The sequence below is a fragment of the Uloborus diversus genome, chromosome 1, assembly GCF_026930045.1.
Source record: "Uloborus diversus isolate 005 chromosome 1, Udiv.v.3.1, whole genome shotgun sequence".
In the NCBI taxonomy this organism is placed as follows: Eukaryota; Metazoa; Arthropoda; class Arachnida; order Araneae; family Uloboridae; genus Uloborus; species Uloborus diversus.
The window spans coordinates 128,245,690-128,350,885 of NC_072731.1; the positions used below are offsets into that span (position 1 = coordinate 128,245,690).

Genomic DNA, 105,196 nt, shown 5'->3' on the forward strand with positions numbered 1-105,196 from the left:
GATACTCGAGTTGGATTTTGAAATTCCTTTAAAAGCAGCATGGTTTTTTCCGTGATTAAAATTAGAATCATCCTTTGTATTTTTTTTTAAATGCATTATTATGTAATTTTTTTCATTAAAGAAAATGAAAGTCAAATTGTCTCTTATGTTAAAAGAATGTATTGCCTCTCTATGTCTATTTCTAAAAAAATGATGAACACACTGGGCTCCCAAGGTATGATCAACGGTAGTATTGTACTATTGGATTTGAACACTTCGGGTTACATTTTTTTCCAACTTATTTAGTTTAATTTGTATCATTCAAAAAATAAGAATGTTTAAGTCAGGTGATTTCTGACTGTACTTCAAATTTTTTACGCACTTAATCTTATTATAAGCTGCAATTTTTGTCTTTTTATTTGTATTTTAATTTCAGGCAGCCAAGGTCATTAATGGGACAAAACGATCAACGCCTTTCTTTTCCTTTTTGGTTGTTCCTAAAATCAAAATATGTGTAAGAGTTTATCATGTAAAATGAAGGGTATTTTGTGATTAAATTTTTTATTAACTTGTATGTATTACTTCATTGATTTTCTGTGTGACTTACGTGATTCTTTTGCAATTAATTAAGGAATAGAAGAATATAATTCACATGAGTTTTTTTGAGGGCTAAGAAACATCTTGCATTTTAGAGAGAGAGAAAGGGGGAGTAGAGGAAATTCAGGGTTTTAACCATAAAATTCTTTAATCAATCAAAAAGTTAATGCTGTAAAATAGCTTTAATAGGAAGCCCATTGAAAATTTGAGACCCTTTTCAAGTAGAATCATAAAATGATTCAACTAAAGTAATTTTTTTTATCATCCAAATATTATTCATCACAGACCAACTAAAAAAAAAGCAGGCACTTCAAAAAAAAAAAAAAAAAAAAGAAATTCCCTAGCAAATTTTTACATTTGTGATAGTTTTACTAATGTCGCTGTATTTCATTTTTAAAATTTATACCTCCATATATGTAATAGACGCATCTTAGCCATTATAGTGCATCATTTGAAAATTGTAAGAACTTTTAGGGGAGTCAATACCTTAAATATAAATTTCTTTCTTTTTTTTTTTTTTGTTTGATACTCCATTTAAATACCTTTTTAATGATGCAAACTTTTTGATTGTGCTCATATGAGAAGTAAGTTAAAATAAGCTTTAAAAAATGTAAATATATTTTGATAAGGTATGATTTTCTTCTTTAAATTGCTAGATCGAGAAATGGTATTTTTGAAACTAAATGTTCCTTTTCTCAGAACCTAGATTGTGTTAGGCTTTGAAATTTTTGCCACCAATTCCATACATCTAATTAGAATATTTTAAAAAAGCTTTCTTTCTGTAAAATTTTACTTCAGTATCGAGAAAAAAGTCTACTTAAGGTACAGAAAAAATTCATAATTGTATCTTTAATAGATTTTCAGAAAAAGGTACATGAACATGTGGAAATTAACATTGACGGTATAGGGGGTACTAACTTCCCTTAAAATATGTATTTTATTTATTGAACTATTTTAATTTATAAATGCACAGGATTCGTCAAACCGGACCTAGCACGGAAAAAAAACTCGTGGGTTTGTTAACCCGACCACTTGAAAAAAAAAAAAAAAACTATTTCGATAAAGTGGATTTTTTTTTTTTTTCAAAATTTACCGCATATTGAAACATTTACTTCAGAAACAAACTACATATTAGATCTAAAATAAATAATACCAAACATGAAAATTGTCATCTGCCTTTCTGAACAACTTCTTAAGTTTTAGGAATTAAAACTGCATATGGATTTCACGATTTATTAAAAAATATATTTTTGCTGGGAAGCCAAACTAAGCAATTTACCTAATTTATTTCTATCACTTTCGAAAATTTTAGTTTATTTCCTTTCTTTTTTTTTTTTTTTTTTTTGTATTTTTGAAAAAAAATGATTTGATTAACTACATCAGGAAATTTCTTTTTTTTTAATAGCTTTTTAATGCAAGATTGCAAAGTGTAAAGGTAGATTACAATAATATCATAAAATTAACCAACCTGTGTGATGACTATTCCAGATTCCATAAACTGTAATCATACCTGAAAAATTTTCTCACATATTTTGAATTATTGTGTGCAAAATTATTTTGTGACTTTATAGTTACTAATTTTAATATTTTTTAATACAGTTCGAATTTTTATTTCCAACTTCTCGTGTGGAAGTATATATAAAATACTTGATATGATTCATGGTTATGGTTCATGCGGCTCTTTTTAACGCAAAATTTAGTCAGAGGTTTTTTTTTTTTAAACAAACTGAAGAAATAAAATACTACTAAATGCCTTTTGGGACTAAAAGGAAAGCTTTTCTCAAAATGTGACATACTTGCTTCTGTATGGATGAATCTGTTTTCTATTTACGGTGTGGTCATGTTTCAGAAAAATTAATTTTGATACTATTTCACCTAAATGCTAAATATTTTCAGTAAGTTTTTCAGAAGTTAGCTAGCGGTGTATTTTAAGTATTTTATGTAAATGCTACATGGTTTTCAAATTCATTTTTTTTTCTTCAATTTTGACGATTTTTGTAATAAATTTGAGTAGAAATAAATTCAGGATTTAAAATTATTCATATTCTATGAAAAAAAAGTAACAAAGTAGTACAGTTTAAGCAATGTTAAAAAAAAAATGATCAAGATTAATTTTTTTTTTCTTGTAAAAAAGTAAGCAATTTTCAACAATGACCAGGGTACTTGATTAAAAAAATCCAGGGTAACTAAGGTTTTTTAAATTACCCCGGTTTTTCTTCAAACCCTGTTCATGTATTCATGGGAAATTACTTTTGAAGTTATGTTGTAATACACCTTGAATAAGCCCAAGAGTCGAACCTCGAAAATGTGGTGTGGCTGCAAGACGCACTGCTATAAACTGCTCTATGGAGTTGCATTTCAGGACAGTAAAGCCTCTATACAAGTGTTCATTTCATCAAAATCTGTAAATTAATGGTACTTTTGTAAATTTTGGTGTTATTATTTAGTCTGCAGAACAGAAAATATAAAACCCTAATTTACAAAAACTGTACACATTTAACAGATATTGTAAAAAAAAAGGTTAAAAAAAAAACTACTTTTACGAAAAAGTGCAAAAAATCTGAGTATTATAATTCAAGGTAGTATTTACGGGAGGAATCGAAGGACCTTGTCTCCTCTCAATGTGCCAAAATTTTGCAAAACGTTAAATTTATGTGTGCTAAATTTGGCTAAGCTTTGATATTACCTGGATTTTTGTATAAGATATTTTTGAATTTTACTAGAGAAGCGAAAACTCCTCTACTTGAGTTTTCGAGCATCAAAACACTTCTGTACTAAATTTGGAAAAGATCCGTTGTAAACTAGAATTGTCGGAGGGAAAATCCTTTATGAAGGGAGGCCAAACTCCTTCCTCCCCCCCCCCTTTGTAAATTTTTGCGCCTCAAAGGAACTGTGTGCCAAATTTGGCAAAGATCATAACTCGATTTGTTAAAAGAAAAACACTTAATGGGGTTTTTCTTCCCTCAGGGTGGGGAGAAAACTCCCCTATGTGAATTCCTGAACATCAAAGGATCTCTTAAACGATCCAACATAAACTAAATTTCGCATAAAAGCGAATCTTCTTTGGGGGAATTTCCACCCCCATAGGGAGGCGAAAACTCCCCTATGTGGATTTTTCAGAATCAAAGAAAGCTATGTGCAAATTCTATCAAAGGCCCAGTGTAAACTAGATTTTTGTAAGAAGGAAAACCCTCTATGGAGAGTTTCGCCCCTATAGAGAGGGGCGAAAGCCTCTATGTGAATTATTAAGCATTATAAACCTATGAGCCAAATTTTGCAAAATGTGTACAACGAAAAACCCTCTATACATCGTTTCCCATCGGCAGGGAGCGAAAACCTCAAGGAAATTCTTGAGCATCAAAGTATCTATGGGTCAGATTCGGTAAACACAATTTGTAAAAGGAAAAGTCCTGAATGTGAGCATTTGCACACCATAGAAAGGGGGCGAAGACTCCCCTATGACACTTCTCGCCCATCAAATGATTTAACAAAATTGACTGTGCCAAGTTTGTCAAACATCCCACATAAACTGGATTTTTTTTTGTAAATAAAAATCCTCATTGTGGTGTTCTTTGAAGGGCGGGGGGGGGGGGGGGGGGGTCTTTCTATGAGGAATTTTCGATCATCAAAAGACTTCAGCACGAAATTCGGTAGAGATCTGACGAAAACTGAATTTGTCGATGGAAAACCCCCTTATGAGGTACACAATTATTTTTTTCGAATTTTTTTTACCTGTGAAAGCAGAATTTTCAGTATTGCTTTGCTAACACCAAAATGAAACGTCATCCAACCACTTTAACATAACGTAATATTCCACGTTCAAAGTTGGTGCAAAATTGGTGGTACAACACCATATTTCGACGTGCTATACGACATCGATCGACGAGACACATAGACGCTTTTTAGACCGTTCTGAGAGAACGTAATTTGAACGTGTCGGCTGGTGTGCTCTGAACGTGTTATAGAACGAGCGTTGAACTCCTTTGTGCTGCTTGGGTACCTTAAAACGGTACGTCGGAAAACGGTTATCCAACGGTTGGTTACTGGTTAGCTTCCAACGTTATTCTAATGTAAAATACAACTGTAAACTAACCATTTACAAACGTAATTTCGATGTAAAATACAACGTTCAACCAATGTTATTCCAATGTAAAATACAACAGTAAACTAACCATTTAAAAACGTAATTTCGATGTAAAAAGCAACACTTAACCAACATTTTCTAATGTTGTTCCAATGTAAAACACAACAGTAAACTAACACTTTCCAAACGTAATTTCGATGTAAAAAAAACAACGCTTAACCTACATTTTCTAACGTTATTCCACTATGAATTTCAACGCTAAACCAACTATCTTCCAATGTTATCTACTTTAACTGTAGCATTTCATTAATAAAATAAGTATTACGAGGTGCTCTTAGAAGAACGAGTGTAAAGAATAATTTTCAATCATATTAACATAAAATGATAAAATGGCTGAATTTAATACAATTTATCATTTCCCTATCATTTACAAACTTTTCAATAAAATATGAACAAAAATTAAGATATTGATAATTCTTACCTTTTATTTTTCTGAATAATTACTCCAAAAATTATCTTCATTAGCATACATTAGTTTCTTTTTTTTCTTATTCAGGAAATATTAATTACCAGCAAGGTTATTCTTAAGACAGAATAAAATTTTTGACTTTAAAATTCTGCCATGAAAAATAACCTAGCTTGTTTGAAGGTTCAATTTTGCTTTGACCTGAAATAAGAGTAAAAATTTAAAAAAAAAAACATACGCGTAAACATTTAGTTAGTAAATCTTCATAGCAATTAAAATGACGTGGGTGAAACTTGAATATTATGAAAAGTACTTATTTTATTGTTTTGCCGAACTATTCGGAACTCCAGCGCTCGAATACGCTACCTTGCGGTGATTTATAAAACTGCGAATGCAACTAAAACTTTGCCACGTTGCGTTCCATGTGTGTCTGTTGACGTAAACACAGGCAGTTTGTTCTGAGTATTTATTAACGCAATCGATGTGTCTTAGTTTGCTTTCAGCTACAGAAATTAATTCGTCCCTTAGTAGTATTCTCGAGCTCCTCAAAATAATGTTAGTTTTCATTATTTCCTTAATAATAGGTGAAAGCGAAAATTCTGGATTAACAAACTTGGATAACGTTCTACAAGGTAAAAAATTTTATTGTTTTGTATGAATTTGTAAGAATATGGGAGTTTTTTTAATCTTAAATTAATTAAACTTACCATATTTTACAGCAGCATTTAGTTGGAATGGACAGTATGCAAAATATTTTCTTGAATATATTATCGTAGAACAAAATGAATAACCGAGAAAGAATTTACTTTATTCCTTTTATTCTCAGCTGAAAGGTATCGCCAAATTTGTTTAGGGTTATAATTTTGGCATTGTGCGAGCAAAGTAGCCTTGGCGAGATTTCGCGTTTTTAGTTAAACCATTTTCAATTTTTATCATGAGTGGAATAAAATGGTAGTAAGATTACAGAATTCGATAAGTTAAAAGAAATAATTGTCAATCAACTGAAAAGAAAACTACCACCATATATCCGTGAGAATTTTGTTGATGATTTGCATAACATGACACAATTAAATCGTAACTCAGAAATTAGAAAAATCGAAACAGAAAATTTTTAAATTAACCGATTCGGGAATTCAAGAGAAATAACTCAGCTACAAATGGAAAACAAGCGCTAGCCAAAGCAAAGCAAAGGAGTATCATCTTCTTTTGGTAATAATTTGTAATGTCATATTAAATTTTCTAGCATTAATTGTTATTCTTGTCAGGCCACAATTATTATTTAGTTTTATCAAGAATTGATAAATATCGAATTCAACATCGTGAAAATGGCTGCTTAGAACTACGAACTACGTACTTTGCATTAATGTTTGACGTTTAGTAATGCTTCTTGAATTCTCATTTCTTTCTACGTGGGTCAGAATATCAACAAGACTTTGAAAATTAATTTAAAAAGAATAAAGCGAAACAATCATACGTACGAACAAAAATCACAACACTTTTAGCATTTTCTTCGTTACCATGTGCGTTTGTTTTAGTTTTCAATTCCGCCATTAGACAGTGACTTCAGTGCCCCCTATAGTTCGTTGGAGTTGCGAATTTCGGAACTCCAGCGCTCGAATACGCTACCTTGCGATGATTTATAAAACTGCGAATGCAACTAAAACATTGTCACGTTGCGCATCACGTGTGTCTGTTGACGTAAAAAACGCGGTCAGTTTGTTCTGAGTAACGCATTCAACATGTCTAAGAACGCCTTCAACAACAGAAATTGTTGTGTCGATAATTGTCGTTCTCGATTTTCTCGAGATAAAATTACCTTGCATTATTTCCCCCGAAAGAATGATACTATAATCATAAATGGCGAAAGCGTCGAAAGAAGACAACTTTGATTGACAAACTTCGAATTGGTAAGACAGTAAAGAAGAATTTCCTTGTCTGTTCGAAGCATTTTTTGAAAGAGAATTATATTTTCCCAGGTAAATGTGCACTTATACTAGTATCTTTTATTTAAAAAAAAAAGCGTTTTGAAACGTTCTTTTTCAACGATTGAATTTTACAGCTTTACAAATCGGGCAGTTATAAGGATGAACTTTAAACTTCGATGTGCTATATCGTATGTATGTTAAATTTCCAGGACCTCCCTTTAAAACATTATTAAATTGTATACAGCATGCAGGTAACTCACGGAAAACCCGATTAATTGGTTCTGTGACTTCCGCGTTCTTTGAATCTTGCTACATTTGATCATAGCGTTTTTGTATGTCAATCGAATGCCATATTTGGCAGTAATTTTATTTTCAATAATGTATGTACATTATTAATTTCCAAAAGAATTACTCGAAAGTTGTGTTATACTTTGAAACTGCGTGTAATTTGGTGGAAGGTACTGCTGGTGTTGGGTATTTAAATTCTGTTGATAAATATTGTGAGCCACCTTTACATGTAAAGAATCTCAATTCTAATATCGCTTAGTAACAACAGCAAATCTGTAGAATAACTGCCTGATTTTTTAAATATTTTGATGTTGATGGTAAATGAAATTTAATGTGGTTTGGTAATTTTTAATGATGTTTGTAAACTCAATTGTAATGTGATTTTCTGTAAATGGGAAGGGAATTAATGTAATAATCTTATGACAGCATTAAGGTGAGTGAACTATTAGTATCTTAAGATATTAGGTAAAAAAGCTATTTTTTTGATCAAAGAAGGCTATATTTCAATAACAGTTGCTTGATTTGTGACAGTAATGCAGTTTGTTTAATTTGTTTTAATGATACTCAATACTTATTAATGCTAAGTTCTCTATAATTTGGTCAAACCTAACCTGGCAGCCGGGCCTGGCTACCAATATGAGCAGCTGCTGTCCCTTTAGTGCCCCCCTCCCCCTGCATTTTGATGTCTGCAGGTACGTAGATCCAAGTCTACCGGCAGCTCCATGAAGTCTATGCGGAGCCTAATCACAATATTACCACTACAGGTTAAGTTTGTTTCAACAATAGACAAGATTTAGCTATGTTTTTTTTCTTAGTTAAAATATAAACTCTGTCATAATTCATTTTTCACACTCTGACGGCATAGATGACTCATACGGGGGGCAACTACCCCTCAGTTCCAAAAGTAAAGGGGCCTTGCCCCCCCCCCCCACTTTTCAGAGATAAAAAATAATAATAAATTGAAAAATGATACTTTATTGGATAGGATGATTCATTTCATAGAAGTGAAAAATTTCAAATAAATATACTTTTTTTGTCATCTTAATTCTTAAGAATGGAATGGGAAAGTCTACAGAGGCCGTTCGTCTAGATTTTTGATGCTATATTCCACATTTTCTGAAGTCCTTTAATCTGCAATATTAAAAACCAGTAAGATAGCCCAAGTTTACAAAAAAAAAATTTAAACATCTGTTGTAGGGGCCACGTCCAGTTACCCCCTCACTTTTTTTGAACCCTCACTTTTCTGGTGCACCAACCACCTGTGTTCCCATACCAATCCCTCTCTTAAAAAAAAAAGTTATGACTTATTGGACCCTGACGATTATCGCAGTAGGAAATTAAATTTTCTACCTGCAAAAGATTTATGATTGATAATTTTTAACTTTTTTTAAGGTGTGCCAACAATAAAACCAAGATTGAAAAAGAATGCCGTGCCAAGACCGAACACATTGTGCCAATCCAAAAGAACTAAGAGGTAAGCTTCAAGGGGGAGAAAAAACATACACACAGAAGTTAACAGGTAGCATGCGTATATACTAATTTAATATATATATTCTGTATGTGTGTGTTGCTTATAGTGTTTCAGTATAATTTTTAAAGACTTTAATTTTAAATACACTATATATTTGCTAATATGTATTAACTCAATAAATTAAAAGATTAGGTTCTTGCAAAAAATTTTTTATAGAATTTAATTCTTTTGTTATATCTATTAAGTAAAGAATATCATAAAACAAATATTGAAAGTTACTGTGATTTTTTGTGTTTAAAATTTAATGAAGACTACTTAGGACTTGGTCTTACCAGTAGCGTAGCTATGAGCTCTAGCACCCATGGCAAACAAAAGAAATCCCCCCCCCTCCCCGCGGGATAATTCACATGAGAAGTCACTGGAGGCCATTGTGACCTCAAAAAAAAATTTTTTTTGGGTACATTTTGATTAGTTGATTTGACAAATGGGATGCAGCATTGTAATTTGTTTTTCTTAGTTTCTTTTTTAGAATTGTTTTCAATCATGCCCAATGTTTCCTCTCATTAGCCTCTAGCTCTTTTTCTTGCAAGATCTTTTTTTTTTTTTTCATTTTTTACAGAATTTTTCAAATTTTGTGATCAAAAAATAAATTAATTAATTAATTAAAAAAAAATTAATCAGTTGAGATGCCGCCCCTTGGCTGCTGCACTCCTGGCGAGAGCCACTCCTGCCAACCCCTAGTTACGCTACTGAGTCTTACTCTTATATTGTTGTTGGTTTTTTAATTTCTTTCATAACATGATAACATATACTTGCAAAACAATTGAGTTGATGCTTGATTTTTGTAACAGCTCCTCTCAAACCAGCAGATTTGCCGCTGAAGAGACATCACAAACGGGATCTCTTGAGAACAGCAGGTAACATACTTGATAAATACTGATTTATAATATAATGAAATGTGTGTTGAGTGCTTTACGTTTCAGTATAATTTTAAAAAGGGTACATTTACCTACAGTGTTAAAAGATGTAGTTCCTTCAGAAATTTCTTTAAAAAATATTATTATATGTACTCAGTCAAGAATATCATTGAGCCAAGAGCTATTCCATGATTTGAAATGCATTTACAATATTCCAGTTTTCAGTTCTGTTAGGGTAGTAGTAGTAGTAGTGGTTTAACTGCAAAATCAGGCCCCGAACAAAAGTTTCGCCAAATGGTGGCTTCTCAAAAAATCGTCTGTATAAATGTGTGTTTTTTTCGTGTTTAAAATTAAGTGAATACCACTTAGGACTTGGTCTTACTCTAATATGGTTGGTAGTTTTTTTAATTTCTTTCATAACATGATAACATATAATTGCAAAACAATTGAGTTGATGCTTGATTTTTGTGACAGCTCCTCTCAAACCAGCAGATTTGCCGCTGAAGAGACATCACAAACGGGATCTCTTGAGAACAGCAGGTAACATACTTGATAAATACTGATTTATAATGAAATGAAATGTTACTGATTTATAATGTAATGTTAAAAACTTGTTTAAAGAAGTTATTGTGTATATTCAGTCAAGAGTCAATAAGCCATTTTTTAAGGTTATTCCACGAACTGCTTAAAATATATTAAGGATAAAAGTTTTCAAGTCATCATTAACAGTTGTATTAGGGATATAACGAGTAATGCTTTAACTGCATTACTAAACACTGGGGATTCTTCCAAAAAGTTGGCAAATTTTTTGCTGAAAATTACATGTGTTTAAGATCTCAATGCTGTTGCATCCTAAAAATGTTAGAAGTTATTTTAATGTACACTAGCTCTTAAAATCATATTTGAGCTATTATGAGCTTGTTAATAATCAATAGTTTTTGAGAAAACAGTAAACTTTAAAGTTATTTGTTTAATTTTTAATATGTGCTTAATATCAAGTAAGTTATTAAAAAGCTTTTTCCCCCATATTTTTACTTTTTAAAAAATGTTTGCTCAAGTTTATATCACAGCAATACATGGTTCAACTCAATATTAAGAGGGAGAGGCAATTTTATACACCCTAATTCTAGCAGGAGTACTGGAACTGCAAATCATTGTTAATGAGAAATGCATAACTTTGTTGCCCTTAACAGATCCTATTTTCTTAGTTTTTTGGCAAAGTGTCCAATGCAGGATGTTATGCAGTCAAAACTAGATAATATTTACTATTTCTTCAAAGTAATCTAGCATAAGAAAAGAAACATGGTTTATATGTGTTTGGCATTTGCTGTAATTTTTGCAATTGCTTCTGTGAGGTATTAGAAACTTTCCTGTTCCTTAATTAGTTTTCAGCAGTTGCATGCCACACAAAAACCTGTTTTACATTACAGGAAATTACTTACATTTAATTCAGAGGTTGAGTAGCAGCTGTAAGTAGAAGTGTGTTTTTAGGAATTCTCTCACAGTTTTCTCTTTTATTTTTTAACCCTAATTTCAAGGCTCATCAAATCGATAGAAGATGATGTTAGAAAATTACACATTAAAACATATTTAAAGTGTCCTGATATTTTTGTAATGTGTTCAGATTTTTGTCCAAACCAGTACCAGGTCTGAGTATATATTCTGTCAATATAAACCATTGTTAAACATACTTAAGCAGGCATCAATTTTACAGCTTCAAACAATCAGTAATTACTAGTAAGACGACACTTTCTTAATAATAAATTCAGTTTTACGGATTACTTTTGTTAGGTATTTTTAAATTCACTTTATGGACTTCACTAAAAGGCTAAATGTGTTTGGCTAAATATCCAACATACAGTATTTGGCCTACCAAATGTTCACTAGAAGTGCAAAATACCAAACAGTTAATAAATATTCGCTACATGGTTCAATAGTCAGTAAAATGATTTAAATAGTTGCAAAATAAATTTAATTAACACTGGATTTACCAAGTCCGGAATAACTTTTATTGAAAGAACGCTATTCAATTTTATGATAGCTTCATTTATTAGGTTCAATTTTATAATATTCAATTAGTTTTTGTGGTCCCCAAGGGCACATAAAATTAAATATCAGCTGCATTCCTGCCCCAGAAAAGTAAATTGGAATCTACAAAAATGAATTTCTGAGATATTTGAAGAACTACGTTTTGAGCTGTCCAAAATATTGCACCAATGATAAAAATATTTTTGAAAAAATGAAAAATTTATAGATACTGTTGTTTACCTTCCCGAGGTAGATTTCGTTTGCAATTGTATGGATGCTAAAGCAAGCGGTCTTGCAGTTTCACCTGCTCTTATGAGCAACTTGTTCTCTAAAGCAAAAGAAGAATTGAAAATACTTTTGCTGTGTTTAATTTTTTTTTTTTTTTTTTGAAGTAAATACTGAATGGTTACAACCAAGAGTTTTGGTGTCATATATCACTATCAATTCCTCTGTTGTAGCTTTTCAGTTATCGCTTATTTTATACCCACAAAATTTTAATTTTTAAATCTCTGCTCTTTTTTCATTTAACATGTTATCTTTTGTTTTATCACTGGGTTGTATAAATATCTTAGAACAATAAAAGATTAGCACTATGATTTTCTATATTCTCTTATACAGACTTATACACTTTTACTCAACAGGTATTAACTCTATTTAAAATTTATTCGATTTCTTTTAATACATACTTTAAAACCATATTTGTTTAAAGATGCAAAATCTGTGGTTAACCTTTATCTAAACTGCCTAGAAAATTCTTTAGAATAATACAGATAGCAAGCTGCTGTTTTGGAATATTATCATTAAATATCATAAGTACTGAAATGCAAACTGATGAAAAGAAATGTTGGTACTTATGTATAGTACCAAACTGTTGTATATCTTCAACTATTTTTCTTCGTATTATTATGTTAATATTTTCCAACAAAAAGATAATCTTCCTTAATTTCATCATTACCTTCTAAAATGCAAAATTTTAATGTTTTTAAGTTCAATAAATATTTCTTAAGTTGTAAAATCATTCCCAGCCATCGGGTAGTACATAATTATACAGCATGAAGTTTAAAATGTGCAACATTGATACTTTTAAAATATTTTAGGAAAAAAAGGATGCTAATTCCATCATGTTCAAATGAAGAAACAGACATTCCAATTCCTGTAATTGATCTTCAGGCTGTTTGTCATGAAGACAAAATTGCCGCTGCTGAAGCATTACTAATGCTAACAAATCCATTGATTGGATCAGGTGAAATATGCCTTAGTTCTAGTTGTGCACCTTCCGGCAATTCTAATGTTGGTGTTCAAGTGACAACATCTGATCTTATCAAAGCAAGGCTTAACCTTTTGGATATAACAGTGGATGAGTTAAAAGCTCTGACTGGCATTCCGACATTGGAATTGCTGGATGTCTTTGTTGAGTTTCTTCAAGAAAACGTACCAGCCGTTTGCAAGCGAAAACGACCTAGCACTAGAGAACAAATTATTCTTTTTTTTCTGAGATTGTATCTAAATTTAAAATTTTCTGTTTTGAGTATATTTTTTAAAGTTTGCCCTACAACTTGTAAAACAATTTTTTTAGACGTACTGCATAATTTGAGACAATTACTAGCACCATGTATTCCATGGTGCAGTAAAGAAGAAATATTATCTAACATCCCTAAATGTTTCCAGTCCCATTTAAATGTCCGCATTGTAATTGATTGTACTGAGCTGGCAACTGAAAAAAGTAAATGTCTCACTTGCAAAATCAATATGTACTCCCACTACAAGGGTAGACAAACAATCAAATTTTTGGTCGGTGTTTCACCAGCCGGGTTGTTTACTTTTGTAAGTAAAGGTTATGGTGGTCGGGCTTCCGACAAATCTATTTTTCAGCAAAGTAGAATTGTGGAAATGTTAGATCCAAATTGTGATGCCATAATGGCTGACAAAGGGATCCTTATAGAGGATGAATGTGCAAGAAATAACATAGATCTACTTAGACCAGCCTTTTTAAAAAAAGGCAAACTTAACAAAGACGAGGCTATAAGCTCTCGCAATATAGCTAGTGCTTGTGTTCATGTAGAGAGAGGCATACAGCGACTAAAAAATTTTAAATTTCTTCAGGATAAAATACCATTGGAGCTGCTTCCTGAAATGGACAGCATTCTTACTGTTATAGTTGCACTATCCAACTTAAGCAGCCCTATTCTCTCTAGTGAAAAGTTTTGAGATATTTTGTTTGAAAATTTATTTTGAAGATGGCACCAGTCATTGAAGTTTTCATAAATTATTTAATACAGTAAAATTAATATTTAAATATTCAATACAGTTAATGTTCTGTTTTTTGGTTTCCCCAAATTTAGATTGTTGCAGTAGTAATTAATAATTTCATTTGTTTAAACCTCTGTACCTTAATTCTTAAATATATTTTATTTTATCAAATTATCTTCAATTTTATGTTTTTGATGATAAAATTGGTGACTATTGACATTGCCTTCTTTTTAAAAAATGCGATATCTTTGAATCCGATATGCTAATCTGATTTTTATCATTTTTTAACACTATGATTTGTTAAAAAAGCAAACAGATATTTTTTGTTTTCATTTGTATTTAAAGCACAAATTGAAAATTTTCAAAAAAAAAAAAAAACTCTCCTTTTTTTTTCTCTGTTTTTATACTTTAATACCTTCATTTTTAAAATTGTAATCTCAGCATCTGCTGTGAAAACCAAGTTTTCTTGGTTTTAATGTTTACTACGCTTTGTTAAAGGGCAAATAATTAAAATTCAGTTTTGTCTTTATTAAAATCACTGATTGAAAGGTTTTAAACAAAGTTATGTGCTCTTACTGTGTAAATTACATGCAACAGCAGTTACATGCTGAATATAGCTTCTTTTTTTTCAGTTTTTTAATGCATGCATAACATTTTAATGTTTCACTTTTGAATAAGTATGTATAATGTTAAATCTTAGAATCTGGTCATAATAAATAAATTAAGAGATTTACAGATTCAAGGATGAGATTTTTCTGACTTTAATTCAGGCTTTCTATGTTTGTTTTGTAACACTTTTCTCCTTAGTTAACTTTTCCAGGCCTCAAAGTGATTCTATAATTTTCTTATACATCTGAAAAGATTCTGATTTTTCTCATATTTTGAGTCTCCCTTTCTTTCACTCTCCTCTCAATTTTCATCCACCGAAATTGGTGTTTAGGAAGCTTGTCAACATAGAAACATGTCCTCGCCAAAAATAGCGAGCCTGGTTTGAGATCTCAATTCTTTTCCATCCTTAAGGTATTCAGATTATTTTGAAAGTGCTGACGTATTTTATTATATGCTACTGTGACAACACTAATTTTATGCATTTTTTATTAACTTATTTATATAATTGCTTGTTCATGCCATTTAAAATTAACAAAAAAAAAAAAAAAAATGGTTAGACATCCAGATTCAAATTTTTGCAACATTTTGAGTGTTTTCTCTTTCTATGCATTTAAGATAGCATAGCGTAATATTTTTGAAGAATCTCAATTGGTTTAGGTTTTACAGCCTGCAGAAGTTTTTGGGATTTTTTTTTTCATGATCAACTAATTTTGTAACTTCAATTAACCTTAACTCACATGAGTTAAGGTTAGAATTTCAGGAAGTATTCAATTTTCCCCCAAATGCTTAGCACACAGTGAAATTTCAAAAACGGAAAACGGGCTGAGGATGAATTTTGAATATTTTTATAGTGATGAGTCTAGTCACAGGTTGTATGTAAACTCTTCTCTGAAACAAAGGCTAAAGCACTTGATTAATGCACTTGTTGAATTAGTCTATTTGTTCTTTGTGTGCAAGTTTTTAAGTCCTGATGTTTTTTATAACAAATTTGAAAAGAACTAGAACACTATGATTTCAGAACAAACAATATGTGCTATCTACAAGTTCTTCCCAAATATTTAAAGCACATAAGTATGGGAAAGTTTTATTGTATCTTTTAAGTTGATAATTCAGACAATTTTTTGTAGCATTTTTGGGTATCATCTCTTTTGGAAGTTTTTTCAACTCATTTTTAGATATTGTTCTTTTTGCACGTCTTTGCGATGAGTTTTTGCATTTCCTCCTTTTCGCTTCTCTGACCACTCTCATACCGGATATTGCATTAAGTTAAATCATGTAGTACTAACAATTAAAGCAAAAGCTTGGAAAGCTTTGACCTGAACATGAAAATTTTTATGAATGAAATTTTTTAAATGAAACTCTTTAGAGTTTAAAATACTTTTCTAAGAATTGTGTGTATTGTAGCTTGTAGCAGCTAAACTTGATGAAAACTGCATGTTTAAGATTTATATAAGCAATAAGTGTATGAAATCTTAGAAACAAATGATATTGTGTAAATTAGAAGATTTGCATTTAGTTAATTTATGTACTAACTAGTAAAACTAATATTTGGAAAGCCTTTTTCTAAAATATATTTTTTAAAATTAATTATAATTTATTTTTAAAATTATTCTCTAAGAATTGTGTGGTGGGCTCTCTCTATTCCGAACACTCATGGGATCAAACAAAAGTGTTCAGATTATGGGGGTGTTCATTATAGAGGGAGACTGGAAATACATGCATATGTGTTCCATTGCGTTAATGGACTATGTTCAGTACTTAGGCAAGTGAGCTATATCAGTTACTGAGATAGAGGTGCTGAATTTTGGATTGGTAGCTAGTGATTAAACTCAGTGGGACGTAAACTCTAGCATTTCTTTCTGATTTAATTTAAAACATTTTACGTAACAAACAACTATAAAATATTGCAATATAGTTGTTGGTACAATACCTATTAAAAAAGAATTATTAAAAAAATATCTTGCATTGTGTATTCTCATGCAAGGTACGTATTAGCATGCAATTGTTTAAGCGAAAAAGTTTTGTGTGATTTTCAACCGCATATTGTTTGTTGATAATCACACTTTAAAGGTCTTAAATAGTTGGATTCTTGAAATATGCAGTTCAGAGCAGAAAACTTCAGGCTCATATTGCTTAGCTGAGTTTTTTTATAAAATGCAGCAATATCCCACAAAAATAATCTTTCTTCTTCCTCTCTTCATCTTCTTAATGTTTTGCAATCAGTGATAAAATTGAGAAGGTATTTTACAATTTTGATGTTTTCATGTTTTACAACTTGATTCATACCGATTTTGAACATGCTCAGTATACAGGGAGGTAATAATTGAACGGGGTTAAAAATAGCCTTCATAATACTCGGATGTTCATTTTACAAGATGTTCGGAGTACACTGAGATCATCCTATGCTAAGCCTATGGAGTTTTGCTGGGACCATCAAAATGTGTTCAGAATGTCATGGTGTTCACATTATGAAGTGTTCAGATATAAAAAGTCCACTGTATTATAACTTGTATTAACTAAGCTAAAAAAAATGCATGTCTAACATTTGTATTAGCAATGAGTATATGTAATCTTAGATACAGCTCATATTGTATAAATTAGAAGATTCACACATTGCATCCAATTAATTTATGCACTAACTAGTAAAAACTAATGTTTGGAAGGTCTTTTTCTGAAATATGTTGTTAAAAGTTTTAAAATTATTTGCTAAGAATTGTGTGTATTGTAACTTGTATAACCTAACTAACCTTTATGAAAACTGCATACTTAACATTTATTCTAGTTATGTATATAAAATTTTAGAATCAGTTCATATTGAATGGATAAGGAAATTCGCTTATTGCATCTAGTTAAATTCTTTCATATGTTTAGTAACAAGTTCAATTTTCATTAATTTCAAAATGTTGCATATTTGAGAGCAGTCGCTTAATTTTCTAAGATGGTGTACAGTGCCTGCTGTTTATCAAAATAACATTCTTTTCGAGGATTTTTAAATTTAAAAAGCGCCTGATTTGACTGGCATACATGTACTAAAAAATAAAAGGTTTAAAAGTTTAAATTGTCTAAAATAGAAATGAATTATAATTATTTATATTTTCGTTTAGTTTTTCAAAATAGTTGACATTTTAACTTATATTAGGTACTTATTTTTAATTATGCAAGGTTTTTAAAATATTGACTTACTGTTGTTCAAGTAACAGAATTTAAAACAAAAGACCCAATTGGAAAGTTTTTGTAACTGTCAACATTACCTGGTATTTGCGATAAAGAGCAGCATATGACATCAAACGCTTTTCTGACATTCTCTGAAGAGAGCCGCGACCGATTTCCTCACCCTCTGAGAGTGATTCCTCTGCTTGGTGTGACATGACTTTAGAATTAATTATTTCTGTTGCAATTTCAGTATTGGATTTCTCTCCCGATATTTGTCAATTATCATGTATCAAACATATTGTGAAAAGATTTCATCCCATTCCTCTTCTGCATTTATTATATCTGCTGTCATGCTATCAGCGTCATCAGAAATGTTTAGTTGAAACTTTTTAAAGCAGTCTGACATTGTTTTGGACAAAACAATGTCCCAGCAGGCATTACCAATTATATGTATAGAAAACAAAACAGAAAGCGATTGCAAAAGCATGTTCGCAGTTAAAGAATCCGAAGAATTGTTAGAGAGTTGATGTCTTTGTGTGTTTGTTGGGCAATTGTTTTTCTGTAATAGTGTGTTTTGTTTATGTGGAGTTTGTTAGTTTAGTGCTACTGCTTTCAAACCTGAAAAGAAAGGAAATTCTGGTTTTATTCTGACAAAAAAGAAGAAAAGGCGATTTCCCCCATTCTTTTCCTTTTTTAGCATATGTTCTCTAAAAGTTTGATTTCATAAAACTACACAGATAATTTTACAGAATGATGATCCTAACAAGTTTTGATATACCAACGACTTTATTCTTCGAGAGTTAGTTTTATGAAGCAGCTGGTTTTATAATCCAGTAATTTGATTAGTGGCGGGCACTGTATTTCTTATTTGAGTGAAACGTCTTTTCAAATCTTGAGCGTTGCTCTCAATTTCTTGAAAGTGAAAGTTGCTGAATTAATTACAATGAAATTATATATAAGTTAAAAAAAATATATTGTCACACTTAAGTTTATGCCTTTTCTCTTTGCTTAATTAAAAAAATTACTAAATGGTCAAAAGAGTGAATAATATGGTTGAAATTTTCAGACTTTACCTTTATATACATTAAGAGTTTTCCAGAATTAATAAGCACACAAGTTCACTTTTAGAAATAGGCAAATTTAAATCGTCTTTTTCTGCACTGTTAAGCGGTTATAGAGTACCTCCCTCTATGGCCCTGCCAGTGCCCTATTTTCAGTCCGTAGACCAGGGTTAGGAGGTAGTTCTTCATAAATACAAAATTAGTAAAAACTGGAGCAGTTGCAATATATATATATATATGTGTGTGTGTGTATGTATATGATTAAAAAAATTAAAAGATTGCCACTTTAGTGTAAGAAAGGAAAAAGCATAGAGTAAATCAATTGAAATATCAAAGTAAGTAAATTATACTATAAAATATTTACATATGAACATTGACAATTTAAAAAATAAACTCTATTTACATAGATACAATTGGTGGAAAGTGTATAATATTTACATATATATACATAACATTAACAATATTCAAGTGCAAAACATAAGTAAAAAAATTAAATTGAATATTCATTTCATTACATACGGTAAAAAATGTGAAAAATAAACACTTGTTAGTGTTTCAAAAAAACCCTCATGTTTGTCTGGAAAAACCTCAATGACAACATAGCTGTTGTCAAAAGAGGAAAAAATAATAAAACTGTCTTAACAGCTCCTGTTAAGTACATCCCCAGCTGGACCTGGCCATAATATGCATGCCTAGGTTTTAGAGCATACTGTCCAGTCTGGGGGTCAACATAAACATAGGGTAAAGAGCCAATTGCTGATGTTGCATTTTCATTTTTACTGGACATTTGGTTTTCTGAAAGAACCAAAGTCCCATCTTTCATATAAAGTCCATCAGGACTATAGGCAAACCACGGAACTTCTTTGCGGACAATCAGTCCAAAATTGAAAATATTTACACGGCTTTCAAATGCAAAGATGTTTTTTGCTTTTTCTTCCATCTCGTTTCCATAAGCAGTTGCAGCATTTCCAGCAAAAACATTCTCAGTGATAGATTGTACCTTTTTTTTCCAGTTTGGATTTTTATTCCTTGCATATGTGAAGAGAGAATAACAGGTGGACCCTGTTATTCGCTTCCTTCTTTCACAAAACCACTCGTCTGAGTGCTGCTTTAGCGATGCTAAATTTTGTGCCTCTTCTTGCCCAACACATACTTTCTCTTTGAAAACTTTAACTGTGTTGGGCTGAAGGTGATATCTAGGGATAAAAATAGGATTCAAAAACACTTTTTCCAACACTGTGGCTTCTGGAGTATCTTCAATAACATTCCTTTAAAAAAGAAGAAAAAACCATAAATAACTAAATAGCAACTACGATATAACCACTTAATTCTAATCTCATATTTGAACTTTATGAACTGCTAATTTTATAATTTTAATTGAATTTCCAATAATTTTATTTACGCTGCAAAAATATTAGGTAAAAAAATATTTTTGGATTTTTTTTTTTAATTTCAATTTTTTTAGAAATTTTATAGATTTATCATTATAGACATGATAGACCTCCATCTCACAATTGGTACAAAGGCAAAAGGCCAGGACAATCTCTTACCCTTCCTGTGACAGGCAGACTAACACCCTTCTGTCTCGCCTCGCCAGTGGACATCTGAAGAGTCTCACTTTCTCTGGAAGCGCCAAGAGGTTCCCCATCTGCCCTAAATGCCAACAAAACCAGGCATCACCACAGCATATCTTGAGCTGCCTGGGATTGGACTGGAACGACATATTCGACAGTCCACTGCTAGTGTCAGATTTCATAAGGGTCAACGGCTTCATTGAGTTGGTCTGACTCCGTCAGACCAAAGGGAGATTAAAAACAACAACAACAACAGACATGATTTCATTTGTGTCCAACTTTAGTTATAAGAAGATTTGGAAATCACTTTACTCTTTATACATTCTTTTACACAACTTTAGTATCGATTTATTTTGCATCACTTTAAATTTTAAAGTTCGAACTTTTAGCAAAGGCTCATCATTGATCTCAAAATACTTAGGTATTTAAAATAAAAGATTGAGTAGATTAACTTTAAAAATTGTACCCAGTAAAACATAGGAAAGTCAAGCATTAGGTTTTCTTATTAATCAAGGTTTTTAATTATAACTAATAAAACATTTATGTCAAATATTTTACATAATTATTCCCTTTTTTGTTAGTACAAAAGAAGGGGAAAAAAATATTTCTTTTTAAAGTTAGTTTTATTTTTGTCATCAGATCAAGATCAAAATAAATCTTCCACTGCTCATCTTGCATGACTTATTTTCTTTTGTGACGGTAAATTAAGTATCCCAGGAGGTTTTCATTTATCCATTTGCAATTTGTTGTGTATTTGTTATGCTGTACCATGTAAGCAGAATTGAGAATTATATTTTAAACAGATTGCAGTTTCTCACATGCTAATTTCAATGAAATTGTTCTATTTATTTTATAACTTCAAAATGATATGAAACATAAAATAATTATTAACTTACACAATAGCATAGCTGCCAACCTCAAGATACAAAAAATAGGAGCACTTAAGGGAAAAAATAGGAGCACTGAGGGTTAAAATAGGAGCATGAAATCGTGGCCTGCGCTAAACCTTCCTTCTGTACCATAAGTTTCCATAAATTCTAAGCACTTATAAAATGCTTTTCTGAATTTTCATGTTAGATTTTCAACAAAACTACAACCAAGTTTAAAACAAAATTATTTTACATTAAAAAAGCAACATTACATAGATACATATTGAAAAGTTTAAAAAAAAAACATGATTACTGTTTGATTTAATAAAACTGCAATCTTTTTTAAAAATATGCTTTTATACATATCCTACATACATAAGAACATATTGAAGATTTAAAAAAAACAATTATTTCTTATACTTGGAAGTAAAGCAACTTCATAGTAATGGTCAAGACTCTGAAATTTTGAAAGTGACCAGTGGCAGTAGACTCCAAAAACTTAGTGGCCACCAATGTCATTAAGTTTTGAAATACAAACTGGAGTGGGGGAGGGAGTTTTTACAACTTCCCTAAAAAAAATAATAGATGAATAGGATTTAAAGAGATATATTCAATACTTTTTTTGCACATGGAAAACTTAAGTTAAAATAGGTTTCTGATTTATTTTAAAAAATAATTTAAAAAAAAATTTAAAAAAAAATGAATGAGAAGTCAGCAGGAACCTTCAATTTAGATGAAATAGTTTCAGTTTAGCAAAGCCTACAAGGCAATAAGGATCAAATAGATAAAACTTCCCCTTCAAGAAAATTATTTAAAAAAAAAACATAACTTTTTGCCTTCTGTTATTTTTAATAGTTTGCATTGAGACAAACAACAAATTCTGTTTTCGGGAACTTAGGCTATTAATAGTCTTGTCTACTTCATGTCAGGGGTAGAAGCGATCGACTTGTCACATATAGGACATTTTCCACATAAAATATAGGACAAATATAGGACACATTATATGAATAGTTTCGCTATGAAAAAAGATATAATACATATATATTATTTATTTATTCTCATCAATGATTTTATTTAAAAAAAACCCTCAAACAAAATTATAACTTACACCTGAAATGACTTTCCTGTAGTTGAAAGAATAATTTTTGAAAAAAGTGTACTTTGTAGACAAAAAAAAAAGAACAAAGTGAAATTTATTGATAATTAATACAGCAACTCACAATTTTTTCAGGGATAGAAGTGTCACAAACATAGCTTATATTAAATAAATAAAAACCGTCTTTGTGTTGAGAACTAACAGGAAATAACCAATGCTTTGTAGCACAAATATAGATAGTTTGTGCTATAAAATTTCACAAAAAGAAAAGATTGCAAAAAGACTATAGAACATTCCGATCAGAAAATGCACTAAACACAAATATACATGCGAAAACAAAAACCGAAAATCAACGTTCGGATAAATCTGCAACGGTCTACCACTGACGTCACAGCTACGTTGCCTTCTGATGTCATCGGAATTAAAGCCCTGGATCCTTCTCCTAAGTAGCGACACGGGGAGTTGTCGGCCATGTTGGGGCCAAGCATCGGCTGTCTTCCTATGTCTGCTATGATGAAATAGTGGTTTCTTAGTAACTCCTTGTTAATAAATATTCCTAGATTCTTCGAGATAACAAAAATTTGAATGTACATTAACTTTTTTTTTAATTTTTATTTCGTAAGGAAACTAATTTTGATATTAAGGCATTTTAATGTGCAAAGATGTTGATGCTTAATGTTTTACAATAATTCTCGACCTTTTTGCGGAATATTTTTTTACTCTCTTCCCCGAAAGCATGGAAGTAGGATATTTATGTTGAAAGAATAGATAGTATGATTGTATTGATTATCAGAATAGCATAAATAATTTATCATCCATTGATTAATCGCAACAGATATACTTTATTAACCAAAAAGTAGATTTTTTTTTAAAATCGTACAGACACAAAATTAAGCTGTATGTTACAAGGGTTTAAACTACTGGTTCTTTGAATTTTAAAGTAACATAACCAATGTATAAATATGATACTTGCAGTTCCAGTTTGTATAGAATATAAGTTTTTATTATTAAACTGAAATGAAATTTCGAATCGAAAACAATGTAGTATTTAAAAATAAAGCGGCTTTCTTTTCATCCATAAAACTCATGGATTAAAACAAACTTTCGCTATTTATTTCAAGGATTGAATTCTTCTTTGAAAACTTATAATTATATTTAATCATTTACTTAAAATATAAACTATCGTTTTCAGCATTAACGTTTCACTACACAAAGTGGATTTAAATAAAATTTTGAATGAGTAACGCAATGAAATGCAAAGTAAGATTTTCTGCCTTTTAATAAAATAAAATAAATGTTGTCAAAGTAGCATGTTCATTAAAAATAACACAGCAAAATACGGTGAGTGTTTCAAGTTTTATATTGCAAAATTGTTAAAATATAAGATATTGGATTAGTATAAATGTTTTTATACAACATCAACTCTGTCAACAATATAATGTCCATGAATAATTGATTGTTTTCTTTTTTAAATGTCAATGAATAAAGGGAGACATTTGTCATATTAACTCACAGAAACATAGAATAAAAGTAATAAATTAGCTTAAGATTTTAAACAAAAGTTTTAAAATACATATAAAGAGATGAATCAATTACTCGTGTTATTGATTTTGCATTGCACATTAATGCATGCTTACAATTCTGTTAAACATAAAAGTAATAGTTGCTTGTTTCAAAATGTTGCTTTCGTTTCACTGGCATTTTTCCTGAATTCACTAAACAAGTATTCAGATTACAGATCTGAGATAAATAGAAGCATTGACGATAAAGTTTTAAATATTAACTGCGCTGAAATAATTTGAACTTTAAATTTTGGCCAAATAAATCGATATTGTTGAAGAAAAAAAATAAATAAATAAGGAACTGGCCATTTAATAAATAGGTGTTTACACGGAAGAGTTACAATAAATACTTTATGAAACACCAAAAATGGCAAAAAAATATCCTGTGAAAATAATCCTAGAAGAAGAAATGAACAAGAACTCACTGTGAAAAAGTAAAAACTCAAGGAATGCAATATTTTTAACTACGATGCGTTGGGAAAAAAAAAAAAAAACGTGAGTTTGAATACAAACAAATATTAAAAATATATACAAAAAAAACATTGAGTTATACAGAGATGCACACTGGGGGGGGGGGGAGGGATAAAAGAAGTGAAGTCATCTCTGCCGATTCAATGCACCCAGATTTTACGTTTTTCTTTATTTCGTTTCCCTCTAGGTAAAGGATATAATTTGGTGCCCGATTCTGCCCTATTCACTCACTTAACGGCACAGTAAGTAGATGCTAAAATGAACGAAGAAATAAATATACCGATAAATAAATATGAGCAAGAATAGCGATAACGCAATGTTAAAAGACCGGTAAGCACTCAGATTTTGGCCCCAAGATGTCAAACGATTGCCCACGTGATCGGTCACATCCAATAAGAATCGGAAGCGGCACCAGACAATAGGGGAAAACGATGTCGCTACTTCTTCTCCGTTCGAGGGCTTTAATCGGAATGGGTGGAGCTACGTTTTCTTCAGCCGGTCTGAAATAAGTTGTTTTTCTCGTTATTTTTTTTTTACTCCTTCTTTTTATTATACTTTTGTAATTTTAATGATACGACAATGATGTGATACCTATTATTTCCACAGGAAATAAGAGATGTGCACATGGGTGCCGGCAAGGAGGGGAGGGGGGGTGCAAGGAGTATTTCTTATACCTCACGGCTTTTGAAAAAAAAAAAAAAAAATCAAAAATCAATTTTCAAAAGACATTTTTTTTATATTAACTTTCTTACTAGTTATTTATAAGTAATTTAAACATAAATCACTAGGTTTTCTTTTATATTTAGGTGTTTATATTATTTTTAGGGGCATTCTTCATCCTTGACTTATAAAAACTTAATTGGATTAGTTAAACATATTGAAAAATTACAAAATATCTTAAAGAACGGCAAAATACATCACGATTAGTATAATTCCATCGCTTATGTTTACCTGAATTGGCAATAAGGTGCCCACCCCCCTCCCACCCCGTCGACTTTAAAAAATAAAATTGCAATAATTTAAAAACAAAAACTTTTTAATACTTTAAAAATATTTTTAAACATGTTTTTAATGATTACTAATACTAAATAAGAAAGAAAGTAAAAATAACTGCATTTTAAGCCAAGGGTAAATACAAAACTGCAGAAATACTGTGATCAGAAAAATGTAATTTTTGAACTGAATAATTGAATAGAATTAAATGAATAAATAATTCTTCACATAGTTTTTTAAAAATTGGAAAATCAATAAAAAAATAAAAATTTATTTTAATTTTGACCATGTCTTTCTCAATCACGAGTTTGTGTGTGCGTGTGTGTGTGCAGGGCCCGATTAAGATATCAGCGGGCCCAAGGCCATATGCTTTTTCGGGGCCCCTGTAAACCCTTACAATTCTACCTATCAGCAAAAACAATTTTGGCTATTGGTTTTTTAAAAAAATAACCATTTGGGGGCCCCTAAAAAGTGGGGGCCCTAGGCCACGGCCTAGTTGGCCTATTTAGTAATATCAGGCCCTGTGTGTGTATGTAGGCGTGTGTGTTTAAGTCTACCTGCAGGCATGCAGTTGTGTGCAGGCGCGTATATGTAGGTGTGTAAGTGTGTATGCAGGCGTGTGTGTGTGTGCAGGTGTGTGTGTGTGTGTGCAGGTGTGTGTGTGTGTGTGCAGGCGTGTGTGTGCGTGTAGGCATCTGCGTGTGTGTAGGATATGGGTACAACCGACGGTGCCTGCTGGAGTAGCAGTATGGGGAGGGAGTGGCCAAGGTGGAGTCCCTCCAAAAATCCATCGGTGGAGGCAAAAATAAAATCAAAGGACGGACGGCCGCCCAAAACGGTCAACCGAGAACAATAAGCAATTCGCAATTGCTGAATTTAAAAAAAATGTAAAATAAAAAAGTTTATATAAATATGTTTTCGCAATCGCGGTTGTTTATTGTTTTTATTTCACAATAGTTGATTTCCTTTGGTTTCATTTTTCTATGCTTATGATCCAAACTTCTCTGGTGCACTGGCTGGCCTCCATGAGCGTGTCGATCTTCTTCATTGGTGGCACCCATGTCCTCGGGCCTCCAAGAGCATGTCCCGCCTCCTTAGGTGGTGGCACGTCCATGCCCTCTGGTCCATGGGCCCCCGCTGCATGTTCCTTCCATTGGATGGTAGCGTCCATGCACCTCAAAATCGAATTATTTCTTAACGACTTTTTCGACTTCACACGTCTTTTTTAAGCGAAAACAGTATCCAGCACGCAACATCCAACACATAACATCCAGTATCCAGCCCCAGGCATTCATTTGAATTTTGATGTCAAGAATTCAAATTACAGCGTTGCGGTAAAATCCATTAGTAGGAAAAAAGAAGCCCATTGAGTAGGGTCCCCAGTAAATGATACAGCGACCTTTGCATGTTCTTAACATATGGCCGCATTCGCCTGATCGGTAGGGCGTTGGATTCGCTACTGCAGGGTCGCGGGTTACATGCAACTGGTTGAAGATCCTCCGTGTACGCTAATGGTGACAGGTTCACGTCACGTTTAATCAGTCGTGATCACGAAGACCTCCATTTTCCATTCCAAAGTTTCCATTCCAAATCGATATCTCTGAGGGTGCTGGATCAGGGATTGTCCGGCTCCTGGTCTGGATCAAGAATCTTAACTGTTTTCAGGATCCCATCTGACCAATGAAACCATGTGTAAGCGGTAGGTACGGGAACATAGGCGCCCATATGCAAAATTTTAAGGGGGGGGGCTCAGATATTTCCCCCATGGTTTAGCAGGATATTTTCCCCATAGAAACCGATTTCAGTGCAGATTAGACTTTTTTTGAAGTGTGACATTTTTAATAAATTATTCATTGATGGCTAGAGAAGAAATGTTTTTACATTTTTGCAAAAAAAAAGTACTAAAAGCAAGGAGGTTCCAATATCTAAGGGGGGGGGGAGGGGGCTTGAGCCCCTACTTGCCCCCCTATATAGGCGCGCTTGACGGGGGACCCTGGAGTGTAGGCTAGTGTTATTTAACATGTTGACTACGGAGGTATTGCTATTTCTGCTACTTTAATCTGGTATTAACCTATTACCAAGTATTTGCTAGAGAAAATAAGTTACACTTCCATTTCATTTCATTCCCAAAAATTTCACTTTCTTAATTCGATCCTATATTTACAAGTTCATTCATTTAAAAAACGTATTGCTAGCTTTATATCCTTGAAATAAAAATCAACAAAACTTATGGACTAACATTTGGCACTGGGGTGCTAAAATCAGATGTTCCGGTCAGCCGAACGTGGAGCCCCTAGTGTTTAGATTACAAGCACGCTTGGTACTCGTTTTATCAACCCACTGAAGAAACGAAAGGCCGAGTTGACCGTGCCCAACCTTAGCATAGAACCCGGGTCTGGGGCGTAGCGAAACCGTTTTAATCCATACCTCTGTTTCCACTTATTCCTCATTAGAAATAATTTGGATTTTGTATAACAATATTCCCCCCACCCCCCCTATCCTTTTGATCCATTTTCATTGTTTTTTTGTCACCCGTTTTATTTTACGGACTCTTAAAACCTATTGTTCCCCATAAACTTAGCTATTAAATTATCCCATTTAATTATTAAATTTTATTTAATAGCTAAAATAAAAATATAATGGTTGAGTAATTTGATCGCCATCCCCCTATTTTAAACTTTAATAATAATATTAACAAGAAATAACCTAAGTTTTATAATACAAATAAACAGATTTTTACCGGATGTCTTTACATCCAAAAGTTCACAACTTTGAACTGAAAAAGGGGTTCCTGGAAACCCCGAAACACATGTATTCAACAATCTATTTATTTGTGCGAATAAACGTTAGATATTTCCTATTATTTCTCGGCTCAAAGGAATTAAATTATTTCTTAACAAAAAAATTCGTATTTTTTTTCCATTCTTTTTTCGTATACCGTTTTATTTTACAGAAACTTAAAACCTATTTTCCCCCCACAAAAAGTTTCCCTTAAATAGCTAAAATAAAACATATTTTGGTAAATAACTTGAAAAACTATTCTTGATATCTCCTCCCTCCTCTCATTTTTCGAATAAAATAATCATATCTTTTAGAAGGCCAAATTTATGTCTTTAAAAAAATTATATTTTAATTAAATATGAAGTAAAACCGTTATTGCTTTAAAAAATAAACTCCCTTTCTGTTTTATAACAATAACAAAAAAGAAATAAAGATAAAAAAAGTTAAATAAATAAATAAAAAAATAAGATCGAAAAGCGAAAAGAAAAAATTATCAAACGCGAAAATCAACTAGCAAAAGAAACGATGTGACGTTAGAAGGTTACGTAGCTCCACCTATTCTTGTGACGTCAGAGGTTTACGTTGCAGATTTATCCGAACGCGAAAATCACGCTGGAAAACAAAACAAACTGCTGTTGCCAAACGCAAAATTCTAAAACCAACTTCAGAATTCGTTCTCGAAACTCCACCCACTACAGTGACGTCATATTGCTGTAGCCAATGAGAGAAGATGCCTGTTGCAGGATTTAGTTTGCACACGTACTTTCGACGAAAAATCCGAAGTCAGATAGTTTATTTACTGTTGTTTTAAAGAAATAAATTGGATAAAAAACAGGAATATAGGAAATATAGGACATTTTCCAAAAATATAGGAAATATAGGACGATTTTCATGCTTTTTTTGAAAATATAGGATATATAGGACCACTTCGACCCCTGCATGTTGCAAATGACAAAACATGGCAACAACGCGAAAAAGTCAAGACAATAGATTTTTGAGTTTGTTGCATTAAAAGTAATTATAAATAATTAATGCGCCCTAAAAGAACTAAAATTTAGATGAAATAGCGAGTTTTTAGCACATTAGAGTCTAAACCAATGAGGATAGAATAATATTCTGAAGAAAAAAATTTGCATTTTTCACGAAAAAAATTTAGAATTTTCCGAAAAAAAAAAAAAAAAAGCCTATTTTGCATCATTTTCAATAGTTTGCATTGCAATAAACAACTAATTCCAATTTTGAAAACTTGGCCACTTAAGAGTCTTGTGTACTAAAATCTCGCAAATGACCAAATATGGCGACTAAGTCAAAAATTCAGATATAAAATTTTGAATTTATAGCATGAAAATAATTTAAAAATAAAAAATCCCCATGAAACTACAATTTAATTGCGAATTTTTAGCACATTCGTGTCCAAAGCAATAAGGATAAAATGAAATTTTAAATGGTATAACTGTTTTCATATTTTTCAATAAAATTATTTAAAATAACCAAAAAAAAAAAACATTTTGCAGCACATTTTGCTTATTTTCATTAGTTTGCATTTAAAAGAAACACCCAATTCTGCTTTGTCTTTGAAAACGAAGGCGCTTAAGCATCGTCTGCTAACTTCCATCTTGTGAATGACCAAATATGGCGGCTACGTTTTACACGTAGCTGAAATGCTCGATGAAAAAACGACGATCTCCAATCGGCGTTCCCCCTCAGTGTTTATCCTGACACTAAGCTTCCAAAGCATCAAATTGTCTTCTCATTTGTGGAGTTTGCGCACAATTCCTGCCTTCGAGTATAGGGAAATTTCTTCTTTTTCCTCAAAAATCGAAAAGTGTACAAGCAAAGTCAAAAAAACGGAGTTTTTTTGGAAAAAATCGGATTTTCGGAGTACGCAATAAAAATCGGAGAAACTCCGGGAAAAACGGAGCACTTGGCAGCTATGCAATAGGCTTTGGAGTTAGGGTTGTCAAAAAACTAGCTTTGTGCCTAGAAAGTGCCGAATTAGGGCATGCTTCCAAGATTTTTTCCTGGAAACTATGTATTATACCTTCGCTGACAGGGGCTGTATGATCCTTTTTTTGTGGAAGACAGCAGAAGTAATGCAAAGGTACAATATCATAGTTCTTAAGGGTTGACTGTTGTTTGTTCCAGTAGCACACCTTATCGGTTGATGATATTTCTTCTAATGAAGAAATTGCATTCCTAAAAAGAATAAAAGTATTGGCATAAAAATACTGTTAATAATATAAGTTTTTGTTCAATGAGTTTTCTATCATCATATTTGAAAGCTATGTAACACACTTAAACTTCATTTATGTGAAATCAAAGAGGAACAGCAATTTTGTTCAAGGTATCAGTGCAAGATTTTCTTTTCAAAAAATTGTTTAGTCGCAGGTACTATGATAATTAAATACAGATCTGCCAAAGCTTTCACCTTTAGCAAAAGCTTCCCTCATTCAGTCCCTAGTTTCTGCTTTTCCAATAGCCTTCTGCATTTTCATATCATTGTGCCATTTTTTCCTTAGATATTAATTCATGATGGCGAAGGAAAATTCAAGTTTAGAAACATAGTGTGTGAGTACAAGCTTTCTCCCGTCAAAAAAAAAAAAAAATAAATAAATAAATAAATAAATAAAATAAAAACATTTAATTCGTCTATGTCTTAACTTAGGTGTTCTAACTTAAGAAAATTACTGATTATCAAGCCTACAAGAAAAAATACTTACTATAAAATAGATTTTCAAAGAATGATTTTAAAAAGCAAAAAAAAAAAGGGTTCTTTGAAAGGAAAATAAAATAATAAATATTAGATTATTTTTTTTATTTATGTTACATAAAACCATAGTATAATGTTTCATAAAACATGATCAAAAATGTTTAATGCTCTGTATTGTATTAAAGTAATTTTTTTTCTTAATTTCTTCTTAATTTATATGTCAGGGTTGTTTGTGATCCGACTTATGCTGAATACTGGATTAGTTTTGTTCTCATCAGATCTTAAGGTAAGATGATTTAAGCTATTGGCAGGTACTGTCCTGTGGAAGGCTAATTATCGGAACTCGTTTTTCCTAATTAGTCGAGACGAAACCCCCTGCTTTTAATTTTAGGTTTAAGTTCTTGTTTACAGTTTAACATGTGGTGCGTTTAGCACAATGTTACTCTGTATTGCATACACTGGAGCTTCAACATTCTCTTCTTAGTTAGTAGTGAAATTTTTTGGTCTTTTGGCCATATTTATTGAATCCTCCATGGCTGATGAGCTCTGGATTCACCCTTTTGTCTTTTTCTATTAAATTGCTGCTTGTATTTTCCTTTTCTCATCACTATTTTTCATATAGATTGTTTAAAACTTGTTATTTGGTTTGTATACTTTATATATACATATAAATTAAAAATTTTTTTAAATTGATTTCAATCATTTTTGTATGCATATATATATATATATGAAGAGTATTTCCGTGAAAAGGGAGGGGGTGTCAAGTTTCTGAAAATTTCACACTGTGTTCAGGAAATTTTACCCAAGTCCACTTGCACCCAATGAAAATTTCAAGGCAAAAATGTATGTTGCTATAACAAGACGCTTAATTTTAAATTTACATAATTTTATGGTGTGTAAAATCTTTCATGTATCAAGATATGTCTTCTGCCATTTTTAAAAGAATCTTCTGCATTTTACAAAATATGGGTTGGCTGGTCTGCAAATGTAACATGCCTTTTCTGAACATAAATTCTTATTCTGGATATGTAGAATACGCTACTTTATTTTATGTGAAAAAATAAATTAATAGCACTTAGTTTATGATGGCACAAAGCCCAGTTTGGCAGAAGGGCTGAATAGCAAAGCTGTATCAAAGAACATTGAGGTTTCGTATTAAATGCACACTAAATACTTACAAATCATATTCAATATCTTTTAGTATTCTTAGTATCATACCTTTTCAGCTTTCCTTGCATTTTTCAAACATGTTGTCACTAATTACGATATTAATTTTTGCTTGCAATGATAGAACTAAACAAGCATATATTCAAATTTTTTCACATCAAATAAAAAATATGCCATATTTGGAACATTAAAAGCATGTTCTGCAATTAGGTTTATGTTTTAGACATTTTTACAGGGTTCACTCTATTTGGATTTATAAAAAAAATCCATGGCTTTTCCAAGAACTTTTCATGACTTCATAAAAATTTTCATGAACTTGTTACATGAAGAGATCAGTACTATTTCATATCAAACTTGTCAATTTTTGTAAAAGAGTATTAGCAAAACTTCTATGTGAAAGATATGCCACTACCTCATTGAAGCACTTACTTGTGATTGAAAAAAAAAAAAATCAGTGTGCACCTAAAAAAACTAAACTATTCTTTTTAAATTTGTATCCATCATATAAAATTAAGTAAAGTGAAAGTACAGTAAATGGAATATAATGATGCTTAAATATCTAATATTTTTTCTATAAACAGGCAGAATGATAATGAATGGGAAAAAGGTTAAATGCGTCATTACTAGATTTAAAAAAATTTGCTGAAAAAAAAAATGATTTTTATTTTTAACAGTTCATTTAATCATCCACATAACTTGATTCTATATTGGTTCTTTAAAGTAACAAAAAGCATTCAGTAGTGAATAAATCTTCTGATACAAATGTACTTGTTTTCTTTCTTGCACATTTTCAAATGCATATAAATTAATAGGTTCAACAATTCCAGAACATAGAGCTTGATTCCTGACATAGAACATAGCATTGGGTTACATAAATTAGTTTTGTGGGTCGTATGTTGGGCATTACAGTTTTAGAGTATAGAATTCCCCCATTTCTTTATTCTATCACATGAGTAAAGATCTTTGTTTTCTAAAACCTTCAACATATTGAGATAAACTCAGCTAAATTTAATAATAAAGTTTTTAAGAGTGATGGAAACAAACTCGACTGCGTTTTTTGCAACTGATTGTGTTTTTTGAGTTTGCGTGGCTAAATGAAGAATGTACAAGTTCACTGCTATAGAATATATGAAAAAAAAGTGTTGAAAATAATGGTAAATTCAAAAGTCAGAGTCATTTTCCAAGCAGTAAAATCACATTGCAAAAAAAGATGGGTGGATGCAATGAGATTTCAAATTCCAGATTGTTTTTTGAGATCATTCAATTTTACTGTTAAATCACTCAAGATTTCTAATGCTCTTTTAGCTACTGTTATTTTCTCTTTGCCCAGGACATTTTCCCATGACTTTAAATAAATTTCCATGACTTCTCCAGGTCTGAAATTTGCTTATTTTTTTCCCCATGTCTTTCCAGGATTTCCATGACCCATACAAACCTGTTCTTAATGTAAAATTTTTTAATTAAAAGTAAATTTGAAAAATAAAATGCAGGCATTCTTTCTACTATTTATCTATCAGCCTATAATTTATAAAGGACAAAAATAACGAAAATTTAGATGTTATTTATTTTTTGACAATTTCCTGCATGTCTATAATCATGAGCTGTTGCTGGGTCATCTTGAATCAGACTGAAAATGTTTAAGTTTTGTTTAGATTTGATTATAAACTGAAATATTATACCTGAAAATACATTTAAGTTTTTTGAAAATGTTATTTTCACTAGTTTCAAAGCTAGAAATGTTTAAAGAATGTTCCATGCAATATTTTAATACTTTCATTTTAAAGCAATGGACATTGATCGTGTACTTATTAACCAGACATGATGTAATATAACTTATTTATTTCTAATTAACTTCCAAAAATAGAACATATTATTTATTATTGAATGGCCTATGGCTCGAAGGATTCAATGCACAATCGTACCTAACAATAAAACATGGTACAACTTTAAAATCACAATGTTTTATTATTAAGTACAACTGTGCGTAGCTTAGAACACAATGTGTTACAGGTGAAAACTGGGAAATTTGGTTAGTAGCCAGTGGCCGGTAGACTCAATTTTATTAGTGGCCACTTTTTTCCAGTTAATAGCCACTTTTTAAAATGGCAACTATAACGAAAAAAAAACTATCATCACAAAACGTTAAACATTTTTCTCTCTAAATCTATAACCTGCCAACTATTCATGAGCATATCCCAGAAGATATATGCAAAATGCATTTAATTTGTAACCGGGCGGAAACAGACATTAAAATCTTGCACATGTTTCTTTTTGTATGAAATTTTAAGAAAGAATGAATTTTTTGAACATTCACGCATTATAAACTTGATTTAAATGAATCTATGGTTTCCAAAACATATAAAATTTAATTATTCATACTTATAGTACTAGAGTATTATTAACTAGTAATTGTTGAATAAGATTGATGACTGAAAATGTTCATCAGCATTACAATTTCATCATCCACTCTCCCCCCCCCCCCCCCCATTTGCAAAGTTTTAGTGTATTTCAAATAACAATTAAATTAAAACATTATCGACGTCAATTATTAGCATGTGCTTAAAGAAAAAGTTAAAAAGAGGAAATGCAAAATTTGCTAGAATAAAAATAATATTCAAAATTTAATTGAATTAGAATTTCAGCTTTGAGTTTAATGATGAGGTACAATGTGATTATTATAATCAACTCAACATAAAAAAAAATATAAGTAATTGTTCCACCAAAACCTAAATAATAAATAGCTATTTTTAATTAATTTGTGTCACAAATAAGATTAAGACTAAGTTTCATACTCTATACATAATATTTTATATTTTATAAAAAGCATATCTATCTATATATATGTTTGTTTTTTGACTAAAAGAACACAGTTTGTATTGATAATTTTTAGTTGACAAACATGAAAATTAAAAAGGAGAATACGTAATAATGCTAAAAACAGGAAACTGGATGTTAATTGTTTATTTTTAGCACATTATATACAATATTATTACATAATGATAAATTTCAATTACTTATATTGAAAATGCTTTAAACAAAAACATTTTTAAATTTGATTTGTATTAAATTGATTTTACTAATGTTTTAAAAAATTACAAAATATGAAAAGTACTTGTTAATTTCTTTTAAAAGCATGATTTAGGATACAGGACAATTTAATTTTTAAAAGAAATGATTAGGTGTACTTATTTTGTAAAGTTGGGCCGTCTGCTTCTGACGGTGTCTGACCACCATAATTTCACAGCATTGGTAGGATCAAAATTATCAAGCAATACTTTTGACCTTTTGATTTGAAGTCTGTATTCAAGGGTTTTTTGACCCATCGATAATGCTCTGTCCTCTAAAGTATGGCTTACACTGCTCCAAACTCGTTCTACTTCTGCATTACTGGCAGGAATGGTCAAAATAATTTCGAAGATTTCTGATAGATAGTGCAAATTTTTAAATGCTTCTGTTTTCAACTTGACTAATAATTCACATAACGTAATTTCTGGTCTGAAATGTTCCGACATGATGTTCCTCAACTCTCTCCACTCTAGCAATGCTTTGTCAACAGGAATATTAAATAAATTTGAAAAATCACGTACTTCAATTTCTCCAAAGTCACTGGAAATTTTTGCTGGAAATTTTTGCTTGGTTCAATGCTTTGATAACATTATTCTGTAAAGATTTAGCAACATATTGCAAAAGCACGGTAAAAGATATTCTATTGTGGTATGTGGTACCCAAATCCACACCATTTAACTTTTGCATTGCACATTCAGAAGAAAATTCAACTGCAGGCCTATCTTTCATAGCAAAATAAAAAACAATTCTCATCAAGCAGGTCATCTTTTTTAGGGTATGTTCATCTATCTGAATTAATTGTTGGTAAATAGAAGGTTCTGTGGATGATTTTTCAATTACATTATTAGCTTTTTCTAAACACTTAGCATGAGCAGCACTGGAGAAATGACTGTTTACAGTCTCTTTCTTTGGACGAGGTGGTTTGAATGGCAAACAGTTCTTAACAAAATTTGTACAGAATTTAGGACCAATTGTAGGGGCCCATTGGGTACACACTTTGCACCACATAGCCCACGGATCTGATGAATCTATCACTAAATTACATAGTCTATCTTTAGTTGCTTCCTCATCATCTTTCACTACTTTCCATTCCTCTCGGAAATATCTTTTCCTTTCTGATGATACAGTGCCCTTGGGCTTGGAGGTGGTAGGGTGATGATAAATGCTATCAATCTGGTGTACTATTGGCTCAGAATCCAGACTAGAGTCAGTATAACCACATAAGTCAACTGAGCGGACATTATTAGCAATAGAGACAAACTGGCTCAGAATGCAGACTAGAGTCAGTATAATTATAAAAGTCAGCTGAGCAGGCATCATTATCAATAGAGACAACTACGGGCTCAGAATCCAGACTAGGGTCAGTTTACTATAAAAGTCAGCTGAGCGGGCATCATCATTAGCAGCAGAGGAGAGACTCTGAGAATCTAGACTACCACAAGCATCAGTGGAAAGGGCATCATTAGCATCAGATTCTGATACAGCTGGTGGCTTATTAGAAGCAGCAGTTGTCACAAGACTCCTACATTAGGACAAAAAAAACCCTATGGTTAATAAAAAAAGTTTTAATAATCTGTATTATGTGTGAAAATATTTTTGGGAAAAAAAAAGACTTCAAAGCTTCAGCTGAAAATTTCTCTAAAAATAAACAATTTTTGAAGTTGGCGCAGACAATAGATAGAACCATACGTAACTACAATTTAATTTAATATAAATTTTAATCTTTGATGGATCCAAGTTGTTCAATGACATTTGCATACATTACATCAGGAGTCTCCAACCTTTATTACTCAAGGGCCACATTGTAAATTTTTGAAGATGAAGCGGTCCAACATATCAGAAATCCCCCCACCCCCAAACACACGAACTTTTTTTTTTCAATGAAGCGCTCAGTGGCGATTTTTGAGGTTTTCTGAACTTCTTTTTCTTTAAATATGTTAAAAACAAATAAATTACATTGCGTAGTTTTAAAAAAAAAGTCCTCACAAAATGCTTCTGACATCATTCTTGCTGACTCATATTAGAAATAACTCCTTGAATACGAATATACTAACTACCATATCCACTCATCACCCGCCACCTTTTGAAGATAGCGCTCCTGTTTTTTTTTTTAATTTATTTATTTTATTTATATTTATATTTTCTTTTTGAAGTTTTCGTCAGTCACTATTTTTTATTTAGATCGGAAGTAAGCTTTATATTGAGCGTTAACATGCTTTTGAGAAGCTAGAGTGGTGAAAAGCTCAATGCATGGACATTGGCGTAAAAGAGGGAGTCTATAACAGGGGTATTCCTCTCGAAAATATTTAAAAAATCATCAAAAACGATTGCTTTTCTGTTTTTATTCCTCACAGTTTTTTCATTTATTTTTCAGTGCAAAACCAGAGTATAAGCCTCATTCATGAACCTCATGTCCGAAAAAAATTCAGTGTAAAAAAGTTTTAGAACATCTAAAAGTCTCATATCGCATGCGAGTTGCATCTCAGATCTTCATTTAAGAAACTTCTCTCGTTATTTTTATTTAAAATTCAACTTATGTTCACAGATATAATTAAGAAAAATAACAAAATTAAGTACCATATAATGCAGTATCAATGTATATTAAGCATACTAATTTTATTTTTAATACTAAATATATCTATGAATCTAACTTGAACGAATTAAATTAATAATGGATATTCCTTTACTAAAGATCTGCGATTCGACTCATATAAAAGATGCGAGGCATCCAAGATTTTTAAAAAAGATTTTTACGATTTTTTTTTCTGACATAAGGCTCATAGAAGTGAAGCGCGTAATCTGATTTTACACTGAAGAATGAGTGAGAAAACTGAAAAAAATTTAGAAAAACAAGATCATAATTGATAATTTTCAAAATATTTAATGAGATAATGCCCCCATGAATCTCTCTCCTTGTAACAAATATTCATGTTTTGCAACTTTTCACCACTATAGCTCCTGAGAAGAATGTAAATGCTTAACATAATGTTTACTTACGCTCTAAATGAAAATAATGGTTAAACAAAACCTAAAAAATGAAAAAAAAAGGGGGTCACGCTATCTCCTAAAAAGGGTGGGTGATGAGGAAAAATGGTAGTCTTGCTTGGATTCAGGAAGGAATTTTACATAATCAATAGCGTCAGAGGCTTTTTTTTTTTTTTTTTGCCACGCAGTGCTATGAAATAAAGAAGTTTTTTCAAGTTGCAAGCCTCCCAAGGGCCGGAGATAACCAACTCGCGGGGCCGGATGTGGCCCGCGGGCTGTAGGTTGGAGAGCCCTACATTACATTGCTAACCACATTTGTGTAATGTATAAATGCTCTTCTTCCTCCCCATTAAACCGAGAAGGTCCTGTTACCATTCGGGGGGACGAGAGGAAGAGTTTTAATGTATAAATGCTGTGTTTATATTTTGAATGCAATTTTTCTTTTTGAAAAATATTGTTGAAAGATGGTTAAACATCATTTTATTTATGGTTTATGTGCAGACTTTAAAAATTATGTGTAGAAGTAGTATGGATGATATTAGAATAAAATTATTTTTTACTTTTTAAAGCAATTTTCAACTGAAGTTTTGAAGTTGTTCTTTTTTCTTTTTAGTGGAAATATACTACTGATTATGAAACCTCACCCTATTTTATCATGCAAATGCTTCATAAAATAAATAAATAAATAAAAAAAAGTCTAAAATTATAAATCATTTGCACTAAAAGCTAATCTGTGTCAATCTGTGAGATTTATTAAAGTGCAAATTTAATCAAAACCATTCAAATACGAACAGCTTCCCAACATTATTTCAAAGATTGCTAAAAAATCAAGTTTATATTATCTTACAGCAGGGGTGCCCACAGGGGGGGGGGGGGGGATTATGGCGCACGTTGTGCCATCAACAATTTTGGGGGGATTTTTTTTTAAATTATTTTTTTTATTTTTTATAAAAATTATTTGTTTAATGCTATAATTTTATTTATTTATTTATTATTATTTATTTTTTTCTGTGTATTTCATTCGCGTAGCACAGAACTATTCTAATAAATAATACAATAATAATTAAAAATAAATAAATAAATAAATAAATAATATTTTTTAAAAAATAAAAATATTTTAAAAAAATAAAACTAAATAAATAAGCAAAATATATTTAAAAAATAAATAAATAAATAAAAATATAAAAAAAGTAAATAAAAATATTTAAAAATAAACAAATAAAATAAAAAAAGTGGGCTGAAAAAAAAATAAAAAGGACAAGAGGGTTTAGAAATTTTTTGAGGGGAATTTGCGCCATTGAGCTTGGGGGGGGGGGGGGGGTGATGAGCACCCCTGTCTTACAGGAAAACGCATGTGGTGTACTAAACCCAAAAACCAGAAAAAAATGAAAGGTTTTCAAATTTCCTACTGCATTTGATATGAAATTTGAAATGCAAAATTTACGTTTCACTTGCATTTCACCATGAAAACTGGTTTACAGTTGCATTTGTGCTTCAGACTCAAATTTTATCATTCCATAAATTTAGAATTTCCCGTCTCAAAAATTTTAATTTAGGCCTAGGGTAGGCTCTGATCTTTCAAACATCAAGGGATTAAAAATTATTACATTTCATAAATTAAATGTTTAAGAAATTTTGTTTAAATTTTAACTATGCATTGTTTTAAAGAAAAAATAAATTAAAATTTGCTAAATTTATCTGCAAAAAAATTAATATTTATTTCTTCATCGGCAAACATTTATTTATTTTTATGCAACTATATCACCTATGAATTTGAAACATCTTACTTACCTGCGAAATTTTGCATCAAAAAAAAAAAAAAAAACTTTTCGAAATTATTCCCAAATACAATCAATTTATGAAAAAAAACCCTCAATTGTATTTTTTTTTATTTTAAATGATTAAATTTATTATAAAACGGTTTTTACTAGTAATATAGTATTTACAGCTTTTTCAGTTTCATCGATGTCACGTGCAATGCGAAATATTTTCGTTTTGCTATATTTGAGCAGCAAGCTTTAGCATGCACAGCATCCACTTTCCGCTTACAATTTATCTTTTTATTTTCCAATTAGTGAGCAGTACAAAGCATATTGATTAAAAATACCAAGTTATTTTCAGTATAAATATAATTTATTTATTGTATCGCTCGGCAAATCGTATGATAATGCATCGTATGAAAAGCGACATCCGCAGATCGATCGTACGTCGATGCAACTCATCTCCGATTTTTTATATTTTATTATTCATTGAGCACACCAAAAAGAATACTTTTACTGAGATTGATTTTAAAAAATCAAATAAAAATTAAAAAAAAAATTGGTGTGCAAAAAAATCGATATCCGGAAAAACGTGCTTACTAGCGCACGATGTTTTGCAAGAGTAAACATTCTTTTCTGTGCCGCCATTTTAAAATGCAGTTGCTTTTAAAATTTGTGCCAAACTCAAAAATAAGCATGTTTGGCAGATAAATAAATCATACGAACAGAATGGAAATCAAAACTACATAATTCACTTATTTATAGCGTATGAGAATCGTCCTTTTCTGCGATCGAAATTTTCAATTTTCGTAAAGCGCCATCGCTTATCGAAAAAACGATTTTCGGTTTTTTTCCTCAAACAAATTGTTCCTTGCTGCTTTTTATTTCGGAACAAAAATAATATTTTGCATTTCTTTTTGAAACATTTTTTTTAAAGAAACGATCTCAGTAATGTAAAATAACTCTACTCTGCAAAACATAAAATGCGTACCAAGTCTAAATTCCAACAAACAAGAAATAAATAAATAAATCTAACGCAAAAAAATTGATCACTTACCTTTTCACAAAAAATGATGTAATTTTAGGCGACTCATCTTCAATTTTGCGCTTTCCACCGCGTGATCGCTGAGCAGCCATCGCAAGGCAGGGGGCACGTGTCAGAGTTCAAAGTGCAGAGTGCTAATGAGTAATGACGGTTCACACTTGCAGCTAAATTTCTCCCTGTTGCGGTGGGGAAAAGAAGTGGGGAAACGAAATGCTTCTTTGGAGAAGCAAGGAAGCTTTGAACAGGGGGGAAAAGTGATTATACATTGGAAATCCTAGTAGAGATTGACTCGGCAGGGGTGGCGATTGGGGTGGCGATCGATAACAATATTTTTAATCGCCACTTTTACAACTTTAATCGCCACGTGGCGAGTGGCGACCGCTAATTTTCACCTATACAATGTGTAATATTATTTCAGGCCTGTTATGTTTCTTTATTTCCATTTTTGATTAATCAGGAATGAAATTAACCTATGCTCCAAAAATTAAAAGTGCTTCATGCAAGCAAAACACGTGCATTATCAATAGTGATCTAACAAGACTGATGTTCAACTTTTCTTTTTTTTTTAAACTGAAGTTATTTTTTTTATTATTCAGTCTTTAGCTACTTAAACAGGGAAAATTATCACTTTATCTTATTAAAAATCACTTTGCTGTTTTGGGGATCCATTAAACAATTGCAGCAAGAGTTTGAACAGTTTTCTTACCAGATTTCTGGAATCTTATTATTGAAAAAAAAGGAAAAAACATCTGGGGAAGGAAGCAGAAAATTTTCACCTGATTGATTTAGTTGATATTATAGTTTTCACAAATAGCAATATAACACTTGAAAATATATTTTTTTTTCAAGAATTTAAAAAAAGAGAGATAATTAAATAACTGGCATTTAACACATACGATTTTCAATCAATAATCGCACTCTGGTCTAATTTGTCTTCAGTACAATACTTTAAAAAACTAGTTCAAATGTATGATAATGTATTTTCTACAAGATACGCCTAACAATTACCAACAAAATTCTTTCACCCATTTTGTAAATTATACCTCTTGCACATTTTAATCCTCTTCTTATCAAAAGTATAAGTATGTATTTTTATAGCTAATATATTGTTCAGTTAACTAATAACAATAAATACAAATTTAATAGAAAATGATATGAACTGGAACTGACCTGTTACAATACAGTAAAACTGCTGCCACATGCTTGCATACACCTCCTGCACCCGCTGGGCAGTTACATTTAAATTCAGAAATGCCATATCCATTCCCAAATCCTCTTTTAAAAAGAGTGCCTTCAATGATGTATGGAGATTCTTGTAGTTTAGTTGAACGTAGGCAAACTGCATATATCTGCTTTCTTTGTGGAATTCGTTGCCTCAGAACACCACAAGTTATAATGTGTTTGGAATTTATAATTTTTTCACCTTCAGTAACACTTCTTGATTTCTCATCCCTGTCTAGATAGGTCAAAATATCCATGATATTTACGAAATCCATTTCTAAAGGACATAAATAAATGACAAAAGGGAATAAAAATTGATAAAACTGTTTTCTCTAAGCTAATCAGCAGACTATAAGGTGCTGGATTAATTTGTTCTTTAAGCAGGAATTAGTGACTGCAGCGCCTCCTATAGAACTTTAAATAGTCAGTGACTGCAGCGCCTCCTATAGAACTTTGAAAAGTTTTAAATGCAAATTTAGTTTTTCTGACTTTAATTCCAGGATGCCGATTTAAAAAGGGTTAAGAAGAAAATCTAGAGAAATTGTTTCATCTTAGATTAGTATAGAAAATTAAAGGCAGTGTTTCCGAAAAACAGCACAAATATTTCAATTTCATTTTGCAAAGGGGTTAGGTTTTCCAAATGTTAGGTTTTCCTACTTTCTGCTAAACAGGAATTATAGCATAGAAGGCTAGATTGAAAGACAATGGAATTTAGTGATTCCTCAAGTCTTAGAATATTTTACCAGAAACATATCAAAAATGCAGGAACAGTTGCCCATTGGTGTTTCAAACCAACTTGAAATTTTACCCCGATTTTTTCCAAAATTCCAATTTCCATTAAAATTTTCAAAATTCCTGATAGTTCCCATTTTGCCTGGTATGTGGACGTCCTATGCTGTGGCATAAACATTTCATCCCGTCAGCAATCACTCTCAATTGGTGATTCAGATTCAACTATAAGACATTTTAAGAGTGCACATAATTTTCATTTCTGCGTGTAAAGTTTGTAAGAAAAAAAAATGCAAATGGAAAAAAAAAATGAAAAATTAAAGAATGATCGAAAATAGCACGAGAAAAGGCTAAATTTTCATATAGAGATGATTAATTCGAAAAATCAGGGAGAATAGTGAGCAACTTCGTTGTCTGCAATGCAGTGAGTTAGAAATAACAGAACTACCTAACAAAAAAGTCAAAGAGCGCGAGTCTAAAAGCCACTCCTCCAAAAGCATGTTGCAAACAAAACAAGCCCATGGCAGAAAAATCGAGAGAATGTTGATGTAAATTCGTGGTTATGGAACAGTCCACAGTCCAGTAATTAAAGCACATTTTTCAAACACTCAATTTTTCTTTTTAAAGTAAAAACTGAAAGAAAGTCATCGAATTTCTTTCCGTCCTGACCTCTGTCTCGGAAATTTTGTCCAAGACGGAAATCCGTCTTGAGACAGAAGGTCTTGCACCCATGCATGAGAGATACATATGACCCCAGCAGCCTCAATGGATTCAGGGGAAGAAGAACTGTTGATATATACCTTAGATACATGTATGATTTTATGTTTCTGATACATTTTGACAGCAGAATGTTGTGATCATTTTGGGGATTTGGCTATCAAGAGAACAGCCAGGGGGACTTCCTCTCAAATGATAGCTACCGAAGAATTTTGCCATCTGATGATAGTTGTCTTCACAATATCATTGTCAACTTCACCTAAAGCTCGGAGAATATTTGACTCGTTTTTCAACAGCTTCATCATTAGTGGATTTGTCAGCTGACTGTTACTATTGAAAGTTGGACAGAAAACTTCTTGTTTGACTGTCGTTTCAATTTTCTAACTGAAATTGATGTCCATATGGTTTATACAGTCGTCTCTTTTTGCATAACAGTTTTGTAGACTAGGTATCCACAGCAACAACAAATTCAAATTTAATTAAATCAATGTCATTATTAATTTTCTCAATCAGTATGTATAGTGCTTGCTGACTTTCTGCACATCCTCAGTCCACCAATTCATACTGCATATACGTAATTTTGCAAATCTTTGTCCGATTCCTTGGTAAAGGGCTGTCCATATATAAATAACGCCCCACTTTTTTTCAACATTTTTCCCCTTCCTCCCCATTTCTTGTCACAAAGTTCGTTTTACAAGCTACTTTTCATTAACATATTTATATTAAAAAATGCTTGATGTCACACTTCTTACTCTTTCCTTCCCCCTTGTCACAATTTGACGACCCTCCCCCCTCTTGAAGCGCTACATTCATTTGTGTTGTAGTAAATACTTCTTTATTGTCCATCAGGATTGTCGAATTCATTGCAGAAAGAGGAAGTGCTCCATTTATTCGCACAGTTAAGAAATTTGTGAATGGCAAGTATTCCATTACTTGCCATGAAAGTGCGTGTTTGAAACTCTGTAACTTTTGATTTGTTGAATAAAATATAACAAAATAGCATATCAAATTGAAGGACATTTAAAGCTCTACAACTTTGTCACTGACAATGTTCATAAATACGGATCCTGGGAGGCACTTGGAGCAAATGTTAGACAAATAGAGAGAAATTTTTAAAAATTCATCGATTTTTTATAACATATACCCGGAAAATTATTGGAAATTTGATAAATAATTTATTTAGCTTTAATTTTTATTTTAAACGCATTTTTTCCACCGCTTCAGACATTTTCTCAAAAAACCCAAAATTTGCTTCCCTCCTCCCTCCCACCTTTAGCTCACCTCCCAGGGTCGGGGACTTTCAGTATGTTAACTGACTTACTACCCCTAACAATATTCTGAAGTCAAAAATTATCTCATATTCCATGCACTCTACAATGTGTTCATTGACTGGACTATAGAGCCAATGTATTTTTGTGATGGCTTCAGAGCCTTAATTTCAAACCAATCAGAGAAAGATCTGCTTGAAAATAGTATAGTTAATTTATAAGTGATTTGTTTCAGAGCATTGATCAGTGTTTTTCTAAAACACCAACATTGATTCTAAACTGTTAATGAAATGCAATTTTAAAGCAATAATTTTGGACAAACCTGTAGGCTCCAATTATTGTCTGTTGTCAACATGCAAAATACCAAGTTCAGAAATATGTTTTTATCGTATCAAATTTATTAACTAAATTTATTGAGAAATTTCATTTCATCTAACTTTAGATATTTGGGAAAGTAATTGCTTGGGGAAAATTTACTGCAATTACTTTCTTAGTTCATCAAATTGATTTGTAACGAATATCTTAGATTTGCTCATTGCTTCTAAACAAGTATACTATATCAGAAAGGTGCTACTTGTTTCCTTTACAAATTAATGGGCATTAGTTGAATACAGGAGACTTTAGTACAGTCTGACCACCGATGAGAAGGAAAGACAAACATCTGGCTTACAGGCAAAAATGGGGGCATCCGTTAGTTTTCAGGGATGCAAGCTTTTGAAGATGTGTGGTAGCCTTTAAATTATGCAGAGTCACATTAAATTGATGAAGAATGTGCGTCAAATTTTTTATTTTCCCCCCTTATCGAGACAGATTCATCTTAACAGGGAGTTTGCCATTTCCATATATCCATGGGCAGACTATTTTAACAAAGGAAGATTCCATTCGGTCTTCCTCCAAAAAACATATACTGAATGATAATCTTTAGGTATAGTTTGCAACATAAAATAAAGCATTCCAAAGCCTAAAATTCCGTTTTAAATAAGTCACTAACTTTTAAGTATCACAATCATAAATATCATTTGCTCCCCTATACATAAACCTGCCACACCTACTGACACAGTCAGGGCCTTTTTTTCTACAGTGAATGAAACAGTTTCATTCAACTCTTCATACAAAGCAATAATAATCGGTTTAAGCTTAGAAATTTTTATTCATGACATGTTGAAATAGTTAGTGGCAATAAGGATTTCTCCTCTGTAATGTCAGTGGTCATAAACAGCGGCAGTGATTGGGATTTATAAGTTGGGGGGGGGGGGATTAAAAAAAACTAAAAGCCATGAGATTTGTAGCAGCAGCAAAAAAATGAAAAAAAGAAAAAAGTACAAAATTTTGTTAGGGCTGGTTTTGAGACTATTGAAGCAGATAAGTGGAAATTGATGCAAGTCTAACAACTTAACTCATGCTTTTCTTAAGATTTTGATGAATATTGTATACAATAACTTTTCCTGAAGAAACACTACGACATGAGTTATACTTACATTATTTACCCCTAAGTATTTTGAGGTTTCACAAATACTTGGTAATAGTTTTATAGGCTTGTTCAAGTAAAACAATTGATTTACTACGAGGGCTGTTTTTTTATCAACTTCCGATGTGGTGTGAAAATAAAACTAGTGAGAGTAATTAAATAAATTTTTGTCAAAAGTTAGATACATTATTATTTACTTTTCAACATAATTGCCATTTAAATTGAAGCATTTTTCATACCTGGGTACAAGTTTCTTAAGACCTTCTTCATAGAAGTTTGCCGCCAGTGATTTGAGATGGGTTTTCACGGCGTTTTTTGTAGCCTAACTTGTCAATTACGATAGTGTATAGGACTGACCTTGAAATCTCAGGAAACTGATCGGAAAGGTCCGTACTCGTAAAACCTCCAATTGCTTCTCACAGTTTGGTCAGCTCAATCAACGAGGTCTTCTTTGCGACTGACTTTCGTCCTTGGCCTCCTCATCATGAATGTCACCTCGTCCATCTTTAAATTTTCTGCACCAATCATGCACTGCACTGTCAATCATAAAGCTTTCACAGTATATTTGTTTCATTCTACGGTGAATTTCTGCTGCGGATAACCCATTAGCTTGCAAAAAGCAAATGACACTTCGCAACTCACACTTGGCAGGAGCCATGTTTATGTGTTGCTAGATAAACTGGTAATGGTGTCAGACGCCCGAAAATGAGTGAGGTTGTAGTGGGAGAGGTGCGCAGTCGACTGCTGCGCATTGCTGGCTGATGCCGCTCGCCCTGCCTTCTAGTGGCACGATCAGAAGTTGAGAAAAAAAAACAGCCCTCGTACTGTTTAAACAATGATTACATAAACTAAAAGTTATTGCTTGTGCTAAATAATGTTTTTGTAAACGGATATACAAAGTAAAACAAATAATTTTGTTCTGAAAATTTTGAATTCAACTTTTTTTTATGATTTCTAGTTTTGGTTTCTAAATTGGAAAAATAATTAATTAATTTTGCGAAAAAAAGGGGGGTCCTCTTCGCCCTCCTCTAATTGCCGCCTCTGGTCCTAGATGCCGGATATTTTTGAATCACAAACATTGAAATGTAACTGTAAAATACATTCTGACAGTTAAAAAATACAAGCTAAATATCAAATTAAACTTGTTCCAGCTCATCTCAAAAGTAAATTAATTTTCTCAACAACTTTCTTAAAATTGATTTATTTAATACCATTAAAATACTTTCAAATACTATCATAAACATAGTGACTGTTCAAAATTAATGGCAATGTACATGGAAAGACAAAAATGTAACATCACATCAAAAATGCATTATAAATAAGTAACTAAAGTCACTTTTGATTTCTCATAAGCTCCGAAGAAAATGGCGCCTCCAATTGAGATCCAAAGAACGCGGGGAAGCATTCCAGAAAAGAGGCTGAAAAAATAAGTAAATAAACCTAGTTACAATGCTTTACAACAGTGGGTTAAAAATAATAATGTTTTAATCTTTAAAACATTATTATTCAAAACGTTACTCATTTTGATAAGTAAAGCAAAAAAACATTTCTTAACGAATTATGTTTCTTTTGCACATTGTACAAAGTTTAGAATAATAGACAAAAATGGGCATTTTGCTTACAAAATGCTTTAAGTTACGTAAAATTCTAACGCAAAATTCTTGGGTGTTCCAAGATAAAATGGCGGAAAAAAAAATTGTGAAATCGAATACGCATACCCTCCATATTTTTTCCATTTCACCTTAGAAACATGAGAAAATTTTTTTATTGCAATGAAATAATGGGAACCCGTGCCGACTTGTGGTCAAAGTTGGACCTGAAAACCTGTATGCCGACTACAGTGGAAGATAGTTTGCAGCATGGGGGTGTGCACCTCAAAGGGATTTTTCGAAAATTCGATATTGTTCTTTTTCTATTCCAATTTTAAGAAAATTTTATTGAGCAAATTATCACAACGTGGATGACTAAATTACAAAATTATCATAATGTGGAACCGTAACATGGGCAAGCAAATGAATATAGCAAATTGGCGAGAAAATCATCATCCAATATTTGTAAATATAGAGGCGAACCAAATGATCTTTTAATTTTCTACTACAGGCAAAGGTGTGCGGGTACCACTAGTATTGAATAAATTGTTTAAATTACTCACAAATTCTTGTTGGCGCTGCCTGAATATTTCTTGTAGTTTCTTTGCATTTTTTTTTTTTTTTGTCTTGCAGTTTCTTTGCTTTTTTTTTTTTTTTTTTTTGTAAGTCTTTCAAAATTTGATCTGTGTTTTGGAACTTCAATTTCGAAAAATTGAAATTGGGAGAGGGGTGATCGATTTCACTCTAGTTTTCAAAAAAATTGGTTGCAAATAGCCCTTAAGTTCCCTCCTTTACCTTAGCGCCAATAAATATTGCCTATAATAGCGTTCTTAAGACTTCAGTTTCTAAAAATTTCCTCAAAAGTGCTCACAAAAAATTCCTCCCCATAACATCACCAGAAACACTCTAAACCAGCATTCTTAAGACTACAATTTAAAAAATTTCTCTGCGGGAAAGCCCCCCCAGACCCCCCTATCAGATAGAGAAAACTTTTAAATGTGCCCTCTTTAAATTATTTTCTGGTTTCACCACTGCCAGATGAATTTGTTTTTTCAACAGTAAAAAAGATTTGAGCCCGAAAAGAACTTACAGACATTTACGACTGATTTTATTGCAGTATGTAATTGCTTCAAATATGACATCTTCTCCTGAAATTGTAGAGCAAATGAAGAAACCTGCTGCTCTTTCTGCAAGTGTAGTAGCAAAGATTTACAACCAACTTGTAACAAAACTTTTAAAATAGACTTTTTATATTACATTAGATATTAGATTTTTACTCATACCGTAATTTTTAACTTAAATTTGAACATGTTTCAACACATTTAATATCTGCATTCTTTTTTTACTATTTGTAAAGGAATAAGTGTTGCACAAAAAGTAAATAAATATTTATTAATTTATAGCAAGAGTTAAAATGCATCACAGTCTACATTAAAAAACCTAATTGCAAAATACTGACCAAATTTTTCATCAAATCAGTTAAATATTAATATAGAAGATGTGAGAAGTTTATGAGAGCAGACTGCCGCCATCTTTGATAGTGTCAGCCTAGAAAATACTAGATGGCAGATGTCCACCCAAAGCATGAAAATAATTTCCAGGATCTTAAAACAACGTTTCCATCTAGAATTTTATTTTAAATTAGTTTAAAATTGGTTGCTTTATTCAGACATAGCCTTTATTTTATCGTCTGTCCTTTTTTATTTTTTACATTCAACGTTCTTAACTCTTTTCAGCATATGAAAGTTGTTTCTTTAGTTATGTTTATTAATTGTAGTGTAAGTTTATCATTCACCGGCCTCATATTTTGGTACATTTACGTTGTGTGACTAATTATATTTATTTTGTTGGATTTTTCCCCGTCACATGGGTGAGTTTTGGAATTGTAATAACTCTCTTTTTCCTTCCTGTTTCTATTTTTGAAATACAGCTTGTATCGTTAAAAGAACATGTTAAATTAAGATTGTTTGGATTTCTTTAAGTGAAACAGAGTTGAACAAAAAAGATTGTTTTTAAGGATTTTTACTAAAGCTTAATTTGAATCTGATGACTTGGTATTAAATTTATGCTTATTGGTATTTATTAAGTCTTGGTGCTTTAGTTTCACGTAATCAACCAAAAAGTATGTGTCATTTTATGTAAAAAGCTGATTGTAATTGTACGTAAATATTTCAGATATAGTCTATCAGATTTAATTCAGTTTAAAGTGAGCACAGATTATAGTTGATAATGCATATATTTTCATCTTTTGTGCTAATTGAAAATATTCATAAGCTGTATCATTGATAACTATGATTAACATTCAAGAGATTTTTGCCAAACATATGCTCTTCTGGTGCTTTGCAAAACTTGCATTACGCATATTTATTTATTCCTTAGCAGTTTAGAAATTGATGTCAGAGTAATACAAAAACATCAATTGGACATCTCTTTCATTTTTTAAGTAGCCCGTGCAACACCGGGCACGCAGCTAGTATTTAGGAACATTAGGTAAAAGAAGACTTAGGGGAACTTCTTTGGTTATTTTTTAAAATTTAAGACTCAAAGATGCAATTTCAGGATTTGGTAGTAAAGCTAAGGAATGAGTTTACGTCAAAGACTATCAACCAAATTTGTTTTGAAACTGAAGTCCTAAAAATGAATTTAGGCTATCTTTGCTGATGTTAGGAGAAGGAATAGGGTTCAGGAGCTCTCCCCAGAAATTTTATGGCAAAAAGTTTCAGAAATAATTTTAGGTTACATGTTGAGATGTTAGAGATGAGTGTGTCCCATGAAAATTTAGACTAAAAATGTTCTTTTAGGTTATGTTTAGTGATGTTCGGGTCAGAGAAAAGGTTCGGTTCCCTAGAAATTTTCCAACCATGAAACTCGAAAAACACAATTTTGAATAGCTTTGGTCATACTAAAGAAGGATACGGAAGATATGAGATTTCTTACCCTTTCCCTCGAAAAACACATTATAAAGCCTTGACGATATTAGACAAGAAGGGTCCTACTCTCATAAGTTTGAAATTAAAGTCCCAAAAGGTCATTTTAGGTTATTTTTGGCCAAGTTTGGGAAGAAGAGGCAAGTGGATCACCTCCGAAAAATGTTCAATTTGAAATCCTTGAAATGTTATTTATTTGGAATGGGTGAGTATCAGTGGCTTCCTGCCAGAAAATTTCCAAAATTAAAGGCAGAAAAAATGCAGTGGAGTGACACCACAAATTACCACCCAAGGTGTCACCCATGCTAGATACGCCACTGATAATATATCTTTGGAACTAATTTTACCACGAGAGAGGAACAAACATAGCCTTTAAGATTATCCAAGTTTTTCATTTCATGTAGCCAGCAAATAAGCAAATAATCAAAAGAACAACAGCCTCACCTTTTGAAGCCTTCTTCTCTGTAAATTTCTTTGATGACCGGGAAAATGTCACCCTCCGCTGCTAAGGCCCCTTTCTGTAAAGATAATAATACAATGAATCAGACTCATGAAAAATCTGATATCATAGGTGTTTGTATGTTCAAATGAATATAGCCCAAAAGCAAAACTCTGCACAAAAGAAAGGTTATAAAAGTTTAGAAACCCTTCTCATTAGAAAAATAAAAATAAAATTAAGGAAAAAAAATTAAATAAAAAGAAGATATCCAACTGCGTAAAAGCTGAAAAAACTAAGAAAAAAAAATAAGCTCAGTAGTTTAGAATGTTATTAAGTACTACTGAATAATTACACCATTAAAATAGTTTTATAATCAAGACACTCATAAGACAAATCATAAATTCAAAAACAGAATAAATGGATCAACAGTCGGGGCCCATTCCTTTTTCACCAATCAAGGAACTCCATAAAATTTGAATGGGCTCCGGCTAGTTTCTTGTTTAAAGATGCCTTTTGTTAAATTTATTTCAGAAAAAGTTATGTACAACTCTAATATTTCTTTTTGCTTTCCTACAATACAGTGAATGCACAAACATACTAAATTTAGAGTAAAATATGCATTTACTGCTTCTTAAGGCCATGTCACACGTAGCGAAATTCGTTCAACCTGGCGATCAACTTCGGTTCGACTCAACCACGAGAGCGGATTCCGACCAGAAAATCCCCGTGTGCTATGCTTTCTGAGGTTGAACGTATTCCGTTCAACTTTTTATCTTCTCGGCAAAAAAGTTGGATCAACCTCAACTTTCAGCCAATCAGGAGGAAGCAATCCTTTGACCTGTTACGTCAAAATACAACATGGCCGCCTGTAACAACATCAACAGCGCGTGCAAGGAATGGAATAAACTACTAGAATAACTTCAGGTGAGTTATTATTACTATTTTTTGTTAAAAACAAGTATAAAACGTAATATTTCATAAACCTCCACCTTATTATTGTGTTAAAAGGTCGATTTCTAGTTTAAAGTCGTCTTAAGAATTTCCTTGCCAAATTCGCCAATCTCGTAGTGTGCAATCTTGCCAAATCAATGAATGTTTGTAAACAATCTGAAGCAAGAGCAACGGTAATGGGTCAATCCGTAGAAATCACCCAGGCCGTGTTGCTCGACATTTTTGATTTTCCTATTTTTTTACTAGTTAATTCTCACTATTTGGTGAGTTCAAAAGTGTTAAAAGAAAATTTTTTAAGCTCTTACTTCTTTTTAACCCACCATTTTAAGTTTGCTTAGTTTCCGTTTTTGGACCAAAAACAAGTTTTACGTAAATGCATCTAACTCTGTTAATTTTACAGCTATCAGGACAAAACAAAGTCCTACATTACCAGAAGGATGCCCTAAATACGTTTTGCTTTCAAAATATTATTTAAATGGTGAGATAAGTGAAGAAAAAAATGAACAATTACAAACTGAAAATTAGCACAAAATACGAGTTTTAGTGCTACAAAAATAGTAAAAGGAGGAGAGTCTCAGCTCTATTTTTTTTCTTGTGTAGATATAATATAGGACTACTTGTTGTAGAAATTTTAAACTTGAGAACTTTGTCCTTTTTTTGCAAACTTTTTCGAAAATGGAAAAAATTGAATTTTGGTAAAGTTTAAAGTCAAATATCTTAAAAGAGACTGAGTAAAAAATTATGAAATTGATACAGGTAACACCTTTTTATGACATGAAAATATGATTAGAATTTGATGACTGAGACTCAACTGTTACTAGAGTTATAGGGCATTAAAGTTTCCCAAATATTGCATTTTCGCAAAGTTTAAAGCGAAATAGTTCAAGAGGGACCGAGTGAAAAACAATGAAATTGATACAGGTAGCACTTTTTTATTACATGAATCTATGATTATAATTTGAGATTCAACTGGTATCAGAGGTATAGTGCATCAAAGTTGGCCAAATAACACATACACGAAGTTAAAAATTAATTCATAGATAAGCTTCACTTTCCAAACATTTAACAGCAACAAAAGTTCCTCTTCTTTAATAAATAAAATTCATGCAACAGAAATATGCACAAAAAATAAACAAATGAATAAATGAAATAAATGTTTAGCTTCTGTGTCCTAAACATTTAAGTATATACACATCATAGATCAATTGTTACTAATAACAACGCATTTATTGTGCTACAATTTATCATCTTCTACTTAAGCTTTCTTCTGCATGTAAAATACCAGACACCTGGTTATCACATCCAGAGGCTGGAGGCAGATGGTCTCGGTGAGATATCTGCCTCCAGCTCGGTTTTCCGCTCTTCCGGACTGATGAGTTCTAATAAGAACGAAACTGCAGTCTCTGGATATGATAACTGGGCTGTCTGGTAGATTACATGTGATTCTGCTTTAACTCTGGGTTAGTTTACTTGATTTTACTTGATGTTCCTAAGAACAGTAATTAGAGAAGAGACTTTTAGTTGAAATTGGTTGAATAGCTACTTATGCTTGAAACAAAACTTTTAAAAAAGCTTTTCAACTAATGTAATACATCTGCATTAATGCTTGTTCTTTAAAATGCAGCTGTTTTTTTTTTAACTTGAAGTTATTTCTTTATATCGCACGCACAGTGAGCTGTTATTGCAAATCATCTTTAGAATGTTACCTTTAATATTAATTTAGTACATACGTTTGCCTCCCCTGCCCCTAGAAGAGGTAAATGCATACTGTATGCATATTTCATCAAAATGAATAAATAAAATGAAAAATTGCATTTTGACATATTGAATTCAAATTATACTTTTCGCAAACACGAGTTGTGTTAGGACCCTACTCGTTGGATTTCTTGCTTCTACTACTGGTTCTTGTTCCCGAAATCAACTTTATTTTTATTCGACCCTCTCTACTTTACACAATCAACCTCTACGAGCATGTCCCTCCTCCTGGGCCGTGGCTTGTGTGGGTGTAGGTGCTTCTGTTTATGTAGTCATGTCAGTTTATGTGTGTACATGTAGGGCAGCATGGATACTACCACTCAGGGGGAGCTGATGCCAATGGACAGTAGAGCTCACATGATCCTGGGTCGGAAAATCAAAAGATCCATCAACTGCGTTCAAGTGAAGCAATTGGTTGATTGTTTAAAAACAGCACACACACCATGCCTATACTTTACGGAAAAACATTGATTTCATAAAAGCTAGGGGGTACTTTGCCTGTCCTTCTCCCTGTATGATATTCATGTTACATATACTTCTTTAATTTGTTTTTATAATTTAAGATTATGTGAGAAAGAATTTCGTGTGATTGTGTACAGATGCAGTTATAGAGGTTGCAGTCAAAAACTGTTTGTACCAGGCCGAAGTTAATTACTGTTGAATTTTGAAATGTAATTAAAATTATATATTAATACATATGGGTGTGTGTGTATGTAACTTATTGTAAATAAAGTTCATGTATAAATTTTATGTGTCAGTTTCTCTAAAGAATTGAATACTAAGAAAAATGAACCAGTTTTGAATTTTTTTTTCTTTCTTGGTACATATTGTAAAAGATAATGTTCTTTCAGTATATTCTGTAAAAACATCTATGAAGCATTGTTCTTCTCAGAGAACAAAAGTAAAACAACTCACATTTCTTACTTAATTGAATGTACCTGCATGACTCAATTTAATCAATAGAACCATTTTAAGTCCAATTTTTCAAACTATGAAAAGTAATACAAACCTGCCTAAATCAGTAGAAAAGTTAGTATTCTTGCATTCTATGTAACTTGTAAACTATGCAATAAGTACTTTATACTCTTCACTATTTAAAAATTTAAGTTTTGATTTTTTTTAAAGTAATTTATTTCATGTACATGCTTTGGAAAGATAAAATAAAAAGGGTTATGTACAGAGGTTTCATATAAAAACAGTAGCATGTATATATAAAAGTAGAAAATTTTGTTATTCCACTTTTTGTGTATTGCTAAAAATATTTCTATTTTAACAACTACACTTGGTGTACATTTAATAGTAAAATAATAATGCATAGACAAGGTTGGGTTTTTGACAAAAAAAAAAAAAAAAAAAAAAAACCTGTTTTTGACATGACCTGTTGAAAACTCCAATACTGACATTGATAATTTTTATAAACACATATAGTTTCCTGACGCTGAAAAATTATTTCACATAAAATCAATAAAATTAATAGTTCAATTAATAAGTTTGATTAAAATTAATTGATAAATTTTCTTGCAAATTTGTTACACTGTAAAAGTATTTATGGATATTAAAACTGTTATATCTTGTTTTCAAAGTAGTTTTGTTTTAAACTTTTTAATAACTTAATTTATTTGTAACGATTAGATACAATTAATTTTATCAATCAAAAAGTCTTTCTGGGAAAGAAATTTATGCAATGTCTCTTTTCTTTTGAGTAAAAGTGAAACTAAGTTGATCAGCACTCAATAGTTAAGTATAATAATATCTAAATATTTTGAATGGTGCTATTTACTTTTGTTTATGTTATTAAATTTTTCTCTATTATAAATACTCTCTGTTTATAGAGGAACTAATAGTTGCTTGATACAACCAAAGACATAAGTGTCAAAAACTTAAATACCAACTCTAATAGCTTTTGTAGCGGTTATCGCTCAATCCAGGATGTCTCAGCAAAAGTATGATGGGAAAGTTTTAGACAAAACAATATACCCCTGTTCAGCATCAATAGAGAGGATATTCTCCAGTTTTGAATTGATCCATTCCAAACTTAGAAATGGACATGGTGTGCAAAAGGATTTGAAATTAATATTTTATCACTGCATGCTTTGAGGAGAAAAGATTTAGAGTGGGAATAAATGTAAATGTTGACTAAAGATGTAAATTTTATTAAAGTTTGCAAATTAAACTAGACAAATGTATGCATTGCCTTGCACTTTCAGCTTTAAAAAATTTAAGGAATAAATAGTCATTATTATTGTTACTATTCAATATACTGCTATTTCCAATACTTTTTTATCCTATACGATTAGTAGCTCTTTTGTTCATCTCTCTCATTCTACAGACAAGCAGCTTGTTGAATCAACATTCTATTTGGGATTTTTTACTAAACATATATTTTTTTTTATCTAAAATAGTCGAAAAGTTTCCTTTAGTGTATGAAATCAAAATATTTTAAACTGAGAATCATTTGTTGTAGTAATTTTATAGTAAATACAAATTTTTTAGTCAGTTTTTGGGCAGATAAGTGTTTAAAAGTAATAACTCAGAAATGTTCGTTTACTTGATTTATAATTGCTGTTATTAAATTTTTGTCACATATTTTAAAATGGTAGACAAGATTACTGGTTTAAAAATCACAACTTTTACATTAATAGACAAGTTATTTATAAATATCGACTCTTACACAGGTATACATCTGCATGCCTGCAGGCGGGGGAGGGGGGAGGCTATGACCCAAGAAATTGGAAAACTTTTCAAATAAACGAATACACTTAAATCTTCAAAGTTGCAAACACATTAGGGACATTTCTGTAAAGTATCAGGATAATTGAAAGATTTTATTTTGGAAAATCAGCAAATGTGAAATAAATACATAGAATTGTTAAGTGAGACACGAAAATGTCCGTTTCAAATAAAATTATTCAAAAAAAAAAAACCTTTAATTACATTATGAAAGGCAGCAAGACTAATCAAAGTGTAAAAAACGTAATAGTTACATAGGAGTAAACATTTGCAAAAAAAAACTTGCTATTGTATTGGACCCAGAAAGATGAATAAAACAAAATTTTTTAATGTAAAAAGTTTTATATGATCCATTGATTTTGTAATGAACTTATAGGTAAAATGAGAAAAAGAAAAATTAGGAGTGAAGAATTTCAAACTCCCTCAAAAGCAAAATAAGTCAAAAAAAAAAAAAAAAAACTTTGTCTGAAAATCAAAATAGCGAGTTAAAACAAAAATAAATAATAATATTGAATTTAAAATAAAAAAAAAGTGAGGAAAAGCTTCCATGTTTTTATTCAATTCTTATCGGGAGAGGGGGGGGATCAAAATTTATAGATCCAGGCCTGCTTTTACTCACAGTTATTAGGTAAAAGGGCTGTTATCGCTGCATTGAGCTAGTAAAATCAAGATGTTTATAAATCACTTTTCCATAATTTCGAAAGATTGCAACTTTCAAAACTGAAATTTATTTACAGCTTTGAAATAAATTGTAGAAAAAACCCTTTAAATCCAAAAAACATCGCTCAGAGTATATTGTGCTAACTGGCCTAAAATTGTATACAGAAGCCATGTTTAGGATCAACCCTTCGTTTGAGAGCCTGGCAACCCTGTTCAACTTCTCCAAGAGAAAGTTGAATAAAAGCTTGAAGTTGAAGGGATAAGTTGAGCGAATTTCGTTATGTGTGACATGGCCTTTAGACTTCAGCCGCCTCGGAATCAAATTCAAATACAGGGGGGGGGGGGTTACCATTGAAATATGTTTTATTTTTAAAATGAATGAAAAGTAAGTGATATTGATTGAAAATTAGAATTTTCTCAAAAACAAAACACATTACAGGGTTTGTACTCAATTCAGAAATAAAATGAATGAGTTTTGGAGGAGTTTTGAAGTAGCAAAATGAGATTTTGAAGGAGTACTAAGGGCTGTCATTAAATGAAGTTACACTTTTTTTTCAACATATTTGACCCCCTTCCCCTTGTGTCACACTTCACCTTACTCCTCCTCTTGTCACTTGTCACAATTTCATGAACCTGTCTCCCGTTTAAAGCATTGCACTTTTTACAATATCATAACTGCAATTTACTAAACAATTGTTTTTTTAAACATAATCACTTAATGTAGTACATCTTCTTATGTATTTTTGAACAGTTAAATAATGATCAGAGAACCTGACTTATGTTGCTCAAAGTGTCGTGGAGAAAAAACAATATAATCATAAAACTTGAAAAAATAGCCAAGCACCATTTAAGCATGTTTTATTTCACTTATGAAATGTCTGTCATATAACAATATTTTCACCTTCAACTTTTATGGCTTCTATGATCAATTTGTAAATCACATCTTTATGAAAAAAATAAATACATGAAATAGCTACATTAAATTTGCCCTTATACCTTCGCTCTTGTGACAAAGTTAAGTTATCGATCGAAATATTTTATGTTAGTGTCATAGAGGAAGATTATATAGTCTTAAACTAAAAACGAAGGAGTTTTGAAGGAGTCAAAACCAAAATGAAGGAGTCTGAAGGGCCTTTCGGAAAAATTTCTTAAATGAAGGAGTATTGGAGGAGTTTTGAAGGAGCGTACTAACAATTTCCTAGGCAAAAAAAAAAAAGACTTTAAAAAATAAAACAATTGCTAAAATAAGAACTATAATAAGTCGACCGAAAGTGGTAGAGGCCAAAATAACTTCCAACTATTAAAATAATTGAAAAATTTACAGTATACAAAAGGAAGAACTTCAAACACAACAAACTATTTCCGGCAAAGCTTGTGTTTGATTTTGGCATAGAAACATAATACTCATTCAAGATTGAAATACAGAAAGTTCAATTTAAACATTAGGGATCCTTTTGGCAAACTTGTACAAATTATTTTAATCTTCAAAATGATCAAAATTTTGTAGACCATTTCAAAACTTTGTGTGACTCTATTCTGATAAACATAGAAAACTGACTAATTTTAAGAATTTCTTCTAAAAAATATGAAAACTACAGTTCTAGGAAATAGTGGTACCCTTGTTTATTAGCTATTAAGTTGGTTTAGTTAGCTGTTGTTATATTAGTTAGCTATTAAGTTGCTCTTTCATCAATTGCATATAATATGTTATGTTTATTCATGTTTTGTAATTAATTTCTACAAATTTTTAAAATAAAAAAAAACTGATTTAAATTAAAAAAAGTCTGTTTTTTTTTAATATAAGAAATCACAAACCTTTCCAACTACAAATGCTACATATGTATTAAAACACTTAAAGAAGTTGAAACAAAAATTAATTTCAGCCAGCGATTCCATACTTAACTTTCTGACATTCGACACTCTTAAAGAGCATAAATTTCGTTAAAAGTTTTTCAATTTAATGATTCTAATAAGAATACAAATGAATTTAATTTCTTTATCGCTTCACAAGGCATAGTAAGCATCATAAATGCAAAAAATCTCATACCCATGGCGGATGCAAAGAGATTGCGATTTTCAAAGTGCGCTAAAAGTACATAAAGAACAGCACATAAAAGAATCTATCTAAGTAAATTATTTTAGAATTGCATTTTGCAGCTCTACAATAAACGTATTATTAATAACAATCGACGTAATTGAAGCAAAAATCAAATTAAACCAGCGATTTATAGTTCAACTTTTTAACTCTAATAAAGGACACAGAATTAGGTTTGAAAATTTTAACATTGTGATTTTTGTAAGAATAAAAAGAAATGTCATTTATTTCTTCTCCAAAAAAACCATAATAAGTATCAAAAATTAGAAAAATTCGATTCTCATAACAGATGCAAAGAGATTGCTTTGATCAAAATGAAAGCATCAAGTCTAAAAATGGCAAATAAAAGAACTTATTAAAGCAAAAAAAACCTTTAGAATGGTACTTTAACAAGTCTAAAAGATGTTATATTATTAATAATTATCGACATAATAGTCAGAAAGTTGAAAAAAAATATGGATATGGGGAAGAAAATAAATCTAACGAAAAAATCTCGGATTTTCGGTATTAACAGACGAAAAAATAGCGGAATTCCGGTAAAATTTGGAAAAACATAATCGCTCCTATTGAATTGGAGATAGAAGAAAATCTTTAAGGTCATGTAGAATTAAAAAAGAAGGAGTTTGTAAGGAGATAATAGCAAAATTCAGGAGTTTTAAGGGCCCTTATTTTCTTTTCTTAAAAAGCAGGAGTTTATAAGGAGTTTGTAAGGAGCGTACGAACCCTGGACATAGTAGACAAAAAATTCAGGCAGTGAAAACGCTACCTGCATTAGTTGCAAGCTGAGTCGAACGCAGGTAGTGTACTTAAAAATAAACTGCTTGAAAACAATTTTCCAAATAATCTCGTAAATAATAGTTTCTCTAGCATAGCCTTTAATCAACACTTTGCTTCACTGTAACCGTATAACTGTTCACTAGCATGAATTTTCTGGAGGAAACCATGTGTTTGGACTTCAGTTGATAATGTTTTTTGAAATTTGTTTTTCGGTCGACCTGGAATGCTTTTTGGACCTTATTTTAATGAACGTTCCTTTTCTTCATTTTTTATTCATTTGAATGGTTTTGTTTTAATTTTATTTTTATCGACTAGCACGAAAATCGACTTGATGATCACAGATTTGAATTTGCACCCGGACATATAGGTGAGACTTTTGATTTTTTGCTGGTGGTACGGTGGAGAGATATTATTGATAGCCTTGGCTTCTAATATCTGAGACGAAACCCCAGTGCTTATAGTTTTAGGTCTTAGTTCTAAAAATCTGCATTCATTTTTCACATGGGGTGCGAATAGCCCAATGTAGTTTTGAAGGCTAGCTTTTTCGGAACAGGACATCCTACATATAGTTTTAGTATAATTTTTTAGTCTTTTGACCATAGGATGAAGTTTCCACTGAAGAGTTCTGGCTTCATCTTTGTTATTTATCTATGTTGTAACCTTGTCTGCTTGTTGTTTTATTCATGTTTATATAGATATACAGGTATTAATCAAAATAATGGAAACAGTCTGTGACATGTGTGTTGGGAATCACTACTCTGTCGTAAATGTTGTTAATAAAGGTGCCTTCTGACTGTAATCACTCACACTGGTGAATCCAGATAGTGATTGAGCTCTGTGGTCACTATTGTTCACTTTTTAGACATTACAATATGCTTCAATAACCGTCGGTTTCTTTCAATGAATTTATCTTTCCGCCCACAATTTTGCTTTTTCGCAGCTTGTCTTACCGTGCTGTGTGTATACTGTCATGACTTTAGATACTGTAAATCTAGAAGCGTCAAAAAGTTGAGGTGTTTCAATTGCACTTGCTCCAGCTAGACGTGCTCCAACAATTAGGCCTCTTTTAAAATTGGAGAGGCCCGACATTTCAAGCGCTTGAATAACATCCAAGCCTTCCAGAACTTCAATTAAGCCACCATATGCTACTAGAATGAGTACGTTGCTATTTATGAAAAAAACATATATCTAGTTTTATTCTTTATTACTTGAAAAGCACATTAAAAAATGTTGCTTTTATTCACAGGTGTTTCCATTATTTTGATAACTACCTGTGTAAATTATATATATATATATATACACTAGCTGTACCCGACGCGCGTTGCTAAGCCAACAAAAAAAAAAAATAATTATACTAATTTTCATGACAATCGGTTGCACGGGACAGAAGTTGCTACTCTGCAGGTCCACCTGGTGGCGACTGGCTTCAATGAGCATATTATGCACCTTTTCCGTGGGAAAAAAAAAATATATATATATATATATATATCTATAGCAATTTTCATAATAATCGGTCCAGGTATCAAGTGAAGCCATGACTAGACTCAAATTTTGTACTCACGCAGTTTGCAAGATCAATCAATCGCTAAAAATATCAAATAGAAAAAGTTTTAAATCCCCCCGTTGCATGAAAAGCCATAAAACAATAAAGAAAGAATTTATTTGTTCAAACTCAAGAAAATTGGCAACAGCTAACTTCTCATCAATGAGATCTTTCACGCGAATTAATTTCTGCAGCCAATAATTTTATTCGTATTTATCCAATGGATTGTGACTTGAACTGGAATAAAAAAGGAACTATCGATCGGATTTTTTTCGAACTGGTCTATAAACATTCCCAGTACCAAAAATAACAAACGGTGAAAGTTTCAGCCAAATCTGCCAGGTAGTTTTTGAGTTCATGGATGAAATACAGACAAACATTCATTTTTATATATATAGATAATGCAATTTAATGTCACACTCGTAGGTAGCACAATGGCAAGTGTACTAAACAACAACAAGAAACCCAAAAGAATATTAACAAAGTAAATTGAAAACCATGTAAATAGAAAAAGTTGAACAATATGAACATTAAGATAGCTCCCTGCTCTCTAGGGGGGGGGGGTGGAAAGTACAAAGGTGTGAAAATTATTAAAATAATTGATTTTTTTTCAGTTTTTCTTGAATAATTTTGTATATACTTGCAATAATTCATGAAAGATATATTTTTTTTAGTTGACATTTATAGAATAGAGAAACATTTGATCTAAAGTAATGAAATTGTTCCCATTGCATAAAGCATGTGTTTGATTAACAATCGAATTTAAAAATTTATTTTAAAACTGTCACCTCGTTGTACTAGTATTTTATATTCTTTCCATAGGTTGGTATTAGTATTATTTTATTCTTAATGCAATTTTTTTTTTTTTTTTTTTTTTTTTTGCAGCTTTAATTAGTTTATAATCAGCAGTTTTTTTCCCCTTTTGTTAAAGAACTATTGTGTGATCACGAGCAACAAAAGTAATACTTTTTCTAGAAAACAGTTAGTTTTCTATTCTATTATAGTTTTTCTAGAAAACTAGCTGTTACAAAGTGTCTCCATCCAAGAAAATCACTATAAACAACAAGAAATCGCTAAAAACTAAAAATTTTGCAAGCATCTGTGTGTAGAATAAAAAGATCTTTGAATTTCAAATGTAGATATTTAAATTCCAAATTAGGGAAAAGCAGTAGAAAAGTTAATTTGTTGCAAAAAGAGAAATGAAATTCATTCATATTGCCAAAACTAACAGAAAAACACCTGATTATGAACTAAAAATATCTCTATAAGTGTATGGAGTATCTGTATGTGAGTCTTCTACTCGTAGAAACTCATCGCAGTTGAACTCTGTGTTCGTTATCCTCGTAAAGACAGCTAAAAAAAAATTTGCTATGACGAAGAGAATTGCTTGTGCAAAAATTGTGCATAAACTATTTACTAGTATTTGGAACAAGGTGAGAAAGATTAATTTCACTTCAATTATTCAGTAAAATTCAAGTTGTTCAGTTTTTTCCTAAAATTAAATTTATTGCATACTGTCTAAAGATTCAGAACTGTTTATGAATGTGGCTAAAACTTTCTTTATGAGAATATTTCCCAACAAATTACATGGGCTAAGGTACTCTTTACCTTTTAGGTATAGTTTTCTGATAAATCAATGCTTAAAATACCAAAAGATAGCAGTCAGTATGTCAGGAAAAGTACCAGTAAAGTATTTTCCTCAAGTAGCATTATACAAACGGTTAAACACTGCACCCAAATTATGGATTGGAGTATAATTTCCGCTCAGAATTCTGGATTTTTCGACATTGTAGAAGGCATGAGGACCGAATATCAGCATGAAAAAGTGCTTGAACAAAGGTTTTACAGTTAATAGTTGGGATTCCAAATGGACACTTCATATTCATGCATGATGGAGTTTTGTGTCTTGAAGCTATAAAAGTGACCAAAATTTTGAATGCAAAAAAATATGTAAAAACACTTTCACAGCATTGAAACAATCCAAATATGAGCCCAAAAGAGAATATCTGAACTACTGTAAAGAAAAAAATTAAAGAAATAGAACTTCACAAACAAGTATTGTCTCACAGAAGGACTCACTCAAATTTGGCACCATGACGAGGAAATAAAAATTAGTTGCCAAAAACTTATAAAAATAATGCCAAAACAGATCGAATCTTTATTCAAACACTCAAGGACCTGACAGACACTATTCTGTTCAAGCTTTATAAATTGAAAAGTCAAAAAATTTCAATAAACCATGAAGTGTTTGAACCTTTTTGTTGAAAAAAATAAGTAAAAAGAAAATGTTTTAAGCTGCTTGGTGTCAGATTAATAACAACTTGATTTATTGTTCCTTCATCCATACTCAAAGGATAAAATTCATCCTCAGATATTAAGTGTAAAAGACTAACTATCCATCTAAAACAAACGGTAAATCCCGCCGCAACGCCCTCCCCCCCATATGAAAAAGAATAAAACAATTGAAAGGATATCGTTTAAAAAAATGATAAAGGTAAAAACAGTTCCCCGAATAAGCAAAAACTACTCCCCCCCCCCCCGATGTAAAAAAAAACATTTTTCAACTAACATGACCAAACACTCTTTAAAAATCAAAAACAATTCTTTGCAATTTAAAATATTTTGCCAAATAAACAAAAAATACAATAAACTACATTAACAGTAGCTTTAAAATGTAAACAAATGATCCCACAACTCTATTGTTTATTGCCAAAGTTGGCAAGCCACCACGTTACGTAATCCAGCCTATCAGTGAGCGAAGCGAACTCATATTAGTCTATGGGCCGAGCGCAAATATCGTTCAAGTTCGTTTACCAATCTTAGGGACTATGTGAACTTGCTTGAAATCTATTATAAATGTTGAACTCAATAGAAAAATACAATGTTCACAAGCTGGAACTGTCTCATTAAGTTTTAATTAGCAATTGAAATAGGAACTATGTTCCATGGACTGTTAGCACTTACACAAAAAAAAAATTGTCTCTAGATGGCGCTATTCTACACAGTATTTATTATCTAAAAATTTAATAAACAGTTTTTCAACCGAAATTTTTCTGCTTTACTTAATTTTTCGTTGCAAAATATATTAATACGTTTTAAATTACTTTCTTTTTGCTTAGTAATTTTGTAACTAAAAGGAAATCAAAAATTGTATTAATCCGCAGCTCTGCATGATCTTAATCTCAAGGTTTCGTTTATTACACTAGAGCCAGCGCACATAGACATTATTAGATACAAAAAATTAGAAGACACTTTACTTCACAAAAAAGATACTAATGAATCACGGAATAACAATAATTGACCTACAAAATCTTAAGAACATAAACAACTCTAACAGATGCCAATACATGTTTAAAAAATATTATAAAAATAAACATTAGCAGACGATAAATTAAAAATTAAAATGTATATTACACTTTCATATCACGATGTTTTATCTTTTCCTTTTTTAATAATATTGCTTTTTGATTACAGACGATATTTTGAGTTCATTTTTGGCCTACTTTCTTGTCAAAGTAATATAAAATAAATAAGGACATAAAAGGTGGTTTAGTGGGCTAAGGTTAATGTATCGTAAAAATATTGCTTAGTACAAAAAAAAGTAAAAAAAATATAAAAATTGATTTCTGAAATTTTGAATTCAAATTATGTTCTTCGCAATCACGAGCTGCGACAGGATCCTACTCATTGGTTACTATCCTACTCACTTGTTTCTAGAAACGGCTTCTGTCCCTCCAAGCCTCCCCTCCTCTTGGGCGGTTACGTGTGTATAGTTGTGTACGCGTATGTGTAGGCTTGTGTGTGTGCGTAGACCTGCTTGTATGCACGTTGGCATGTGTGTAGTGTATGTGTGTAAAAGCGTGTGTGTGTATGTATATGAGCGTGCTTGTGTGAAGGACATGGACGCCACCGACCAGGAGAAGCGGATTATTCAGGACCGGAGCAGCCGCGCCTGCAGAGGACGGTGGAGGTTGAAAAAGGAACCAAACACCAAGGACGGTCAAATGAAAACAATTAGCAATCGTGTTTGCTCAAAAAAATAGATAAAATAATTAAATAAATATCAAATTCGAAAGTAGGGGTTTGAGATCGGGAAAATATGTGTCTGTCGGTCGACCTATGTGCTCCCCCCCTCTCCCCCCCCCCCAAATTAACAACTCGTTCGATTCAAACAAACTTTTTTTTTTTTTTTTGAAAGATCTCCCCGATGACACCTCATTCCGGTATTTCATTTTTTGATTCGAATAATCTTTCGTTCAACTTTGAACAGTTCAAAGCACTTTATATTTAGCATTTGCGGAAAAAATTTAAGGTAAATATAAAATGCCAACTTAAAGGTGGATTTGTTTAAGAAAAACTTTGTTGGAAAAAGCTCTTGATGAGAACATTTTTACAAAATATTTTTTTTAAATTAACTATTTTAAGGGCATTTTTGCGACGGTTAAATTTTTTTTAACATTAATGACAAAGCAAAAAATAATATTATGTCACCAAAAATTGACAAAATGGAGTAGATTCTGAATACATTCTCAATTTTTGGTAACAAGAAATAAAAATGATAGTTATTAATAAATACAGAAATACTATATCTCATAGAATTAACATTGACGAAAGCCTGATATTAATATGACTGAATCAAAATGAAATGAATTTAAAGCGCAAATGTTTTTACCAAGGCTGCGGAGCTGGAGTGAAAAAGAACCAATACCGGACTCTGATTCCTACCCTATCCCCTCGTTTGTGCATTAACTAATAAGCAAATATTTCTTGCTGATGCTTGCATAATTTAATCCAGTGGTAAATAACCTTTTTTTACATGTGGGCCACAACTCACATTAATAGAAATCTAGTGGTCCAGAATAAATATCAAATTTATTTATATTATTTAAGTTTTTCTTGCTAGCATGGGAAAACAAGGGAAATGAAAGACAATTACAAACCAAAATTGCTGTCATTATTACTACATGCTTATTTTATTGCATCTGTGTTTCAGAAATCAATTTATGACTACTTGACTTCAAAATTCATAACACCGAAAGAAGATTACTAGTATTTTTGGAACGTTTTAGAAATATATTTTTCGTTTTTTAACACTGAATACAACGAAGGGGCACATGGATCAGCTTCAAAGGGCAGATTTGATCTGCGGGCTGTAGGTTGAGCACCACTGATTTAATCAATGCTTCCAGTTGATCAGAACATTGGATGCACTATAAATGCGGGCAGTATTGAAATACAATGGAGCACTATTCCCATTGCATCAGATAATGTTCAAAAACTAGTCTCCTATGCATGCCCGAAAACTCGGTGTTCTTCGAAGGACGAAGAGATGTAGTACATGCAAGATGTAAAATTGTTCATGCACACAATTTTCCTCTAGTGACTGGACTGTAACTGTTTAAACTCTCAGGAGAAAAATAACTCTATACGCAAAAACAAGATAGATGAATTCAGTGATTCTGACGATGATACTTCAGAATGAAGTTTGCTTCTTGAAAAAAAAACTATTTTTTGATGTAATGCATAATGTTTTTAACGTACATGCATAATATTTTAAATGTACATGTATAATATTTTTTTATGTATTTGAAATTTGTCCGCCTCTTGCTTGTCAGTTTCACGCCTTTTCATGTATCTCTAGTGGCCTGTAAAAAAATTATGAGACACTATTTTTTTGTGAACATTGGGTTTTTTTTCATCTGTAGACACTAAGGATTCAGAAAAATATCACTTTTTGTAGTCCCCGAAGTTGGCAAACGAAACCATGTTTTTAAGCATCTTTTATGCCTTCGTCCCACAGACTATATCGATTAGCGGTCCGATCTTTTGAGCAAAGTCTCACTTACTATCTTTCCTTGCGTACTTGAATGATCTTCATACATTGCCTAATTTGTTCTTTCCCCCAAAAATAAAAATCTTCCACTTCACTGATTTTTTGTGTACAGAACTACCCTGTTGTAATTTATCTGAACAAAAATAAAATTTGTTTTGTCTTTAAATTCCACTGTTTTTTCCTTCAATAATGTACTGATTAGTTTGATAATCCTTAAAGTATTTTTACCATCTGTGCCAAAACTCGGATGGATTTGTGAGCAGAGAAACAAATGTCGCTAGTTATGCAGACTTGCCAACCTTATGAAAAGAAAAAACGGAAGATCCAGTCAAAGCTTTAAGGGAGAAAAAGGGAGATTTTAAACGATGCTATAATATGTAAAAAACACTGTTATAACAAGTATTTATTTGATTTTTTCATGAAAGGGAATTCACTCGTATAATAGCTCTTATAAGTTTGTAGATATTTCATTTTTTCAGACATCGTTAAAGATGAATGTTAAACTACAACGCACGCGGTAGATCAAGGAACAAGATGAAAACATGCGGCGCAGTTAGCATGCGTCTGAAACTGAACGATACCGCGTAAACGGCGCATGCGTGAGATAGAAGTGCGAACGTGGAGTTAAACCAAAACACCATCGTCGGAAGCATTTCGGTCGACACTCCGAACGCACCCATCGAATGTTTGCCGCTCACCTTGCGTTCGACGAACCTCACTGGTCTTCCGGTAAGTAACCGGTTACTAACCGCAGCGTTCTATGATCAACCGGTTACCGCATCCGTTACCATTCTAAGCAGTTGATTGGAGCACGTGATCATTAGCTGTCACGTGATTAACTAACCGGTCGTGCTTGTCGAACGTGAGCTCACTGAGCATGAGCAGTGAGGGTTTGCTCTGCTAGCCACGCCATCTATTAGGGCTGTGAGTAACTATTTTAAGGAAGAAAATTAAGTTTAATTTAAAAAAATAAGAAAAAAACCCGAATAGAGTAAAAAAACGGGAGAAATGGATACTCAAACGTACAACCGGGAGAATGGAGTAAAAAACGGGAGTCTCCCGTGAAAAACGGGAGAGTTGGCAGGTCTGGTTATGGCACTTTTGGTTACTGAAAGGAACCTGATTTCTTCCAGTACTTAACTTTAAAATAGTATATTAGGGGACCTAAAGTTGTTGCTTTCAAGAAATTAAGGCTTCACTCTCTCTCTCTACATTTTACCTATTCTCAATTAACATATCACAGTAGGAAATTTCATTACAAAAAGCAGAGCTGGCTTTCTTATTGTCCTTTGGCAACGGGTTAAATATTTATTTCAATTCTCGCTCAACAATAGGTTAAAATAAATATTAATCATTTGGGAGATATAACCATCCAGTGTTTAAATTAATTAACAAAAACGTTCCCAATTCGACCCATCGCACTTCAAAACCATGCTTGCCACAACTTAATTACACACAAAAATTTTGATCAAAATCGGTCCAGCCGTTCAAAAGCTTTATGGTGGCAAACGTCTGCACAGAAGATTTTGATATATTAAGATAAGAGGATGCCCCCAGAATATTAAATGTATCAACAATTTAAAAATAAAGTAATATTTCTTTGATATAACAAGGTTTTACTATAAATTTCACAATTATTCTAATAATTTTCACACCTCTGTACATGTCAGCATTATCAAAAAACTTGTCACCTTTTATAATACTCGCTTAATGTCAACCAATACTAAGCCTACCAAGCAATTGAAATAAGCAAGCAAATTCTTGCTAATTTGATAAAAATGAAATTACTCGCTGACTTGTGCATTACCGACCTCAATAGGAATCTGCAAATTATTATAATATGCCAACTGCTCCAGCTCTTTGAAAACATAGCATTTACTGCCCATCAGGGGCGGATCCAGACAGAATTCTCGAAAGAGCCATTTGGAAAAATATGATGCCTGGGAAAATTTTTGAATTTTACAAATATCAATATAGCACGTGGCGTCACTACGGGGGGGGGGGGGGGGGGCGCTCCTGCTATCACCCGCCTGGGGGGGTGACACCCTAGGTGGAATTGCAAGTTTTTGAGAAATCAAATTTAAAATTCGCTTTCGACCAAAAGTTGAGATGAAGTACTGAATAATGATTTGAATGCAGGAAAGTCTCCGAAAATAAGGAATTTCAATTTCGATGACAGGTTTTAATTTCACAGAAATTAAGGGGTTTTAACTAATTTCTCCTGAACTAATCGACATTTCAAAAAACCTTTCTCAGTGGATATTTTCATAATCATGTGGACATGCCTGACAAATTTCAAGTCTGAGGCTTCAGCAGTATTGGCTGTGTGTTTATATATATATATATATATATATATATATACAGGATTTAAAAATTGTGATAACTTGTAGGTATGCAAACGACAAATGAACAACATTATTAAAAATGAACAAAAACAAGAACAACAATATAAACAATTGATCTGCTTCTTCGTCAGTGGATGGGAGCAACATACCCTAACGGAGCCTCACAGGTTTCGGAACGCGTCGGGAGTCAGCAAGTAAACCATATAATATACATAATCAAACAACGTTTGAAAAAGATACAAAATTTCATTAATTCATTAGCGTATATTGCAAATTGCAGCTAATAGATGTTCTAAAGAACAGCTACATTTTTCTTAAAACCACAATTTATAAAAAGGACAAAATGGAATTAACGTAAATATGGCATCAATGTTTAAAGTCAACTTGCTGAATCGGAACGTCCCCACCCATACCTGCAAGGCAAAAGGAGGGTAACATTACTTCACATAAAAAGACTTAAAAAACTCACTGCCCCCACGGAAAATCTTGCTTCAAATTCATCCAATGAGACTTATTCGGATAAATTCAAGTCGTTCCGTAATCCAAAATCAATACTCTTCAGTCCAGTCTGCACGGCACACTAATTCCAACATCCAACTGGAAGCGTTCCACGTGGGACTTGAGCAAGCAGTTATCATCACAGTTATTTGCATCACCATGCATCCAAGTGTTTAGGAGCAATACTGCTGCTACTTCTGAAAAAATTGACTGTAATACCGAATGAACTTTAGAGGGAAATTGTTATTGTAAAAAAGATTAGCTAAGAAACGGAACATTTGCTTACTGTAATTTTCATTATTATTACAAATTTTACTGAACCTGTTTAATTGTCCGATGATGATGTTGATAAAAACGCGCTTATGTAAATTGCTATGCCAGTGAGGCATAGAAAGAGTATTGAAATTGAAATTATACCGTTTGTCGTATAATGAAAATTACAGTAAGCAAATGTTCCGTTTCTTTGCTAATCTTTTTTACAATAACAATTTCCCTCTAAAGTTCATTCGGTATTACAGTCAATTTTTTCAGAAGTAGCGGCAGTATTGCTCCTTAATGAAATTTTGTATCTTTTTCAAACGTTGTTTGATTATGTATATTATATGGTTTACTTGCTGACTCGCGACGCGTTCCGAAACCTGTGAGGCTCCGTTAGGGTATGCTGCTCCCACCCACTGACGAAGAAGCAGATCAATTGCTTATATTGTTGTTCTTGTTTTTGTTCATTTTTAATAATGTTGTTCATTTGTCGTTTGCATACCTACAAGTTATCACAATTTTTAAATCCTAAATATTTGATATAGTTCTAAGTGCTGCAGTTTTGCGCCTCGTCTATATTAATTTTTCGTTTGTTTAAAATATATATATATATATATATATATATATATATATATATATATATATATATATATATATATATATATATATATATATATATATATATATATATATATATATCTCAGGACATTAATTTTTATATATTAAGATATATATATAACCTCCTTATCAAAACAAAAATGAATAATTGACATTTACAGCAACAAGGTAAACTTGATAATATGACCAAGGATGGATAGTTAGTTTTACACTCATTCCTTTTCAAAATCTTAATCACAGGAATGTTATTTTAGTCTAGTCATATTAGACATTAAAATCGCAAAGTGCGATGTAGTTCTGATTTTTTAATATGTTCTTTGGGTCAATTAGGGTAAAGTACAGTGTTAGTAAAAAAATTGCATCACCCCTGCATTTTCACAACCATGGGATATGTGAGAAGTTTTGGTCGATCGATTAACGAGAACGTATGTGAAATTCTGCAAAACTTACGAAATAAACAATTAACAGCAATAATCCAATAATTGTTTACTTTATTTATGGAAATACATGGCCAAAACTGTAACAAGTTTATGATGAAGTGCATCCACGTTGCCAAGTGGACAACGAAAAAGTAAGTAGAGGTTTTAATTGTAACACTCTTTTTGTTCAAAAATAAACAAAAGTAACATGGAAACGTTTGAACATGATAAAATATAACCTAATATTTTGTTGGTACGCCTCTAGCTTTAATGACAGCTTGACATCTATGGGGCATTGAACGGATGAGTGATTGAATGTATTCTTTATTGAGTTCATGGCCAGACACGAATTATTGATTCCTGGAGTTTTGCAAGTAATGTTGGCTTATGTTTCATGCCGCTAAGTTTTCAACAATTTTAAAAAATCGAAAAATGTTTTGATTGGCGGTGCTCTCTCTTTGATGCTTTTCCTCCCTCTCTGATGCTTTAAAAGTAGGTATCCAAGGACGATTTAACGAAAGAACAAATTTCTGCTTAAAGCAGTGTTTGATAGCAGATTTTTTTTTTTAAATATGTTTTTTCCCTGGTAAGTAAATTGTTTTTTCCAACATAAAGTTATAAATTTGTTTTCGAACCTATTCAAACTCATGAATTCATATTCTGCATTAAAGATGTGAAGTATGTATTGTTGCCTCAGAACAACAGCAAGCCAGGAATAACAGTAAGATATCCTATATGGTTCAAAAAATCAGTAATCCAACGTCAGAAAGCACAAATATTTGCAAAATATTGCAGACACGTGTTTCGGTGTTATAAGGAACACCTTTTTCAATGCAAAGAAATGTGAGCTTCTGGATGAAAAGTCTTGTTTAGAGGTGACGATTTTTTATCTTTGATACATTATTCTATTACTATTTTGCTCATATTATAAATTTAACGAGTGTCAGTGGTCGTATTTTATATAATTCTATAGTTTTGTTTGGTATTCAATAAGACAAATTTTAGATAACTCAATTTTTTTTCGCATTCCCTGCAACTTCGATTTATTGAAGTTTCACTGTAGAATGCTATAATGTTATCAAGTTGTTGCTTTCACTGATTGCCTTATTATAAGAACATACAGATAAGCAGTGGAATATTTACTCAGTTTGATAGTTCATCAACTTGAAAAATGCTTTTCTTGTATTTTCAGTAAGTTTGTATTTTGTTTTATGTGAACAAATAATAAAGATACAGAAAGAACTTACATTTGCTAGCATGATTCTAGTTTTTGCAACATCTAGAGGTGTGGTGATTGAAGCTGCTATGGACCCTAAATGGAATTTTTAAAAATAAGTTCATTTCTCACTGAAAGTTTGGTACAAACTGAATTTTTTAATATTGTAACATAATAATAAAATACTAAAGCTAAGAATAGAACTAATAAGATTCATTTTTGGGGAAGAAAATAAAATTAGGTAATGTAACAAAATGACAGGGGTGTCATGTAACAAAATGACAGCATCATGTTTTAAAAGAACTGCAGATACCAGTGAAATTCAATCGACAACACACATACACACACAAAAAAAAAAGTATCATGGCAAGAGGTGTTGTTTCTTAATACTGTTAACTAGTGAACAATGCATTTCTGAAGAAAGACGAACAAAGAATGAATTTTCGGAAGAAGCAGGGGTGCCCACAGGGGGGATTATGGTGCAAGTTGAGTCATCAAAATTTGGGGGGGGGGGGATTTTTTAAATTTATTTATTTAAATGTGTTTATTTATTTATTTTAATTTAGATTATTTATTTTATGTTATTCTGTTTATATTTCATTTCACATTTATTTATTTAGTTTGTGCGTGTATATGTCATTAGCATAGCAGAGAACTTTTCTTATTAAATAATAATAATAATAACCAAAAATAAACAAATAAAAAATATTTTAAAAGGTAAATAAAATTTAAAAAAAACTAAAAAGCAAAAAAAAAATTTCAAAATATTTTTAAAAAAAAGAAAATTAAAAAAGAGAGCTAAAAAGTATAAAAAATAAAAAAGGGAAAGAAATGAGAAAAAATTGGGGAAGGGGATTTTCGCCATTGAACTTGGGGGAGGGAGGATGGGCACCCCTGGGAAGAAGTGCCTATTGAGAAACATTCAGCAAAATTTCTCATTTTTCAAAACTAGAAAATATTTCACATTTCACCCTAACTGCTTCCCGGCATTCTTCAAATTTTCAGTGGATATTTTGGTGGTCTTTCCTCTCTTTTTTATAGGGACGCTTTCTAAGGATAATCAGTAATATTTAAGGGGATGTGCCCACACTCTTGGGGGGGAGGGGAGGGGGGTCTCTCCTACTATTTTTGAACTTGCAAAAAATATGGCTTCTCGTTTGGACATTTTCTGTAATAAAAAAATGGCTTTATTTACTTCTGAATGATTTTTTTATCGCCTTAAAAAGTCCACACTAAATCTAAATTTCTTTGATATTATGGAGGCTAAATCGGCACCCTTCAACTCAACCTTCCCGTGCCCTGTTGACTACCCAGTCCGGCCCTGAGTTGCTCGTAGTTGTAACGCGTGCCCCCATATCCTGTGGTAATTTAAAAATATAATAATAAGCCAACATTTTTTTTCCAACTCCTTTAGCACATAAAATGACTCCATTGCGTGATAAAAACAACCGCACTGCACGCTGTTCCGTGACCTTCTACACATTCTAATTTTGTATTTTTATGTCAGCCATCAAAAGAACACCGGGGAGTCAAAAATCGATGAAAGCACTTTCCGTTGACACGTTCCGAAATCAAATTCACTCGTACAGGAAATCACATCAGAGTCCAAACCTCCGCACTCCCAGTTAAAAGTCTCTAGCCTTGTGAAAAGAAACGCCATGAAACAAAGAAAAATAACTCTTTCAGCAAGAGGTGACCAATCTTATTCCTGAGAAGCACGTGCTCGCCTTTGAGATTGAAAGTTGTGAAACCAACTCAAATACCGAAGAATTAATTGAACTTTGTGTGCATTGTTTGGGGCGTCAATGAATCGGAGTAGGCATAGAGAAGGGGCAACAAGGCCATACCGTATACATTTTTAGGTGCTTCTTAAAGAAAATGCAGCAAGTTCAATAGTAGTTGTTTTTTAATTGTTTCTTGATAGCTTATGTAATTTTGATCAGCTACATCCTTTACTGAAAGCAGTCATTCAGGGCAAAATACACAGTTCATCTATTTTAAATTGCCCCACTACAAATACAGTATACCCTCGTTTCACGCGGGGGTCACGTTCCACAGAAATGCCACGTGAATCGAAACTGCGTAAATTGAGACCTAATAGTAGTGTTAAAATAGGGGTTAGATTCCACAGATAAAAAAATACTTCATTCTAGTGATGACTGATTGTTCAATAAGTTTAATGTGTACTCATATCGATTTCTATGCACAACATGCATAAAGAAAACAAACTAATTTCGTGCTCTGTTTATAAAGAAGAGCTGGCTATGATAATTTTTTAGCAGTCATTAAGCATTTTTCTCTATAATTCTTTGCAGAGCATTAACACATCCATAATCACTTGTGTCATTTCCATGATAGATTTTCCTTCACTAACAAATCAGAAAGATCATTTCTATTGTCTAGGAATGGCTCAAAACTTTCAATGTGTTTGTTTTTGATTGTGTGTCACCAAAGTCGGTATCCTCGTTGGTTTTGACCTCCTTTGTCACTCCTAAAAGCTCTTCTTCCAATGAGTTCTGAACTGTGTGAGTTTAATAACTTTACTTCTGGAAAGAGCTCTGGAACCAATCTCATAAAATGTCTCCAGTGGCCCAAGCTCGATTATTAGCACGCCAAAAAGCAGCTGATTACACATAATCTGCAATCTTTAGGTGTTTGGATTTTGAAAGAGGGGAAAATTTCATCTGTTTGCATTGCCGCATCCGCGTAAAAGAAAATAAAGGTGTCAAATCTTAAACCACGTATAATCAAAACCGCGTAAAATAAACCCACGTAAAACGAGGGTCTACTATATTAAACTATTTTTCATGATGGCATTGAGACATAGCTCTACAATAACAAATAAGAAAAGCAATGTCAGTTAAAACAAAATTTTACCAGAGTTTTTCAAGAAAAAAAAGCATTAAGTTGACAACAATGTTACTTAGAGTTTTATATCATAACTACTAAGAAAATGGGAGCAAAGCTCCAAAAAGGTTTACTACAAACTAATTAAGTTACAGAACAATAAAGGATAGAAACATCTTAAATCATCTGACCAAACACACATATTTTATGTTGTTTTCCATGCCATAGATGCTATTATGGAAAAATTAGATATCACAGTAATCAGCTCTACATCATAAGTTGAAACAAGCACAAGTTTTAGAGAATATACATTGCTCCATTTCATTACTCTACTTTTAAATTTTTATTTTTCAATATGTTTCATATTATTTTGTTTATTTTTGATTTTTTTTTGTGAAGCTTTTACAAGACATTCAACCAACATTCTTGTTTTTATTTCATATTCACAGTTAAACTGAGTTAATACAACCATAGTTAATACAAAATCATGCTAAAACAAACATTTTGTTAATTAAGTTGAGTTTACAATTTAATTAAATTCATACATTTTAAGTTAATAAAAACTAAAGTTTTGGTTAAGACAAACAAAATTTCTGACCTCTTCCCAGAAATTTATTTTCAATGAAATCATATTATTCTTTTTTAAAAATTTTGAGCCATTGAAGAAAGCTAAAAAAGTATTGTGCAGTATGTTGAACCTTTTTGTTTAGAGAATGAAGCTCATACACCTGTTTACCTTTCTGACAGGTTAGTCTGCTTTGATAAAAGTCTGTTCCTTTGGGTACTGTCACCTGATTTCCCATTATCACCCTTCTTCAGATGGGTTCTTCTGGCATCCTTAAAAGCAGTTTGCACAAAAAAAATTACTGTCCCACCTATTGTAGGCTCTTCCATTCATCCTGACAATCGTACTTTCCCAATAAATGTAATGTTGCTTTTTCCAGTCATTCTTTAAAAACTAATCATGGTGGACATAAAAAGAAAAGCACTATCATTTCTTGAAAAGGTGGATATCATAAATGAGTTGTAATGTAATATAGTATTCATAACATATACGTTTTAAATTGGCATATGCATTTTTTTCTTTGCTATTTTATTTATTCACCGTTGTTATGAATGACAGCTAATACAAACAAATTCATGAATAATTGGCATTTCATATCACCAGAGTTCAACTGTAAACATTTCTTTTTAAATATGACAGTAAGCTAAAAAGGATGTTTAGTAAAAATTGCTCAAAAGACTCTTTAATGTAACATTAGCTTTGTATAAACTGTAAAGAGGAAATTTTAATTCAAGTGAATCTAATACAAATGGTTTGATGATATGAACTGAACTTGCGATTATCAAAAGAGCAGAAAGTAAGCAAATAGTACCAAACTCACCTGCAACTGCCCCACATAGTGACGACTGCCATGGCCTCACTCGAAATCCTTGATGGGAAGACCATACATTCTGAATTGCATTGGTAAAAGAAAATCACATACTCAAGAAGTGCAGTTGAAAAATCAATCAAAGTGGAAAAGGAAACAGATGTGTTCAGAACATGAAATTATTTTAGACAGTATGAGTGTCTTGAACACAGAAAAAACAAAAAAGCAAGAATGTAAGGTTGAAGCATAATAGAGTTGAGCCTTTGACACAGGGGACAAAAGGAAAGAAATACAAAGCTGTGTTAGCTTCTTTTTCATTCCTCAGTATTAGATGTTAGCACCACTTGGCTCCATAGTTGCCACCACTTGATGGTCAGCCAAAATAATGGGGGATTATTGTCTGAGGAGTAACTTATAGAATGACAATAAGCAAAGGGAGCAGAATAGAATTTGAAACTGGGATATGTGATTGGGAGTTCAGCAATATACATTTTTGACCTGGGGGTACAAAAGGTAAACTGAATTGCTCAGAATTTACATGAAAAAAAAAAAGACTTAAAAAATATTACAGCGATTTTTTTGAGCAAAAAGTCCAAACTCTAAAGAGTAAAAGAGGGCAAATTAAGGGGGAAATCTGTTTAAACGGGTGGAAAAATCCATTTTTTTAAAAATGTCATAAAATGTTAGTAGAACTATTCAAGAATATGTTGCCAAAATTTCAATTCAAAATTCCCTTTAGTTCCGATGCTATGATAACTTAAAAAGCTGTGAAGATTGGAAAATGTTCACTTTTTGCAATTGCGTTTTTCTCAAAACAACATTTTTTCAACTGGTGTGCATTCTAGCGCACAATGTTATCCACTAACCGTTCTGAAATTTTGTATGAATATTCTTTATTCAATTAAACTCTATATGAACCTAATTCTGGGGTGATATTATTATTTAAAGTATTTTTTATGCAAAAAAGGTGAACAAAAATGGTAGAAAATGTGAATTTTGTGATCAAACACCTCAAAAGCATGAAATGTTTTATTTTTTTAACCAGAATTAGGTTCATACTCTGAGAAAACATGTTGTTAATGATTTAAAAAAATTGTAATGATTACAGATAAAAATTGTGTTTTCAGGAATGCACACCAGCAACAAGCTCTGATAGCAACCATCCATGGACATCAGCTTCTAACTCTTCTATTATGGCAGAAATGACTTGAAAAAAATTAAAAATTGTGTACTTAAAATATGAACCAAATATCCTTCAAGTTTGAACAAATTCTGATTATTCCTTTCCTGTTGAAAAAATTCACGAAAAACACTAAAATTTCTACCTCCTAAAGCGGTTTCCCCTCTTAAAAGAATACATGTATCTCTCTCACTTTTTTAAAGTTAGATTTTGTTTCTCGCATTAGTAGAAATTGATAATGCACAGTGCTGTAGGGTTCAAAACTAGGATGTAAAAGCTGAGCATCATTGGCATTTATCTAGCTTTTTTGTTTTAGTTGCCAAACTGTTTTGTTTTAAGCATAATTTTAAAAGGATTCAGGTAGCAAAGTTTTTTGCATAATAGACAAAGCTACCAATAAATGACGTAAAATTACACTAGTAAAATTAATTTTGTATAAAAAGTTTGGCGTGAAAAAGGATGACTGGATGTTATATCGTGGTCAACAAGCAAGAATTTTTAGTTGCAAAACACAACTAACAGTCATTTCTTTCAAAAGTTAACCGACTGCATATTTGGTATGAAAGGAAACATAATGTGAGTCCCTATATTAAAAAAAAAAGAGTAGAGAAGGTGAGGGAGTTAGCACCTATCACAATTTCCCTCACCTCAGAATAAAATAGAACGTGTTACAAATTACAACTTTTTTTTTTTTTTTTTCAAAATTAAAAAAAAAGGCTATTTCAGTTTTCTCACTGCCAGGCAAATATTTGATAATGCAACATTAATATTAGTCTTATGCCTCAAAGTATTAAAACTGCAAAAAAATTTAAATACTTGTTCCACAAACAGAAAAATTCTTGTCAAGTTGGCAATTTTGCATGATTTTAGAAAGACTTAGCAAGAAGACATGATAGGAGTAACTAAGGCATATCAAATAACAATATTAAAACTTTGTAAACAGCAATAAGAATTGCAAATGTGTGTTTTGGGGTCACACAAAGGATTTCTCTCACTTTCTCTCTTTTCTTTTCTGAAAGCGAGGTTCCGTGGAAATCTCTAAACAAGTGTCTGCAATTCCAACTGTTATTTGTGCAGTTTTAATTTTGTTGTTTGTTAGTAATTTATTGCATGAAGGTAAAAACTTTATTAGAAAAGTACATGAAAGAAAACTAGCAACATCCATTGCTCAAGTTTTTAACTTGTTGAAAGAATTTAAAAGAAAAATTATTGTTTTCTAGTCATTACATTACAATCTTACAGGCAAAACACAAGATTTTACAAACCTTCAAATATTCCCATATTGGAAATTGTATTAAAGAGAAGGGAATTTCTCGGAAAAGTGTGCAGAAGTAACCTCTATATAAACCTCGGTAGCCCTGTGGGAAAAAGGAACCATGAAAAATTATTATTTCTATTCATAAATCATCTTAAAAACTTCTATTATATTTCACAATTTTCACGTTCAACATAAATGACATTTCAAAATTTACTTTGTTCAGAATGCAACTTTTGAATCTTTCTTTCATTTAAGCTTTGATTGCATGAAAGTCTTAGGGGTTATCGACAATTGTCAATAAGTAATAAATTTATTCATGTTACATTTTTTTATTTTCAAATATTTACACCAAGAGAAATTTCAAGGAAGATTATTTTTAGCAATTGAAAAAAAGTTCATATTTTAGTTTGTTTATAACGAGCTAATGTGTTTCTACATAAGGTATTTACTTTTAGTAAAGCAATTGCAGTTGAGCTCGGCCTTGAAAACGAAAATTTGTAAGAAAAATTTTGTAACAGTATCAAGGAAACATACAGTAACTTGCAATATTTTTTATGTTTCATCCTATGTGAAAGAGTGATCATGTACATGGTCCCAGAGCAAAAAAAGATAAATAGGGTTGCTCTAAATCTGCACCGTATCTCGTGTAAATTTGCTTATTTTGGAATGTCCTTTTAAATACTGTAAATTTGATTATTCTACAATGTGCTTCTTTGTTGTCTCACTGAATCTCGTGGTAATTTGCTTATTTCGGAATGTCCTTTTGAATTTCGTAATTTTTTTTATTCTACAATGTCCCTCTTAGCAACAGAGCACATACTGAACCTAACATTTAAAAATGTCTTGAGAAAAAAAATGTTAAGGTTTAAAAAATTGTCGACACATATAGACAAACAACAGATAAAAAATCCTTATTAACACCAAAAATGCTTTTTTTTCAGGGGAGGGGAATAGAAGCTAAGTTTCCTAATGTTATTTAAAATAATAAGTTTATGTGAGAAACATATGAGTACATCAGCAACAGAGTGTACCTTTATGATAACGAAGTCAGACAAATATTTTCTGCTGCTGTCTACATCAGACATCACTACAGGTACAGGGCATGGTTTGCAATGACTGACACCCTTTGCACCTTACAAGGCATATGGTTCATAGTTTATCATCTGCCTCCTGATCTTCTTGAAAAAGCTTTAAAAAGTTATTCTAAAAACAAAAATTTTTATCCTGCTTGAAAACAAATATTAAACTTAATTATTAATTAACATTTTAATTAATTTTTAATTTTTGTAATTAATTTTTCTCATTACTTTTTTGTTAATTTTTTGTTAGTCAAAATTTTTTTTTTTCAAATTAATTTTTAATTAACAGAAATTTTAATCAACAAGAGTAATTTGTAATTAACATTTCTAATTTCATTATTTTGTGTGAAACAACTGCAAATGTTTAAGCAGGAAAATAGTTAAGATTTTTCTTTTTTGCTATTCAAGTATTCAAATTTTTTTTATTTTTATTTTTATTTTTTTAAAGCTTTATTTCAGAACAAATATGCAAACTTTCTGTTACACTCACATCTTGCTTTCAAAGTGGGTGCAGGGTATTTGCCCACAGTGCAATGCAAATGCAAAAATAAAAACTTATTATCTCACATTGAATGATAAATAGTTTTGAAAAGTTATAAATCTGACAACATTCAAGAAAGACCACAGGAAAATGAAAGCCTTGATTAGATTGTGAAGTCCTAGATCAGCGGTTCCCAACCTTTTTTCCGTTGCGAACCCCTTCCAAACTCCGAAAGAAGTTGCTGAACCTCTTGGGTACTAGGTAATAAGTAACAAGCAAAAAAAAAAAAAAAAATGCACTCACTCCCACACATAGACAATAAAATTAGGGAGATTTGTTTTGGTTTGATGCTGCTCCGTAGTTCATAACAAGAACAAAAACACAATTGCAAAATAAAGAATTCCAAATATTGCTACAAACTAAAATGATCGCTGAAAAATGAACACAAAACAAATTCACCAAACAATAAACACAATGCTGTGTTGAGTTTCAATCGACTTTGAAAAAATTTTGAAAATAAGATTTTTGCGGAACAAAGAGGCTCAAAAAAATTTGGCTGAAATTTATCTGACATCAGGGTACATTTATCTCTAATCACTAAATCAGAAGTCAATTAAAGAATTACCATTAAAATAACTTTCAGGGAACTCGCAGATTAACTGAATGAACTTTTTTTCTTACAGTAAAATGAGAAAGATCTCTAGGTTTAAGTCTCTTTGAAAAGGACTACGAGCCTATCTGTTTGATAAGGATATACTGCGTATATAAATCGTTGGATTGCTGAAGAATTTTCTTGTAATTATGCTATAAATACAGAGTAAAATAGGTATATTGAAAAATAATAGAAGTGCCTATTTTCAAAATACACACTTACTCCAATTTTTACACAACATGTAACTTTTAATAAGACATATTTTAAAGCTTATGCTTACTACAAAAAGCCTTAACATTTTCTACACAAATTTCATAAATTCTTTATTTACATGTAGCGCAAATTAAGTTGCATGGTTGAATTCCGTCGATTTTTTTTTACTGTGTAAACTTACTGTGTAAACCCACAAAAATTTTCTATAGCAATTAATTTTTCATACTTCCTGTGTTATTCTTGGATTGTTAGCCATGCTTTCCCTTTTTCGACAATAAAGCTTGAAGTAAATAATTGTAGTCAATGTAGTGTGAAAATCATAGCAACAAACAACAGCGTGATCTCACTTCTATGCATTTTTGACTCTACACAAGAGAAGAGCGATAGCTCTTCGTCGGACTCAAATGGTAAAGAAACTAAACATCAAACTATTTTAGACGCTCGTATATGCTCCATGTAATGTTTTCATCAAGTTTAATCAATCTTTCCCATCAAAAGCTTCTGAGAAAACGAAAGCTTTCAAAGTCTTACATCAAAGGTCATTGTATTTCATAAGTGGAGCTTTTTCAGCATGGCTTCAGGGCTATCATTGTCAATGAAAGCTCTAAAGCCGGCGCTTGACAGAGTAAACTCTTTGAATGTAAAATGTGTCAGGAAGAATGCAAATATTTTCATGTTAAGAGTGTCGAATGTGTGGGAGACAAATGAATAAAAAAGGAGCAAAATTTGCCTGAAACCACTTGAACATGAAACTTTATCAGAAACAGTCATGTTAAAACTTCACCATTACAATATTTTTTTTGCAAACCCTTTGAAAACCTCTGGTGAACCCCCAGGGATTTGTGAACCACCGGTTGGGAACCGCTGTCCTAGATCATTATATACCACATAGTACCCACATTGTGTTGCCTTAGATAACATGAGTGGAGGCTGAGAAAGTAATGATAAATAATAACACTCTTTATTTCTTTTCAATAACATTTGTTGAGACGTGATTGGATTCGGGAAATGCATGGTTACCAACTTTGGAGAAACAATTTGCGAAGCATCTGTGGTGATTTAGAGGAGCATTTTGAAATTTTGTGGAGCAGCTCCATTTTTTGTATGAAAATCAATTTTAAAAAATGAAATGTATTATCTAAAATTGTTTATTAACTTTGATAATCATTGTATGCACTAGCATAAGAATAACTATTTTTAAATTAATAACACTTTAACCCTATAACTTTAAACACTATGTCATGCACTTTAAACTATAAGGATTTAATATTTACAAGCCTAACTAACAAACTATAATAAAAATAATTTAATTTTTTCAAATCTTTGGGGGAGCCTGGTCAGAATAAAGACCAAACGGGAAATGCGGAGCAAAATAACTTTGAGGAGCTGGGAAGTTTCGCTACTTTTAAGAGCAACTCTGCAAAATGCGGAGCAGTTGGGAACCCTGGAAATGTAAACAAAATAAGATTTTTTTAAATTTGAGTCAGACAATCTCCATTGGTAAAATATTTTCAAATCTTGGATCAAAAGCTTATTACAGAGAAACCTCAATAAGTAGTCAACCGGTTAAGTGGTCACTCCATTTAAGTGGTCGTTTTTCTTTGGTCCCGAAAAGGTCTCATTCACAGTAATGTAAAATGATCCTCCTTTACTGGTCACCAAATTTAATTTTACCCGGTTAACTAGTCACTCAAAAATTGTTTTCTAAAATTCCTTTTCCTTATCGGATCTTAGAAAATAGTGTCGGACTTAGTTGAAAGGCTGTTTGATAGTCATTTTTCCTTGAAATCTCGATCCTCCGTTCTGGTCGTTCAAAGCACACTTCTTGCTGTGACTCTGCTGAGTGCCAAGAGTATAAATCAAACTCCTTTCAGCAAGATATACAAAATCTAATACCTGGAGAAAGTTAGTCAGTATTTAACATCCGTTCAAAGAACTACAAACACAGAATTTAAAGCTTGATGTATGTTAGAAGAGATCATTCTTTTCCGTAAGCAACAACTTCATAAATCAACATTGAATTATTGTATTAATGTACTGTAACTACATTAGAATAAGTTGTTGTTATTTAGTAATGTACTAATGTATAAGTGAGAGAAAATGAAACAAAGTAACTATCATTAGTATTTTTCCCCCTTTTTAATATTTCCACTAATTTATAGACATTGATTACATAAGCTATTGTTTTTCTCACAGAATTCTACTGCTATTCATGAATATTTGTAAGGCTTTTTTTTTTCTTCCTGAATTTCCCACTCCACATAAGTAGTCACTCCGCATAAGTGGTCAAAAATTTTTGGTCCCCTTAGTGACGACTTAACGAAGTTTTACTGTATTTTAAAATTCTCAAAAAAGAATATGCAAACTTAATGACAATGCAGGATTGTTTCTATTGTTGGATATGCTATGCTACTGTTTTGCATTATGGTACAAACTCAGTGATCTTTACAATTACTACTATTTTTTAATACATTTTGTTTATAATTTAAAAAGGCATCATTAGTTTTGAATCAAACATCATAAAATGACGAATATTGCTTTACTAAATAAAATATGCTAAAAATTATGATGCATGTAATGAATATATTAACAGTGAATTAATATTATAGTGAATCAATGTGTTATGAAATGTAGCATAAAATTTATTGTACCTCTGTTTTTATAGTGGTCTTTAAAATACCCCAACTGGATAGCTGTGCATTAGCCTGAGCTCTCTGTTTAACAACTTCAGTGGGCACTCGTACCATGCAAGATACCTAAATTAGAGACTAAAATCATTTTGTTATATTTTGTTGAGAAACACAGGAAGATCAGAATGCAAAATGTATATAATATGTAAAAGCTTATGACCAAAAGAAAGTGCTTCCACATAAACTCTTACCCTGACTTTAAGACTTTTAATCATTTTATCTGATTAACAGCTTTTCCTCACCAGTTTACAACTTTTAACCTCAAGTTTCCGTCCATCTGGTCTTTTAATATCATACTTGGTCTTCTTCTCACTCCAGATTGGAGATATAGCTAGGGTTTTTTATGGGGGGGGGGGGGGGCATGTAAATACTTCACTAAGTTTTTAAGAGGAATGAAATTTATTTTGGAGGAGTAAAATGAACAGAAACATAAATCCGTACCAGAAAACAATACTGATCAATTTCATAAAAAAACCTTTCCTTAAACCTTTCATTCTTTGTGAAAATATGCATCCTTACAGTATCTCCTAACAAAGATTTAGTTTTAAAACATAGCATTGCAAATACCAGAATGAGCTGAAAAGAGGAACTAAGATATCAACTTTCTTTCAACTTTGCAACTTTGACCAAACATCACGGCAAAACAAAAAAGAATCAAGATTTTTTCTGTATCTCAACTGGATAGAACTTAAATAACCAAATTAACTAATGTGCAACATTTGTATTTAAAATAAATAGTTACTAACCTGTTTTTTAATCTGCTCTTCCATACTTAAAAAAAAAATTTCAAACAAAATGAATAAGTGCTTACACGAAAAATCTAGCCCACGATACTGGCGAAGTAACACAATACTTAAGTTTTCCCTGCTCATCATTGGTTCAGAGCTCTTGCACGTAAGACGTCATTTTGTACGCTTCGCCGATTAAGATGGACACCGCTTCACTAAAGATGAAATAGCTCCTTATTTTAATTTCAATTTTCTCATAATACAACAATATTTTATCAAGATACTTGTTCCTCGTAATAATACTATTTTATTTTGCAGAAAAATAAAATTTTACGTTTTGCACTTTCATTGTCATAGAACTCGCTTTCTAGCAATATTTTCTGAGCTGCGCCACAGACTGACTACAAGGCCAATAGACAAACCACCAGTACAGCACTTGCCGACTTTTTGAGAGGAAAGAACGAGAATGATAGTTAATATATACAATACCAAAATAAGAAAAAATAACTATTCAGAAATCATTTTATTTCAAATTGCTCAGGAAGAAACGTGAAATCTTGTTAACTGCACTGAAAGAAAAATAGGGTTTCCAACAGCTGGTATTTCCAAGATAGATTGTCTCTTTATTAGTAGAGAGAAAACAAGTGAAATGACATTATTGAAACAACACAGTTTTTTTAAAAATAATGTAAAAATTCAGCTCTTTATGTACGAAACGGTAATATATAGTAAAAAAGTGGTCTAAAACAGTTTAAAAGGTGTTTAAAACGTCTAAAACAATTGGGTACGTAAAAAAAAAAGTCATATTCACAACACTTTTCCAAAATACGAAATTTCGACTTACGCGAGAGTCTTGGAATGCATCTCTCTCGTAAGTCAAGATCCAACTGTAATCTCATTATGAAACAAAGGTTGCAACAGATACAGAAATAAAATTCGTTAAAGTATAGTAGAACCTCGATCATCCAAGTTAATTGGGACTGCTAGTGCCTCGGACGTCGGAATTCTCGATTAATAGAAACTTTGTATTAAAACGTGCTAGGATCGATGGATCTAGGATCTATGAAATTGTATTAATTAGAAATACGACAGAATATTTTTAAAAGATGAACAGATAAAAAGTAATGTTTTGCGGTTAAAAAACTGAAATGGAAAATAACTTGTAGTAAGTTTTTAAAAGTCAATAGAATTTTTTTTAGCAATACCAAGTATAATTTTAATATTGAAAGATGCATTTAAAAAAAACACACAAATTTCCAGAAAATATTTTTATTTTCAAATTGAAAAGTCATCATTCTATTATATGTACATTATTTTTTGAAAAGTCGATTTCATTATCGGCTCGATTAACAGAAATCTCGGTTAATCGAAGTTCGGATAATAGAGGTTCTACTGTATAATGCAAAAGTTGCTGTAAATATAGAACAAATGTTCTTTAAAACCATTCATAATACATTTTAAAAAAGACAAGATGACATCAATTTAAATGTAATTAAAGTAAAAATAGCATCAGTTGATTAAAATTACTCAGTAAGTTACCGCTCTATAGCCAGGGCTAAAGCAGAAATACATGAAATACACCGCCAGCTCAGTCACTCCTATGCTGGGCTGGTGAGTGCTAATAAGCACGAAACTGCAGTCCTCGGCTGGAATCGACTGAGCTGGCGGTGTATTTCATGCATTAGAAAAACTGTTTGATCATGCAGCATTTTTTATTCAATTTTACGTTTTTTCTTGTTCAAATTTTATAATGCTATTAAATAAATAAATAAATATATATATATATTAGCCGCCTTCAACAACCAGCTGGTCTGCCATTTTACGCCATTCGCCTTTTTGCGCTAGGGTTGACGCCTTCGACGGCTGCTTAGACAATTTAGCGACCGTATTAATCAATGTTTTTCTTTATGTATCAATATTATCATTCGCCTTTTTACACCAATGTTGCCACCTTCGGCGGCTGCTTAAATAAATTTCGTGGCGGTATCAATCAATCTATATCATTAGTAGTTTGAGTAAAATATTTTCTAGACCTATCTCCAGTTCCGTCGTGTGGAATACTTTTAAAGGAGGGGTATCCCTCCCCTGTTTTTTCATAGTCATGGTGTTGTGGGGGGGGGGGCATTGACACCCCGTTGAAGTTTTTCAAATGACGGGCATGTCTCTTTCTTGCTGTCCATCTACTATATCAACATGTATATTGGTCTATCTATCCGTCTGTCTATCTATACGATGTATGCATATCTACCTCTGACAGAAATTAACAATCTTTTTTAATTTATATAAGTATTAATTCGAAAAAAAAAAACATTTTTTGTCCACTCAATCTCTATCTCTGTATCTACCTAACCAACCGCCAATCCATAACAAAAACACAGATCAAACAAAAAATCGCGTGTTTATTTATTTGTTCAAAATAGCCTGCTAAAAAAAAAGGCTCTGTGTTCCCCGTAGTGTTCAAAAAGTAGCGCTTGCAAAAAAAAAAGGAAAAAAAAACTATAAAAAAAAGGTGAAGAGAAGGCAAACGATTTCAGTTGGATCACGTGATGACGTAAGCTCGGAACTCAGCCGGCAAGCAAACAGCTCGCGTTGTGTTCTGCCATTAAAAAAATTGCAAAAAAAAAAAACTATTGCGTATTTTTCAAAACATTTTTCTTCTGAAGGGGACAGAATGTTTTTACTATTACCAACTAAAATTTTAGAATTGAGGGTTCAATACTTGTCGCAGGATGGGTTTCGAAAAAACTAAATCCAGAAGAAAATGTAAAATAAAGGTTTTTTCAAAAATTTATAAAAAATACAAAAATTGCTCCATCTTCAAAATTTTTTCATTCATCATATTTAAAATTAAATTTTCTACACAATAGTACAAAAAATATCTGTCTGGCGCGATTGGTTTGGCATCTGTGAGGTCAAAAGTACTAAAAAGTGCTAAAAATAATATAAAATATTAAATAACTTTTTTTCTAATTAAAATATCAAAAATCGAAGCCCGAAGTGCACATTTTCAGCAAAAACTGCACCTGTGTACCAAATTTCATTTTTCTAGGCCTTACCGTTTTCCCAGGATGCGCGCCACAAACACACACACACACACAAACATCTTGTTTTATTATATGTATATATATGTATATATATATATATATATAGAGATATATATATATATATATAGAGAGAGAGAGAGAGAGAAACAAATCAATAAATCATCTAAGTGCTACATACCACTTCTCCACAAGAGGCAGCAAACATGTGCACCAAACTTTGTGTGTGACTGAACATTGAATAATGACACAGAGATTTAATCGTCTCATACGTGCAAAAGAAAACAGCAGCTGTAAAAATTTGAAAATAGAACTTATACATTGACTTTGAACAAAAAAGTTTCTAATATCAGTAGGGACAATTAGGTAAAACATTAATTTCAAGGTAAGCCATGTGCTTTATTCCAATTTACAAAGTGATTCATTGTCAACATTTGGCAAGGAGGTAGGGAATAGGAAACTATTTCACCCTCGAAAATAAGTGCAAAGATGTCATGCAGTCAGTGGCACAGCTAAGGGAGGGGTTTTGTGCCCCCTCCCCTGCCTCCCAGAACTCAAACACATTTTTCCCTCACAAATTAAAGGAGGGGGGGGGGGAACAGTATTTAAGGTTTCTTAAATTAAATAGGTTTTTCCAAACAGCTTACTGATTACTAAGTGTGAAGCAATTAAAAATTACTTTTAACTCTTAAACATATACATGGCCGCCGAGAGGGGGGCAGCAGAGGCAAAATCCCTGGGGCCTGGCTCAAGAGGGTGCGAATCCTGAAAAAGGTTTTCTTTCTTTTTCTTTTTTTTACAGAGTATATGTTGCTAACGTGCTAACTGAATTTTTTTTCGGTGCTGGAAAAGCAAAAACATCTCTCATTCAAAATTTTAGTCTAATATTCAACATCTGCATGTTCACAGCATCAAGTGCTTGTGGACCAGTTCCTTAGGGGGCTGGAAAACGACCAGTAATGGGGCCAATATGACAAACAGTGCATGCTCCTTTCGTCGCATGCTTTACTCCTTTAACCCATGCCCGCAACACCGTTGGGTAACGTCACGTTAGGGGTTACTAACTTGTGGGTCATGACCCCCCAAACATTTCTTATGGGGTAGCACCATGATCCCAACATACAAAAATATATCACTGCATAGTTTAAAAACTAAAATACACAGGAGAAAATAGCATTTTAAAGTAGTACAGATACTTGAGTGCAGGGGCAAATCCAGGAGAAGAGCTATAGGATTGCAGCCCCCCCCCCCCCCTATACCAGAGTATTTGATCCCACAAAACCTTCTAAGATTATCTTTCATTTTGGTTTAAAGACTTCCATCCCTACAAATATCCACCAAAAAGTCCCGAATTCATTTCCCTCTAGCGTCATCTAAAAGTGCCTAAAAAATTCAGTTTTTGGAACTTCAATTTCAAATAATTTCTGTGAGAGATTCTCTAAACCCTGGCCCATATCCTGAAAGATATCCTATAATTGCACTTTTAGGACTTAATTTTGGGACTAGTCCCCCCCCCCTAGAAAGAGACCTGAACCCCATCCCATCTCCTACTTCATCAAAACTAGCCAAGAAATGGATTTTTAGGATTTTAAAATCAAAAACAATTTTAGAGGAGTGTCAACTGTCCTCTTTACATAATTAAAGATTACAAAAAATTTGGTTTTTAAAACTTAAATTTTAAAAGAAATTCCAAACATTTCTCCTTGTCATCAAATATAGAGTAGCAGCCCCAATAATTGGCACTTTAAGTGTTTGTCCTTAAACTTACCTGTTTTCATTAATTAGAAAAGAACTATTTACTTGTAAATATTTTTTTGTCAAAGAATGCACGTCTGTGCATCTATTTAGTTCATTAAAAGCAAAAATATTTGATAGATATTTTTATAAAAATACATGCATAAAAAGTTACTAAAATCACCAGTAATTGGCACCTTATACCCCAATGTATGACACCTTATGATCCAGTGATTGGCATATGTTAATCAAACTGGAAAATCACTTTATTTTTATTTTAGATTGCATAAAAATTTCATCATCATAATAAACATAACTAATGTTAATTTAAAGTAGGTGATTTTACATAAATTAATGCCAAATCACATATCTTGACGATAAAAACGTATTTTAGAGAAATCAAAATTTGTAATGCTACATAGAAAAAAATATCGAGACCATTGCTGTTTCATCAGTCGGCATGCAGTTTTGATTTTACAAATTACAGCTGTTTTCACATAAAAAGGAACATTAACCCAATGGTTCAAAGGGACCATAAGAGATGGAACAGTTCTCTACAGTCACACAATATCCGACTGTGAGGGCCAAACATTTTTGTTTCCTATTAATTCTTTTAAAAGAGTAACAGTAGATTCTGGAGTAATCAAATCAATAGTAGAACATATATAATATTGTTGCTACAAAAGTATCAGAAATCAAACTAGCAACACATTGCACAACACATTAGTCACTATATAAACACATGTGCCAATTACTAGGGACTAGCAAAACTAAAGCACCACTAAATGGCATCCATGATTTCTCCAAAAACCCAAAGAGTTCTTCAAAACCCCAAAGAGAGACAAAAATGTACTTCTACCCACTCAAAGTAACATCTTTCAATGAAACAAAACTTTTGACAACCAAAGTTTAAAATATATTTTAAGCCAGAAATTAATGGATTGATGTGTAAGCTCCCCCCCCCCCTAAATCATCTTATTTATCTTATTAAATGTCTTTCCTGAAATCTCTGTGACAGGCCCGTGTCCAGGATTCCATAAAGGGAGGGGTTTTTGCAGACCTGTCATTTCAAAAAAAAATTTTTGGGGGGGGAGGGGGGGTGCAAAACATTTTTTTAATGGTCACAATGAGGGGCTTAGCGGTTCAGAGGGCATTGGGGATGGTTCAAATCCACAGAAGATTAGATTTTAAGTTATATACTACCTATTCTATTAATATATTTTATACACAGCAGAACCTCGTTTATTCAGCCCCTGTTTATCCAGATCAAATTTGTAGAAAAAATATACTTACGTAAATAATCATTTAAAATTATGATTTCGAGAAGGGAAGTTTAAATACGCCAAATACTCGGTTTCATTTCGATCAAGCATACTATTCCTGCAACGGACATACAATAAAGTATAGTACTAATTTAGCAAACAATATGATATACTCTCTCTTTGGATGTCAGCCCAATGCTATTGCAGCTGAATTATAACTGATAAAGTAATTGAGAAAAAACGGTATGATATAGTTTCGTTAGAAAGCATTGTTTTTTGGTGCAATAAAAGATAAGTCTGCATATTTAAGAATATTATTGATTATTATCAGGATTTTCGTTTTTTAGGATTGCCTTTGGCCCCATCTAGTTCGGATAAATGAGGTTGTATTGTACATACATGTAAGGATCGCTATGAACCCCACCTCCCAGAAGGAAATTTCTGGTTGCGCAAGAAAACCTCAGTATTTATCCATTTTACCGCTTGTTTAGATTCCAACCTATTATCTGTTTAATGTGCAATATATTGCAACAAACACTGAAAAAATTTCAAATTCTTTTATGACATATGTTTTCAAGTTTTAATATTCTAAGATATAGCTTAGCAAACTAAATAGGAAGAGTTTCATGCAGATGTAAATTACATAAACAAACCCATCTACAGAGTGGCAGCACTCATCGCTTTTTGAGACACGCCCCCAGATCAAAACCCTTTATGAGAAGCAATATTAAACGTGTATTCACAGCTTATTCAACCGTTCCTCCATCTCTGTTTTTTCAAAATATGATTTTAGTTGATTAAAAGAAGACAGTCGCAAGTTGCTAGGCAACTTCAAAGAGAATGCTTTCTTTAAAAAAGTTCTGTACACAAATTTTAACATTAAAGCTAATTGTTAAACATGCACAATTCTTCATTTATTTTCTCATTATTTTTTTCCCCAATGGGAGGGGTTTAACCCCTAAAACCCTCCCCTTGGACACGGCTCTGCTCTGTGATATTGGACAGATTAGGAATTCACTAAATATTCATATCAACAATTATAGACGTGATATACTTTTGTTCAAAAACAAAGAAGATAAAGAGCTTCAGAATTTTCAAATTCATAGTTTTGACAATACACTGTACTCCCGATTAATTGGGTGCAGATTATCCGGTTTGCGGGTTATCCGTGCAGCCAAAAATTTAAATTAATTAAAGCTAAAAATTATGCAAAATTTTATTACATGTTTCATTAATAGTACTAATGTATTACGTTTGTATTAATAGAGTATTGTACTTAAACCTGAAGTATTTCTTCTACCACCGTGTACTTTACTTATATAGCCTCCTAACACACACTTTTCTGCATGCTTGGTCATTTTCAAATTATCCGTGCTTTTCGATTATCCATGTACAGTTTTGCATTAATTAGCATGGATAATTGGGAGTACAGTGTATTTCAATTTCAATTCTAGGTTTTGAACACTCTCTGGAGAAGAGACTTTCACTAGAATCTCATTTTATTCTGCAATTCAAATCTATTTTCCCTTATGGGTTAAATTCTTCGCTAGATAATAATTTATATTCAACATACCATAATTCATCGAAAAATCTTAGTATTTATTCACAGTTTAGACTTGGAAATAATACCAGTACTTCTCGTTTTAAAAGAGGATCAGGAAAATCCCCTCCTCGTTCCTGCATTTTTTTTGCCTATAGAAATTCTAGATAAGCTAGAAAATTCTTTTTGTCATTCTCATAACACAGAAAAAGTAAGGAAATTTCTTTTTAGTCTAAACTTAAATTTCTGAAAAAAATTAAAAATTTCCTTCCAAATTACCTTCCAAAAAATCCACACTTTGAATTTCTTTGTTGTCGATCTACAAAGTTGGTTCAATTCAACAAAATCAAACCTATTATTGTACTTTTAGTTTTTTGCAAAAATCCTTTGATTATTTAAACTTTTCAAAACTACACAGTAAGCTTTTGGATTTTATTCCTATCAATGATCTACAAATTGTCTTTAATTATAAATTCAACGCTCCTTTCTCGAAAAAAATTCTAAACTATCAAGAAATAGCTAAAAACTTTGATAATTATTTGGACTTAGATTACAACTGTGCTAATTATCAAGTTAAATCTTCTACAATTCTGATCTTGGTCATGTTCTGATCAGTGATTTAAATTTTTTTACAAAACAAAAAACTCATTAAACTTTTTAGTTTGGGTACTAAATATCAGCCTAATTTTCATATTAATTTTTTGAAAGCTTATAATAAGCTTGCCTTTGAACTTGAGTATTTTTTAAGAAAAATCTCCTATAGGTTGAATGTTCCACTTAATGCATTTCTTGAATACAGACATCACTTTTTAATTGAATTGAAATCACGTTTACCTGATATTGTCAACATAGAATCTTCACACTTCCATCTCTCCGTTGATGAAAATAATACCATTAATGAATTTAATAAATCCCATGTCTTTACAGTTGTTGATAAAGCCAGTTCTAATTATTCTATCTGCTGCAAAAAAATTATATGCTAATATTTTGAAAAATGAACTTGAAAAAACCACCACTTATAATTCTTCCAAACATAATGAATCTTCTACAGGGCCGGATTTGGAAGTGTGGAGTCCCCGGGGCAACGAAGGAGTGGAGGCCCCTAATCAAGGTTCGAAAAGATCATCATATTTTCGAAAATATCCAATACTTTGAAAGATATCCAAATATTTTGATACTGTCTAACCACGGATTGCATGGATTATATTTACTTGGCTTTTTGGTTTTGCTGCGTTCCGCATCAATGGGCTTTTGGTATGGTCTTTTCAATATTTTTCACTTTTATTATAATTATTATATATATATATATATATATATATGTAGATTATGAAGATAGATAGATAGATAGATAATTGGTTATCCTTTTTCCTTGCATAGGAACTCAAAATCTGGTTTAAAAAATTTCATAACACTATTTCAGAATCAAAAGAACGACTTGAAGTTGTTTCATTCAATCATGAAATTTCAAAACATTTTACAGGCTGTGAAGCCGATACCATTAGAGCTTCACTATAAATATTTTCAACGCTTTCATAAATATATATAAAAAAAAGTAACCATACCAAGTTTCAATAAAATTGAAAAGACTGGGAGTTAGACCACATTTTTTTGACTGTCTTTTACATTTTTTCTAAAATATGTTTAAGAAATAAAAATACTATTGACATAATGAATAAATTCCAACAATAAAAATGATTGAAATATTTGTAGGATGCAAAAAAAAGTGAAATCTGAAACAAGGCATGCAATTTCCAGCAAAACACATGTTTGACATCCATGGTCGGATTAACATCTATTTACGCCCAAGGCCAAACTTAGAGATTACGCCCCACCTTACATATCTAAACTCTATCAAAATCGCATCCCCCCCTCCTCGGCCACTACCACAGGTGTAGTTGTGTGCATTGACACTTGAAGTTTTCGTGCTCCCCCCTCCCCCGTTTGACAAAATGAGGAATGAGTTTCTTTCTTCATTTTCCTTCCATAAAGTTCAAAGGAGATCGGTTTGGGGTGCTCCCTCGGAATTCTTTTGAAATAGAAGCGTCAGAAATGCAATTTCAGATCATCTAAGGCTAATTAACGGGAAGTAATGGCATTCGAAACTCACCCAGGAAAGTTTTCCTAACTGAAGTCCTACATTCGTAATTGTATGTGGTATTTGATGATGTTCAAGAAAGGGATGAGTTCGGGAACTCATTCCTCCCGTAGAAATTAGCTTTTAAAATGAAATTTTGGACAATCTTTTACTAATGATGCTAGGGAATGGTGGAAGTCAGGAGAGCCCTCATGAAATTGAAGTTCTACAGCTCAACTTTTAACAATCCTTTTTTTTTTCTTGATGCAGGGCAATTGGTGACTCTTGCAAGGAAACTTTTCGAAACTGAAAACAAAAACGGACATAGATGAGGTTTAACCGTTCTTCCCCAGAAAGGTTTTGAAATTGAAAACTTAAATATGCAATTAGGAGAAGGAATAGGGTTCGGTAACTCTCATCCGCAGTTTTTTTCGAAATTGAAGTCGCAAAAACAAAACTTTGGACGATTTTAATAATGTTGGAGAAGAGCTGCAATCGGGGCCACTCTCGGGAAATAATTTCAAAATTGAGGTCCTAGAAAGAAAATCTTTGTTTCAATTTCAAGGTAGGAGGAGGGCTTCAATGAGAATCACTCTCTAGGAAAGTTTTCGAACTTGGTCTCCGCCGGTACTCGGCCAAATTTTGATCAGGTACTTGGCCAATCCCGAGTAGTTGTAAAAAATTGAATATTGTTCAAAGTAGATTTTCAATTAATAAAAAAGTGCAAACATATACAAATACAAAAGTGACGACCAGCAACAGGCTCTGGGCCCAGCTAGACTGGTCCTAGTCAATTCACAATCCCCAGTGAAGATCAATGGCCCTCTTAAAACTATCTACTCCCTTGCTCATTACCACCTCTTCTGATAAACTGTTCCAAGGTTCCACTACCCTGCTAAAATAATAATTCCATAATTTCCTAACATCCATGTTAGCCTGAGATTTAAATAGCTTAAAACAATGACCCCTTGTCCTGTTTTCAGTGCTAAACTTCAGCCCCGTAACATTTTTCATTTTAATAAATTTAAACAACTGAATCATGTCCCCTCGGTCTCTTCTTTGCTTAAGACTACATTTTTAGCCTTCTAAGCCAGGAATTATAGTTTAAGTGAGAAAGTCCATTTATTAGACTTGTAGCCCGCCTTTGAACCCTTTCCAATACGTTAATGTCTTTCTTAAGGTAAGGAGACCAAAACTGAACAGCATACTCCAAATGAGGTCTTACCAAACTATAATATACTGCAATCATTTACAATTCAAATTTAAAAGACAAATTCAAAATTTGACAATAATGAAGTTTGTTATGCTTCAATGGAGTAAATCTTATACTTTAATGTCCCAAAGTTAATGAAATTAGTTGTTGAAAGTGGGACAAAAAAGGTAAGTACAGAAAATATGAAATTTTTATATTTTTAAATGGATTTTTGAAGCACAAAAATACCTTTTCTTAAAAAATAAAACGTTAAAAGCACAAATGTGCAAAAACATTGCAGACACGTATTTTGGCATTACAAGGAATGCTTTTTTCAACGCACAAAATGTGAGCTTATGGATTTAAAGACATTGTAAAAAAGTCGGATTTTTTTACATTCATCAGCTCACATTTTATGCACTGATAAAGGTGTTCCTTGTAATGAAGAAACATGTGTCTGCAGTGCTCCTGCATCTTTGTGCTTTTAATGTTGTTCTATTTGCTTTTAAAAATTATTTATGTTCAGTGGACTAGAAGTATAGATTGATATAATTTGTTTCAATTAGAACTTGATTAATCATTCCTTTTATATATTTATCTTTTGTTTAAGAAATAACTTTTTAGTAAAATTATTGACACAAACAAATACTTTTTAATAATGCGTAATTAAATTTCAGCTGGAATTTTGTTTAAAAAAATATTATTTGGCCATGGAGGTCTGTACTACTATTTCAATGAGTTCAAAATTCGTCACGTGTGTTGTGGTTCTTCTTAAAACATAATTGGAACTTGGTACTCGGTCAAAGTGCTACTCGGTACGTCTCTTTCGCAAGAACGATGTATGACATAAGTCGTCATACATTGTTTTCTTGGGGATGCTTTTTTGGCGCCAACAGGAAAAAGCTGCCAGGAGGGGGGGGGGGGTACATGACATTAGTTCCTAAATTTTCTTTTACCAAACTGAAGACCCAATCCAACCACTCGATTAGCGGGGCATCTATCAAATTAATTGCCAATGTAAAATTAGATACATGGGACAGACAAGGCGATGACTCAAGTTTTGTTTAAAGGAACATGAAAACAGTGGCGCCGACTCCATAGGGCTTGAGGGGACCCCAGCCCCCTCAATAGTTTGTTTTGGGGGGCAGAGCCCCCTCAATAATTTAAGAACATTATTTGCCATATTATGATTTCTAAAATCACAAATTATGTTGGTATTTTTTACTTTCCTTGTTTGAAGATAGTTACATTGCAAAATACATTCAGCAATGAATTGAAAAAAATAACTATTGCGGTAGTAAACAGGTTAATTGAAAACGAGTGGTGTGAATAATGATAGTGTTACGGTGCTGAGAGCACTCATAGAATTTTTCGCAGTGCGCGAACCTTCAGGTGAAGTCTGTCACCGGCGGCGCTCTCATCTAAATGTTGCTGATCTGGAAAAAATATATCAGGGCTTGAATTGTACATTAAATGGAAGCCCTGTTAGTTTTCTTCAGTTATTAGAGTTAATAAAGTAATCTCTATTAACTTTTTAACCCTACTAAAGCATTAATTTTGAGACATTATTTTTATTTAATGAACTCTGAGCCTTATTCAAAGCAAGCTTAAATTAGTTATTTCACTTATAGTAATCAGTGCGACAGCAATCTTTTATGCTTTATTCTTTTAATGATAGTTTAGATTTATTTAAATATCATTTCAATCTTTTCGGAGCTATCTATTCACTGCTTTGTAATAGACTAAAAGCATAGTTATTACTGTAAATTAAATTAGCTTTTTACAAAAATACCATGCATTTTTTTTTTCAAAGCCAAAAAATTTATCGGCTTGTCGAGTTTCTCAGAGTGTCGATTTACCTAGAGTTGAATTTTTGAGGTTCTAATGTTGATCATATGACTAAAATGCTTAAAAAGCTTTAAAACTCACTATTTTTTTTATCTCAAATTTAGAAAATTTCCGCTGGCAAGGCCCTCGTTATGGCACTCTCCCCCAATAGTTGTTATAAATCGGTGCCACTGGGAGTTCCTTTCCATGCAAGTCAAGTGCACTACCTTGTATACTGCTGTAACCTAGCTATGGCACTTCACGGCTCCCCAAAAAAATGGAACTGTAAAATTGTTCCTCACTTAAGGCAAGTGACATGATCTAGTTGAAGCAGAAAATTTGTGTACCAATTTTTAGATTGTTTTACTTAGAAAATGCCATGTCATATATTGTTTGTTTGTATACGCACCAGAAAACACATAAGTTTGCATTTTGAAGGGACAAAAGTCTGATTTTGGGGGGGGGGGGTGCGTTCTTTTACATACTTCCTAGACCCCGGTGACATCCGGCCCGCCCAAAAATTTTTCCAAGCCGGCACCCCTGCATGAAAACCACATTAAATCACAAGAACTGAACAAATCTTCGATTGCTAAACATTGTTGGGAAACGGGGCATCATTTTGTTTCTTTGGAGGCCAAGATTATTTGCAAACCTACAAATGTAGGGAAATTAGATTTTCCAGAAGCCTTTTACATTCACAAAAATTTAAATAACCATTGCAATGAGGCTTTAGCAGTTCTGCATATCTCCCCAATCTTAATTGATGGGTTCAAATTTACATATTCTAATATGTCAAATCATGCCTCAGCACTCGCTGAGAGATCCGATTGGTTCCCCCCTTCAGCATTTAAACTCTTCAATGACCGTGTTCCATCCCACTTGTCTGCTTTGTACTGAGAAATGAGGCTATTGCCTCTGAAACATGTTTGCATTTTAAACATAAATATTGGTTGATTGCCTCAGACATTTAATCTAACTATTCTAATGACATATAGCTTTGAATTACAAAAATAGAGTCAAATATTTACAGTGCATGACCAATACCTTGAATCAATCAGCAACTAGTCATTCAGACACAACTATTCTGAATATATGGTTCCATACTGTAATAACAATAATCATAGAATTAGAGAATAAAATATGAAGAACTTCACCTCCTGGAGCAGATCCTACAACAACTGACCCAATCCCAGAGTACATGTTTCGGAACCCGCCTGACTTCCAAAATCCATGCTCACTTTGCAGACGTGTTTTCATGGTGTCAAGTGGGAACAGGGACAAGTCCACTGCAAGTCCAGCAGCAGCACCTGACTTTTAGAAAGACACAAATAAATTTAGTATACAGTCTAGCTGCTAGGTCTAGGTTAGTTTAAAGGCTTGGTGTTGCAAGTTTAAGTCTTGCATTTTATTTTAAAAGATACAAAAATACAAGAACTTCTTTTCAAATACTATGATTACAGTCAAAGTACAGTTCCATAAAGTTACAGAAATTTGTTCTGTAATTTGTTTCTGTTTCTGGTCAAATGTTTAGAGAAAATGGTTCAAGAATGTCAAAAGACCAGTGGTTAAGAATCCCTGATCTAGACAGATGCATGTAAATGAGCTGTTTTGATTATAAAACAATGAAAAAATTACAGCCGGTAATTACATTTTTGAAATGTCTCAAAAAATAATTTTTTTTTCTTCAAAGTACTAATCAGCCACTTTTCTGTCTTAAAGGAAGTAACTTATCTCATCCTTACTATTCTTTATACCCATGAAACAAAGCATATTTTTGGCCACTTTTTACAATATGACATGATGTATATATGACCCAATTGTCTGCTGAGAAACCATCTTTTAAACTTGGAGATTTTTATTTTGAACCGGTCAAATGTTTCTATGAACTGGTGGCAGATCCCATGGACCAGTGGTTAAGAATCCCTGATCTAAATAGATGCATGCAAAAGAGCTGTTTCAATCATTCACTTATTCTTTTGTTCATTTCCTTTTTTTTTTACATTTTAGTCATTTTTATGCTGAAATAGTACCAGCTTTTTTTTAAAAAATAGTCATTTTTGGCTTAATTTAAGCTAAAATAGTTGCCATAGTCGCTTTTTAGTCGCAATGGTATCAGAAATCTTTGACTCTCAGCATGGGTAAATTGTCGAAGCATTTTAAAATGTTAATTTTCTACCTGACAGTTTAATCATGGCGCTCTTCCTTCCAGAATCTACATTAATTCTAAGTGGGAGGAGCTTACCACCTGCAACCATGCACATTTGAATACGATTTAAAAGTTTATGAAAAAACGATAACAATAAAAGAAGACACTGATTAGGATATCGGTCTTTTTTAACACATGTTAGTATTCAAGTGTCTCTAGACTTCGTGATTCTGATAACATTAAGCGAATGATCACATTAAGCGGCACCTACTGTATTTTGAACTTTCCCAGAATTAGCGAATTTCAAAACCATTTCTCTAAAGTTTATTTCTAAAAAATAAAAACATGCTATCTCATAACGTAGTACAAAGTCTTTAACTGCGTTGCAAAACCGGGCAACGGCTAAAACCAGAATTTAACACTTTCAAGCCCTCCATCCTTTTCTAATGCCCAGTGGATTCTTATACTCTATTGCACCTACAGCGATAAAATCAATGTCCAAGCACAAGGGAAACAAAGCTAAGAGAAACTAAGAAAGAAAGTAATGCATAAATTAGTGTTTTATAAAAAAAACACAAAATTAATGAAAGTGATGATGCTTTATTAGAATTACCATCAGTGAAATAGTGAATGAAGGATTATTTTCGTGAATGTCCGCCATGTTTAAACAAAACACAGACCATGCGCTGTTTTGTTGAGAAGTTTCAAGCCTGGTGAAAATATTTTCATGAAATGCTTATTTCGTTAGCGTAAAAACAATCAATATTTTTTAAATTTAATCAAGCATAAGCTGTACCTCAACAAATAGTTTTCACAACGCATTTTGACAAAATTAATTTCAAAATAAATCTCTGTTACAGTTTACCATTTCATTTCTTTATTAGAGTGAGAATCTGGCAACAATTTTACTTCTATTACCTGTTTGAACCGGTTAAACGCTTTCCTTCAAACGCCAATTGAGAAATCAAATACCGGTTGTATTCGAAAAAGTCCAAATTAATTTCATTTGATAATTTATTTTTCAATAAAATGGCTGGTAAACGATCAGTTTCAACTAAAAAGGCCGAAAATGCCGTAGACAGCGACGTCGAGAACCACAAAGAAAGTTTGAAGAAAAAGCTCGGCAAAACTAACCCTAAACCAGATGACGAGTTCGACTCGGAGGAAGATGTCGAATCTGGAGGTGAAAGAAACAATGGCAAAGGAAAAAACAATACTAATGATTTAAGCAGTGAAGAAGAATACTCAGACGATTCTGTAAAGAAATCTCCTAAGAAAAATGCTGTTTCCAAATCAGAAGATGAAGAAGATTCTGCTGCCGAAAGCAAAGACAAGAAAAAATCAAAGAAACAAGAATCTTCAAAATCGTCTGCCGGTGATGACTCTAATAAAAAATCAGAATCTAAGAAAGCAAAAGCGCAAGAAAAGTCCGAGGATGAAGACTCTGAAGCTGAGAGCACTGACAAAAAGAAATCTAAGAAGCAAGAATCGAATGATAAAGCAGAATCAAAGAAAAAGAAGGATCAAGCTGTGAAATCAGAAGAAGAAGAAGATTCAGAAGTTGAGCTGAAGGAGAAAAAATCTAAAAAGCCAGCAGCAAAAAAACCAGCAAGTGAAAAGAAAACAGAGAGACGTGGACGGCCAAAGAAGCAAGCAACCAGCTATGCAGAAAACTCAGATTCTGAAAAAGAAGAGAAGAAAGGACGCAAAGCAAAATCTGAAGATGAAGATTTTATGGCTGAAAGTGATGACAGTCAGAAAAAAAAGAAATCGGCAACTCCATCAAGGCGACAAAAGGCTGCTCCTAAATATACTGAGGATTCAGATTCTGAGGAGGAAGAAAAGAACAAGTCTGATGCTGAAAGTGATGAGGATTTCCAGGTGGAGAAAGAAAAGAGTCCTAAAAAGGAAAGGCGTGGTCGTCCTAAGGGTTCTGTCAAGAAAGGTGCAAAAGCAAAGCCTGCAAAGAAGAGTAAAGGAGAGCCCACACGCCGAGGAGGACGTGCCCGTAAGGCTGCTCCCAAGTATACAGAAGATTCTGAATCTGAAGAGGACATAAAATCTGTGCACGATTCTGATAGTGAGAGTAGCTTGGAAAATAAGAAGAAACGCGGACGTAAAGCCAAGGAAACAAAGAAACCTAAAGCTGCAGTGAAATCTTCTCCCCGAAAGCAGACAAAAAAAAGTTATGCAGAGAGTGATGATTCTGACAAAGAACCGGAAACTGTAGACCTTTCTGAATCTGAGGACGAAGAAGAAGAAAAGAGCAAGGCGCGTGGCAAAAAGAAGGTTTCAAAAGAGCCTGCCAACGATGAAGGGAAACGAAAAAAGGCAGTTAAAAAGAACAAAGATTCTGAATCTGAGGAGGACGAGGACGCAAAGTTGCCTCCCAAGAAAAAGAGTCGTCCTAGCAAAGAAGAGTCTGAGGAAGAAGATATGGAAGAGGAAAAGGATGACAAGTCCAAGGATTTGAGAATTGTGCTGGAGCATTGCAAGTCGTGACGTGTTTATGGAAAGAATGCTGCTGATCTCCAAGTAGCTGTCAAGCGCGTCTTCGGAGACGTCTCTTTTTCTATCAATCCAGAGAAACCCCGCAGGGGCAGCTTTGATTGTACGTTAGTGAAAAGAGACGGGACTGAAGTCGTCTTGTGGTCTGGACTGGAGAAAGGTCCCCCGCGAAAACTGAAGTTCCCTGATCATCAGTACATTGTTGAAAAAATTCAGAAAGAACTTGGATCATTGTACATCTTAAATAATAATTAAACATGGCATGTGAACATCTGTAAGACTGGTAAAGACTTAAAAATTTTGTTTTGATTTTGCCATTTCTCTTTGCATTCTCTCATGCTTTTCTATGTTCTTTATGCTGTTTTTCTAATTTCTGAGGTGAGCATTTCAAAAGCCAAAGCTTTTTGCATAATTTTTCCTTTTATTCAATACTAGATAAATTTCGAAAGTCACCATTAAACCTTTATCGAACCATATCCAAATTTTGCTTAGATGTGAAACTTAGAGAAAATTTTTTTATATTTATTTTGCATCTTATGAGAATATTTCAGTATCAGATTTCCTACTAATTGCATTGCTTTGGTATTTTTTAAAGTGCTTCTCTTTAACTGTCAGTTTCTGATGTAACATCCTGTATATTCATTTTTGAATGCATTTCAAAGTCATTGTCATTCATAAAATAAATCACTCATGTCATTCTTTAAGAAGTTTTGTGTCTCTGCACAATTCATCTTCTATGGCAGTTTATGGCTATTTTAATTTAGAAATGTTTATGATTACTTTAGACTGCATATTAATAGTTTCAGTTAACTCTTACTTAAACTTTTACCATATGCTAGAAGCAGTAACTCTACTTGAATTATTTTAATAATTTGCTTATCTTAAGTTACAAACAAGTAAGTAAAAGGTATTTAAAAGCATTTAAGTCTGGTAATTAAAGGGTCACACAATAGGATACTATTCCAACTGTTCTATTTCAGTGGCATTTGTCAGTTTTGTTCTCTGTAAAAGTCATAAGTCATGATATTTGATACAAGTTTGAGGTGCTGCATTAATTTTCAAGGGACACTGCTTGGGGGAATAGTTCCTTTTTTTAGCTGACAAGAAAAAAGTTCTGCTTTAAATTAGAGACATACTGAGTAGCACGTTGGCCGAGTACCGAGTTCCAATTATGTTTTAAGAAGAACCACCTAGACACACGTGATGAATTTCGAACTTATTGGAATAGTAGTATAGACCTCCATGTCCATAAAATAGTTTTTAAAACAAAATTCCAACTAAAATTTAATTACGAATTATGTAAATAAGAATTTTTGTTTGTGTCAAAAGTTTTACATAAAGGTAATTTTCAAAATTAAAAATAAACAAATAAATAAGTATGATTAATCAAGTTGGAATCAAAAAAAAATTATCTATTTTAGTTCTAGTCTGGGGTGTGCACAGAAATGTTGGGGCCCGTCACAAATGACTTTTACGGGGCCCCCTCCATATTGTTTACCTCTAAATTTCATGCCTAATTAAAAAAAATATTGGGTGGCCATATTTTTTACACTGCTCCATTTTTAATAAGTTTTATTAACTTAGCGGACATTGAAAAGATTTACTCCATTGAAGCATAGCAAACTTCATTTTTCTCAAAATTTAAATTTGAATTTTAAATGATTGCAATATATTTTATGGTTGCACTCCTTTATTAATCTAAAATCTGCCTTAACAATATTCCATATTTTACAACTACTCAGTATTGGCCGAGTATTTGATCAAAATTTGGTCGAGTACCAAGTAGTTACTGAGTACTTGGCACGTCTCTACTTTAAATTAATAGATTTTTTTTATTAGTACCTGAAAGTCAGAATTTTGCACTGCATCATGTTTTTTCATTCTGTATTATGCAAATTGTAATTAATCATTACCATTACAATCAAAACCAATTAGTATTGCTTTAATTGGCAATCCACCTCAACATGTGTATATAAATTTTTGTATGTGCTCATACATCATGAAACTTTGATATATTATTCTGCCGTTTTCTTTTTTCCATGTTCAGTTTTGCACCTCATTTCTACCTTTGTCCAATAGCGAATGATTGGAAAGGGATAAATGTGTGCTCTTTCCTTGATGTAATTCATTGATCAGTGTGTAGTGTTGATGCTTGTTGCACATGGAAAAGTAAACTTGTGTTGTTTTAAATGAGTGTTCTTCATTTCTATATTTGCACTTTTCTCTTCCTAACATTTTTAACTGAACTATTGTTTAATGCATTTGTACTTTAAATCATCAAAGCTACAGGGTTCTTTTATGTATAAAAATTACTTTCCGAGAGACTTCTTAAATTTACAAACTGTGAAACTCATTTCTGTAACTCAATATTGATGCAGTGTCTAAACAGATAAAATTGGTCTTAGCAT

The 105,196-nt window shown here is 32.1% G+C and overlaps 3 protein-coding genes across 5 annotated transcripts; 1 reads left to right on the forward strand and 2 right to left on the reverse strand.

Annotated features, from left to right (window-relative positions):
* Window positions 1–19,252: 19,252 nt before the first annotated feature.
* Window positions 19,253–20,703, reverse strand: LOC129221191 (uncharacterized). Its single transcript, XM_054855646.1, has 2 exons — window positions 20,379–20,703; window positions 19,253–20,096 (listed from the first exon to the last, which is right to left on the reverse strand). The coding sequence occupies exons 1-2, from the start codon at window positions 20,600–20,602 to the stop codon at window positions 19,376–19,378; spliced, it is 945 nt and encodes a 314-aa protein (XP_054711621.1). The 5' UTR covers window positions 20,603–20,703; the 3' UTR covers window positions 19,253–19,375.
* A 21,650-nt stretch (window positions 20,704–42,353) lies between these two features.
* Window positions 42,354–100,959, reverse strand: LOC129232059 (S-adenosylmethionine mitochondrial carrier protein-like). 3 transcript variants are annotated; one of them, XM_054866305.1, is made up of 10 exons: window positions 100,894–100,959; window positions 99,289–99,445; window positions 88,687–88,796; window positions 84,698–84,802; window positions 79,629–79,721; window positions 77,196–77,265; window positions 72,995–73,059; window positions 51,271–51,344; window positions 47,647–47,728; window positions 42,354–42,405 (listed from the first exon to the last, which is right to left on the reverse strand). In XM_054866305.1, the coding sequence occupies exons 1-10, from the start codon at window positions 100,939–100,941 to the stop codon at window positions 42,391–42,393; spliced, it is 819 nt and encodes a 272-aa protein (XP_054722280.1). In that variant the 5' UTR covers window positions 100,942–100,959; the 3' UTR covers window positions 42,354–42,390. The 3 variants fall into 3 exon arrangements, with proteins under 3 accessions (XP_054722280.1, XP_054722273.1, XP_054722288.1); XM_054866298.1 differs by lacking the exon at window positions 42,354–42,405 and having other exon boundaries at window positions 47,552–47,728; XM_054866313.1 differs by lacking the exons at window positions 42,354–42,405; window positions 84,698–84,802 and having other exon boundaries at window positions 47,552–47,728.
* A 247-nt stretch (window positions 100,960–101,206) lies between these two features.
* Window positions 101,207–104,978, forward strand: LOC129221202 (ABC transporter F family member 4-like). Its single transcript, XM_054855657.1, has one exon. It carries the CDS (start codon window positions 101,310–101,312, stop codon window positions 103,041–103,043), a length of 1,734 nt encoding a protein of 577 aa, XP_054711632.1. The 5' UTR covers window positions 101,207–101,309; the 3' UTR covers window positions 103,044–104,978.
* The last annotated feature ends 218 nt before the right edge of the window (window positions 104,979–105,196 follow it).

Excerpts from the sequence above, each read along its gene's own strand:
- LOC129221191 (XM_054855646.1), bottom strand. The coding sequence starts at position 20,602 with ATGAAGCCGTTGACCCTTATGAAATCTGACACTAGCAGTGGACTGTCG. Across the intron at positions 20,097-20,378 it reads GTCTGCCTGTCACAGGAAGG|GAATGTTATTGAAGATACTC; the intron begins GTAAGAGATTGT and ends TCTTTTTTAAAG.
- LOC129232059 (XM_054866298.1), bottom strand. The coding sequence starts at position 100,941 with ATGGCGGACATTCACGAAAATAATCCTTCATTCACTATTTCACTGATG. Across the intron at positions 79,722-84,697 it reads AGACCACTATAAAAACAGAG|GGCTACCGAGGTTTATATAG; the intron begins GTACAATAAATT and ends TTTTTCCCACAG. Across the intron at positions 51,345-72,994 it reads CTAGAATCATGCTAGCAAAT|AAAGGGGCCTTAGCAGCGGA; the intron begins GTAAGTTCTTTC and ends TTATCTTTACAG.